Source organism: Zeugodacus cucurbitae, chromosome 3 (assembly GCF_028554725.1).
Source record: "Zeugodacus cucurbitae isolate PBARC_wt_2022May chromosome 3, idZeuCucr1.2, whole genome shotgun sequence".
Classification (NCBI taxonomy): domain Eukaryota; kingdom Metazoa; phylum Arthropoda; class Insecta; order Diptera; family Tephritidae; genus Zeugodacus; species Zeugodacus cucurbitae.
The window spans coordinates 26,261,518-26,405,696 of NC_071668.1; the positions used below are offsets into that span (position 1 = coordinate 26,261,518).

The 144,179-nt window shown below is 36.6% G+C and overlaps 1 protein-coding gene and 1 long non-coding RNA gene across 4 annotated transcripts; one reads left to right on the top strand and one right to left on the bottom strand.

Annotated features, from left to right (window-relative positions):
* Positions 1–2,756: 2,756 nt before the first annotated feature.
* On the top strand, positions 2,757–119,308 carry LOC105214739 (uncharacterized). Of its 3 annotated transcripts, XM_054226992.1 has the most exons (6): positions 2,757–3,076; positions 10,648–10,997; positions 59,433–59,473; positions 87,705–87,814; positions 110,439–112,905; positions 117,798–119,308. In XM_054226992.1, the coding sequence occupies exons 5-6, from the start codon at positions 110,750–110,752 to the stop codon at positions 119,011–119,013; spliced, it is 3,372 nt and encodes a 1,123-aa protein (XP_054082967.1). In that variant the 5' UTR covers positions 2,757–3,076; positions 10,648–10,997; positions 59,433–59,473; positions 87,705–87,814; positions 110,439–110,749; the 3' UTR covers positions 119,014–119,308. The 3 variants fall into 3 exon arrangements, with proteins under 3 accessions (XP_054082967.1, XP_028897808.2, XP_011186624.2); XM_029041975.2 differs by lacking the exon at positions 59,433–59,473; XM_011188322.3 differs by lacking the exons at positions 2,757–3,076; positions 59,433–59,473 and having other exon boundaries at positions 9,395–10,997.
* Positions 28,369–29,308, bottom strand: LOC128920209 (uncharacterized). The gene is made up of 3 exons (XR_008470326.1): positions 29,214–29,308; positions 28,951–29,134; positions 28,369–28,887 (listed from the first exon to the last, which is right to left on the bottom strand). It is a non-coding gene; the product is annotated as an uncharacterized LOC128920209 (long non-coding RNA).
* Positions 119,309–144,179: the final 24,871 nt, after the last annotated feature.

Genomic DNA, 144,179 nt, shown 5'->3' on the forward strand with positions numbered 1-144,179 from the left:
GATTCCTATTCTTTATAATATATACATTAGGAACCGATGAATATAGCGGAATAAAAATTTACACAAATACTGTATATCATCTGTTGCTTCACATCGGAGTATTACCTTTCAAGGCGCGGATATCGAACATGAAGAACCCTGTGCCTATGAGTAATCTTTCACCGAAAATATCGGCAAATCTCTTAAATATTTTATTTTAATTCAGAGTAAATTATTTTTTTCTAATATTGTGTCTCTGTTCTAAAAATTATTAAAATCAGGCCATAACTTCGCCTAGCTCCCATATACCTAATTATATGTTTTTCAAAAATATGTTTGGCTTTATTCCGCATATATGTATTGGTTAATATGTGAGATATCTTAGCCAAATTAAGTATATAATAAGCGTATAGTCTAGGATATATTATACCTCGGTTCAAAACTTCCCTCAGCCCTCATATACCATATATGATGATTTACGTTATTCTATTGGGCTTTATGCCGAATATATGGGTCAAATTGTGTATTATCTTAATAAAAGTATATCAATAAATTGCGAGAGTATAAAATGTTCGGTTGCATCCGAACTTAGCCTTTCCTTTCTTGTTTTTTTATTATTTCACTTTATTCGTAGCGAAGCACGTACCAGGCCGCTAGTACGTTATAAAGTTCAACGCAACCTTCTCACATCTCCTTTGAATTTCTTTAAAATATCTGAGAGCTTTAGCGATATTTTCAGTACAAAATAGTCACATGCACTGATGTCATCATTTTTGGTAACTGGATACCATATACTCGTATTCAGGAGTGCTTATTTTATAGAATGTAAAGTAAACGAATGAGATGAACTTCAAAATAGTGGTATAGGCAAAGTAGGCGTGGTTGTTAACCGATTTCGCTCAAAAACTGTACCATAAGGATGACAAGAAAATGTTAGAAACCAAATATCGATGAAATTATTCGAGTAGTTTCTGAGATTTTTGGCACATAAGTGGGCAGCGCCCCGCCCTTTTAAAATTTTGTGTACTAATTTGGGCGAAGCCCGATTTCTCCCATTTACATTCTGAATAATGAAGCGCCTAAAAGAAATGACTTTAGAGTGGTTGATTAATATAGCTTTAGTAATTTATGTGATATTCGCAAAACACTGGCACCCGTCATATAAGATTGAGACGTTTAATACTTCAATATTCTAAATAAAAAAAAAAATTTGCACCAACATCAAAAAAAGTCAATTTAGCTATATACATATTTACCTAGATAACATTTTGTGTCTCTCTGAGCTGGGAAGCACTCGACTGTTACTTATTTTTATTATATGCTGACTTGTCAATTTTTTTTTGCTTCTACTTAATTTTCCTTGTTTCGTTTATTGAAAGCTTAAACTTTATAGGCTGAAATTTTATCTAGAAATTTCGTTTATTGAGAAATTCAAATCCTCGCGTTTAGAAATGAAGAAAAAAACCAAAAAAAGATTATTTTAAATACTTGCTCTCTTTACATGTGCGGTAGTATATGAAGAAGTGACACATAGAGATTCAGAAACAAACGAAATGTCCACAAAATTAACACCAAACAAATATTAAATGTCACTAGACCTGATAACAACCGTTTAGAATACGATGTTGAATAAGAGTTAACTTCTAATGGACATCAATTTGCACTTCGAACGGAGTTATTTTTCCTTTGAATCACAAAAATTTGTGAATTAGTTGTCAATAAACTTTGTCAGTTAATTACTATATCCAAAAGATTGTTGATTTGTGCAATTGACTTACGTTCACATAAACTCTGTTGACGCTCATTCACATAAATATTTATATATATGTAAATATATCCATATTTATAGCCAACACTTTTGTATATATTCACTGAATGTCCAACTTTTACCGCCAGACAAGTCCATTTGGCTCCGAGCACAGCGAATGTTCTTTTTATTTTTTATTAGCTCGTTACCTGTCTGTAGCCAATCTGTGCATTTGACAGTTTAATCAGTTGTAGGAAATCGCGTGGACAAGGGTCACGTGACCGATGAAATAGTCGCACATACAAACACACACACATAAAAAAGTGAAACTGCAACAAAATTGCGAGAGAACATAAAAGGAACATTCGTTTTAGTGGCAGGAGCAGGAGACAGGCAGACACAGACACAGTGCCCAAATGAAATGGATGTAAATACAGCAAGCAACAGCGTAGCAACAACAAAAACAATAACCAGAAATAAATGCAGTGTGTTTGCCAGAGAAGCAAGTTAAGTTACAATTTGACAATTTTGGCAAGCGCTGCTTAAATGAAAAGCAGAAAACTAAGGTATAAATGGTATAGTGAGGCGAGTGAGGGGAAGTACAACAAATAAGCGTGATTATGGAGAAATAGTAAGCAACTCAAGCTCTGTATGATCAAATTTATGAATGTCTCTAAGTGAAGTGAGGAGTGAGTTGCTTGCTAACCAAAGCAGTGCCAATGTCACTCATACGCAGTGGCGTTCAACTCCATACATTTCCCCTTTCTGTACCCGTGGAGAACTTCAGCAAAGTATTTTGAGCATTTCTCCAGCACAGGGGCGCATATTTACACCAGAGTTGGTGAATACAAGTTCGTTATCGCTCGTTTGCTCACAAGCATTCGCTCCAACAATAAGCGCTCGGTTGCTCGCTCGCACGCTGACTCGTTTGTGGTGAATTGTTGATGCTTCGTATGCCGGAAAACGCTGCCATGTGATGTTCGTAGCCGAGCGTTGCCACGTTCCAAGTCAGTTAACTCGGAAGCGTGGCCATGTTAGTGTTGTGGCAAGTGCTGTCGCGCATACTTTGCAGTTCAAATTGAAATCAAAACCAAAACTAAAGCCTTTAAGGCAGTTAAAGCAAGTTTGGAGTGTGTTACATCGAAATTTTAAGTGAAAAACAAATTATTTGAGTTCAGTGCAAATAATACTTGCAAAGCAACAAATGTTGAAGTGAAAATTTATGAAAAATATTAACAGTGTATTGAACTAATAAAAATTTTGGAAAAAATAAAATTCATTAATTAAAATGAATTAAAAATAATAACAAAATTCTCATTTAAAATAACAGTAAACCAAAATCAAATACCGGTAATTTCATTTATTTTACTGCAGCAATTAATCCACTTTTATGTTATTCCAATCTCTCTCATAACTTTTTATTAATTCTAATTTATTTATTTTTTGTAATTTCAAATTTCATTTGTCCACCCGACAAAATTGCGTCTGCTAAGCAGAATACTTGCCAAACTGGCAAAATGCCGCATCAGCGTTGGCAGCGAAAATGTGTGCCTTGTGTGGCAAGCAAATTATAAGGGAATGCCAGTTGTTGCTGTTCTTGTTGTTGTTATGTGTGTTATACAGCACATGTGTGTTTGTTTGAATGGTCACGAGAGGCATTAGCAATGATTTGAACTCAATCCAAAAATCTGATTATGTTAATGTGCGAGGCAACAGCCAAGAGCCAGCAAATGGCGCGCTGTCATCCACGTTGATGACAATAAAAAAGCGTAAAATAGCGTGTTTGGCGTGGAAAATAAAAACCGAAGAACTAAAGTCATGTTCTTCATGTGTTAAAGTGACATGTAGACGCGCTCATAAACTTACATGCATTTTAAATGCATAGTATAATAACAGTGTGCCTAGGCGTGTTGTTTTGCTGTTAAAAACTGCACAGTTCATTTGGCGTGTAAAGAAGATTGCGCCTTAGGTTTGGATATATGAGTACTCCTACAAACGATTAAAGTAAATATTTCAAATTTTATTTAAAAACATTATTTTTATGATTTTTCAAAGTGGTTTATATTAGAGCAAACAAAGCATTTTTGAAGTTGATGATCACTCTACCTTTTGCGCATAGATAAATTTATACTTTATACCTCAAAAATTATTTTATAGACATTTGCTGGACACCTTCGTCGAAATATAGTAGTGCATTTTGAAAATGTTTGAAAGATTTTTTTTATTCATTATTAACCCCTTGTCATATTTTCACGAGTCTGACTCATGGTATGTAGAAGTGTACATTTGATGAAAAGAGAAATGAAATTTTCCCGTTATTTCCGTGCACAACATTTAATCTAAAATAAATAGTTTTATTACATGCATTCATATTTCGTTTCGTTTTGCGACTGTTCGTAAGCATCAAAACTGGTTTGTTTAGTACAAGTTGTGTGCGAACAGTTGGAAGCGAATTTCGTTGTGCTAATTGATACGCCAAGGGGTTAAATCTTTATATATTATACTGATTAAAATAATACGCAAAAGTAGTTTCGTGAGCAGATAGCTTAGTACCCACCGTAAGCGAGATAAATATTTCTAGTTCAATATGTATTTACAAATCACTTCAATTGTTTGTTTGTTGAATGTTATAGTATTTTGTTGCTTTTTTAAAGGAGTTAATACAAAATGTAACGGCCTTACTGATGCTTTTACCCATCTTATCCAACCATCTTCTTCTTAAACATTTTAAGAGAAGATCTATTTACTATGCAATCTCCCTAAACAAAAAACTAAAAGGTACCACAAGTAATGATGTATTATATCTTTATAGAAATACCATAAGAATATTTTTTTAATAGCATTTTTTTTATGATTATATAAAAACTTGTTTTTAATAGAAAAACAAAATATTAACGATTATCAAAGCTCAGCACGAACAACTTAAGTTATGATATGAAAATAAATCTAAGTTAGGTAATATGTAGGTCTAACACCTTGTATTTAAATTCCCGTCACATATTTCAGAGATGCTTTACAATGCACAATTTTTTTTAAATTTTGGTGAAATTATTGTTACTACATATTAACCACAAAACAGTAAAGGAATTACCTGTGAGAGTGCGAAAAATATAAGTATACTCGATGGATGCTTCAGAAACCTCATCCACTAGTATACAGCTGATCGGTGGAGTGCATTTACATAGAACATATTACATATTTTGACAGAGTCCAGCTCTGACGCTTTCAATGATTCTTCAACGATTTTTATATTCTTGTTCCTCTCTTGTAAAAAATGTACGTGTAAAGCAACAATATAATTATATGTACAATTGAATGTACACTAGGGTATACGACATTAATTGCCTGCGTCAATGCTAGCAATTTCTAGTTAGTGAAATATATAGTAAATGATTGGGAGCAGTTAAACAGATCGAGCACTTGTAGCGGAGAAGTGTCTCTATATAAAATTTCATAATCATCAGGTTAGCCTTACACTCAAATTATAGATGAGGTATTGTGAGATTGTGATATTTTCCCCAGGTTAATAAAAAATTAAAGTCAAGCAGTATTCTAAGCAAAGCTTTTGTTGGATTTGACTCTGAGTGTAGTTGTCTATTGATAACTTAATGGTGCCACTTTTCAATTGGTGTCTACTAACCTTTTCCTTTTGATCGACATATTGTGCTTACCAATTACCAATATTATTGTTATTCAGAAGATAATAACTTGGATAGTGTTTAAAATGCTAGAACAAGAAAGTTATTGTTCTATGATAATTTTTTTACATACCACAAATCTACAAATACAGGGACTAGAAATATCGTCTAAATTACGCTTATACTAATATTTTGCGAATAATATAACTATAAAATCAACGTGTGGAATTGGTTGAGAAGTCCATATAATATCAAATGTTGGTTTATAAAAGTTGCCATTCCTAGTAAAACACAAGCATGCCTCACATTATAAGTATGCATGTAAGTGTTTTTGAAATGTACATGAGAGGTATACGTGATAGGAAGCACAAAATATCATTGTCTGTCTAAAAACTATAATTCGCTGTGATAATAATAATTCTTTTATTTCTTTAAAACAAATTAAATATCATTTTAATATTGATGTTAACCCATCATCTATCCGCAGGGTGTTTATAAATGAAGATCTCAAGCCCCTAAACCCAAGAAATATGAACGTGTAACAAACACTAATGTCTGCTGAAGGACATGTGCTTAGACATCCCCTAATCTGACAAAACAAATGTAAGATTATTTAGTTCTGAACGAGGTATTAATCGTATAAGAAAATCGAAAACTTTAGTTTAAAACTCTAAGTGCACGATAAAGACCCCTAAATATGGTGGCGGAAAAATTATGCTTTGGGGATCGTTTTCACACAACGGTCTAGAGCTATGCCATAACTTACAGGGCACTATAAAGGCAACCGATTATGTTGTGATACTCCAAAAATGTATGAGACAGTATTCTGATGATAATATGGCACTTAGACGTTTTAATTCATTAAGACATCGACCCAAAAATCACGACTAAGTGTACAAATGAGCGGTTTGAGGTCAATGACTTCAATATGGTGGAGTGGCCACCGCAATCACCGGATCTAAATTCTACAGCAAATTTTGTGGAATGTTTTGTGGCAGTAAATACAATAAGAGGAAAGTTTCCAATGAATAATGATGAGCTTGGGAAATTTTTCAGAATTCTGGAGCACATTTCCGGTTTTAATCTGGATATTCAAAAAACATATTAAACTAATTTGAAACTAATATTAACAAAATTGAAGGAAGCTCAGTTTCAATTTTTATTTAATATTGTAATTTTTTTAGTAAAACTAGAGGTGTTCTTAATATTTTTCACATGTCAAAAATGGCAAATTATAAAAATAAATTTAAATAAAATACAAAATTTTGCTAAATCTTCTTAACAAACATTTAATTTGAATATGTTGCCAATAAATTTGCTTCATTAGTTGCCTTCGATTTCCTCACATTTCTAGATGGGCATTGATTTCATCTACACTAGGGCACTGTCCTTATTATTTTTCACATAACTGTATAAATGCATACGAGAGCTTTTTCATTTGGGTTTCTATTAAAAAGATTTGAACCCTGCTTTGTCAATAATAATATATAAATAGTTTAACATTGTCTGGAAGTTTTGAAATTTTAACTAGTTTTGAAATAAAATTAATTTTATATTTGGAACCACCAATATATTCGAATTCAATTGCAAGAATATTCAAATATTAAATTAAATAAAACAAGTAAGGAAGGGCTAAGTTCGGGTGTAACCGAACATTTTATACTCTCGCAATTTATTTATTTAACTTTATTTATATTATATAATACACAATTTGACCCACATATTCGTCATATATATTGTATACAGTCCATTGAAAGTTGGAAACCACAATATTAGGTTAGAAGCACCGAGGTCCTCGTGTTCGATATATGGGGCCTTAAAAATCTATGGTCCGATTTCGGCGATTTTTAGAATGGGGCTGCCACACTATTAACATAGTATTTGTGCAAAGTTCTGCACCGATATCTTCACTAGTACTTACTTTATATATTGTAAAGTAAACGATTCAGATTGTCTTCAAAGTTCTGGTATATTCCTATATAGGCGTGGTTGTGAAGCGATTTGGCCTATTTTCACAACATATCATTGGGATGTAAGGAAACTATTACAAACCAAGTTTCATTGAAATCGGTTGAGTAGTTCCTGAGATATGGTTTTTGAGCCATAAGTGGGCGACGCCACGCCCATTTTCCATTTTGTAAAAAAATCTGAGTGCAGCTTTCATCTGCCATTTCTTATGTGAAATTTAGTGTTTCTGACGTTTTTCGTTAGTGAGTTAACCCACTTTTAGTTATTTTCAACCTAACTTTTGTATGGGAGGTGGGCGTGGTTATGATCCGATTTCCTATGCAGAAAGTTTGGTTTATATAGCTCTATTGGTTTGCGAGATATGTACAAAAAATTTAGTAGGGGGCGGGGCCACGCCCACTTCCCCAGAAAAATTACATCCAAATATGCCTCTTCATAGTGCGATCCTTCATAGCAAATTTTATTTCCATAGCTTTATTTATGGCTTAGTTATGGCTTATATATATATATATATATGGCACTTTATGTGTTTTCGGTTTTCGCCATTTTGTGGGCGTGGCAGTGGTCCGATTTTGCTCATTTTCGAAAGCAACCTTCCTATGGTGCCAATAAATAAGTGTGCCAAGTTTCATCAAGATATCTTAATTTTTACTCAAGTCACAGCTTGCACAATCGGACGGACGGACGGACAGACATCCGGGTTTGAACTCCACTCTTCACCCTGATCACTTTGGTATATATAACCCTATATCTAACTCGTTTAGTTTTGGGTGTTACAAACAACCGTTATGTGAACAAAACTATAATACTCTCTTAGCAACTTTGTTGCGAGAGTATAAAAATTTATATTGAGTACGGTTGAGTTCATCTGTTTTTTACGACAAATTCTTTTTATATTAATCTGATCATTTGACATTGCTGTCAATACTATTGCTTTGTAGCGATTATTTGAAAGCAGTTCGGTAGCGAGTCTTTTCATATTACCTTTAGATTCAGCGAGTAAGTTGTTTGCACATATTTGGACACAACAATTGTTTGTGCGCCAGATTAGTTCAGATAAATTGGGGTTTTTTAATTAATTTCGTATACTATACTACACTATAAATGAGTGCCTCCACTAAAGGGGTGAAGTACAAAACAGTTTATTTTAAACTCAATTGGCATTGATAGTTACTTATAGTCTTCCCAAGCAATGTTCAATGTTGTTGAGCACAGCTATTTCATCCAAAAATTTAACTTTGCTCTTCAATTAAATATTTTAATTTTTGAACTATTGCTTATAGCTTTTTCGAGCTTTTCATCTCATTTGTGGTTTCGCATATATTCGTAGTTCTTTCCACAAACTGAGAGACCTCAATATTGTTATAAAATTGTAAGAAATAATACTAAATATTTCTCTACTAGAAACTTCACTCACTTCAAAGTTTTACACTCATCTGCCCACTAATTGCCATAAAAATGGAAATTTTTATCTTATGTCAAGCTACTGAATAATATTACCGTTAACGTGCTTGAGTGTTTTAATTTTATTTTTTTACCCAAAACAAAAATCCAAATTCAATAACAACGCTGAGTTATAGCCCTGCAGCGATTTTAATCCATGCCATGTAATCTCGCGCATAAATCAACTCCATTTACAAACGCCCAAAAAATACCTCAGGCGATATTTAAGATTTTAAAAATTCCGCCAAGAAGGGAAAGTCACGACAGGATAAGCGTGACGAACATGCAAATACCTTTAATGAAGAAGGAAAACACACGCAAAAATTAAAGCACCAACCAGGTGAGGTGAAACAAAAACAAGAAAGACAACAAAAACAATAGCAGCAATGAGCGGCTGCCATAATAATAGTAATGTATAAAATATTTAAATATTTTCACGACTTAATGTTGTGCAAAAAGAATTTCACTCATTTACAGTCGACACCTGGGCTGTGGCATAATGCGAAAATACTTAGGCGCACACATACATATATTATATATATGTATATATATTAATATGTTTGTAAGTATATATGATTGCGCTCTTAAGTAGTTGTGCTTTAAGCCCTCTGGTAGACGCTCGACGGGTAATCGCAGTCGCGCCACTCAGCGCCGACAAGCGGACGGGCAATCAACCGCTGCAACCGGCTGTCACCCCGCCAAGCTCTCGTCCACCAACGAGTGGTGTAATACAAGCAGTCAGTCTAAGGAATATACTATATATATATACTTATACTGTATAATCTTACTAAAGCCGCGATGGGCAGGTGGCGCGGAGAGCTTGTGAGTGGGTGTGTTTGAGTAAAAAAAAATTAAAAAGGAAAACGCTCAAGACGTGCGAAGTATGCAAATATTTACAGAACCTCAGACTAATAAGTGTGAATAAGCGAAATCCTCGAGGCGTTTTGCCAAGCAAAATGGAAATGCCGAGAGAAAGAGAAAGGCAAAAGCAAAAGCAAAAAAATATAGAAAAAGAAAAGAAATAAAAAAGGAAATGAAGCGCAATAAATGAATGAGTGAGTGAGCGCATGAGAAACGACAATGCTGCCATGCGGATGTATAGACTTACACGAACTCGAGACGTCTAAGGGTCAGGAGTTTTTATTTTTATTTTCATTTTCATTTCTATTTCCATTTGTATTTAATTTCTCGCACATTCCCTCACATTGCCACAGCACGAATGTTGCAAAATGTTGAGTTAGCAAGTCGGCTGGGCGCCGCCTGTGAGGTGTGAGAAATGAATAATGCGAACATGCAAAAGGACCTTGCACAGGTGTCTGCAGGTATGCGAGAGCTGAACTCAAAGGGTGAGGGGCACAAGCGAGGTAATTGACAATGTGCATACAATGTATGGACGCTGTCGCATGTAAACGAGTGCAAGGGGCAAAGGGTACTCAGTTGAGGCAGTGCTGGTCTGTAAGTTCAAGGCGACTTGGTGGTCAGTTTGCAATAACAAGCGCACACAGCCTGCTGTGCAGCTATCCTTTGTGCTGACCTAAGAAGTGTAGTCCGTTATTGTGTGGCGTGTCCTGGGAGTCACCGAGCATTGCATTTGATATGCAAAGTAGTTAAATGAAAATGTGTTCGGTGGCGTCAAGAGTGTCGTGTTTACATTCTTTACTTTCCTTTTAATGCCTTTTCATTTATTGCCGCCTTCTCTTGTGGTTGTTGTGTTTGTTGTTGTGATTGTCCTTCATTCTAGTTGATTTCGCTTTGTGTTGTTTACACATGTTTTCAATTTGCTTCAAATGCATGTTCGTTTCTTTGGTTTGCGTTTGACTTGAGCGCAGTGAGCTTTTATAGCTTTTAAATAGCATATCTTACATCCATCAGCATAATGCAGTTAAACACTTGAGTGAGACGTACAAACCAGTGTGGCGCATACATACATACCTATTTATAACGTAAACAGTGGCGTCTGACGTTGTAATGAGAAATTGTGTGCGAAAATTGTCAGCGTAATTAAATTGAAGAGCATTTAAAGTGTGCGCCCTCCAAGAGTTGTGAGAAGAAAGTAAATTTACATACATATTTACACTTGTAATTTATATACTTAATTGGAGTGGAGTGAAGAGAGATGGTGCACAACGGTGACAGGAATATAAATATTATAAAACTACAAAATAATTAACTGAAGTGCATATTGCATGCGGGAGCGAGGTTAACTCAACTTTAAAATAAGGGTAAGGTTAATATAAAAACTTTTAAAATCCTTTGGATAATTATATTATTTATATACTTAATATATAAATATATATATACTATTCGGCTAATGCTGGCTTATCTTAAAATTTATTGAGATATTACATAGTTTATTTCAATATTGAAAATTTAGTTTGATAATAATTTGTCTCAATTCAATTTTGTGAAGTGGTAACTCTTCTCAATAACATCACCGAATAATCACTAAACTTGATAATTTATTGTTCATATTGTGATACCTCTACACATTCTCCAAGTAATTAAGTAAAATCATTGGATAGTCTTCTCAAAATTCTTTTCGGTTTCCTATGCCAGAACTAAAAGAAATAATTATAATCTAATCAAATTGAATTAAATTTTTAAATAAATGGCAACCTTCTAAAAGATATTTATTATGATTTATTTTTAAGAGGTGGTACTTCTTTTGAAATATACAGACATATATTTAAAAAAGTTAATACTTCTTAATTATATATTTTATATCAAATAAAAAGTTTTAACAGGTGGCAACCATCAAAAAAACTTAATTTTTTAATATTTTGAATTCGTTCGTTCTTTATGTTCGATCGTCACATTCGATAATATCTGGCGATTTTTAATTCCATCCATCTTTTTGAGTTATGTAGTATAAGTATATAACCAACTCGACTAATGGATTTTGATATTTTTTATATTAATTGAGTTTATGTCAAGCATGTTTTTTTTTAACGATTTTCCGACTTCAGACATAAAATAAAAAGAGTCGTTCTGTTATAAGTGCTTTTAATGTATTCCCATGATTTTGCACACTTAAGAAGCATATATTTTTTTAGTTTAATGCTTGAAGAGTAAAAAGTGCTTACTAAGGCTTTTCGTTAAATTAAATTTCTATTCTGAAGAACACGGATTGACTTCTTGCTCCTCCAGATTACAGCGAACGATGTACTGGATTAAATAAATGCAGTATCTCCTTTATATTTGGGTACACTTATAGGATAACTGACTAAACTAAAACTGACACCTAAAACAAAACGAGTTTGATATTAGATTATGCGTGGTCTGTTAAAAAAGAATGGAAAAAGTCGAGTCTGATAAGTGTTTCGACGATTGTAGAAAGCGCTGATAAGTGCATGATATCAAATGGAGACTATTTTAAAGGCGACAAGAGTAATGCAGACGAATGAATAAATATTTTTTTAAAAACTAAAAATATAGTTATTTTTGTACACATCTCGTGTATACCAAAATAATCAGAGTGGCGAGACGAGACGACAGAATTGAAAATGCACGTAGCAATACCCACTTTTGGATCAAAAACTATATATCTGAATTTACAAACGATTTTCTGTGAAATCTGGTACATACATAATTGAAATTGGACGAACTCAATTGACAGCCACGACTTCTTCCTGTATGTATGTGATTGGCGTTGCAACCGTTTAGCCAGTTATAGCCGAATCGACGATAGTGCGCCACCTCTCTCTCTCCTTCGCAGTTCGGCGCCAGTTGGAGATCCCAAGTTTAACCAGGTCGCTCTCCACCTGGTCCCTCCAACGGAGTGGAGGCCATCCCCTTCCTCGGCTTCCTCCAGCGGGTACTGCATCGAACACTTTCAGTGCTGGAGTGTTTTCGTCCATTCGGACAACATGACCTAGCCGGCGTAGCCGCTGTCTTTTTATTCGCTGAACTATGTCAATGTCGTCGTATAACTCGTACAGCTCATCGTTCCATCGTCTGCGGTATTCGCCGTCTCGAAAACTCCTAGTGTCGTCTCATCTGATGTTGACATCGTCCAAGCTTCTGCACCGTAGAGCAGGACGGGAATGATAAGCGACTTATAGAGCTTGATTTTGGTTCGTCGAGAGAGGACTTTACTGTTCAATTGCCTACTCAGTCCAAAGTAGCACCTGTTGGCAAGAGTTATTCTGCGTTGGATTTCGAGGCTGACATTGTTCGTGTTGTTGATGCTGGTTTCCAGGTATACGAAATTATCTACGACCTCGAAGTTATGACTGTCAACAGTGACGTGGGAGCCAAGACGCGAATGCGCCGACTGTTTGCTTGATGACAGGAGATATTTCGTCTTGTCCTCATTCACCTCCAGACCTATTCGCTTCGCCTCCTTATCCATGCGAGAAAAAGGAGAACAAACGGCGCGGTTGTTGCTTCCGATGATATCAATATCATCGGCGTACGCCAGGAGCTGTACACTCTTGTAGAAGATTGTACCTTCTCGGTTTAGCTCTGCAGCTCTTATAATTTTTTCCAGCGACTTCTTCCTAAATAAGAGAAATTTGTATTCTATATGATTGGTTCACTTAGTATATAAGTCAAGAACCAATGAAGATATTAGAAATAAAAAATTGTCGAAATCGGACCATAACAGGACCCTAGATAGGGAATCTTGAGAATTTTAGTATCTATGTTCTTAATGAAATGAAAATTTTCTGTTTATACTCTGCCAAAAATAGATAAAACTGGTAAACATTTGGTTTCGTTATGTTACTAAAATTAAATGTGTATAATCTTTAATATACTGTAGCTTGTTGGCGAAAATGACTGAAATCGGTCCAAGAATTACCCCAGCCTTCATATACTGCATATATATGATTATATAGTGGACTTCATTCCGAATATATGGGGCGCGTTATCTTAATAAAATAGAACTAAATCCTTAGGACATATTCTGCATTTGATAAACATGTTTATGATTTGGCTTCCACGTCATTCTTAGTTCCTAACATAGAACTGGAAAGAATATCTCTTTTTTAAACAGTATGCAGTAGCAGACCTATCGCAACAGTGCATGTATGAAGCATTATTGGTTAAGGGTTTGTAGTTGTTTCGGGAGACACTAAAAATTATATTAAACACGCCTTGTAACTTAATTTTGCTTAGCTTAGTTTTATACGATTTCTTTCTCAAACTCTTGCACTGATTGGACAAGAGTAAGCTTAGAAAAACTATTTTAATAATATAATATATTAAGAAATTCAATGTATAACACGGTTCAGAAAAAAATTCTTAAGCATTTACGTCTCTAATGGAGGAAATTTTACAAGAATCATAGTCTACATACAATTGTTCAAATGTTTTTTGGCTATAATTTGATAGTATATCCGAAATTAGATAAAATATTTACATTGATATTTTCTCTTCTCACACCCTTCATTCAAAACGCGTAATCCACACTTCACATCTCCAACTATAAAACACAAACATAAAGAGCTTAAGTACACTCTCTTAAAGCAATTAAGAATATAGAATTATTAATGTTTGATAACAAAATTAATCAACCGCTCACTACACGCTTTGTTAATGAGCGAAGACGCAGGCAGTCTGTGAATATTAAAATCAAATAATTTTAAATTGCTTCAAATCTCCGATGCTAATGCCACGCTGCATATCAATCAAGGCGAGGCAGCTAGAAAGACGCTCATTAGATGTGACGGCACGAATTTTGAATTTGTTAAGCGCTTTAAGCGCTGATGAAGGAGGTTGCTCGTGCCACTTATATTTAAACTCTGGAGCAGACGACGACAGCACAACCATGACGTAGTGACACAATGACGACAATCGATGACAAAGGCGAACGAACAGCAGGCCTTTGTTGCTGTTGCTGGGGATGACGAGGTCGATGCTAAAATAGCAGCAAGTACACTGCTGCTTTTCCCAGGCGGCTTAACCCCTTTGTTAAACTCTCGCACAAGTACAGTAGTGGCACTAACTACTAGTGTAATCGAAGCAACGCCAAGCTCAGCACATAAGTCTTTCATACACTTATGCGGTGTAATGGACCATGCTGCAAGTGTTGGAAGAGGCTTTGCTGGCGCTTTGGTGTACTTCTCGGTTGATATCTATTTTTATATAATTTTCCACTTAAACGACTCAACCGTAACTCCCAATGCGAGCCTGGTTGATACTCACATATACGAGTACACCAATTGTTGCTCACTTTCGTTGAAACGTTAAGGTGCCTCGCCACAAGTGCGGCGCTACTGTGAGTTGTGTCGTTGGAAAATTCATTGCTGCCACCAATTTTTAAGTAGCAATTGCTCTCGAGCTCCTTTTAAATCCCCTTACCTGGGCATACTCATTTTATGGCTTCTCCGCCTCGTCACTTAAGACTATATCTCTATAACAGCACATACATCCACATCTACATCAATATAGTACATATATTTTCCAGCATCGCCGTCATCGAATTGTTGGGTAAATGGCGCATTTCGTACCAGAAAAGCTGAAATTGATGCTCGCTGATGGTAACAAATTAAGTTTAACGATTGAGCTGGCAACCAAGTAATGAACTCCCGCCACCTGCGTCCCGTTTAACCAACCACGCTCGGGCTGTGGCGCGGCATCGTAACTCTGTTACGATATCGATTTCGTTTGCGGTAAAAGCGCTGCTTGAGCTCACAAATGGAATGGCAAGTGAATATTCGGCTGGCACTTGATGGAGATGGCACTTGGGCGGCTGCTATTCGAGAGTTTCGCTTTTTTTCACAGACTCATTGGTTGCAACGCCTGGCTCGGCACATAAAGTGGTGTTAATACGAGCGCATGTGAATGTTGTGTGTGTAAATGAAAACGTTTGAGTTCGAAACGTGGCTGAAAGTTGTTGCTGTAGTTTAGGCAGGAGCAGCAAGCTATATAAATAGAAGCTAGGAACTACAAAAGCGTTTAGTCGATTGAAGTGTAGTTAACTAAGTAAAGTAAATGTACCGACATAGGTAGTACAGTTGTTGTAGTATATAGTGAGTGATCAAAGATATGAGAGTCACTATTAAACGAAAAATACGTGAATTTGATTTTGAGTGGTTGAGCGAAGCGTGGATGATAGTTACGCTGTGCTCAATTATAAGAATTACAGTAATTTGGTGGTAAAATCAGAGTTCCATAGATATTGTTAACAGTTCCGCCGATTCCGTGGCTGGCGAAAATTAGTTTCGTTTTTTGGTTGACAATAAAACTTTAAATAACTTCCATCAGCTCATTGCAAGTTTATTTAAACATTCGATATTTTTCATAAGTATATTAGATATCATCAGAAAGCACAACCCAATTGCCAGAAAAAACTCAAAAAAACTCGAAAAAGACATTTATCTCCTTCGCGATAAGTTCACCGATTCCACTGTTTCGACTTTTTCTAGGTCTCTGATGGACCTCCAGTAGTCCCAAGTTTCATTGTGGGTCGTGAATCGATGGAGTTTCTGCATTCGAATTGCGCTTAAACAGCGTCAAACACTGTTGTGAGTAGTCTCACGATTTCGTTTGTTTTCCGGAGTGATGAAACGATACACATATCACGTCAAAAGCTTTCTCCTGCCCAACATTTTATGCAGAATATGTCCCTAGTGGTATTTTTAGATGCCTACTATCTTTGTCTTAGCTATCTCGGGCAATTTCAATTGGCGGCCTGTCAAGAGATTATGAACTTTAGTCAAGTTATCCTCCGTAGAAGCTGTTTTCGAGGCACCTAGATGTGGTCTATGAAAAATCAACTTGCGATCAAAGTCGTTACACCATTTTTAGGTGATCGCTACGATTCCGGTTTAGATGGTAGGTTATATGGCTGTTCCCCAGAGTGCTAACTCATGTAGACTATGAAAAACAGTCCTTTGTGAAACCAGGATCCCCCTTGATTAGGTATTAAGATTCGGCAAAGAGTCTTGAGCCTACTACAAATCTGCAGAGATTTTCCACTTCATATCTGCTATTTCGTGCGGTTGTTGGAAAAAGTGAGATCAGCAAAGGCTTGACATTACAGAAGAAAGTGATGAGATGATTCCACTTCGTTCTCCTCCAGGCAGCTTCTACAGCTAGCTAAGTTAAGACTTTTAACCGTACCCCTACGACTAAGGAGAGGTGAACTTTACTGAGGGCGAAGAGCTCGGTAGACCTTCTGCGGTTTACCTGAAGCCGAAAGGATCTGGCAAGTGTTTGTGACTGACCACTGCTTGCCCAGCTCAGACGAGGACCACCTGTCCAGTAGTAAACTCAATAGCACAAAGGTGCTCCTACATAATGCTCATATAATGCTCGTATACAAAAAGTGTGAAATTATAGTAGGATTTTATTGTGATAACAGCGCTATCAGACGTTGTTGGAATATTTTTATCGAATCGTGCCGAGATATGTGTACTTCGCTTTCTTCCAGAGAACATTGACGATTTACTTTTGTCAAAATGTTTGCCATTGCTTCATGTATGATTATTAGAAAATTTGTTTTCAATAATGTTCAAGACTGTTCAGGTTATCTAATATAAGTAATATCCAATATAAAGCTCACGTTTCTTCCGATTTTTTTCCTCTGGAAATAATTAAATAATATAAAATTTCAACTAAGAAAGATATATTTTCGAAAAGTAAACTACCATATTAAATAGCTAACGGAACTTGATATTGTGATTGCATAACAACAGCAACATATTTATGGAGCTAAGGCATAGTAGAAGTACTTTCCAACTCACGCAGACTTAAAAGAAGCGCCAAAGAAATTGTGGCAAATCATTATTTCGCACAAGCTTGTGGCTGAGCATGGGATTTAAAATTTAATTACTCAACATTAACGATGGAAAATTCACGTTGGCGCGTGCCTAAGCATTTATCTCTCTTCATGCGGGCTAGAAAATACTGGCAACGAACGCACGCACCTAATACTCGTATGTCTAAGTGTGGGTGTGCTTACCTCGACGCGGTTGTTTTGGGGGTGTACAGAGTTTGAATCACTTCCAGGCCACAGGCTTCAACCGCTCGCATTCTCAAGCCCACTCAGCACTTAACAGCTGAGCGAATGCTTGTCTGGCGGCAGGCGGTGCGATGCGGTGTGGTGCGGTGGTGTTCGCATTAAATTCTCAGTAAGCACTTCCGAAAATCCTTGCACACCCACGAGCAGCAGCCGCTGCCACCGCCACATATCCTCTTCCTTACGACACTCATATCAATTTCCGTTTCCGCCTTATGCAAATTATTTGTGCCACTTCGTCTTCTTCGCTAGACACGGCTTCACACGGCAGATAGCGAAGAGGCAGGGCAGCTACTATTATTTGGCATTTTTGTTGTAAATGTCATCCTGTCACACATGTGCTCCAATGTGTTTGTGTGTGTGTCAGTAAGAACATGACAGCTATGCTGCTCATACTTGTAGCTGTCACCATGGTTGCCACAACAGCTGCGGCACGTTAAGTTATTAGACATACTCTCTGCTCACCTGTAATTTTGTATCTGTGTATGCGTATGGGTGTTTGTGTGTCTGCTGAACTGTCGTGGCGTAAAGGCAATAAAAATAATAACAATACTCGTAGCTGTAAATGCTTGCAGCAGGTGCAGTTGCCGCAGTAACTACGGTGATACTACTACGCTTTGAGGCGCTTTTATCATTGCTGTTTTCTCTCGCAGTTTTCGTTCACAACTTTTCGTCGTTTTATTTAATTTTTGGCTTTTCGTGTTTACTTTGGAATTTCTTTAGCTTTTACAAATTTATTGGTTCAAGTGAAATCGCTTTCTTTGTCCTCGTTAATAGAATTTCGTTCAATTCTGCTTTGGGGCTCATCTGTGTTTACTTCTAAAATAACAGTTGTTGTTTTAAAGCAGTTCTAGGTAAAGTATTTTACAAATTTCTTTGATGCATGAAAATAGTAGCTGTTTACTTATGTTAATAAGAAAATTATATTGTTTTACTTGCGTTGTAGAAAATTAATTATATTAAGGGACTTAGCTGGGAAAATAAAAATACACTTCTTAAATTAAATCTAAAATTAAATAATATAAAGCTCTAAAAGACATCATGAGACAATGTCTCTGTTGTGTTTCTCCACTACTTCACCTACTGTCAAAAATGTCGTAACTCCCAGTAATTATTATTATGTCAAAGAACCACAATAGTTCTTAAACGCTACTAAGAATAGATAGATAAGCAATTGAGAACATAGTGCCGAAATTCTTCTTGTCTGGCCTAGAAACCGCTTCCCCTTCCTCGGCTTCCTCCGGCGGGTACTGCATCGAACACTTTCAGGGCTGGAGTGTTTTCGTCCATTCGGACAACATGACCTAGCCAGCGTAGCCGCTGTCTTTTTATTCACTGGACTATGTCAATGTCGTCGAACAACACATACAGCTCATCATTCCATCTTCTGCGGTATTCGCCGTTGCCAATGTTTAAGGGATCATACATCTTCCGCAAAACCTTTCTCTCGAAAACTCCTAGTGCCGTCTCATCGGATGTTGACACCGTCCACGCTTCTACACCATAAAGTAGGACGGGAATGATGAGGGACTTGTAGAGTTTAGTTTTTGTTCGTCGAGAGAGGACTTTACTTTTCAATTGCCTACTCAGTCCATAGTAGTACCTGTTGGGAAGAGTGATTCTGCGTTGCATTTCAAGTCTGACATTGTTCGTGTTGTTGATGCTGGTTCCTAGGTATACGAAATTGTATTCAAAAATTTTAGCGTCATCGATTCGCCATTACTCTGCTTGCTTATTTTGTGTGCAAGCAAGAACAATGTTAGTGAGGTGGATCAGATACAAGAAAGTATTCGGATACATCATTAAAGTGGCATAATCGCTTTCTTCAAATTTTTATAAATAATAGTTTTTACTTTTATGAAAAGGTCCATTGAAATAGCTGTCAAAAATGACAATACACAATTTGTTATTAAACAATTTTTTTTAAATAACTCAACATTTGAGTTAAAATGCAATTTTGTTATACAGTACGTGAGGCATGGAAGATGCTCGAAAATAATAGCTTAATGAAATGTTATTTAGGTTGAAATCAACAATTTCTTCGTCAAAGATGGTTTGTTCGTTTCGCTACTCTCTAGAACGTAACAAATGACAATATATAACCTTTTAAAATGATGATTCTCACACAACAGGCAATGTCGAATAACTGAATATTTCCGTAGGAAATAGAGTGTCGGACAAAACATATTGGACTCATGCCTACGAAGTACATTATCATCTCTTGTTCTGGGAATTATCATTTTAAACATAAACAAATTACTCAGATTTGAAGAATAACTATTTATTTTATGAAAATAAACACAATTTTAGAAACTATTTGACTCTTTACCTTTTTTACGGACACAATTAAATATATTCAAATTTCAGTGCGACAAAACATTGGAATAATGATTTTTGTTTAATATTTTATAACATAACCGTTATTTTTAATTATTTTACCGCATCTATTAGGCATATAAGCTGTAACATTGTTAATAAATTGCTGTGGAATGCTTAACCAGGTTCGTTTTACAGCTCAAAACAATTGGTTTTTGTCTGCCTATATATTTAAGATTTTAAATAGGATTGAGATCGGTGATTGAGTTGGCTGCTTTGAAACATTCATACTTTGTGCTACGACCTAATTTTCCAATAGTTTCGAGATTTTCTTTGGCTCGTTGTCGTGTTGAAACGACCACAAAAGTGACATATTCCACTTGGCATGGGGAAGCATCACGTTCTCAAGGATATCCTTATATAAAAATCGATCCATAAAATTGACTCGTTGTAGAGGTTCAACACTAACCCACCCGGAAAACCCGGAAAACATTCCCATACTATTATGCCACCTAAACATGCTTAACTGTACCACGGAAGTATCGAGATGTAACCGTTTATTTTTTGGTCGGCGAACACTTCTCATTCCGTCGAAGTATTTCAAATTAAATATTTATTTATCAAAGACAAGTATTGTTTTTTATCGTTTCACTGACAAGTTATTGGGTTCCCCAGCAAACTTTAAACGTCGATCTTTGTCGATTATTTTTTGATTCAAACAGTTTTGGATGCTCTATAACTTTTAGCCAAATTGTACACACTTTTCTTTGTACAGTACGACTACTAACTATCATCTTTCAGTTTTAACCTCGCTTGCCGCCGATTTATCTGGAAACTTTTTTAGGTCTCTAAGTGTGTTTGAATCGTAATGCCATGTTTTAGCTTTGGGTCGTTCTTCACAATGGTGAGTTTTCATAGATACCTTTACCTAGATTTCTTAATGTTTTTTTATAGCAATTAATGTTTTTGATAACATCACCTACTCATCCGCATTTGCCTTTCAATATAATAGCTATCATTGTGGTTTTATAATTCACAGTTTCGTATCATAACTAAAAATAACATTTCTTTCCGCAGAAATCCTCTTTTATAAAGAAATATAATATTTAATAATTTATTACATCGCTTTTGACTCAACCATTGCTTCCCACGTTCTAATTGTATCTTGACAGCAGAAATTAAATGCAATTACAGATAATGCATTTTAATTCCAGCATTAAATATTTACATACACTCAGCTATATGAAAGTCAAATGTTTTCGTAATGCAAAAGTGCTTTTTATTATTGTTGTACTAGTTTTTGCGTTTGCGCTCTTCATGTACGCCTAATGCAGTCAGGCGATTATACTGCTGATAAATCTACTAGTTATAATGTACTTTTCAACAAAGTGGACTGATATGCACCAGTTTTAGGTCAGTTCCAAACGAAAACCTTAATTTTTTACTTCAAAATATATCCTCAGAAACAATTATATATTGCGTTTTTTCAAGTTCTTTGTTTGTTTGCTGAACAGATATTGATTCGCCGACGAAAATTTATACCCTTTCTGAACCATATCTTCATAAAATTGTTAGAATACTGTTGGTTTTCGGACTAGTTTAGTTTTAGTCAGAAAACTATTGGTGTAAACTGATTTAACTAACTGATATTTCACTGTCGGGTTCATATGAAAATATATGTATGTACACTTCTAGTATATTGCTAGTACCAGTTTATTACGAATACTTGCTGCTGCCTGAGTTAATACTATGTATGTTCATAAAAATCCGCTGTTAGATGACATAATCATATGGCACAGTGGAGTAGAAAAGGTTTATGAGAAGAAAAAAAAATAAAAAAATTCAAAACTTTATACTTTTTTAAATAAATAATGAATATATATAGCGATACTAGAGATATAATTCTTTAACAAATTGTCAAAATCTATTAATTACTATTTTCCAGGTCCATTTATTAGGGTTTATATACACCAGTCTTATGAAATATTCAAATCATTTTACATTCTTCCTCCTTACATTAGATATCATGTGTTCAGACATAACCTTTTTCCTTTATTTCTATTACTAGCATTAAAATTTGATCTGAGTGAAATAGAACACTGTAAACGCTATAAGACCCTCTAACTCCATTTATGTCTTCATACAACATTCTCTCATATACCACGTATCTTTGCATGGGTGCGAGTAAGTGATGTGCCCGATATATACGTGAATTAGCTTGTAACTAACTAGCGTTTTAAGTGGAAGGTAAACACATCAAATACTTCGCTTAACTTCAATGTAAATTTAATGAAAATGTATTAGAAAGGGGGGGCGGCAGTGTAAAAGTGTTTCTCTCAGCTTTAGTTGGTGTTGGACGAGTAACTGTTGCTAATATCGCGCTAACTGCAATCTACTATGGCAATGTTGCATCCACTAAGTGCTACATAAGCACTGACTGCTCATGCGTCCTAACAATGGTTGGTCCAGCTCTAGCTTGCCCTCATGCAATAGGAGCTAACGTCTGATCCCTCAACTTGTCTGCTTAACAAATAGCTTTTGTTTTTACTTCGCTCGGCTTCTTTCCATACACTTTGCTGCAAGCTCCAAGCGCGCTTGTCGAGTACTCGTCATCAAAAAGTTTGTTCAGTTAATATCAAAACCATTTGCAAGGAAAACAATCCCACAGCAGAAACACTTTCGGTGCAATGACTGTGGTGGTATATGTATGTGTGTTGTTGGTATTGTAATAACTATATGTTACTTTCCGCACTCTCCTTGGTTCATTTCTCTGCGCAGTTGCTGCATTTATTGCCAGAGCAATAACTAGTATAACAACAGCAACCAACTTGTATTGTAGTTTATATGAAATTAAGTACTTGGATCGTATACCACAATAAGCTCACTTTTACGCAGATTCACTTATTATTATAGCGCATGCAGTTCTTAATTATTCTTATAATATGGATTCCTTTCGTCAAGTTAAGAGTTTCATGGGTTTTGTCGGATAAAAAAAACCTATTTTCAATATATTTGACAAAATTTCAAAAATTTTCATATAGCACAACTTTTTCATGTGCGCGCGCGCGCTCTACTTGCACTCATAGAGCGGTACACTAGGGCACTCTTACATATTAATGAAAAGTTGTGCTATATGAAAATTTTTGACTGATTCAGAACTTTTTCGATTTGATTTTTATAGTTGACAGTTTAAGCTTCAATTTAAGCCTAATTACAGACTTCTAGCACCTCAGCATAATTCTCTACACCTGATCAAAAAAGGCCAAAAACAGGATTTTTTGAGACTTTGAGTCCATTTTGCTCAAAACCTCGACGTGATGGGCACTTTTGGAGGTCATATTCGTGTTCAGCGATGAAAATCCCATAAGAATATCATTGTCTGATCTTTGATGCAGAGAAAAAGTTACTTTTTGTCGACCAGTGTAATTAATAATAGATATTCGAAAAATAATGAGACACGAACAATTCGCTGATATAACATATTTATTCTGTATTAGATTTGATGAGTGTTAGTTTTTATATTTTGAATTTAAGTTTCTTATAAAGATGGTTGCGAAATAATCGATGGATCGTTTTTTCGAACGTTAGTGAAAGTTGTCAAATTAATTTGTCTGTCGATACGACTTTCGGTATGGATGGTGAAGACGAAATGATGATGCGAAAATCGGAACGCAAGTCGAAAGAGAAGAAGTCTCGGGTTTATTTGGCGATCCTTTCTATCTCCTTTTCTGTGGTGTACGGTGTTGTTATGTATATGGGTGCGTTGATGTGAGAGATCTCTTATGTGATGTGGGGAGTCTGGTGAATATGGTTTATCAGTGTTGTGTATTTGGATAAATGTTGTGTGCTAGTGTGGTGTGTTGATGCTTGGTGAGTGTGGGGGGATGAGTGAAACTCATTTAGACATTTACTATATTGTAAAATACACCCCTCTAACTGACTTACTACCATTTCGTCATAATTTTGCATTGAAATTTAACCATTGTCATTTGAAAGTATGTATTATGTTCCCCACATGGATCTATTAGTGGTAAAACAACATAAGCTATGTTCTTTGCTAAGAGCTGAGAGGAAGAAAAAATATGATTAGATTGAATTAACCACAAAACACGAAATTTGCTATATTCTCTAGTTAATGAGTAATCTAACTTCAAAAGTAATAAATCCGTATTTTGAACAGCTTTACTCTGCTGGTGTTATAACACTCTTGTATTGGACCACCGTAATATTTTCCGGAAGACTGTTCATAAATCAAAATAGTATATTCTCCGTTTTTCAAAGTAAGCTTACTGAAAACGATTTTGCCATATAGTGTAATGATCGTATTTAGTCAAAATGAGATACCAATCTCCCTAAAATAAGAGGCTTCATTAATATCTCCCAGTTTCTATTTAATAATTTCATATGTGCGGGATAATTAGTAGACGAACTTATATACAGACACCGCGATAATAGATCTCGTTCGAGGTTTACGGGATTGAATAGTTTTAGCTGTTACAAACTACCTTGAGTAAAATTCAAAGAAACAAATTTTAATTCTACAGAGTTAATTTGCATAATATATTTTCACCAATGACATAGTCGAGTATTATCTTTCACAATCTGCTTTGCGGCTAGTACTTCTCTGTTGCGAGTTAGAAGTAACGTTGAAAGAATATAATATCCCCAGAAATTTCCTCGGCAATAACAAATATGTTTTGCTTGAAAACAAAATTATAAAACCACATGCACTCGCATAGCTTTGTACCATTTTTTTCCTGCAACTTGTTTTTCACTTGCAGCAGTTTAGCAACGCGAACTTTAGCCGCTTTCGACTTTCACAAACTATTTAGTGTGGCGTGGCATTTTTCATGGCTTAATTAACGTAACGAAAAGAATTTTAATCTAACGCGCTCAACCACAGGCGGACTCAGTGGCTATGATTGCATGAAAAGTTAAGAGCGAAAAGCACACTAACTGTAAATGAAAACACATTTACACACACACACACACACACATATACATACTTACACAATTAGAGAGAGATTTGATTGTGAGCATTTACATTGCATAGAAAATATAATCTCAGCATGAAGGGTTGGCTTGACTGAACCAGGACCAGACCAGTTGCTGAGCTGCCTCGAAATGAAGTTAAAAAACTGAAATTATAACAAAAATTCTGTTGACTGCCACTTTTAATTTTGCTCGCAGCTAAACTCCATTCTTTCAGCGCAGACACGTCACACAGCTATTCCCATTTGTGTGCGGCTGCCGCTCAGGCTGTCTCATCATCACGACCCATTTAAGAAGTTTACGCTCTCTTTTCTTCTTTTTTCTTGCAACCGAATTTCGCATGTCGCTGAGTGACGTGGCAGCGCGATAGTCTGCAGCAGACAGTTTACAGTTGTGTTGCAAGTGTGCACGCACGTCGCGCCGTTTGCTGTTTGCCTTACCTTACAGCGCCACTTCGGTGGCTGTAACTGCATCCGGGCGACAAATTAAATATGCTCATTTGTGAAAAGAGACATTCGTGGAAAAATGCACATTAGGATAGTACTTTTGCATAATTTTCTGTTTAAATTTTTGGTCAATTCGGCTCTACTTTTAATAAGATGGTTGGATTCATTAAAATTTTAGTATACTTTTAGTTAGATCATAGGTTAGGTTAGGTTATAGGGCATAGCTTTGTTACAAAACCCCAAGAAGTTAAAGTCGCCAGTCCTTTATGCAGCCGCAAATTTCTCGAAATTAAAACCATAAACCCTCAAGAGCCGACAAGTGATTTAAGCCTTTCACAAATTTGTTGAGCCAACTAATATATATCCGGTTCATAGTTCGTCCTGCCGAGATGTTTCAGCCGCATTCTAGCAAAAGCTCGACAGTGTAGGAGAATGTTTCAAGATGTCTCTAGCTAACCTTCTTCCATGCAATTTGGACAATTTGCCTTGCGGAACGTAAGCTCATCAGGCTGTGTCCAGTAAGGACTCCTACCACTGCGGCAATATTATAGTTATATCGTAAAATTCCTTAAAATTATTAGGTCATTTGATATTTTTGATCATATTTAAAACATAAAAATAGAGCAAGATTTTACAATTAAGAATATGTTCAATATGTGTTCTTGTTCTCTTTTTGGACACTTAACCTGAGCACATTTTTTATTATTATTTATTATTATTTTTTGTTGCCTATATGCAACATTGTACTTACCGGCTTCTAACTCTCGACTTTTTGACCAGCGGTTTTTTCAATTATGTAGACTTATGTGTTACGCAAGCTTACAGTTACTTTTTCTGATATGAGCTGTGCTCGTGTTCATTCAGCAACAGCCGGTTTCACGAAACAAATTTAAGTGAAAAATAATTAATTTCAGTTTCACCATATGACTTAATTTTTATTTAAATGGTCACGCTTTGCCATTTAAATATTATTTAAATACAGTCATATGTAACCATGGTTACGCTTTTCTATCAGCTGAATTCCCATTTGTTTACCATTTTGACAAAGGAATACAATTTATTTGTTTACATAAATCAGCTGTTATTCTTACTAACATCCCTGTCTTTTAATTTTTTGGATGCCAAATCTCAATAATGGTGAAACGCAGGAAACTTAAGTGCAAAGTTAAATAAAAATTAAAATTAAATGGAACTTAATTTTCTATTAAAAATTTTCGTGAAACCGCCTGTAAAGCTCCAGTTACCGATGCTTGACTTGACTCAGTTTCGAAAAATTTGGCTTGGAAAACTTCAGCTGTTATTATTATAGTTTCTGGGTAGAGTTGCCAGATGTTTAGATTTAGCTATAAAATTAAGTTTTTTAAATTAAAATATCACCAAGATTGAAGATTTTAAAACTAGTATACAAAATAATCTTCACTATTAGGAAATCTGTGAACACGTGAAGATTTTCTGTTTGGAAGAAAACTCTTTAATAAATATATGAATATAGCTTTGAGCAGAATAGCACAAAATAAACGTGCACGCGTAGTTCAGTTTTTCGATATTTAGAATTGTTAGAAGATGTAATAAATTGGAGCCAGCCAAGCGTATAAATGATAGGTGAATAAATAATTTATTCAAATTGTATTTGAACATTTACGATCAATTTTTCATTACATAAATTCGCAAAATATTTTTTTTCTGAGCAGATCACCACAAATTCTTTTAATATTTTTAGGAACAGGGATAAACTATTAGACGAAAAAAATTTCCTCTGTATTACATTCAATTATCTGAGAAATTTAACTATATTTTCGGTTGTTCATATTCCATATCTGGGGCATTGAAAAGTTATAGTCCGATTTCGACAATTTTTCACAAGATAGTATGCAGTATTTGTGTAAAGTTTAATTCCGCTATCTTCATTGGAAGATGGAATTCAAAATTGAGTTATATGGAAAGTAGTCGTGGTTGTGAACCGATTTTGCCCATTTTCCATTCGTGTTATCAGGGTGTCAAGAAAATATTATATATCAAATGTCATTGTAGTAATTCATTGTACGAGTAATTCCTGAGGTAAGGTTTTCGACCCATAAGTGAGCGATGCCCATTTTTTATTTTGTAAAAAAATCTGAGTGCAGTTGCCTTCTGTCATTTCTTCTGTAAAATTTAGTGTTTTCGACGTTTTCCGTTAATAAGTTAACGCAGCGGGGTTTTTTAAAACCATTTTAGTACTTTTAGTATATTTTGTTCGACAACTTTCCTTTCCAAGACCAGCGGTGAATATGCAGGCTTTTGCTCAATTTTAACAATTATTTTACTATATTTGATACCGTGGATACACATTTCAATCTATCACTTCTTGTCATTTAACTGCAACTACAACATAAATCGATCATTAGTTTCTGGTTTCATCATTTTCGGTCAACATTTGAATCGAAATCGTCATCAAATTTGACATATTGAAAACCGTGCAATAATTTGGAACTGTATCACTTTGAATCGAATAAGTGGTTAATTTGAATCGATGACTTATTAAATGTGATAAGTGTAAACCACACCTTAATATTCTGTGTAATGGCATATATATCATCCGTAACTTAGTACCATCTCTAGCATAAGTCTAAGGTCCGAATATTTTATTTTATGTCATTAATATGATATCAACTTATACGAACTCAGCTATGCATTGATCTCGCTACACTCATCGGGTAGCATACAATTATCCTTGGAGCACTCTCTGAATATGCCGTAATGTTTCCTGAAAATTTATATATAATAAATATAAATAGAAAACTGGGTACTTAGTTGATCTCTTGAATAAAATTCTGGGAAAATTCTGGGGTTTATATAAAGATTGTATTCAAACTTATCAGACAAACGTTTTGGCATCCCTTATATTGCAGGGTTTATTTTTAATGCAGTAATGTAGACAGGTACCCATATAATATATATATATGTCTGAATGACTTCTTGTGGCAGACAAAATGCCGTCGACTGTCATCGCGCTCATTTTGCATGAACGCATATTTTTCGAAATAATAAAGTAAGCCAAGAATTTCTCATAATAAAATGTGAAAGTTTTTTCATTTTGACGCAGTCGCAGCGGCGAGACATGCATAACCCAAAAGCGACTGCATTTAAATAGAAACTTTTAAAAGCGTATATACACACGCTAAAACCACTATAAACAGTCACATAACTGTAAATATGTATATACGTATTTATATATATATATATATGTATTTGTATATCGTTTATTTAAGTCAACTCAATACAAGCACAAGCAATTCGTCCGTGGCATGTGTTTGAATGTTCAGCGTTAAGCGTTGATAGGTGTATTTGCGTTTCTGCGTAAGCTGACTTCCGACTGCCCTTGACTGGGGAGCGTTCCGTGCAAGCGCAGACAAGCTGAAGTGATATATTAGTTGTGGGCGGTGGGCCAAGGGTGTATATATCAATGTATGTACATACATATGTGCGTGTGTACGTGCGAGTATCCGCAAGCTGAGCTGGTATTTCCATTTGCTTTCGAACAACATTTGCTGGAGAGCTAATTTGTCAAAGTAAGCAAGAAATGAGCGATGCACTGGAGTTAAAAGGATCAGCCGCTCTGACAACAAATGCAAACATATTCTCCTCCACATATTTATGTTAACTTAAAGACGAAATGGTATATAATAGTTAGCTTTAAAATAGACTTAAGAATAGTTCAGTGTTTTTGTCTAGAGTATTACCTTCTTTTATGTAGTACCGAATGCCTGGAGTTGTTGAATTTAATTTAATTTAATTTCATTGGCAACTAATAGTTCAGAAATGTCAGAAAAATTTGAACGAGACAGTTGCAGTCATAACAACGAATAACATCACTTGACATGGAAATATACTGCCAATGGATAATTTTCGAAGATGAAATTATTCAGTTATAACTTTAGATATTTTCTTTGAACAAGGAAATATATAGGATGTGTATACTAACTGGAAATTTTGCAAAAACAATGAAATTCTGTGTTGTAGGACCAACAACGAAATCATGTCATTAAAAATTAAAAAAAAATCTGTTTGATGAATAATTGCTCGACTCTTTCGATAGCGGAAGTGTTTTTTTAATCGACACATAGGCAATAAACACTCGACAAAAGCTAAAACTTTAGACAAAGCTGTCTCAATGGCTAAAGTTACTGGAAACATCTGTCGATATACATATACATATGAGAAGTCGACAACAAAGGCGACTCAGAAGTATACCTAACAACTCGGGAAGTGATTTCGAGAGAATTTAATGTTACCAGAAGCATTTTTTTGCATGGTGCAATCGTAATGTACCTCTCACTCAGTAAATCAGATGATATCCTCCAAAGTTTGTATAGCAATAGGTGCTTTCATGTGAGATTTTTACATGTAGTGAATGGAGGAAAATTTACAAGGGAATTTAGATTTTAATTTATACTGACGGGTTTGAAATGGCCTGTAGATTTAGAATGGTACTTCTATCCGTGAGAAAATCTGAACACTAAGAAACTCCATCTTCGATAAACACCATCTTTTTTTAATAAATAATGTCTATTATTAAACGCTCTCTTCTGACAATTCGACATCTAACTTATTTAGGTGTTTTTCGAAGGAATATATTTACATTATAACGAAAGAACTGACAAGATCTGAGCATCCCTTGAAGATTACCCATAATAAGCACAGAAAGGGAATAAGAAAGCATTCATGAAATTTTACGTTCTGGGGTTCGGATCTTCTCATAGCAAACAATGCTATAAAAACCCCATTGAATGGAAAACATTAAAGAAATGAAAAGAAAGAAAGGCGGAAATTAGCATACGTATAAATCGATAATGTATCCAATTCGACTTGAGCAAAAGATTTGGGACAGCACTCGAACAAATTATTTCAGTAGTAATTTATTTTTTTATGGATGCGGTTTGGGACTTTCGCATGATGCCTTTAAGATAGCAACTGCAAATGTGTTTTCCAACATATAAACTAAACTAAACTCTAACTTCCTAAATTCGCCTTCGAAACCATAATAAATGCTACAAAACTGCCCAACGCCACTTGAAAGCTCATTTTAATCTACAACAAACTACTTACAGTTCAGGTTTGCCGTCTGGCTGTCAAAAATGATTGAAAAACAAATACACACATACACATAAACACACCGTTTTGAAATGATTACTGCTGCATATTAATATTCTTTGAGTTCTCATGCGTAGCAAAGCAAGGACGAAATAACTTTTCAAGAATTCAACATCGAGGACGTAATTTAAGGTATTCCAGTAAACCTTCACATTAATTTGGCTGTGTGTATGTATGTGCGTACACCTGTAAGTATTTATGGATTTGCGTGCGTTTGTGTGCGTTCTTATGGTTTAGCAAGCATTCGCATGAGTGAATGTCGGTGAATGTTGGCTGTTCAAACATGTGTATCAAAATGACAATGACAGTTGAAAGTGCATTTATTTACATTGAAAAACACAAGCAAACACATACACACATACTTATCATACACCTATATGCACGCAGAAATGAATGAATGCAGTGATGCAAGCAGCCAGTTCTGAAGGCTTGCCGCTGTATGCATGTGTGTCTGGGAGTGTTTCGGTATATGCGTGTGGCATTTGCCTGCCAGAGAATGTGCTTTTTATGTCACGGAAATTTTGCTGGTATATTAAATTGCACACGTGCTCACACACACACACCAACACTCGGTATATTTTTTACCTGCATACAAACACATATACTCACACTTGTTCAAAGCAGTCGCTGCATTAGAAGCAACACGAAATAATGCCACAAAAACTTTGCAAAACTACAATAAATACTGGTTGCGAAAAAATGGTTTATTTGCTAACAACTGTTGTTTGTCTTAGCAAGGATTCGGCCCAACCAACACACTTTCGCCGCACACACTTTTTTCCGGCTGCTGCTTAACGTTTATGCGGCTGCACACACACAAATATAGTCGTATAGATGTAGGTATTTAGCTATGTATGATATTATATATGTATGTATGCATATCCGCACAAGCGAGCAATTGAAATATTTCGGTGAGGTGAGACTAGTGGGGTGAAACCGAGGCCCAACTGAAAAAGTTAAAAATGTGGTGAATTGTTGCGCGCAAGCAAAATACACAAACACACATACAAATTAACTTACAAGCCCAGCAGTAAAATCAGAAACAAAGTCACCCTAGGTACCTACACATATAAGGTCAGAACAGGCGTCTTTATTATGCCTGAAAAGTTGAACTTTATGATACTGATGGTATAAAATTTCTTGTAACCCAGCGCACGGTGCTAAACAAAAACCTCCTCCGTTTTATTCAATTATATTTCTTGGAAGACCTATGGTTGGTTGGTTGAAAAGGGACGCGAAGAGAGCCTGACCGCAAGCGGCCGCACTTATGCCATTATTAGGCCCATTGTACTCCCCGAGGGTACCCTCATAGGAATCACCTGAACAACTCGGTCGATTTAACGAAGCTTTTGAGCTTTTCCATCCTAGTTGCCCAATTTCTCTCAGTTTAGAGTAATGGGAGCCATGGAAGGTATGTCTTCTTAACCGACAGAAGGCTGGACATTCACAGAGATTCGCATCTGGACATTCCAGTGTCACGTCATCTTCCGCGCACGCCCTGTATTCTGCCGATTCTACTATACCAAGTCTCTGCAGGTGTCCTCTTAGAGGTAGGTGTCCTGTAATGACCCCTGTAATACAGCTTAGTTCTCTTTTGCTTAAAGTAAGAAGTTTTTTGGTATGTCCAGTGTCAACACTACCCTATAGTAGTTTTGTGGTACGACCCGTGTTCCACATGTTCCAGGACCTGAGATGTTCCCCTAGCATCCATTGCTTTAGACAGCGCTTGAGAGAACTGAAACGTCTGGAGTATTTAAAGGGAACTGCGTTCCCAGCTGCTCCTGAGCGAGCCAACTCATCTGCTTTTTCGTTTCCTTCTATACCAATATGACCGGGTACCCAGAAAATTTTAACTGAGTTTTCTCCCGCTAGTCTATTAATTGCCTCTGCATGATCCGACACATTGAGACTTCGTGTTGGCGCAGCGGATAGCGGCTTGGCTATCCATAAAAAAGTTGATGGACCTGTTTGTTTGGGCGCAGGCCCACCTTCTCTTAGTCCGACAATCTCAGCTTGAAATACCGAGTTGTAGTCGTTTAGTTTTAAGCAGCTTTCTGTATGTGGGTTTTTACAGAAGAGGCCTGCTCCCGTTCCTGTTTCACCTTTTGATCCGTCGGTGAATATTTAGATTTCACCATTTGTACTATCTATGATTGATGGAAGACTTATATAAAATATAAATTTAGGTTTTCTTTTTTAACTAAAAAACATTTATGAACATAACGGCTATCTGAAATAGGTTTATTGATGAATATTCTGTAAAAACAACTTCCGAAAGGGCTAGATTAGGTTAGGTCAAGTTAGGTTCAAACGCTGACCCTCGCAACAGTTCTCGCGATGGATCCCACTTGGACATCTGAAAGTGTATTGAGAAGCCAAAAGACCCCTAAGTATGGATTGTAAAGAAGACCCTTACGTATCGCTGAAGTGTTAGCTAGCTAAAACGTTTCCTAGTTCCTAGTTCCATAAAGGTTTAAAAAAATCGAATTATTAAAAGGTGAGTATAAAAAAACGAACTTGCTCGACACGCTAAAAAAATGAAGATTGTTTAGAAATCTGGCCATCAACTAGGATTTTCAATTAAATTGAAGAACTTTTTAAAAAAGCAAAAGCAGTGGACATCAAATAATCTCATAAAATATATATATGTCGGAGTTGTTTTGTTGAAGGATCACAGAAAACTGAAGGCAAACCCTATTTGTTAAGGAAATTAATGTTACAATATTAGATATCAAGGAGAAAAGGGTTAACGAAAGTTGATGTTTAAATTTAACTTCGATAAGGGTGTTACAAAATTTAACTGGTATCAATTTCAAAAGTAAGAAAAATTAAAGAGACTAACAGCAAAATATTTATTCTGTACTGTTCACTAAACTAAGTTGATAATCAACACCTCTATTAGACAGACACCTCCCTTGTGCGGACATATGTATATTCAATCAAATTTCTCCTGAGCGGACAAAAATCGCGCGACGATGAGTCTTCATCCAAGAGAAGTTTCTCTGCATTAAAGTTATTTTGGAAATATTTTTATTAGAGGATATTTTTTGGGAAGGGTTGCCACGTTTTATAATATCTTATTAAATTGAAGGACTGCATTTGAATACATGTTGGATTACATTTACAATAAATAGTGTAAATGAACAGGTTTGAGAAGAAGTTTTACCGTAATTTTTTTTTCAAGAAATCATTAAACAGGTGTCAAGAAGATTTTAGTTAATTTTTTTGTTCAATTAATGCCAAATACGAGAAAATCTAAAAAGAATTATTAGATGAGAAAGAGAGCTACAATGAAATGCAAACTTGATAGTGGTTGGGAATTACGAAATTTTGTTATACACTGAAATCGATATCTTTATATTATATATAAATTTTTTTTGTACGTGACTATATCAGTGATCTCCTTCTAAACACTTGCACCGATTTGAATGAAAATTTTTGTGTGTCTAAACACTTTGTCGTTAATATTGTTTACAAATAGTTTATGATTTTAAAATTAATTCCCCATTTCAATTCAAAATTATTATGGAAAAAAGAATTCTACAAAAGATTTGTTGGTTAGAACTTTAAACAGTTTTTTCTTCTTACGAAATTGAAGCAAACTAGACTGATACACATTAAAGCGATTATATTCCCAAGAAATAGTCGACAAACTATAACAAAGCTAAACTTATAGTGCTAAACCTATAGTGGTATAGACCAGTATAGGACCAAAAGACGAGCGTTTGAAACTTGACTGTTAACAGCGTTCTGTGCGTACCCTTTAAACCTACAAATAGTGTCTGAGCTAAGAGTTGTTGTACGAGTAGTTTAGGCAACCGAGTTTAGCGGCCGTATATTTTAGCGTATTGTGGTTGTGACAGCAAAAATGAGCTTTAGATGCAAAGAACAGCAATAAAATTTAAAAGTAAAACAAATAAAACATTCGAAAAAAGAAGGAGCAGACCGAAAACAGCAAATACCACATAAAAACGCCAACAATCATATTTTTAACGTTTGTTTTCAACGCTCTTTTTCTCACAAATTTTAATGGAGTAGTTTTGCATGCAATTTGTATTTTAGGTATTTTTTCCACTCCAGTTTATTTCATGCGCAAGTTCTAAGAAGGAAAAAACAACAAAATGCCGCAACCATTTAGTCAAGAGTCAGTTTACCAAACAATAAACCCCATGCTCAGACAGTGTATAGCGGAAGAAGCGTGTAACCAGCGGAGTGTAACGGTACTAGAACCATTCGCCTCACAACTTCGTAATAAATAGTAGTAGATTTGCATGGAGAAAAATTGCGCAACTTTTGATTAATACTTTTAGTTTTTTAACAGCATCGCACAGGTATTAAAGACATGCGGGATTTACTCTGCCCCAAACACACGAAACTTGAGTTAATAAGCACATATATATTTATAGTATGGTATACTCATACTCTTGTATATATAGAAGATATTTATGCAGACATTTAAGAAAAAAAATTACTGTGTTGGGGAATACTTTGCGGGTATTTTTTAACTTGCGTAGTATCAGAATAGAAAACCAGAAAGGAAAGCGTACGTTTTTTATACACCCGCAATTTATCTATTAATGATATAACACTCAATTTCAAAACATATATTCGGCATAAAGTCCACCAGAATAAAGAAAATCATTATATTATATATAGTAAATGAGGGCTGAGGTCATTCCTTAACCGATATCATTAATTTTTACCATCAAGCTCCACATATTTAAAATAATATGTTCAAATAATTCTGCATACATACTTCACATATAAATCTATGTAAACGGTATAAAGTCCACCGGAACTTTAAAAAAATTAATATCAGGTATATGGGGGCTAGAGGAGGTATTGCCCTGATTTTGCCAATTTTTGGACCAAGGAAAATATCCTCTTTGAATTTCTGTAGAATATCTGAAAGAGTTACTTACATTTTCGGTAAAATATTAACTAAAAGCACTAAGATCCTCTTGTTCGATATCGAGGGCCTTGAAATGTTACATTCTGATTTCGGAAGTTTTTAGGCGATGCCACACCTCCAATTTGTGCAAAGTTTTGTTCAGATATACAGAGGTAGTCAAAATTATTTACACATCGGACGATTTTTTACAAGTTTCACAGGAAAAGCTTTCGCTTGTTGTTGTTGTCGCATGCTATGTTGTTATAAACCTTGATCTATTCCTGAGAGAATGAAGTCAGTTTGGTAAGAATTGCTAGAAATATGGCGGACATTTTGCCTTTATCCTTGGACTTGGTTTAAGCTTGAGTAGTAATTTGATTCTATTGCATTCATAACAACCTAACTCAGCCTTAAAATATAAAAATTGGTAAATAAAATGTCGAAAATAAAGGAATTATAGATTAGATTGGAGGCTGTTACTAAGTTTGAAACTCGGGTTTCGGCTTCGGAATTAGTTAAAATTTATAGAATTTGATGGAATACTGTTTATAATGCTATTAAAAAGAAGGACACGAACAATTACAAGGATAATTTAAAGAGAACTGGACAGAAACCTGTGATAACTCAAAGAGAATGCAGAAGATTAGTAGGAACTGTCATACAAAATCCCACAATTAGTCCTGTTAATATTGCAATAGCATCGAATCATAATATTGCATGAACAGTCAATGATGCTACACTGTTAAGAACATTTAAAAATAGTAACATAAACACCTACGTTGTGCATAAAACTGACCACTTCCGAAACCAAAAAAGCTTTGTTTCCGGAACCTAAAAAGCGATATGCCTTTCATTTGCCTTAAAATGCATCCTAAAGCCTGTCGTGGGCAGATAAGGCTGAATTTTAGTTTCTGGGCTTCTTTAGTCAACGCTTTACGCATTTACCACGTGAGAAGAAGAATAATGCTGTTTAGACGCTAAATGGAGTCGGGAGTGACATTATGATATTTTGAAATTTGTTTGGAAATTTTCCTTACTTCTGTTTTGAAGATTTGGTACTAATTTAGGGACCCTAAATCATCCGGATATATAGGAATTCACATGACCATGCCATTCTAGTGGTCCGTCGGCCTTTCCCAACTATTGACTGCATTTCACAACAGGATAATGCTCCATTTCATAAGGGATCTTTACCTACAAAAGTTTTAAATGAAGTAAATCAAGTTGACCTCCGCCCAGCCCTGACCAAAACTGTAGTCAAAATGTTTGGTCTTTCGTTAAATATCACAGGACAATTGATATAATAACCGAAAACGCCGAGAGTACCGACATTTGGTCTAAATTAACAGTTAACTTAGCGCACAACTGGGTTGAATCAATTCGGACCATAAAGCAGGCTGTTATTGATGCCAATGGTAATGTAACCAATTATGAATTTATCGCCTTAGAATAGGAACTTATACTGAACATGAAAATTTTATAGTTATCATTAAATAAGAACAGGATAATAGAGTTCATGTTGTGTGTAAATACTTTTGACTACTCCGAGTCTTCAGTTCATTTGCTTATTTCTCCGCCATATTTCTAGCAATTCTTGCCAAACCGACTTCGTTCGTTCGGGGATAGATCAAGGTTTACAACAACATAGCATTTTGTTACTCTGCGACAACAACAACAACAAGCGAAAGTTTTTTCTGTGAAACTTGTAAAAAACGTCCGACGTGTAAATAATTTTGACTACCTCTGTATGTATTCACAGGTGTTAATTTATATATTGTAAAGTGAACGAATCAATTGGACTTAGAATTTGTTTTATATGGGAAATAGGCGTGGTAGTGAACCAATTTCGGCCATTTTCAAACCGGAATGTTTCCATTTATAGTGCTCTGTTAGATCTTGTATCGTGTATAACAGTCAGTATGGGCGATATCACTAAGAAGTTGTAGGTGTGAGATATACTTAGTTCTTTTAAGGCGAAAATAGTTCTCTCCCTATAATTGGATAAATTTAATCGATTTATATTTCTATCGGTTGGTTCACACGTTGCAATATATCAATTGTATTCATTTCGGTCAATATTGTTGATGCTATAGTTCTTCATTCGGTGTCATTAAAAATCGCGAATACTTTTACTTTCACTGAAATTTAACGAACGGTGTAAATATAGAACTTTGTAAAGAAAATCTTTGAATATACAAATATACATATACTTACTACAATACAGATTGAAGAACATTGAAGGCAAACTTGTAAAGGGCAAATATACGCAACTCGTTATGTAACAAATTTTTCTTTGCCGACTTTTATGCGCACAGAACTAAGTTTTTAAACTACTCAATGCTTTCACTGATGAAAATTTGTGCGAAAGTTGGAAAGTTAAAAATGTTTAAATTAATTTATGCATATATATTTGGGTATGCTTTCATAAATGTATTCGTATGTGTAGTCTACGCTGTTGTATTTAATTTAAATTTAGTTAAAAACTTTAAGTTTTACATTTACTTTTCTTACACTACATTGCAGTTAAGCAAATACAAAGCAGTTGAACATTTTGAATCTCTGGGAATAAATAAATTAACGCAGTTGAATTAAATTTAAGACTCTTATTAAAAGGCACTTCACACTGCAGCTAATTGCAACAACTCAATTAGGAATGCATTAGCCAATAAGTTGCTACGTCATTTCGGTTTTCTAATTTTATAACAAATATATAATTTTGATGGAAATCACAGCTAGCACAATGCCAATTAACAATATGAATACTATATATGAATACTACTATATATGCTTTATATCCAATACCATTATTTGCTTCTGATTAGACATTGTTATGCTTAATATTATCTTATTTATATAATTGTGTGTTGTTGCTAGTCAAGTTCAGAATTAAATTTGAATACCTCTCTGTGGCTTGCAATCGGTTTGGAATAAATACAAATTTACAATTTTCGCTCATCATTAGATGTCGTCATTCAACGTATTATAAATTAACAATTATTAGTATTAATTAATTATTAGCAAGGGATATGGAATCACAAAAGTTATCGACACAGCGAAATCTTGAACCAGCTTACTGCAATACCAATTAAAACACACTATATTCTCCCAAAGACTTGGACTTCAATAGCCACTTTCAGGTGAGGATACCTTCTAGACGGGAATGGAGAAGAGGAGCAGTTGAAGAGGAGGATACCATCTCAATATATACCGACGGATCTGAAATGGATTGCGATGTAGGAGCGGGAGTATACCCTAATGATCTTGACTTCTCACTCTCCTTCCGTCTACCAAACTCATCAAACATCTTCCAAGCGGAAGATTTTCACAGACAGTCAGGTGGCACTGTTAGCATTGGCGTCGCCAAAGATTCATTCGAGAGCAGTCAGCAACTGCAGGAAGGCTATGAGTTCTCTGGCAGAAAAACTTCAACTGTCCATAATATGGGTTCCTGGCCAACGAATTTATCAAAATTAGGAGCTTCTGAAGAAGAATCCGAAGCAGAGCAAACACCATGCCCGTCAGGAAATATCAAGCAAGATATCCACACTCAGTATGACCAGACTGCGCAAGAAAGATGGAGATCAGCAACCAAATGTCAAAAAAAATCAAAGTTGGCCTAAATTTGACAGAGAACCAAGGATCTATTAAATAGATCCAGAAAAAGTATATATAGACTTACCACTACCATAACGGGGCATTGGCCATTCGGAGAACATGCACTGAAAATGTGTTTGCACTATAACGATATTTGTCGTCCATGCAAATTAGAAGGGAATAAGAAAACGGTTTTCCACTTTCTCTGCGACTGCCTATCCCTATCTATCAAAACCCTTTCAAGCACCAAATCTGGAATGGATGTCCACAAAAAGTACTACGGAAATAAGTAGTTTCATTGAAAGCACTAAACGGTTTGACGTAGAAACTAGATAGCAAAATATAAAGGTCTCACAATAGTGCATCAAAATGGCGCACCAAGCGTTAATTGAGCCAGGCACCTACCTACCTAACTATTAGTATTTTCCTACAATGAGACTTCCAATAGATGAAAAATTCTCTGAAGTATATTGGTTCGTATTATTAGAATCATTTTAGGAATGTTCCCGATGTTACTCAAAAGACCTTCTGGTGGTAATTGTTTAAACTTTTGATACTTTCATATACACTAATGGTTATGCTGTAGAATGCTCTAATGGAGATCTATCTTCATATTACAAAATTAATTCATTTGAGGAATCATCCTGGATATCCTTACATAGCGGATTTTTCCTGTGCTCTTTTCGATTAGACTGGTTTGGGTTCCTGGCCTCTACGGAATTGTAAGACTGATAAGCTTGCAAGGTCAGGAAGTTAGAAGCATGGAAAGATGTAGGAGCACCATTGTCCAATTGTGGATTACCTAGATGAGGCTCGGCTGAACTGGGTAAGCGCTGGTTGGTCACTAGCCCTAACGCAGTAGCCAGATCCTTCTGGCCTAAGATCAATCGCAGAAGGTCTATCGCGCTCTTCGCCCTCGGTGAAGTTTACCTCTCCTTAGTCGTAGGGGTACTAAATTGCCATTGTCCCCTCGGGATCCATACAGTAAGGTTAAAATACTTACCGAACTCTAGCTGTAGAAGCTGCATGGAAGAGGGCGAGATGAAACCATTTCATCACTTTCTTCTGGTATGTCCTGCCTTTGCGAGGTCAAGAAAAATACCTAACCTCGGACCTAACTTTTTCGAAAAACCGCGCGAAATAACGGATGTAGAAGTAAAAAGTATCTGTAGATTTTTAGAAGATTCTTAACGCTTTCTCAAATCCTAATACCTAATCTAGGGGGAGATCCTGGCTGCACAAAGCGCTGTCTTTCATAGTCTACGTTCCATTCCATGACATTCATTGCCATTTTTTATACGTCGGATAACTACTTGTGCGCTACTGCTGTTTAAATGCAAAAGCACGATAAATAAATTGTTGTTGTTTGTGATTGTTGTATTCGATTTATTGAATATATTCGCAAATGTAAATTAAACAAATTTGGTTTGCCGAACAAATTGCACTTGGTGAAATGTAATTTCGTTAGATGAATGTTGCAATTGATAACGTGCCCAATGAGCACCCAGGCGAGTGAGTTATGCCCGGGCGGTAAGGGGCGTGTTACACTAAATTGGAAATATTTTGATTGTTGGCGGCTACGCAATCAATTAGTGTTGACTTTGCATGCAAATGAGTTGCATATTGACACCAAAACATAAACAGTCAAGCCAATATATTATGCATATATATATATATATGTACTGTATAAGCATGCTTTTTCACAAGACTATGTATTAGATAGAATATGTAATTTGTGCAAAATATTTAAGTAAATAATCATTTCTATAATGCGTTACAAGCATTCATTCATTCGCATAAAGCTAATTATGCATGTACTGATGTGTGCATGTGTGTTTGTAAATTAATTGTTGTGGCGCAGAGAAAATTTGCATTCATAATGAATTAAAACAGTGTGGCGGTTATTGTATTGTGTACTTACACCCATTTAAATTAAGCATACGCATTTTCCATTTGTGGTTTGATATTTGGCCTAATATTGTTATATTCATCCATGTCCACATAACGGTATTATTTGAAATTATTAAAGGTCGAATAAAGAAATAAGTAATAATTTTGGACCATAGGCTCGAGAACTAGCTCTACTTTTATATGGTCATATAACATATAAAATAATTTGTATTATATTATATCATAAATAATATTACCGATTTTAACCAAATTTGTTTCACAATATCCAAAACCAGAGTATAACGACTGTTATAATCAGTACACTCATTGTGAATTCTGCCAATTCATAAAAACTTAGGTATCGAGAGCTGAAGCACCAATCAAGATCTTCATATAAATATTGATATATAAATATTTTTCAAATGTGGCAAATATATTTGCTTATATATACCATATAATACATACATTACCAATAATATGTAAATGAAATTAAGTAATTGTTGGAATTGATGACATTCCATATGACCCATACAATTTTTTTTAAATTATTTTTTGATTAGGTTATGTTGGTTTTTTGTACGCTATTCCTTTATAATGCCAACGAAAACATGAATCTCTTCGACCCTCACCAGCCGAGGTCCTATGGGACGTGAACCTTGCAGAGACAAAACAATTCGAACGACCTCTTACGCTCTTTTCCGGACAAGAAGCATCTCCCAATCGCACAAGAGCTGGTGGTTGTTCAAGGTACATCGAAATCAGGTACATCGGTGGACATCGGATTACCGACTTGTTCTTAATCAGAAAATCGATCCATCTGTGAAAAAAGCTCATGAGCTTTGGAAAGTCTCTGTTTCAGATCCTTCATGTACCTAGTCATCTTGAGTCTCATATTTACTTCAGAACAAAATTGTCTTCATTTTAATAATAGTTACCGTTTATCAAAAATAATATGGAAGGTAACAAGATCTGTAGTGATACCAAGGTCTATGCTGGAACCGAATTGTACGGTTTAAAGTTATCTCTAGACTTAGACGTTAATCGTTTCATTGGACTGTATATAAAGCCTCAAGAAAGATGTGGACTGTATTTAGGATATCTTCAATTGCATGCAATTTAGACTCGTATAATGTTATATTCTCGGAAATAGACTCACACGTTTACTTTTATAGTAACTCATATTAGTCGACGTACATGTCCGGTATATGGAAACCAGATTGGTATACGGTAGTTCGCCGAAAGTATTTAGCTATTTCGAACATGAGCAAATTTACACTAGGTAAAGAAGTTATTGTTATAATGCGATTGTCTCCATAATTACGTGAAAAGGTTAATGAGATAAAAAATGTCAACTCAAAGTGAGCTGCATATGTCCAATATTTAATTTCTGAACGAACTCGCATTCAGTATCCTTCTCAAAGCAAAATTTTAATTTAATGTTCTTATTCGTTAGAGAGTTATTGCACATAAAATAGTTTCGGAAATAGTCATTACATGAGTCATTAACCTATTTCCTTCATTTTTACTCACTGTGTTGAAATAGTAGAATACAAACGTTTTCACCTAGTGTAGCTGTTACTTTGAGTATCATATCATTTCTGTCAAGATTAATTGTAGGTGTTACAAACAATCGTTAGGTGAGCAAAAATACTAAACTCCCCGCAAAATGTTGCGAAAATATGAAAACAGCCAGTTGTTGTTCCACTTAAAATGTTTCTACACAAAGTTATAATAAAATTTGTAAGAGTCTTAATGTTGTTTCCATAATTTGCAGTCAGGCAGTTGAAAGCGAAAAGTCGCAAGCAACAAATTGGCAGAATAGTGTTGCAAATTTTACGCTCATTGAAGTATTTTCGTTATTAAGTTGTTGTTTCTGCCGTTGTTGTGGCACTGTGGCACTACTGTGGAATAATATTGTTGCAACACTTACAGATTTCGCCAACATTGTTGTAGCCTTAATGCGGGACAGGGCGTTGCAAGTGAACCTTGGCGCACGCACAGTTTCCACATATATGTAATTAAAAATTTACAAGTTTTCTCAAAACATAGCCGCGCCAAAACTGTTACAGCACAGCTTTGTTGTTGCTACTGTCCTTGCTGTTTTTGCTTTTGTTTATGCTCTTGTGTGTTTGCGGTTAGTGGTTTGGTTAGTGAGAGAGCGCAAATGCAGCTAACATACTTTCGAAATGAGAAAATTGCTTATGCAACATGTTGTTGATGCTGCCACTTGACGTCTTAGATGCACAAATATTATTGTTATTTCAGCTTCTCGACATTTAAGTTTTAATTTTTGTGTAGGAAGTTAATGAATGTGGCAAGTGAGGTAAAGCTTTGCTCGGAATTTTGTAATTTAGGTGCTTTGGTTGCAAATATTTCGCAATTAAGTATTGAGGAATTGCGGAGAATATTATATAAAGTTAGAGGAAGTGGTTGCGAAACTGAAATTTATTTATATTTTTAAACGGTTTTTTATTCAATTTTTTTGTAATATTTCCCGTGTATTTGTAGTCTGACAACGGTAGCAGATACTTTTGGACAAAGGTTACCGGGCAATATACGCTTTTCTGCTATGAGCTAAGGCTCTGACTAGCTACAGTAAGTCAGAGAACTGCTATGGGTTAGGTATAACAGAATAGCAATCGAATATATATTCTTAAAAAATGTTACTATATGAAAATAAATCAATAAACAATATCCATTTCCCATGAAGATAATTTCATATTAATCCACTAAAGAATTTTAATTGAGAAAATTGCCTGCATATTTGAAATATATTTATATCTTATTTAATATTTCACCTTAAATACCACCAAGCCTCTCCCGCTGTAAGTCACCAGGTGATTACGCACTGTTATGCACAAATTGAAAGTAAATATTCCAAATAAGCTGCGTTGCTTCAGCTCTCGATGTCACTCATACTTCCCGAAGTGACAATTGAGCTTTCACAAAAATTTTCTTCTCTTCACAAGTAAAATACCCAAACCTTTTGCATAGCACTCTAGGTCATTTCCTCTCTACTTCACTCCTTCCATACAGCCAGCGTGCCGATATCATCGCCTTCATTGCTCGCATTATTTTGCTTTGAGTCAACTAATTTCAATCATTTCATCACGGCAGAGCTTTCTGGAATGCTTGCTGCAAAATGTTTAGCTAGAAATTTGTGTGCGCTTAAGGCGAATCACAGCGTCACTGGTAGTTTATAGTTGAAGAATATAAAATAAAATGAAATAATAAAATAAGTTCAAGTATACACACTTTGCGCAGTTCCATTTCTATTCACTTGAATTCGCTTTTCAAGCATTCAAGTTGCGTTGGCACTGCTGAAAGCAAAACTTTTCTCAAGTTAAGCAAAAACAGCAAACAGCACGGCAGCTGGCTTTTCGTATTGATCGCACCGCCGGGCGTATGAGTAACATTATGATAAGCGTCAGATTTGGTGCAATGATAATAAAATTATGCAAATATATCATAAAACTATCGCAAAACTTTTGATGCTTTATTGAAAGTTATATTGGCGCGCGTATATATGTATGTGAGGATTGTGCCTCTTTTAAAGATTAAGGCTATAGACAAACTTATATTTTATGTTGTGATGTGAAATAATCGATTTCGCATCGAATTTCGATTAAACTATTTTCTGATTTATATTTCCAGATCTTCACAGTTTTAGAGTAGAAAGGTATTAATTAATTGACTGAATTGGTGGAAAACACCTTCGGTCATTAATGTGGTTTCAGTAAAAGTAACGAAAAATATCGATCAAAATCGATAAATGTCACTACCGATATATTATATTTACTTAGTTTCGATAAAAATCAATAATATAAGCTCTAAAGCTACGAAAATAAATGTAATGACAATTCAACAATTCTAGAAGTCTTCTACTTCAGCGAGCGACTAAAAGCAAAGCCTGATTGATATCGAATTATTTTAATTAACTCAAGAGCATTTATTACAGACTGTCTTTCTAAAGTGCGGCCTTGTGCTCCTCAAGGTGCCAGAGGAACTAAGAGAAGAAAGGCTTTCAATGATGTCATTTATAAATGGTTAACCCTGAAGCTCTTTTTAAGGCTTTAAGGCATTCAATAAAAAGTTGGCGAGTTAGAGTTAAGATTTGTTAAGTGTATTAAGGAAAGCGAAAAAAAAAAATATGTATTGGCGCAGATTTTTTCACATAAATGTGTATAACTGTCTAATTCAGATGTCATCTTGTATCGATTAATTAAAGAACTGTAACTAATGAATTCGAAAATTTCGTTTAAAAACTGCGACGATGCAGCAGTTAAAATCGTATTAAATAATTGTTCGATAAAAATCGTCATGTTTATATCGATAAATATCACTATTAGAACATTTAAAAATAAAAAAAATTTTATAAAGAAATCTCAAATAATAGTTCAGTCAAAATCGTTGTATAAATCGATAACAAACGATAGTTTCGTTTAAAACCCAGAAACTTATTTATACATCACAAATAGTTTACTAAGCAACCACAATTAATATTCGCTCTGATAAAACGATTTATACTAATTACATTCAAGAAACCACTTCAAACTCTAAAATAGCACACCACCATCAACGCTGTTATGTAGCGATAAGACTTACGCACAGCAATCAAAATACACAAAAGTTTTCAAGCAGCTTTTCCAAAATGTCTGCCGGAAGGACTATAAGCTGAACGTCTGCTTTCTTGATAAACTAAACCACACAACCACACATACACACGCAAGCACACACATAAGCATTAGTGGTATTAGATGGAATGTGGTCTTTTGAAGTGCGTTGAATATGCGTTCGAGTGTGTGCTTCAAAAAGCTATATACCAAGCTAAGTGGTATGCGGTAAGACATTGCTTTACTTGCTAATATCATAAGCATTCGCTCTTCTAAATTAGAAAGTCTTAAGTATGTTTGCGTGTGCGTGTGTGTGTGAGTGTTTGCATGCAAAGTTGTGGAGTTAAAGCAATGCTCTTCGGCTGATTTAAATAGTTGAACAGCGTGACTTTCTGCGGCTTTTGGCGCGGCGGTATGTTGTGGCTGTGTTTGGCTGATGCACAAATACAATAATTTGCTCAAACAATAGTGAAAACTTTAGTGGGTGGAAAATTAAATTGAATTTTGGCTGTTAAATAATGGAGAATATGGCTGAATTCTGGTAAAATAAATGAGTAAACAGATCAAATGCGTTTATCTACGAAATTTGTGGTGAGTACAGTGAACGGTAAACATCTATATTTAGATGCTTAAATAATATACAGTATCGGACAAAACTGAAGTACCCCCCTTGAACGTTTTTTGAAAATGCTCCTTTTCTTTAAACTAAGAGTTCAGAAATACAAACTTTTTGCATATTTTATTAGGCTATATAATCACTTAAAATAATGCTCTTAAAGTTTTATTATGTTCTTGTGATTTTAAAAAATATTATGAAAAATTTTATGAAAAAATGAAGCGACTTAACGAAGGTTTCAAAACCGGAGCATCCTCATGTAGAGACCAAGGTGGTAATCTGGTAACCGATGTCCAGGGCATACTGGGATTATGGAGGGAACACTTCTCCGACCTGCTGAATGGCAGTGAGAGTACAACATCAGGAGATGGCGAACCCGATCCCCCAATCGATGACGATGGAACAGATGTTCCATTACCCGACCATGAAGAAATTCGAATAGCAATTACAACAAAGCAGCGGGGGCCGATAGATTACCGGCAGAACTATTCAAATACGGCGTCGAAGAACTGGTAAGGTGCATGCATCAGCTTCTTTGCAGAATATGGTCGGAAGAAAGCATGCCTGACGATTGGAATCTCAGTATGTTCTGCCCAATCCATAAAAAGGGAGATCCCACAATCTGCGCCAATTACCGTGGGATCAGCCTCCTAAATATCGCATACAAGGTTCTATCGAGCGTACTGTGCGAAAGACTAAGGCCCACCGTCAACAAACTGATTGGACCTTATCAGTGTGGCTTTAGACCTGGAAAATCGACAACTGACCAGATATTCACCATGCGCCAAATCTTGGAGAAGACCCGCGAAAAGAGGATCGGCACACACCACCTTTTTGTCGATTTTAAAGCTGCTTTCGACAACACGAAAAGGAGTTGCCTTTATGCCGCGATGTCTGAATTTGGTATCCCCGCAAAACTAATACGGCTGTGTAAGCTAACGTTGAGCAACACCAAAAGCTCCGTCAGGATCGGGAAGGATCTCTCCAAACCGTTCGATACCAGACGACGTTTCAGACAAGGTGACTCACTATCGTGCGACTTCTTTAACTTGATGCTGGAAAAAATTATAAGAGCTGCAAAACTAAATAGAGAAGGTACAATATTCTACCAGAGTGTACAGCTACTGGCGTACGCCGATGATATCGATATCATTGGAAACAACACCCGCGCCGTTAGTTCTGTTTTTCCAGACTGGATAAGGAAGCGAAGCGTATGGGTCTGGTGGTGAATGAGGACAAGACGAAATATCTCCTGTCATCAAACAAACAGTCAGCGCATTCGCGTCTTGACTCCCACGTCACTGTTGACAGTCATAACTTCGAAGTTGTAGATAATTTCGTATACCTGGGAACCAGCATCGACAACACGAACAATGTCAGCCTCGAAATCCAGCGCAGAATAACTCTTGCCAACAGGTGCTACTTTGGACTGAGTAGGCAATTGAACAGTAAAGTCCTCTCTCGACGAACCAAAATCAAGCTCTACAAGTCGCTTATCATTCCCGTCCTGCTTTACGGGACGATGTCAACATCAGATGAGATGACACTAGGAGTTTTCGAGAGGAAAATGTTGCGTAAGATTTATGGTCCTCAGAACATTGGCAACGGCGAATACCGCAGACGATAGAACGATGAGCTGTACGAGTTATACGACGACATTGACATAGTTCAGCGAATAAAAAGACAGCGGCTACGCTGGCTAGGTCATGTTGTCCGAATGGACGAAAACACTCCAGCCCTGAAAGTGTTCGATGCAGTTCCCTCCGGAGGAAGCCGAGGAAGGGGAAGGCCTCCACTCCGTTGGAGGGACCAGGTGGAGAGCGACATGGTTACACTTGGGATCTCCAACTGGCGCCGAACTGCGAAGGAGAGAGAGAGGTGGCGCACTATCGGCTATAACCGGCTAAACGGTTGCAACGCCAATCACATACATACATATAGCCTAATAATATATGCAAAAAGTTTTTATTTCTCAACTCTTAGTTTTAAGAAAAAAAACATTTTCAAACAACGTACTGGGGGGTGCTTTAGTTTTGTCCGATACTGTATAAAGTATATTCAAACGAATTTTTCTAATACTTTGCTCGACATGTTTAGAATACTACAGACTTCTGGATTTTCGTATCATCGAAAAATTATGTTTCTATCTATTTCAGAACAACCAAAAAGTTACCAACTCCTTAAAAAATTATATGAACTGATTTAAATTACTTGCAACAACATGAGCATCGATACAATGTCTTTAAAAAGGATTTAATTGCCGTTTACAAAATTACCACAAATTAAAAAGTAAATAAATTTAAAAGGATAAATGATGGGGTGCCAAACAGAAGTGTTACAGAAAGCTCAAAAGCTGAAAGAATTTTGAATAGGGTTGCCGTCTATTTAAAAACTTCCAAACTTTAAAAAATCCAAACAATAAACACAATTAATCCTATGTTTTTAATAAGTGTATATCCAAACTAAATTAAAGTAAAATGCGATTAAAAATTACTTACTAATTTTGACCAAGCAATGTTAAGTTAGCAACAGTCTATTGAACTTGAAGCCACTTAACCTCTTAAAATTCGCGTCAAGCGGAAGCAACTTAAAGGACGATTACTTCTACATGACAGCATTCTGTCTGGCTTCGCAAAGGACCAAAACTGGTCTATATGTGGCTTATTGGCCTACCAGACTAACCTAACATAACCTATATCGCGAAAAATCACCAACCGCAATAACAAAATGTATATAAACATGGTTATCATATAAATGAATGATATTTGTGATTTTACAAAACAATTTTATGAATGTTGCCATATGCATAAAAAACAATTTCAGTTATATTAAATTACATACTAAAACAGGGTTTTTGAAATTAAAGGATCTAAAACCTCGTCATATTGTTGTTGTTATTCACATAATTATCTATTTAAATTTAAGTAGTCATTCAAAAACTCAATGTTGCGTTTTATTCTAAATTTTTAATTGAATTATTCAGTACTGGTTTTATAGTTTTTTATGGTATCCATACTGACAGCTAACAATACTAAGCGTTGGAATAAAATATGTAAAGGTATCCACTCAAAGTATCTTCAATTTATTATGCAAGACTCACTCTTCATGAAGAAATCAATAAAAGCTTGCAGAGTAATGCAAAATTCCAAACCAGAAACCACAGTAAGAGCAACTGTGAGCTAATATACCGTTATTCCTTGAGAGATCTAAAACTAATAATTGTTTTTGGTTTTTAAATATGCGATAGGTTAACACATTTATATATAGTGATAGCTTAACAGCAATTTAAACACTTAAAAAAATAAATTTAATTTATTTTTCCTTCTAGGACATGTTTTACATATACGCCAATATATATATACATGGTAAAAGCTCGGCATTTAACACATACTAAATTCTGAATATCTAAATCGATTCTACGGGGATTGAGCAGGTGCGAATGCCCTCACTTGGCTATTAAAGTAGCTTCAGTTTACTCTGTTGTTGTTGCACAGGTATTTTACTTTTTGTGTTGTTGCTGTTACTTTGTTGTCATCGTTGTCGTCGTCGCCGCCGGCATTGAGTTGCTGTAGCTATTATGCACTATTGTCTTTCGCTACTAAGGCATCTCTCGCTCTCTAGGCTATTGTCTTTTATTTCCCACTCTTATACTCATTGCTTTTATACCCAACGTACAAGTTATGAAGGAAAATATTTGTCAATGCATTAAAATTGTCCATCTTTAAAACCTTAAATTATAATCTTATAAAAATCACGACTAAGCTTCCAAGCATCTAAGATCCCATTAGACAAGACTTGTTTCAGCAAATAGTTCTAGGACTACTTAACTGGAACGGTTCACAACCTACATATGTAGAAGTTGTTCTTGAAAAATAATCCTTTACCTCAAACTCTCTGATAATTATCATCAGCTGTCATCACCGATACCAATTCCAACCCAGTCAATCGAGTTCCGAAAATTCACAAATGTACCTGTCTTTTTTAGATTTCTTCTCCGTATGTCTTTAACGATCGACTTTATAAGGGATAACTTCTAGATGAGATGCAGAACCTTGGATGTAAATATAAGTATACTCATATCCCTTTTTCTTCCACTCGCTTTCACACAAAAATACCGCTATTTATACGTTGATGTTTTGTATTTGTCATCGTAATTGTTGTTACTTTGGTGCGTCACAACAAAAGTGAAAACGTATGCACGGCAGCTCGTTAAGCTCATATTTCACTAGAACAAAGCATACAATCTCCCATACATGCCACCTTCAGCGAGCTGCAGCAACTTCCGCATAATTTCAGCAGATTCTTCGTGACTGTGTTGCCACCTTTTCTTTCCTCTGTGTTAACAGTTTAAGCAAGGACAGCGTGTGAGTGCCTTTACCTGCGCTTTAGTAGACGATTTAAGTTGTTTGGCATTGGCTTTGCCGCCGCTGCCTTTGACGTTAATCGCTCGGACAAGTTTGCATTAAGCTGCGGTGTTGTTGTCGCCATACACAAGCGAAGTGGTTGAAATGATGAAGTAATGAAAGTTGAGTAGCCAAGGTTATCAGCCGCAATTTAAACGAACTATTTAAAAGTTATTATCGTCGACGTGTCTATTAGCATCCTTGCTGAGTCTAGTAAGATGCGAAGCCAATTGTTGCAATTAGAAGAGTGATCAACTTTGCGGTAACATTTATGTTGACTTAAATTTATGGTTTTAAAGAGGGGACTCCATAAGTCCCTTCCCATAATCCCTTAATATTTTTCAGGAATTGACGTATCTATTCATAACATTTCGTTAAGGTCCTGAGTTTTTACAATAGAACTATAACTGTTACATGTTGAAAATTCTCAATTCTTATTATTCTTATCTTCATTTTAAGAAATAATACTTTCTCAGGGACTGTTGTTCCATTATATGTATTTTGAGATCAACGGCAATGTGTAATAGGGCCCTAGAATATTTAGCACGAGTCTTTTACAAACAAAAATATTTTACTGTGTGGAGTAAAAATACAATATCAATAGCAACATAAAATCGCAGTGATTTAAAAATAGCAATATCGCTCATCACTAACATACTCGAACAAAAGAAAGGTTACGGGAGTACAAAATGTAATGGTGCATTGACCTTAGTCATCCATAGAAGAAAACATACACATACGTGTCTTCCAACACATTTTCTTTTAATACTAATAAGCTTATTACCGGGCGTGTCAAATGAATACTGAACAGAAATGTTAGAAAAATCAATCCAGTTGTCAATAATCGGGCATTGACCTGTTTGTCATAGGAAAATTTTCTCTTTCATAAACATATGAATGAAACATTATGAGTGTTGTGGCAACATAGTGGTGAAGTCGGTTTCAGATTTATTTATGAGTTTTTTCATATGCATAAATACATATTTCTCAACCTGTACTGTTTGTCCGCCTACAGATTGCGAATATGATTACTACACTTTGTATAGTGACTCTCACCTTAGAAAGCAGACCTATACGTTTAGTTTTGAGCTATTTGTAGACCTTTTTTTGTAATATTAAAACAAAAAAAAATTCAAACTCTTAGAAAATATTACGGTATAATAAACATTTATCAATTCAATAATGGATGGATTTTTTTGATATTGAAAACTTTTTTAAACTTTTAAATATTTTTTTGAATGTTTTTTGAGTTTTTTATGAGAGATCGTCGTGGTATAATGGTTAGAGCTGATTACGACAATTTTTATCACAGTATGGACTGATATGCTATTGTACTCAACAGTCAATCAACCATTCGGTATTTACTTTTAACTAATAACATTCTCCATTTTTGAATAACACACACCAAAAACATATGAAAATATGACGAACCTTTTTAATAGGTTTTGAGGTATAGGTTATATATTAAGGGCCTGAGTCAATACTAACGAGTCTAACTTTGACAGGTTCAGATTAAAATTTTAGATTTCCGAAAACTCCTGATGATCGATTAGACGTTTATGTATCAGCGAAATGCCTTAAACCGAGTATTGATATTTTATATCGGTTCCAACAAGTTCGCTTGGAATGCTGTTCATGTTAATGTATAAGTTCTGACTTATTCTAACTCGTCTTCATCTATACCCACTAAAATAGCTTTAGTGAACTCTGTACTTAGCACCGCCATTATCTGTGGTCCCCTACAATCATTCGTATTGACGATGAACACTATTGAGTTGTCTAAAACCACTTTATATTTATCAGTGAATCACATTTTCCTCTCGAAAGAGCTCAGCGAATTCTAGTATCATTGACAGGTGACAGCTTTAATCAAGTTAAAGCATATTAATTCCTACATTTCCATCGTCAAAGTGCAGTTGTAGCGCAATGAACCGAATTCGCGAATTTCAGTGTGACAGTGTGTTAAGGGGTTATATACAGTTAGACGGCCGAAAAAAGTGAAATTTCCAGAATTTTTTCTGAGAAAACTTTTTAATTTATTGATTCAAAAATTTATACACATATTATGGTATTTTTTAACTGAATTTTAAGACTTAGTACTAGTAAAAATATTTATTTGAAAAAGAGCTACAGCTGATCTCCAGGAGCTCCTCTCAAAAAAGACGTTTTGCGGTGACCACTATATCTCGCAACTGGATCATCCGAAATTAAAAAAACCAAACAGATTTCTTTAAAATAATGTTAAATCTAGTAATTAATCAAAGACATAAGCAAAATAAAATTTTTTGACAAAATGGCGGTTTCTCAAAAAAAAAAATCGATTCTTCACCGAAATTTCGGCCTTAAATTGTTTATAAAAAAAAATATTTATCGAAGAGAAAAAAATCTTCGATTAATTACTAAAAAATATATTTAAGACAGTCGTGTTAAAATTTGAGACTAATCGGTCTAGCCGTTTTCGAGTAATGCTGGTCACCGACTTTGAAAACACCATTTTGAGAAAAACGCGTTTAAAGTTTGGACCTTGTACTTCCAAGCACTCTGAAACGCCTTTTCAAATTTTTCATTTGCTTGTAACTTTGAAAATATTCACCGGAACGATATGAAATTTTCTGTGTGTATTCTTAAATATATGTACATTAAGAAAATGAAATAAAAAAATCGATTTTTTGAAAATTCTAACTGTATATAACCCCTTAATGGTAAAAGTTGTGTGAGAAGCTGTTTCTATTTGGACGGTGAACTGCTAAAAAAGATGTGTACAAGAAAGTATGTCTATAAAATATTTAGACGGTAATGTTTCCTCAAAGGTAAGTAATTATTTTTGCTGAAAAAAGTACCCGACTTAAGTGTCTATCTTTATGATCAGGTGATGAAGGAAAGAAAATTTGATTGCACGATATAAATCTATTCATCCATACTACCGAAAGTTTCAGCGGTTGGTCGTTATCTTCAAGATAGTTCACCGTCTCGACAATTTCTTGCAACCATTCCTTCGAGCGTTAAGAACAGAAAAATATATTAAGGACCGATTCTGATGAATGCGGGAATTCGGAAACGATTCCCGCAGTAGTCGTCGTTCGCATACTGAAATATTCCTGAACTGTCTCGAACAATAGACATATCGTCTAACCTTCTCTTTTGATATCAGAGTCCGACTATCGCGATAAACATAATTTTCATGTTACTTGCGTCACTTAAAATACTATTTCTCATGAAACAATTGTCCGCCAGTGAAACCGACCAATTAGAGTGGTAGATATGGTCCCCTGTAGAAGCGGCTTGGACCTTTCAGCATGCTGATATCCAGCATGTATGTATGAATTAAGAGGGACTTCCTGAAAGTAAAAATTGTTAATATAGTCCCATATACGGATTATGCTGATTTCAGTGCGTCTGGTTAACTTTAAGTTAATATCTTAAAAAACAAGTCCAAGTTACTCAACAACTCTCCGTGTCTCGAACAATGTAGAACTGTTAAATTTTAATTCCAAACAAATTTACGTCTTCATTGTACTCCATTGACCTGAACCAATTGAGCGCAATATTTCATTGTATAATTCTCATAAAGACACCGACGAACACAACCATCTCCCACTCACTACTGCTTCAGCCACTTCTGGATCGTTTTATTGTTAATATTGAAACTTTATTTGGCTTCTTTGTGTTTGCAGCACACAGCACACACTTTCGCACTGCATTATGCGCTCGCTGCAAATGATATTACTGCCAATCGAATCGCAGCGTTGGCCGCCAGCAGTTTCGCGCTGTGTCTGCTGTCACAACGGGTAATGATGAAGTGCCTGTTGCTGCTGCTGCTGCTGCCGCCGTGGCTACTGTTGCCACTGCTTAACCATTTGTTTATCTGCTGCCACTTCGTTTACAGTTATACCGTATTCTATAGTATATGGCATGCGATGAGCTGGAAAATTTATTTAATGTTCTGCCTTCAATGGAGTTTAAAAAATTTGTTATTGAAATGACTGTGGCTGCAGAGCGCATTTCCATTGTGTGTGCGCGTAGCAATGGTCGTGCGCAACAAATGCCACATGCAACAAATTTTAATTTTTAAGCAATCAATTTAATATGTGCCTGTGTGAATTTTCGAAATATTTATTATTTATTGCAAAAATCGTTAATTTTGCGCTCTGCCTGCTGAATGGTATGGGGCACTACTGCTGCCAAGTTAACTATGCATTGTGCGAGCGCGAATGAATGAAGGCATTTTATTAACAATATTAGTTCTCATGTGAGAGCTTTCCAATGCAGAGCTATGCAAATATCAATAATATATGTAAATCTTCATAAATATTTTGTGGAGTTTTTTGTTGTAGTAGTACGAGCGCGGTTCGATTGGTATTCAGCTATGAAGTTATATTCTTGTAGACGGTTATAGTTAAGAGCAGAGTGGAACTCGTTTAGTTTAGTTTTGAGCGCGTGACAAGTTGTATTATACACTCTCGATCCACATCAATTTTTGTTAAGCGTGCCCCAAAGACCGCTACCACGGAGAACAACGTAACAAAAATTTACCATCTCGTATTAAAGATGCGAGTGATAATTAAGACCGTTCGGAAGCATACCTAAAGACCTCGTGGGAAATATCCAGTATTGGACATGAGAAAGCCGGAACACACAGCAGCGATTGCTCAACCCGGATAGTAAACGCAACCATGAGACCGGTTGACAGCTGTATTTAAGAGTCGAAATAATGGACTTCACTCGGCGAAGCTATTCCCTGAAAAGCGAAGACTGTTCTATCGGTCAGAAGCACAGTGTTATGGAATTCACAATGTATGTATGTCCTACATGGTCTACCTGGAGAAAAACAAAGGGGTCACAAGACTCTATTATATCGCACTATAGAGCGGATTCAAGAACAAATTCCAGAAAAAACTGAACTGTGTTTTGTGAAGAAAAAGGTGTTCTTCAACCATCACAGCAACCGGGACCGGACATCCCCATCAGCACTACGGCCAAATTGGTCGAATTAGGTTACGAACTTTGCCCGTGCTCCGATATTCGCCAGATTTGGTTCCATGCGTCTAAGTTTGGTTTCCCTGCTTGAACAAGGCGGAGACTAATTGATTAGGCGCTGAATGAGATTATCGCCGCAAACGAGGGAAGCAGGGCTTAGGAAAACTTATTTTTCAGACAGGTTAAGGAAATTGGAGCATCGTTGCATCAAATGTGTTGAACCAGATGAAGACTGTGTTGAGAAGTACATCTCAAATTCTATGTAATTTCGCTTTTTTTTGTGAACCCAAGTACTTATTAGACTGCCCTCTTACCCATCGTTTATTTATATATGTATGTATATACATATATACTAATTTCCTTTAGCATCCTCACGCGAGACCTTTAACTTCCAGCTGTGCACCAAAAACAATTTACTAACTCGATTTTCCGCTGAGCTTCTAAGCCAAGCTTTGCTGCTGCACTTGCACACACACACATATACACGCCCGCCTGCATGCTGCGATGCACAACCTTGTTGCTATGCATCATTGCGCAATCAGAACTGCTTTCACTATAAACAAACAACAACAAAAAAAAACGCAACTAGCAACGTGCGTCACGTGACTGTGCTATCGCGTGCACTGCCGCTGCCGCCGCCGCTTGATGTCGTTGCTGCCGCGGGAGAAGCGCGCTTGTTAGCGAAATCTTCAAGGGAAACTGGCGCGCTGGTTTATGGCTGAAAGCAAAAAGCAGCGCGAAAAAATTGCGCTGAAGATGAGAAATGAAATATGAAGAAGCAAAGCAGGGCTCAGTAATAGAAAACTATAACAACGTAAAGCGTAAAACAACATAAAGCTACACAACAGTGGCGGCAAAGCAACGTGAAGGCGAATGCACACGAATAGCGAATGAGCTGCTGCTGCTGCTGGCAATGAATCCCAGCGCAACGGGAAGAATGCTGCAACACAATACAACGCTTTTGTTGGCAACGCTGGCAAACGCCCATTTCCCGCCGCCGCCGCCTCTTTTGGATTACGACGTATGCGTTTCGCGCAACGCTGGCTTACGTGTACGCTTCGTTAAACCGCCGCGGCGCGTTGTGGTGCGGAAAAGTTGAGCTGCTGCGCCGCGGCTCCTCAACGCTGTAAATAAAATTCAATTTCATTGCAGTTCCGTTCGAAATTTATGAGCGCTGGCAATATCTGTGGCGCAGACAATCATTCGCGTATTCACAAATGCACACACACGCGCAGACGAATGCTCTCATATACATGAAGAGCCACAGTAACTCTCTGTTTATCGCCCGTTGGCCTTTACGCCCACATTTCATTTTCATTTTCATATTCCGTTCGCTACGCTGACGGCGCGCAAATCGTTTTAGCACGTTCAAGTCGAAGTAGCTATTTCATTGCAAGCGATTTACTGAATTTATAATGGACTTTTCAACTAACCATTTTTAACAGTGGCATGACAAATGTAATCTAGTCGCTCTCACTGTTCTATGCTTTCAATGTGCATCTGCAATTCCTGTTATTATTGTTTTTGTTTAACAAGCAACATATTCCATTGATTTCGCTCTTAGATACCATATATGTATATATATACGTATGTGCCATTTTATAATAATATATGTAGCAGTTGAAATAGTGGTCAATGAATTTGAACCACAAACAATTCATACAAGTTGGGAAAATTTAATTGACGTCTCTATTAGAAGAGACTTGAATCGTTATTTTGAACTGTTTAAAATGAATGTATTGTATATAAAGCAAGTAAGGAAGAGCTAAGTTCGGGTGTAACCGAACATTTTATACTCTCGCAATTTATTTAATACATATTATTAATATAACAAACAATTTGACTCACATATTCGGCATATATATGGTATAAAGTCCATTGAAAGTTGGAAACCCTATTATTAGGTGAAGTTATGATCCGATTTCACGTATTTTAGGCACGGAGGCATATTATTAAAAGAAAGATATTCCCTTCGAATTTCTTCAAAATATCTGAGAGACTTACCTATATTTTCGGTAAAAAAATAGAAGCTCAGATGTCCTCATGTTCGATATATGGGGCTTTGAAAATTTATGGTCCGATTTTGACGATTTTTAGAAGGGCGATGCCACACTATAAATGTAGTATTTGTGCAAAGTTCTGCACCGATATCTTCACTAGTGCTTACTTTATATATTGTAATGTAAACGATTCAGATCGTCTTCAAAGTTCTGGTATATAGGAAGTAGGCGTGGTTGTGAAGCAATTTGGCCTATTTTCACAACATATCATTGGGATGTAAGGAAACTATTACAAACCAAGTTTCATTGCAATCGGTCGAGTAGTTCCTGAGATATGGTTTTTGACCCATAAGTGGGCAACGCCACGCCCATTTTCCATTTTGTAAAAAAATCTGAGTCCATCTGCCATTTTTTATGTGAAATTTAGTGTATCTGACGTTTTTCCTTAGTGAGTTAACCCACTTTTAGTAATTTTCAACCTAACTTTTGTATGGGAGGTGGGTGTGGTTATTATTCGATTTCTTTCATTTTTGGATTGTATAAGGAAATGGCTTAAAGAAACGACTGCAGAAAGTTTGGTTTATATAGCTTTATTGGTTTGCGAGTTATATACAAAAAACCTATTTGGGGGCGGGGTCACGCCTACTTTTCAAAAACAATTACATCCAAATGTGCCCCTTCCTAATGTGATCCTATGTTTCAAATTTTAACTAACTTTATTTATGGCTTAGTTATGACGGTGTATAGGTTTTCGGTTTTCGCCATTTTGTGGGCGTGATATTGGACCGATTTTGCCCATTTTCGAAAGCAACCTCCTCAGAGTGCCAAGGAATATGTGTTATCAAGTTATCGCTTGCACGGACAGATGGACAGACGGACGGACAGACATCCGGATTTCAAATCCTCTCGTCATCCTGATCATTTATATATATGTATATAACCCCATATCGAACTCCTTTATTTCTTAGTGATACAAACAACCGTTATGTGAACAAAACTATAATACTCTTTGCAACATGTTGCGAGAGTATAAAAACATATTTAGTTGTTCTGTCTTCGAAGATATTTCAATATTCGAATATGTAAATTGAATTTGTGGAGGGAAATTTTCGAATATTTCGAAACACAAACGCAATTTTTAGGTATCAAATTATAAACCGATAATTTACAAGTTACGCTTGATGCTGGTTAGTTGGTTTAAAAAGGAGGCAAAGTGAGGCTAACCGCAAGCTTAGGCCATTATTAGGCACATTGTGCTCACCTGAGGTACCCTGATAAGCGTCACCTAAACAACTCGGTCCCTTCTTAACCCACTGACGGGACATTCTCAAAAAAATTGTTTTAGCTTATCATTATCCTCCGCGGATACCCTGAATTTTGCCGATTCTACTATACCAAGTCTTGGCAGGTAGCCTCTTATGGGTAAGTGCCCCGTGATAACCCTTGCGATACTGCTTAGTTCTCTTTTACTCAAAAGTAGAAGTTTTTTGGTCTATTCATTGACAAAATTATCCCATAGTAGTTTTGTGGTACGACGCGTGTTGCAAATATTCCAAGACCTGAGATGTTCCCCTAGCATCCATTGCTTTAGGCAGCGCTTGAGCGAATTGAAAGGTCTAAGGCAGTTTAAGGGAGCTGCCACTGAGCGCGCCAAACTCATCCGTCTTTTAATTTCCTTCTATATGAACAGGTACCCAAATGATTTAAGTGAGTTTTCTCCGTTTTTTTTATGATTGCCATCACGAATTATATATATATATATATATATACTAATTGCAGCCTTTCACATTAAAATTAATAACAATCATATTTTTCCATTTACAGGTGATGAACTGTTTGTGTATTTCCTATTCTAAAATACTTTGGTAAGTTAGAAAATATCTCTCTATATACAATAAATGTCATTAAATTTGAAAGGCAGTGTCAAGTACGAACGCCAAGTGAAATCGAATCATTCTCCGAATAGACTTCACAATGCTGAAGAGATTTATCTTTTTCTACTGTTACCAGCTGGTATCGCATTTCTTGATGTCTTTTGAATTGCTAAATATATCACAAACCGGATAAGGCGATACAATATGGATTGCGTAAATAACTGTTGTTTTTGTTGTAATGAGAGATTGCAGTTCTTTGCTGATTATATATCCGTATCCGTTCCAGTTATGGAACCCGTCTTTTACGCTATTGTCAACACTCGAACACTTTATAGCGGGTCTTAAAATAATAGTCGTTTATGATAGAATTTACACACAAAAAATTTAGATTCTTTTATGGGATATGTTCAGTCAAACTTTTGAATTACTCCGATTAAAATTATGATAGACTTAAATTAAATGTATTATGGACTTTACAAACTGTATTATGTATTATTTTTCAAACAGATTCAAGAAAAAAGTGTTATTTTTATGGTCTGAATAAACTCTCTGCGATTAATAAAACTACTTATAAAAATGTACTATTTCCAAATGTTTAAGTATTTTTTCTCGAATTAATTAAGAGTCCCGTTATAGTTCTAATGCGAGGGTCTATAGTAAACAGATTCTATGGGTTTCTCTTGAACTAATTTCATAGAGTGAGGTTAGTACAGATATATAGTATTTATCGGTTTTGTGACCACCTAAAATTTGTTTGTTAAGCTTTCTATCTGTGAAATATGCACTTAGATAGCTATATATAATATATAGATAAAACAAATGAACTAGTATACAAGTTTCATGTACTCACATCCCACTAAAACCCATTAAACCACGTCAAACTGAAGTCGAACGAATTTTATTCACCCGCGGAAAAGAGGAGTAATCCAAACATTAGCGCGCGAAAAAAAGAACGATTGTCAACGAAACCGGCTAAATATAACACAGTGCAATCACACAGCCAATTCTATGGTACATACATAATTCATTGAATCTTTTCACTTAGCGCAAATGGAAACAGTGCAATCCGTCGCACCAAAGGGAATTCCATGATCCGGCATGAAGGCAATCACCGCTGACTTGCAAAGCAAGAGCAATACCAATTGAACCAATCACGGGATGGATCGGAAAGTGAGCTGTGAGCTAAAAAGTGAAGGAGTGAGGGTTAAGGAGACTCGTTAAATGGGGGTCACAATGCTAAAGTGCGTGTAATTGATATGGTGGCAGCGTCAGTCTCCTCACCAACAGCAGCCATTGTGCAACCAGAAATCCAGTCAGCCGTCATCCTCTGCCTGCTGTCGCTTTTGCGTCACTTTGAGTTGCTGTTGTCTTTATGGTTTATTAATTGGTAAACTGTTGTTATTGTTGCAATTGTTGTTGTTGAAGTGTTTGTTGGTGTTGCTGTCACAGTTTCTGGTTCAGAAGCATGTGTATCTATATACATAGTTATATTCAATACTAGCAAACTTGCACTTCTGAGTTTTATTTGTATAACAACTTTCCGCATAGACCTGGGCTCTAGGTCGCGCTTGTTTTGTCACGCTCTCCTTCACTACGCCGCGTCATTACATATAGACATGTGTGCAGTGAAACGCAAAAATTAATAAATATAACTAAAAGTGGCCGGGCAATGATAATGAAATTGATTTGCGTTTTGCCACTTTGCCACCAACTGACCACCTGCTCGCCACGGCTGTCACATCAGTCCCTGCCCGCCGGCTGTATGCCTCGAACGCTTGCACATTGGCGCTGATTTTGTGCTGGTTGCGTGTGCTTCGCCACTCTAATATAGTTTTTGCGCGCTTTTTTGCACCGGTATCACAGCGTTTGCTTCACACATTTTATTTGTAAATATTTTGCGTGCTTTACGTTGGCTTTAATGAAAATTTGTTTTTCACCAATTTCGCTGACATTGTTTTTGCCGCAATTGTTGGCAAGTTGTCATGGCAGAGTATTGCTCTTTCAATCCTTTCGTTTTTGGTGCTCTGTTTTTGTCGTTTTTCCCCAATGGTTTTTGTGCATCAGCGGGTTGATTGGATAATTTTTTGTGTACGGAGATTATTTTCCATTTATTTTCATTATATTTAAATTCGCATATGTATGGATGAATATTTTTTGTGCAAAACTTTAGTTACATTTATGGTGTGTGGCATGCAGTGTTGTAGCAAAATAATTGCTGAAATGTATGCTTGCGAGGATGCCCAAGTGAGTTTTTGGACTGTTGTTGAAAACACTCAAAGTATACTCCACAAAAACCATTACAATTTTGAGATTTTCAGAATTTACCTGGACCAACTGAGTTCAAACCAAGTTAAATAAAGAATCAACCGTTATCTGGACTCTATAGCAAATGATTTTTTAATTCGCTCAGAGTGAAATAGTCGAAAATTAATAAATCAGTAAAGATATGTATGAGCTCAGTTCTAGTGAAGTTTTATGAGTATATTTGTATATATATGGTTACATATGTACCACAGTGATTACACAGCCACCCAAAAAAAAACATTGTCAGGACCTGGGGCCCTCACTATGTATACACTATGTCTTTGGGGTCACTGAATCCGAATCTGTGGTCCATTTAAGCCCATAATCCGATGTATTTAAAAAATCGCTGTCCGCCGTATTGGTTTTCTGGGGTTATATCAAAATCCTGATGTGATGAGGTTAAATGGACCTCGGATTCGGATTCAGCTTACATGTATTGCATATAGTAAGAGCCCCCATATAGTACTGCCGAGGAAAGTTTAACGGTATAGCAAAAGGAAGTTCCGTTCATCTCGTACGGACTCCGAGACATATCGATAGAAATGATCTAACTCTGCACAAAGGGATACTATTTCTGGGAAGATAGATCCTGTAAAGTTTCACGAGTTATCAACCTCCCTCTAGATAATCAGATATTACGTGTAGGGTTTCAAACTGATCACAACCGATTAAGTTGTCACAAGCAAAAATGGAAATTCGGTTGACAGAAATATGTTGGTGATGCAATTTCGTGGACCATACACAGAAGAAAATACTTTAATCTTGGACCGAAATTGAAATAGAAGAAGTCAGGTTATTGGAGTGACGTACATATACGATAAAGGATGGTATCTATGCGGGTAAGCGAATTAATAGGTTACCTTCTTGTGCTGAGATTGGATGAGAATTTGCGAAAGAGAGAAGGATAAAGCTCTATATTGATTTAATCTATTTGTAAATTATAGCTATAGAGCCATTGATTACCTTTCTCCGACGCATTTTGAGAACACAATTATTATGATTTTGATGCAGGTCCATATTGGATCATATAAGCCAGCCATTTAACTCATTTTAGATGCTTTATATGAATGTATTTCAGTAACCCACGTAAGCACTGACGCTGGATAACTTTTTTGCTGTACCGTGTAACGTTGCAATTCATGACTGCCAAGCGTAAATGGTTGCTGTAACAAAACAGCTACAAATGTTAACGAGGAAATAAGGCCAAGAGAAATAGTTACAAGCAAAACTACAAAAACAAAAACAAAAAAATCAGGTGAAACAGCAGAGCGAAAAAAGTAAAAACTGCCACCGTTTGTTGGTGTTGCCTGTGGTTATGCGAAATGTAAATAAACGAAATTTCATAGTGAATAAACAAAAGCTAAATGGAATTGTATTTTTTCGTGCAGCATTGGGGGTTTTTCCTCGCGGCAACAATTGCGACAAAGAGAATGCGTTGATTGAAAAATGTAGTTATAAATTAAAGCTGAATTAAAAGCTTTAAACTGTCTACGCTTCATTTAACAGCAACTACAGCATAAAGGAGGTGAGTGGCCAAGCGCAAGGGAAAAACTGAGCATAAAAGTGTGATTGGCAGCAGTCATTAGCATTATATGCATTCAAATGATTATATACATACATACATACGTGTGTGTCCATATGATGCTGGAAGTGGGACATAAAAATGTGAACAAATGTTGCGCTTAGTGGATGTACATAAGTATATATGAAATGTGTTGAATATCATTGAATGGCGCTTCACCCTATAACTAAATGGAGCATTGAGTGCTTTTAAAGCTGATTATATGTGCTACTTAGTATTCATAAGCGGGGGTGTGCATTAACAGCTGCATATGTGACATAAAACCCTTCATATGAACAGATATATGTATACATATATCAATATGTAAATATACACTAAATGAAAATGCTAAAAACACAGGATGCATTTTATGTTTCACAATTTAGTTTAAATGATCTACTTACGGTTTAAGCGGACCGAATGTTGGGGTTTCCTGAACAAAAATTAACCAGAATGTCCTGTTTACTATTACACAGTATAGTTATTCACATTTCAAAATAATAAAAGTGTTAACGAATCAATAATCTATTATATAAGTGTACTCCTTTGTTATTTTTGATGACCTAGATATGGCTAAAGAGAGCCTGTTAACAATCTAAAATATTGACAGACTTTAGTAGACTAAATCAGCTCAAATAAGAAGAACTCAAATGTGGGGTCCTTCATATTTCATAAAATTGTATTGTTTTTTAATGGAACGTTGGAAGGTATTCTGGATAGTCGCCTCAAAAAAAAAAAAATAATTTATCGGAATTCTGTATAATTCTGGTAAAAATACAATAACTGACTTATTCAAACAGAGATATAATGACAAGATGTTATACCACTTTAGTCACTTGAATGAGTTCTGTTATAAAGTTCTGTTATTATTTTTATCAGAAGAGAAAAGAGCTCAAATATAGTGAATAGAAGAGGCAAATGTTGAAGGTGATATAATTACTTTAAGGTGGTATAATTGCTTAAAACTATTGCTCGTGTTTGTTGCAATAATTTTCAACTATGATTAACTGGATGGAATCAGTACCAAAGAGTTTAATTTTCGTTTTGGGATTATTAACATTTATATTTGTCACGAATGCATAGAGTCACGAATATTAAACTAAATGTATTATATGTCTATGCTGATGAGCCTTTCGGGTCGCTTTTAAGTTCTTAATTGTTCCATTAGAAAGGTGAAACAATTCATAGAACACTCGAGCCCAACTGTTTAAGGGTTGAACTTTTGTGGAACGACTTCTATCAATATAAAGGCCTCTCAGTTGTTCGCAAGGTACGTCAAGTGATTGATCTCAGTAGAAGAACAGCTTCCACAGACTAGTTTGTAATAAATATACGTTATCGGGGAGATAGAGCTTACTATACTGGAAAAATTTTGCAAGATTAGACCGATAAAAATGTTAAATGACATAAAAATTTGCGAACAAATAAAGCCAAAATATTGCTAATTTTATGAATTTTTATACTCTCGCAACAAAAGTTGCTACTCTCTGTATTTTTTATTTGTATAGTTTTGTTCACATAACGGTTGTCTGTAATTCATAAAATTAAACGTGTTAGATATAGAGTTATATGTATATATCAAAATGATAAGGATGACGAGACGAGTTAAAACCCTGATGTCTGTCTGTCCGTACGTTTGTTCGTGCAAAGGATAAATTGAGTAAAAATTAAGATATCTTATCGAAACTTGGTACACACTTGTACAGATTGCTATTGAAATTGGGTAAAATCGAACCACGCCCACCTCTCATGGAAAGATTATGTTGAAAATTACTAAAAGTGCGTTAACTCATTAACGAAAATCATCAAAAACAATAAATTTTACAGAAGAAATTGCAGAAAAACGCTGCACACAGATTAAAAAAAAGTGTAAAATAAGCATGGCGTCGCGACGCGTCACTCACTTATGGGCCAAAAACCATATCTCCTCGACCGATATGAATGAAATTCGGTATATAATATTTTCTTGATATCCTAATGCGGAAAATGGGCGAAATTGGTAGAACAGATAGCGGAATAAAACTTTACACAAACATAACTTGACATAACTTGTGAATTGTCGAAATCGTACCATAAATTTTCAATGCCCCGGATACCGAATATGAAGAACTCAGTGTCTAAGGGTAATTTTTCACTGAAAATATATATTAAATATATATATTAAATCTCTCATATATCTTAATTTAATTCAGAGGGAATCTTCCTCTAGCTCTCATATACCTAATTATGGGTCCTTAAAAAATACGATGGGCTTATTACCTTAAAAATCGGTTAATATGTGAAATATCTTAGCCAAATTAAGTGAGCATATTATAATCTTGGATATAATGTATGTTGGTGGTGAAAATTAGTGAAATCGGTGCAAGAATTACTATATAAGATGATTTTCGTTTTTCTATTGGACTTTATGCCGAATATATGGGTCAAATTGTGTGTGATCTTAATAAAAGTATATCAATAAATTGCGAGAGTATAAAATGTTCGGCTGCACCCGAACTTAGCCTTTCCTTACTTGTTCTTATTTATATTTAAAATCAACATATATACATAAGTATATAGAATCATGTATTTATAAAACGCTATAAGCTGCACATACTTGCATTCAGATCATTATTTTGAAGACACATGCAGTTAGCACAACCTAAAACGCAAAAAACATTCACATACTAATATAGAAGGAAATTATGTTTGAGTTGTCACAGGATACGCCCACGCCTACAGGAAACACCCACTAGTATGAAAATATGTTCACCGTGAGCATAAGTAAAATATAAAAATAAAATTGAAGTACAAATACAACAGTTACGGGGGAAAAATGCATAAATACGAATGCATTACAACACTATGCGTGCCATTTTATGAGAGAACGTAAACATAAAATTTAAGTGACACGAACACAACTATGCTTCTATGGCGTCAACTATGGCTGTGGTTCATATATACAAATTTAGGAAGATATAGCCAGTAGATACTGTATACATATGTATGTATGTAAATACTACCTGCTCATACAGTTATTTCTGTTGTTGCTACTCGTATACATATATATGATACTTACATTCACATTTTTGTATACAACAACATTGCAAGCCAATCATTTGTGTGGCAACAATATGGAATGCTTATTACTCACAACCGGCTATAATATAATGGCCAATAGCTGTGTCATCAACAATAACAACACAAAGCATTATGCTTATTGTCCATATCTATATATAGTCTATGTATATTGGCTCCCATATATTGCCATCATTGTTATTTTCATAAGTGTATAGCACATCAAAAATAAGCAATAATACTTAAATGCCTATGTGAAAATCATATAAAGTATTAAATTAAAGCAAAATTGCCTGTGGTCGTACTTAATGTTAATCTTACCCTCCAAAACCGTTCACTCACTTTGTATGCGGGTTTTATTATTTTGTTGCCTAGTTTGAGTCGCTGTACGTGTGTTTAAACTGTCGATGGGGTTGTGTGCTCAGCTGAACGGTGCTGGCAAGTAGCAATTGCATATTTATTTAAGTTATATTTATTGTATATCAAAAAGTTGAAAAACATTGCTTACAAATATTAGAAAAGTCGTTGTTGTTTTAGGATACCGATATTGTTATAATAAAACTAGTTTACATATAATCAAAATTCTGGTGTGTTATGTGAAGCAGTAAAACGTGTTAAATGCAAGCATATACTTCATTAAAGTTTCTTTCTTCTAGATATGTGTATGATTTCGAAATTACCAAAAAATTAAATGTTTTTTGTTTGAAATACACCGTTATACGGGAAGTGGGTGTAGCATTCATTGACTATCAATGTATACTTTTGGACAATGACAAACAATGTGCATAGGTTTTGAGATTTAATAAGGAAACTTACTTTAGAAAAAGTGCTGTTCTGCAAGCATATAGAGCAATATTATCTGATAAGTATACATTCTTTTGGTTACATATTCCATTCCAGTCAAATATACGATATACATCCATGATAGACACCAAAAAAGTAGAAAGAACTTATTTAGTTTTTTCACTATAAAAGAGACTTACGTGGAATCAAATATTTTCAAATGACGGATTTGGGACCTAACTCTGATCGATCGATTATTGCACAATAAAGCACTCTGCTTCAGAATTCAGCACTCTTCCAGAACGAAACCCTAAAACACGAACTCCGTCTGTTCATGATAAAAACTTACACCCATAAGTTCACAAATTTTATGGTTATACCATATATGAAGCTGAAGTGAAATATAATAAAAACGGATATCGAAAGTTTTTCGAATTTGTATATATATAATTTCCTTTAAATCCTTTTGGAGCATAGGGCCAAATTCGGATTTTTCTTCTTTCTCATTGCAAATGGTAGGCATATGGACATGCCGTTGCTATCAGATTTATAAAGCGAGCCGCATTGATGCAAGACAGACGCCCGCTGTAGCCGCCACTGACCTGTGGACAGACGCAACAATCTGGTAGTGTGGATTTTTTTAGCTTCGGTGTTCAGGATCTTTGCACCTACTGAGCGTTAAGATATCTGGTTACGTACTGGCATTGCTAGGTCAATTATAAAATGTGGTCACCCATTATACTGGTTATAAAAAAGTAAGTAATGCTTCAAGCCCCTAGAGTCAACATAATGGTTTTAAAGTAGAAATCCGAACGATAATTTAACGTTACTCTCACGTAGTTCCAACACGAAATCCCACAACAAAAACACACTTTTGGCACTTTAACAAAATTGAACCAATTAAAGCCTTTGGATCAGATGTAAGAACACTTTCTCGAAGATGAAATAGAAAATATCACTATAAACACATTAAACATATTAATTAGGTTATGACTTAGTTTTTCAGTTTAATTTTTCCTGGAGCTCATTAATATTCATAAAAAAAAATTTTTAATAAGTTTCTAATAAAATAAGTGGATATGTAAGTCCAAAAATTCATCAGTTTTTCTAACAGCAATAACGGCAACGAATTAATAGAAATTATATCTTGAAATAAACAAAGAAGGAGAGCATGTATATATCGGCAAGTACTTTCATGATAAGCATCTTTCATAATTATCCATGCTCAAATAGTTAAATATTCTTGTCGAACCGGTTTAGAAGTCAAAACCATGAAGGAATAATTTTAATATTGAATGAACTAATTCTATCATCCTTATTAACCTCTAATCCGCAATCTTTAGAGGGATATGTCAGTTTTAAATACAGAAAATCCAAACTTTGTTACATGCAACGACACCGGTAAAAAACGTCTTTATCGAGCTCTTTCTATATCATGTTTTTCTCTCTTTTTCAATCTATTTCTATCTCTCTCTCTATCTTTGCTATCAGATATACAGTATCTATTTCAATAAATACAGAGTCTGTTGTCCCTTTACTTTCTTCATTCTCTCCGTATATGATATAAATGTAATACCGAAGAAACTATTCTTCTTGCATTTTATTTAATTTGATATAAGTATTTTTCATTAATAAGACATTCACACTTACACGTATGTATGTTGAGTTGATCCCTATTCCTATTTATTTTATGCCCTTGCCATTTTGTCAAATCGCTTCATTGCTGCTCATCGAGTTTTATTTCCACTCTAATCGCACAACCGAGATTTTTTGTCGTTATGCTTCACTCGTTTGATGTGTCTATTTTTATGTCTGCTTCCAGCAGTATGCGGCTTTAGCTGTGGAAGTGGAATAAGTTGCGTTAAGCACTAAATCTACTTCTAACTATAAATGGACTATTTTACGGACAATATGCTTAAAGCTATCTACACAAAAAAAGTAACGGTTATAGGCAGCATAGAGAACATGCGTCCACGGCTTACACGCGCCGGCTTAAGTCCGTATCAATATTCGTACACACACATTCACAGGCATACATATGTGGCTGGCAGCTTCTTTAATATCCGCTTGTCTATGAACGTCTGCTCGCCTACGTGTTAGCCTTTGAGCATCGCTTTCTACTTTTCTTCATTTTTCCACTTTCACTCTAACGCCTTTGTAGGTCTGACAAAGGAATGACTGCTGCTGCTGCCGCATATTCCTTAAGGATATTTACCATAAAAGCAGGCCATGCAAAGCAGCGAGTGAGAGAAAAAAATTGGGCCAAATCCCAAAGTCGAATGGGGCAAGTAATCAACTGTCAAAAGTACATATGTACCTATGTATATTGAGAGAGAAAAGCACACATGAAACTGTATTTAGTCATATTCATTCTGCATTTGTTTGTCTGCTAACAATATTGTTTAAGTATCAGACGGAAATCCGTGTCCATTTCTTTGTGAAGCATTGTCATATTGATATTATGTCAGCCATATTGGATTTTCAGTTTGCAATTATCTTATTCTATTTCTTCGTTAGAATATTATGAACTCTCTTCTTTTCTGGCGAGACTTAATATTATATTAGGTAGTAATCATGCTTTCGTATCATATGTTGGATATATTAATATATTAATCAACTCACAAACCATCTTTATTGTTAAAATCTAGCGCACACATATATTTTGTCCATAATTCATACGTGTAAGCTTTGGTGTATTCCCTCCTCAACATAATAGTTGTTCTGCCGCTAATCTATGATAATCAACGTCTAATTATAAAATATCTCACATATTGTATTGTGCGATACATACGGACGGAAATAAAAGATTTTACCTATTTTGAATATTTGAAAAGTAACGTCAAATTTGTAATCAGATACCTCGAAAACACCCAAGTACCGATGTTGTTCCGATCAAGTAGGATTCGCCATTTTGAAATTTGAAAACCCGAAACTGGATTCGTAATCAAATAGCGAGTTTCAAGCGAATCCGATGAGTTTTTTTCAAGAAAGAGGTCGCCAATATTATAACAAAAACATAAGTTATAGATAGAAAGATCGTCACGTATTATTTAGCATAGTTAGGATGATCCGATGCAGATCAAATATGGACAGTTTTTTTCGATGATTCGTGACATTGGTCGATTTTTCCAAACTTTCTTTATGCGAATTTTTCATCATCTCATACGCCATAGGCAGCAGTATGTCATATACACATATTGCCAGGTCCGGACTATAAGGTGGATGCTGGCCAAATACAGCGACTGCTTCCCAATGGCACAGGTTGTTGATAGTGCTGGTCCAAATTATGAGTTTGACTACAAGGTAGTAGTAACTCATTGTAGATGATTTCCTGCCAATCACACCAAACACATAGCAAAACCATCCTTTCCGACCAAAAAATTGTGGGATGCACAATACAATGGAAGAATAAATGTTATTATAAATATTTTATTTTTTACTCGCCTTTTTTTCAAAATTGCATCCAATGAAAAGTTCCCTTTAATATTTAGTAAAAATCAATTTCCATTTTGATCCATATAAGCAAATTTTGTTTGGCAAAACAGGAAACACATCAACAGAGTATCAGCAAAGCAGTGGCAAATATGCAACAGAGCTGCGAACGCACCCTTTATCACATTTCAGAAATTTTTCCATTCAGAGTGTAGTGCATCTTTGACAACAAAAATGCCAGAACGAAGCTTACGAAACGCTTGATTGGCTTGCTACAAATCGGGATCATAAACACAAATACGATTTTATCGAAGGAAAACTGTAAAATACGGCTTATTTACTTTTCGCTGATCTTCTGCGTCAAGATATCACCAAACTCCCTGAAACGTTATTTTCGTACGAAATCATATTTTTCTAACGCCATATAAAGTAATACGATCGCCCTTATACAAGGCGGGTTTAAATTATTAAAAATCATATATGAGTAAAATCAAAAATTTCGTTTGAAGTAACAGTATAGTAACAACGAATATATTGAAACAAATTTTAGCATAAAGAGTGTCTCGGACGTATGGTACAGTTATCTTGAATTTATTGTGATATGCTTGATTCAAACGGTCCAACTCTTACCGATCCTCGTTTATCTAATTTCATTTTCTTCTTCCTTCTTTTTTTACATTGATCAGTATATGAGATGCTGAATTGAAGCAGCAAAGAGTATAAAATTGGGTTATGCGTTATATTAACATACGAGTATATTTTCCTATGTACTTTCGATTGGTTGAGGAAGATATTACAAAAAAAATTATACGTAATTATTTCGATTTGTATAATGTGATTTGGTTATAGTAATGGGTGATATCGGTCCTACCCGTCCAACCCTAGTGTGAAAAATGAGGTATTTTTCTTTCAGTTAAAAAATGTTGACCTTAGTACTAGCAACTGAACCAAACTATAATAATATTGCTGTAATACCACTTGAAACTTTAATTTTAAATTCCATTTACATTAGACAATGCACACAATGCTTTAAACATTTCAATTAATGCTACCAGTTTTTTATTTAATTACTTTCTCAAATATATTCATTTGGAATGCCATTTCCTCGGAATAGAAATTAAAAACACAATTTTGTTGCACGCAGCATTGTTTTCGAACAAAATTACTTTTCCTACAACAATAAATATTACTAGCATAATAACGAAATATTCGCTTTCCTTTCACATTCATCCAACACTACTTTTACGTCTTTCTGTTTGTCGTACACCTTCCCAACAACTGCAATGAGTATTTTAATTACCAGTTTTGATAGTCGGCAAAAGTTGGTTTGATACTCACAATTACCCACTCGGCCCCACTTGGCCTGGCACTTGCCCATTTGGTGACCTGTATAGACAGCATAAGAAAATAATTATAAATATGCCGGGCTTCGAGTGAGTGTGTGCAAAATATCTGTGCTGTATTTAAAGCTTCCATAATGGTAGTGCAGTAGCTCCCCTCTGGTAAGAACAATGCGTGCGGCGGGGCAAACACGGACCCACGTTTAAGCCATTGTACAAGATGCTGAAGCTGAGGCAGAAGTTGCGTTCGGCGCTGAGTGCGGAGTGCGCTCGGCCAGACGAGCGGCGAGGCGGGCGGATCACTAGTAACAACCGGCAACAAAGACCAAACAATTCGGTAACAATAAAGCAACACAAATGGGTTTCCTAGTTGTGAAGTACCATTTCGCCGGACCCGAAACCGAACACACCCGCCCACTACTTGGACACAACTTCAATTGCGAATGCGACGGCATAATTTCTCATTGTTGGCGACTAACCACTTGGTCGCCGTTGTTGTTCGGCGAACATTCTTATAATTTCCTACTTTTGTTTCATTTTTCATTTCCGTCATTTTATTTTCGTTAGTCGTGTCTATAGACACAAGCAGGACTCACTCTCTCTCTCTCTCTCTGAACCGATGCAGTTTGCTCCCACCCACTTTTTTCATTCCATTTATTTTCGACTTTTTTGCTTTATTTTGTGGGTCATTATGCCACCCACACAGATGAAAAATGAAAATTTTGTGTGTTGACCTCAACTAGCGGTGAAAATAGCAACAACGCGCAGCGCCGGCGGAGCAGCAGCCGAGTGGGGGTGTACAATGTATTAAAACAATGGCAATGCACAGACACAGCCATAAATGAAGCCAAGCACAATTCCACTCTTCGACGTTGAAAATGAAGAAAGCACTCACTTTGAAAAGCCGAGCGCTCGCTGGGTTGGTTGGGGGGTTTCAGTAGTCGAGTGGTCGGGGGTTGGTTGGTCAGGTATACGCAGTATAATAGTACAACAGGAAGTTGTTATTAAAAATAAAAATGGCATAAGTAAGTATCGCCTTAGAAGAGTCGAGCGAAATTACTGTTTTGTTTGTTGTTCAACAGAGAAATGAATGAAAAACACAACAATATATTGTATACATATATATCTACTCGGATATATATTAAAAATAACAACCAGCAGGCAAAACAATAACAAAATATCTAAATGCGAAAAAAGTCGCAGCATAATTCCTCACGGCTGGATATGGACCACCTACATATCCGCATGCGGACTTTTATGCAGCATTAAGTCGTGCATTAGGGGGCAACGCGGAGGCCGTGCGGTACGGATGAGGTTGGACTAACTGTGTGTGCCATGAATTGCGTGATGCGAAAAACTCGAATTGAAACGGTAACAAAAATCATAAAAATGTGAAATAATAACAATAAAATGTGGGCGGCAAGTGGGAGCCGCAGTGCGTGTGTGGGGTCTAGAGCGCCATCAACCATTAATATAGCAACAAAGTGCTAACGTGGCGGAAGTGAAAAATATATTCAAACCACAAAAATGATGAATGAATATGCTGACTGAAAAGTTCGTAATATTTTAAAGAAATATACATTTTTCTGTCAAAATTGAATTCAATTATTCAATATAAATGCCATTGAGTGAGGTCCACCGATTGTAGCGACCCTTGAATTCTTCCATATCAATATTATAGTACGATTTTTCTATGGACTAGTTTTCAGTCTCCGCTACTTTGCTTCGGCAACCATTCTCTAAAAGTTTAAGAACAGCAAAAACACAAAGCTAGATCCGGAAATCACTGCGGATGTCGATGGAAAGCCTGAAATAAAATTTAATAGACTCCGAACTTGAAACCAGCAGGCATATACGAGTTAGGGAAGTTCAACTGCATATTTTAATAATAAAGGCGTATAGGCTCACAACAGACCCTCAAAAGCTTAAAGCTATAACTTAAGTTTTACTGCAAATTTTTTCCTTCCTCTTTAAAGCCCAAACAAATTAAAGCTCTTCTACATACATATATATGTTTATATGCACTTCCATTTACCTTTAACATCTATGTTCCCCCAAATAACAGCTATTTTAAATGATCACTTTGTTCTATTATTTAGAAATTTAAATATTTACTCGGCCTGAAAACTAGAGCCTCAATCCCATCATTCGTTCATTACATGGCAAATAAATGCAATCGTTTTGTTGCACCCGAAAGTGTGCTTTGGTAGTTTTTAGTTTACTAAAACACAATTCACTTGACCCATTGTCCACAAAGCTGTGTGCCGACCATTGCGCCCTGCAATGACATTAATGTCAACGTCAGTCCTCTGACAGCAACAATCAAGTAGAGAAGAGAAGTGCGCAAAAAGAAAACTGCAACTACGAAATTGTACGCAAACTCAAAAACAAGTGAATAAATGAAGATGAAAACTTGCAAAAGCAACTGGAAAACTAAATAACAGCAGAATTTCTTCTTTAGAATTGCTGCCACAGCTTTGACAGTTACAGTGTTTATCAGAGTTAAATTTTAAATCACCATCACCATATTAAGAGGTGGAGATGAGAGTTTTGTCATATTAAGAAGTTTGGGAATTTTCATAAAATCTTAATGCTCAATAGTTAAGTAAAGTTATAAGTACAACAATAAATGCTTAATTTCATTGGAAGAATTTGTTTTCGTTGCACATTGCAAGATTTGCATTAACATCTAGTAAAAATAACATTCAATTGGTACTAACTTTTAAATCGGTTGTTCTTGCTTTAAAATCGGTACAAATATGTTTCCATATTTTCGAAGCAGTATTTTCTGGGCCTTGTTTCCTCTATATATAAGTTGTAGAATATTGAAATCCACACCTTAATCTAATATCTGTATGTGTACCAGAAGTTATTATAAAATTACTTGGATTGTTCCAGTTGGGTGACCGTCGATTTGAAGTTGGGATCAGAATATTTATAACCAAAGGATTTCAATTGTGCTGATTACAATATTTAACTGCTGCTGTAGTTTTGAAAAGGAAAACAGATAAGGTAAATATAGATCTGTGGCTAAAAATTTTCTAAAAATTTTAGCTATTCTAATAAACTTCTGCAGACTGAACTTAGTGTTATATCTTAAACCATACGATTTTTTGTAAACTTCAGTTCTCGTGAAAATAGACTTGATGTATGAATACGCATAGATTATAGACTTTACATATCCCCTTAGTAAAAAGTCTAACGGTGTATCTGCTCACCAAATGTTCTCTCAATAAATCCATTGATTAATGCGATATGTGAGAAGTGGCGCCGTCTTGTTGAAACCAAATGTCGCTGAGATCATGAGCTTCAATTTCATGCATAAAATAGTCGGTTATAATGGCGCGATAACGGTCGCCATTGACGGTTACGTTCTCACCTGCATGATTTTTGAGGAAATATGAACCGATGATTCCACCCGCCCACTAACCACACCAAACCGTTTTTTGTCTGGATGAAAAGGCTGCTTTTGAATCTATTCAGGTTGCTCTTCGTCCCAAATGAGGCAATTTTGCTTGTTTACATACTGACTGAGCCAGAAATGGACCTCATCGCTGATCAGAATTTAGCTCGAAAAGCTCGGAGCATTTTTGAAAGAGAGCCTATAGAGCGAAGCGATATCGCTTGGAAAGGTCGAGCGGCTTCAGTTCTTTCACAAGTTATATTTTGTACGCTTTCAATTTAAGATATCCGAGTTGCTGCAAACGACGCCGGCTACGGCTACTATATTTATTTCAGATTTGTCTCTTTGTGGGGATATGTAAGAGTTCTGCGATAGTTTTGAATATTTTTTCACAATAATTTCTACAAGAAATATTACTTTGCATCGTGATGTTTTAATAATATTCTAATATAAGTTCAGTGGTATAGTTATTCTGAAAACTATCGCTTAAACCTCACATCTTTAGGGACACATATAGATGAATATTGTTGAATATCTGATTAACTTTTTGACAAAATATATGTATAGAGAGTATAGATAACTGCCAGAATTAGTACGTGCTCCAAGTATAATGTGATATATGTAGCTTTGAGTAGTCCTTTGAACAGTTGAAAAATGGTTTTAAGATAGAGGTTCAAATATTTTAATTCTAAAGGCAGCTTTTGATTTTAAGTTCAGTAGTTCCCAATATTCGTCTAAGATAAACTACCAAACCACCTTTGGATCCAGATTGCCGCTGTAATTAAAACTTTGCGAGAACACCTTAAGTCAACCGTAAAACGCATTTTTACTTGTCGAGCATACACCAGCGGACACCAAAACTAACCGTACAACGTTTGCTCTCGTGCCGCCTCTCTTATTCCCCGGTTTGCGCTCATATTTTATTCAAAGTAAAAATCATCCTTTGTTGATTTGTTTGCAGTTGCTGCTTTTAAACTACTTTTTTGTTGTTGCATTTGCATAGATTGTTGTTTATTGTGTTGCATTTTTTCTATGTTTATCTTCATAGTTTCTGTTGTTGTTGGCGCCACTGGCACTGCAGTGTTTCCTCCCCAGTGTTTACCAGTTCCTTTGCCACAACTTAGCGCAGCAACTCATTTGCTGAAGAGTCGAGAGTCGACAGCGAACTTGCAGGTAGCAAAAGGGCAGCAGCAGTTGTTTGTCAAGTGGCAAGTGCCACGTAGAGTGTGCGGTAGGGTGCTGCGAAGGAATAAAGCGATGTGATGCATAAAAATGGGGTTAGTAGCGTTAAGTTTAGTTATATTTTGTAGAGACACTTGTGCCATATCGTACACACTGCACTGCGAGTAAACAAAGCGTTTAGAGCGGGGCAAAGGAAGCGGCAACAGCAATGAAATTGTCAAGGGTGCCAAAGTAGGGGAAACCGGAAATTTCGTGCGGTCAGTAGCAGTTTAAAGCGAGCATTTGCCTAAGCCAAATTGACTATTCAACTTAAATGAGGTGATTCGAAAGCGACAATAAGACAGTGTGACTGAATAAATATCAAGTTTATTGGCTACTTTTTTGGGACTAACGGTACTCTTCGTATATACAAATTATAGCTACTGCATAAATATTTATTGGTAATAATTCCCTCGATATACGTGTTATAACATATATAATATTTTCATAAATATTTGCGGGTCCTAAGAGCCTACTCATACATATAAAATCTATAAAAGCGCCATAAGCAAGCTTGAAGTGGCTTTTAAAGCATCCAAATCGTACGCAAATAAAATTAAAGCAGCACGCAGTTATACTCACTCCCGAGCATTTATTTTCGGTTGTGTTATTTTTTTCAGTTTATCAATATCCTATTTTCCACACACTCTCACACGAACACGCATATTCCCCTGCCGAAATCAATTGGAAAATTTACCGCCCACACATTTAAATGGCAGGTGCTTTATCTACTTACAATTCAGCAAACATTCCTGCCACAGCCCTTTTCACCCTACCACAGTGCCACATTTATATGTTATCCTGTTTACGAATGCAGCTTCTCGTGCCGCAGGCATTGTCGTAATGTCAAATGGCAAAAATCATAAAAATTTCATGCATAGCAAGGCAAATCTCTGGCAGTGAAAAATTTCGATTGCAAATCCGATTTTCGGCGAGAATCGAATTGAATGCGGGTTGGCATAAATTGTCATTTGCATTTTCCCTTCATGTGATTGTATATGTATGAGAGACATGAGAGTGTGTGTGTGTGTGCGTGTGTAGAAGTGCTTAAATGCCGTATAAGCCATGTAAAGTTCACATAACCCATTTCAAACGTAAAAAAGCAACAAAAATACGACAAAAAGGATCAAACGCGTACATACTAAATGTGATTTAAAGGTTTACTTGTGTGCATAAATAAACATAAACATGGAAGAATTCAATAAGCTCTTGTCGTTCGGTCTTGCTTCTTGTACGCCATTTTTTCCCCAACGCACATGACAAATCAAAAAGAGATTATGTATAATTTCATATTTTTACACACATATACACGTGTGTACTCAAGTAACGGTATACATAATATATATTTTTTGAGTGTAATAGTGTGGGGTTTCGATATGTGTTTAGCTTCCAGCGGCAGTGAAATATTCGATTTCTTAGGCAAATATATCAATAAAAGAGTTTCGACTCTATATGGTTAAGTCGCAAAGGAGTATCTTACTACTGAATAATAATTAATATATTCCCGATCTGATAAATGATTGCACGAAAACATGATCCTATCTCGAATTCGATACTGTCTTAGATATAGAATTTAGTTATACAATCCATGTTAAGAAAATAAGCCCAGAAGAGCCAAATCCCATCAATTAATGATATCGAACAACTTACAAAAGTCATCCATTAATGGATAACAAATTGGACTCAACGAGTCGAATACCATGCCTAAAGTCGATCATAATTCACCAATTAAGAAAACAGCAAAATTTCGTGACATTTTTTTTAAGAAAGTACTCGATCGAATGTTTCGAAATTTTTTGGACATGTTAAGGTAGATTTCAGCTATATTTTAAGATTTTTTTTTACATGAGCTGTCTTGGGAGGTACCAAAACAAAAAAAGATCACCAACTGCTGACATGATTCCGGCCGAATGAGTATCTGAAACAAAAAAATTCAAAAAGTGTATTAAAGTTGAAGATATTTCCTATACGATGATGTATAGCGACGATTTCTGAAAAATATCAAATATTAACAAAATGGCGTAGTTCTGAAAAAAATGGTAGTTTATTTAATGCCAAATAGACAATTTTCAGCAAACAAAAAGATCGTAGGTCATTGTATAGTTAAAAATATTCAAGAACATTCAGTTTAAATTTGAAGTCGGTCGGTAAATTTCTTGTTGAGTTATGATGTCAGGAGTTTTGAGAAAAACGCGTGTAAAGTTTCAACTATGGCGGCTTATGTATGTCGCTCTTTAGAACGCTGCCATTCAAAAACTATTCGGGATACAACCTTATCGCTTTCATAGGATATTGTTGAAAGTGTAAACTAATGCGTCACCAGGAGCGCGAACATCGCATGAGTACCATATATCGATAGTAACCAAATGATGCACCTTTGGTGGTCACTGGCGGACGGATCGGATGCACTAGGTGGATGGAATTCTATTTATACATGTTAGTGCTGCCGATACCATGAAACAATTAACTAATTACTTAATTAGCCTTCAATTGACAAAAAATAAAAGTTCCTATCCAATCTTTTGAAGTACATATGTACATTCAACGAGAAGAGTAAAACATATTTTTGGTGAAAAAGGGTATTTTTGGAACGAAAGGACAGAAAATCAAAACTGTTGTTTTTTATGTTTAAGAGGAGTAATAGCTATGATCTATCACAATTTCGAATAATTGATAAAATCAGAACACCTTATATAAGTACATTTGGCCTTTTCGCACAGGAGTTAATTGAGCAATTAACCGGCCTTTACTCGTTTTAAACGCAAATTTAGATCGATTTATCATACAAAAGTGTTTTACTGCATTAATTTTTAATCGAATACAAATCGAGTTGAAACAGGATGAAACTCTGCGAGTTGTTGCCCCGCTGTACATTTGACTGTGTTTATTGATTAAATTGCATTCCGCTGATTAAACCAACCAAATTTGTATGAACAGCAAAAATAATGTACAAAAACTTGAGTAGACTTGGCTGTGCAAATGACAAAAACTGGTTAATGTACTAAATTTTTTTGGTTGTATGAAAATACTATTAGTCAATTATATTTTAATGGCACAAATAAAGTCATACTCAGATAATGGCGGAATTGTCCCACAGAAATATAACGTACGTTGGTTAAAATCACAATATGTATTTGAGATTACATAAATTGAGCTGCGTCTACCCTTGCCACGGTTTCTTAATCATAAAAGGTATTCTAAATGACTACTCTACAAAACTTTACAAATTAGTAAATTGTGACTAAAGAACTTTCACACTTCAGTAACATGACATGAAATTTGTTTCCGAATGATTTTAGCATATCTACAAATGAAAAAGTTTCAAAATATTAAATTTCAATTTTAACTACATGCATTCCCCTCCTAGGATCACTAGCGGTTTCCAAATTGAATGAAACCAGACAGCTTACTTGACCGTCTAGTTGTGTCAATTTGAATAGTGTCTGTTGACCTGTATAGTCTATATTGTTCGCGTGCGTTCGCCGCGGTTGTGCTTTCCAGTCCGATGATGGCTTACTACACAAAGAGTTTTTGATATAAGATTTGAAAAACAAAAAAACTTAAAGAATGTAGTCTTCACTATTTTTTTTAACAAACTGATTTCATCAAAGCCCAACCCAACCTTACTTGCTGTTTTTCTCTCGCATTTTTATACTACCAAACGAGCAGATCCGTGTGGAAATTTTAATTGTTACCTTTGCTTATTCGGCTTGTACCACATATTCCTGGGCAAATACATACAGTTGTTTGTATGTTTGTATGCAGTACTCTCGTACGGTTTGCTTTACTCCTGTGCCTTTAAAAGGCTTCAAAACAAAAACTGCTAACTGCCGAAGGCGTATGCACCCAGTTGCTATTAAAAAATTGAAAGTTGGATAAAATTTGTTTTTTCCTTGTCTGAGTGGTGTAGTGTTTGTACAGAGGCCTTCTTTCTACAGATGTGAAAAACAATTAACTTTGAAATACCGTCTATTTGCTTGGGCCTTACTTTTGTTAATTACATACATACCATATGTTGCTTGTGAATATTGATTTACACTGTGCACACAGACGAGTATGTAACTTTAATTGTAATTGCCTAAAGTGGGATATGAGTGATGACATGTTGGGGGTATACTGGTAAGGATAACTGATAAACCACTGTGAAAGTAAACATATTTGTATATGTACTGAGAGATCACCGGAAGCTTATTAAAACGAGCCGTTATATAGATTTAAATTTGTAGTACGAATAATTTTGAAGGGTTTCAGCAGGTCCTCTTGCATTGCTGACAGTTTTGCCGTAAGTTGTGTTGGTCCTTACTGGTTTGTAAAACTGTATTCAAAATTGGAGCCAATTGAGCGTTGTTATAAATATCAGCCGAGCTGAGTAGCAATAATAGTAATACAAACAAGGTGTCATGTCATCCTTGCAACGATCCTTTGGTGACCCAAACATATTAAGAAATTTTCTTGTTAATTGACAATCTAGACAATTGTCTAGTAATTGACACTGGTAAACGTCGATAAGTGGAGGTGCGTTAGTCAAAGACCAATGCTATGGCTGACTGGTAGCATACTAACATTCGGTGCGTTAAGGCCTGATTAAGAGCATGGTTTTCATTAGGATAGGAAACTATTAATTGTTTTGATAACTGAATACTTTTATAAATACTATAACTATACTCTTATATAATACATAAATATACGTTTACGGATACTTTAAAATGGTCTAATTTGTAACCTCAAGTAGTCATATAAAACGAACGTGTTTTACAAAAAAGTCCGTTTTGCTGAGTTTTCAAAGAAGCAATACAAATCTAAATCAACCAACTCAAAAAGACTTTGCAAAACCCTCAATCAATCATGTTATTTATCACTGCCATATTTCATCTTCAGATATGTCTAGTGAAGTATACAAATACTATATACATATACGAACACGTACATACATATATGGCGTTATTTTATACGTAAACCTGGTTTTCCCATTTATTCTGGTCGATACTTTTTTCCCGACGTACTTTTTTACAATTTTTAGCTTTTTGCTTCTAATTTTTTCACTTATACCTCAGTTCTTATCGCGTTCAATTGGATAGACATCAGCCTTTGGAGAGAAACTGCAAATTGATTTATTCGAAAGTGTTGTAAGACAAAGTTTTTATTTCCCTAAATACTATTGGACAGTCTTTTATGCATTTAATTTTTTCTTTTGATGGCAAAATTTTACAGATGCTTCCGAACAGTTCACATTTCGGTAAACTGGCAAAATGACACAGAATCTGAAAATCAGAGTGTTCTAAGCGAAAGTCGAGAGAAGGGGAAATAGGAGAATATAGAATTAAAAAATCTCCGTAAGCCTTCTTGGAATTTTAAGCATGTTCTACTTAATTTATAGAAAGTGATTTTCCATAGTACGTATTAAGGTTCAATTTCAGAATATCGTAATTTAGATGCAAGGACTCTCTGTTATTTAAGACTGTGAATATGTTCTTGAGGATATAATTGTTGGAGTAATGGGTACTTTGGAGCATGTACATCTTCGTAAAAAAAAAAACTAGAACTTGCGTGGCTTATGCAGAGTTCATAACAGTTTCATTAGCTATCGATCGATTTCCACTCTATCATATCATACTAAGTCTACTTTTCAGTTTTTAACATTTAACAAATTAAAATACTTCACTCTCTCTATCTCTTTTCTACTGAGGAGGTTATCATTTGTGTCCAAACGAGCAGGCTCCAAGAGTGTTAGACCAAAAAAAACCGATTCATAACTCATTTCGATATTATACTTTAGAGTGGTATTCGATTTCTCAAAATTAGACGGTAATATATTGAACAAGTAAGGAAGGGCTAAGTTCGGGTGTAACCGAACATTTTATACTCTCGCAATTTATTGATGTAATTTTATAAAGACAACACAATTCGACCCATATATTCGACATAAAGTTCAATAGAATAACGAAAATCATCATAAATAGTATATGGGGACTGAGGTAATTCCTAAACCGATTTCACTCGTTTTCACCACCAAGATACAATGTATCGAAGACTATACGATCACTTAATTTAATATTACTTATAATTAGGTATATAGGATCTGGGGGAAGTTATGACCCGATTTTTACCATTTCAGGTACAGAGAGAAACTGTTATAAGAAAAAAATTCAGAGGGAATGAATTACATTAAAATATCTGAGGGATTTACCTATATTTTCGGTGAAAAATTAACCTTAGGCACTGAGTTCTTCATGTTTGATATCAGGGGCCTTGAAAAGTCATGGTCCGATTTTGACAATTTTTCCACAAGTGATGTCACAGCTCAAATTCAGTATTTGTGTAAAGTTTTACTCCGCTAGCTTCATTGGCTCCTTATGAATACATTATAAAGTGAACGAATCAGATGGAATTCAAAATTGGGTTATATGGGAAGTAGACGTAGTTGTGAACCGATTTCGCCCATATTCCACCCGTGTCATCAGGGTGTCAAGAAAGTGTTATGTACCGAATTTCATTGAAATCGGTCGAATAGTTCTTGAGATATGGTTTTTGACCCATAAGTGGGCGACGCCACGCCCATTTTCCATTTTGTAAAAAAATCTCAGAGCAGCTTCCTTCTGCCATTTCTTAATTAAAATTTGGTGTTTCTGGCGTTTTTCGTTAGGGAGTTAACCCACTTTTCGTAATTTTCAACCTAACTTTTGTATAGGAGGTGGGCGTGGTTATTATCCGATTTCTTTCATTTTTGGACTGTATAAGGAAATGGCTAAAAGAAACGACTGCAGAAAGTTTGGCTTATATAGCTTTATTGGTTTGCGAGTTATATACAAAAAAACTTATTTGAGGGCGGGGTCACGTCCACTTTTCCAAAAAAATTACATCCAAATGTACCCCTCCCTAATGGGATCCTATGTTCCAAATTTCATTTTCATAACTTTATTTATGGCTTAGTTATGACACTGTATAGGTTTTCGGTTTCCTCCATTTTGTGGGCGTGGCAGTGAACCGATTTTGCCCATATTCGAAAGCAACCTCCTCAGGGTGCCAAGGAACATGTGTTCCAAGTTTCATTAAGATATCTTAATTTTTACTCAAGTTATCGCTTGCACAGACAGACGGACAGACGGACGGACAGACATCCGGATTTTAAATCTACTCGTCATCCTGATCATTTATGTATATATAACCCCATATCTAACTCTCATATTTCTTGGTGACACAAACAACCGTTATGTGAACAAAACTATGAAACTCTGTGCAACAGGTTGCGAGAGTATAAAAACGGACTGGTATTTTGATAATGTCTCAATTTAGGGATGAGTGATATTTCACTTTCCGGTGATTTTTACACTGTAATTGAAAAATCGCGTATAGTAACACCGATCAATTTTTGTAAATATCAGTGATTTACAATCGCAATTGCAGTTCAGTAATTTGAGTTCGATCACAGTAGCTATAGAGAAGTTCAGTACTTTTGTTCGGGCACAATACATATAGCAGTTCAGTGATTCTAATTCGATCACTGCAGCAATAGCAGTTCGAAAAGTAACAATCACTGTTCAGTGATCACAGTAGCAATTTTAGTTGCGATTCCGATAATTTTGGTACGGTGATTACAAAAGCAGTTAAATGTACCCAAAATTTATTAATTAGTTAATTCAGATTACAAAAACAGGATAATTGGATATGGTTAAAATCAATAAAAATGGAAATCGCAAAGCAATATAAAATCACAGTGATTTAAAAATAGCAATCACTGAAATCACAGTGATTAAAAAATAGCAATATCGCTCATCACTATCTCAAATATTTTCAACCTGAAGTTTCTTGAGAACTTTCTACATAATTCTATATAATCCACTGAATCTGGACCACTAGGTGTAATCTTATTGAAGGCTATAATATTGAAATTAATCCATATGCAATAAGAAAATTATTTTCCAGACGAATTAATGACGAGTATAAATGATGGAAACACCTACCAAAATATATTCTTGTTCTGAAATTTCTGTACTTTTTTGTCTTAACGAAATATTAATTTAGCATTGTTTAAGAATTCCGAATATTAGACCTCGATATCACCTCAACGGCATGTCACTTAATAAACGCACAGAAATTTAGTTATGTGCAACAAGGTAAATTTGCATTTGAAGCTTTTCAGGAAGAGCGCATTGCATGGTTTCATATCAACTTTTATTGATATTATCTGGACGCAAACAAAGAAGCGGAAGGGGTGGGGGAGAAAGTTTTAGCAGTGATTCCATAAAAGTTGCCGTCAACACCAAATGGTGCTACAACCGAAATCAAAACATTCCATTTGATTTTACGAACAAGCCTTCAGAAAAAAGCAAAAATAAAAATATTCAGGATGAAAAATTCCAAGCGGAAATGCCGATTTTTTTGTTGGTAGCAAAATGCAAAATTTGCGAAAAAATCTAAAATACTTTCTACATGTGGCCCAATAAATTTGAAAGTCAATGAAGCGTTTTTTCACAACACAAATGCAGAGTGTACATATTATGGAATGTTGACGGTGTGACGATTTCAAAGGTGTTAGAAAAGGGTTTGGGACAGCAATAAATGACCGGCAATTCTTCCGCAGATGTTCGACCACCTCAAATGAAGCGCCACTGCGAAGGTACACTTAACATTTGGCACGTCTTACGGTGGTCATTTCTTTTCAACTTGCCTGGCCCACTTGTTTATTCGGTTGGGCACTTATTCCGTTATACACACACCAACACACCGATAGATACTTCGATTTGCCTTCACAACGTCTGCTAGCTGTCACTTTCAGTGCGAAAGCTTTGAGTTAGAAGGCACTAGAAGTCAGCCAGCCGCTGTGGCTGAAGCAGAGAATACAATAAGGTTAGGAGACAAAAATTGCCATAAAGAAGAAGTAGAGGAGAGGAAAGAATAGAAAAATAAAATCTGCAAAATGCCAAATCTGAAAAATATTCGGAAAAAATAAATGGCAAAATGGGAGGAAAATGTGAATTTAAATGCGAAAAAAATGTCTGCTGAGATTTCGTGGAAGGATGGAACGCCAGATTGAGTGGGTGGCGCCGCAACGGGTAGGCAAGTAAGTGAGGTAGTCACTGCTGTAGGCTGAAAGTTGGCTGCCGTTAATGATGTGAATCTAAGTGGCTTTTTATACCGTGTCGACCCAACTTTTTCTCGCCATTTCGCTTGCCAGTCGCATAAAAGCACATTTGTTCTGCTGTCAGACATCGCTTCGACAAGCCGAAAATAATAAATTGGCATAAATTAAATAACAAGAAATAAGACTTAATGTGCCGATTCTGGCAATAATGTTGGAAAAATGTTCATGAGCCCAATTAAATTGCAGCTATTATGCAAGGAAGTGTTAGCATGTGATCCACTCAATTATGAGTAAGACTTTTTAAAAAATACAATAAAAGTACTTTTGTTGTGAATAATAGAAATATAATTATATTTTTCATATTTGAAACTTCTTTAGTAATGTTGGACTATATAATCTAGCCTCTACGCTGCAAAACCATCTAGGAGTCAATGAATTTTAAATTGTTTCCCAAGAAATCATCATTAGAGACTTATAGCCTTTTCGCACAGGAGTTAATTGATTCATTAATTTTTAATCGAATATAAATCGAGTTGAAACTGGAATGCTGCTCTGCGGGTCTACGCTAATTTCTCAATTATAATCTTAAAGTATTAAATTATTTGGCAGCCAACGTGTTAAGGGACTCTCCTTGAATAAGTGGTTATATATACTCAAATTCTTATGATATCAACTTCAAAGTTTGAAGATTTTAGGAAATTATGCACTGTGCCAAAATCTTCTACCTACTTGTTGTTTTCGCGAATGATTTATCTAAAATATGTCAAATTCATTATTTTACATATTTTTTTAAAAGCTTTCAAAATAGCTAACTAACAACTATGTAATGTATGTGTGCTTCTAAAAATATGTTTAAATATATAGATACAACAAAAAATAAATAATTCATTTTGACAAAAAAACTAAAAGCACATGTATTTCTAAAAAGTCTTTGAACTCTGGGGATTATATGGTAAAAAATTTACAAACTGTAATCCACCAGTGCATTACATATGAAATTTGCCTAATACGAGAGTGTGTACAAATATTTTTGGAGCAAGGGGTCATTTTGCATTTTTTAATCAATAATTTTAGATTTCTAGTACATTCAACTATTTATTTTTAGAAGTCTATTTTGTTGTGATTTATTGAAGGCATGCCATGAGCAAGTTTCACAGTACACAATAATTAAAAAAAATATAAAATTTCGAAAAATTAAGTTTTCGCTTCAACGCTCCTCTATTTGGATAGATATTCGAACATTTTATATTATATACCAGATATGAACGAATGATCTTTGTTTTGACTTTTTTCCGACTTTAATTATAGAACTTCCTATATGTCGTGCGATTTCCTTTGAATGCCCGTCACAATCCATTCAGCCAGTTTAAATTATATTTTGAATTACGTATAACTACAGTTAACTACTGATACCATTGTAAACTTTCGGCATTATAATATTTAGCTTGTGTATATATAAATTGCTGTGTATTGTTAGCGGCACGAGCAAATATTGCATAATCAATTATTCGTGTTAAATGACAGATTCATCGCGCATTTGAAATAGTTGCTTTTGTTGTTTGACCATAAATAAATAAATCATTTTAGCAAATAAATTGCCATAAGCATTGTTGGATTAAAAATACAGCAAATCGGTATTTATCTGATATCGATACGTTTGTATTGGAAACTATTTATGCATTATGTGGGAAAACTAGTTTAACGCTCAAAATAGGCAACGGCGCCTGAAACGTTTTTCTACGGATTTAAGTGAATATTGACAGTTATTTCGCATTTAAATATTTGCCTAAATTAAATGAATGCGTTTAGTGTAAATACTTGCAGTAAATTAAAATTCAAAATTAAAATAAAATATAAAAGTATTTTACTTCTAAATAAATATTTATAATCTGCCTAGGTAATTAATTGTTTTATACTTTTTACGAAACAAAATGTTAAAAATGAAATATATTTAGATAAAGCAAATGAATTAAATTTGTTATATATCATTGAAGTAATCATTGAATAAACAATAATACTATCTCTTTTTTTATTTACAGAGTATCGATTTTGCGGGAAAAATGTAATCAATAGAGATCAATTCAAGAAGGCTAGACTTAAAGCTCTACTAGAAACTCTTTCATTCTAAATTAAACCTCTATAATTCTGAGTAAGTAATATTTCCGAAAACATAGTTTACTTTAGTCATAATATGTACATTTGATTTGATTCGCTACATGTATTTTATATTAAAATCTGCCTTAATATAATATAGACCCCATGCCTGTTTGCTGGTAAATTTTTATTAGAACAAAATACAACACAGAAGCTAATGATATTGAACATGGTGACAACTATAACTAACAATAGCTTATTTATGCCATTATAGCTTGCAATATGTGTCAAGACTAAGTTGATACCAGCAGTTCTCCAAGTTCTTCACTACTCTTTCTCCACCCGATTTATCTCCAATCATGACTCAAAGTGATGAAGTTCATCGAACGTTGATATCTTGTTGTTGATTGGAAGCAACACTTAACAAGCTTTGGCATGTTTTGTTTTAATGATTACGTTTAAATATAATTTCGGCCACAATTGCATTGTTCGCACAAAAATATTTCTAAAATTTCAAACATTTTTTTTTAATTTAAATTTTATTTTTATATCCAGCAGCGACATCTACTGTCGACCATCGTGAACAACAACTCACAGACAAAAAACGTCTTTAAAAATTTATGTAGAAAAATTGTATTTTTATTTTGTATGGTAAATCGATCTAAATCGAGAAAAGGCCTGTTAATTGATCAATTAGCTCCTTTGCGAAGTATATTACTCATATTAGCCGATTTATATGGATGTTTTAAAACCCTAATATTTGGTATATGGGAGCTACCCTTTTTTGACACAGAGGCACACTATTAGAGGAAAAAATTCCCTCTGAATTTCTATAAAATGTCTGAGAGACTTACCTATATTTTCGTAAATAATTATCAATTAGCACTGATGCTCTCATTTTCGGTATTTGGTGCTTTGAAAAGTTAATGTTTCCCCATTTTGTAATATATTACATGAAATTTAATTCCAGTTGTATATTGGAATGAGTTGATTTATAGTGCTTGGCATGATGGGAAAAAATAACAGACTATATATTTTATTGTGAAGTATAATATTTATGGCAAACTAAACCAAATAGACCGTTGTTAAGTTATCAGATAATACCCTAAGCGGTGTTAATTTTTCAAAGTTTCGAGATATTCCTCACATACACGTACATATGTATACTGGTTTTCTGCAGACTATAGTAATTAAATTTAGCAATATATGACTGTAAATGTAAGTTAAGACTATATGACTTACTGATAATTACTTGAGATAGCCGTCTCAATTTAGCTTCACTTCAATAAGATACATAGCTTAATATTCAAATGTCATTTGTCCAAGCAATTGTCCAGTTAAGAAAAATAATTTTATTGAAGTCGCAATATTAAAAGCTTATGCTATTAAATTCTTCTATAATCAAGTTGGAAAAACTTTCGTAGACGAAATCTCCAAAAACTTTTAACAATGCTGTCGAGTGTTAAGTCATAAACTTGTTATTTTGGATAATCACTGTTTTCCAAAAATATATCGCAATTTCTAATCTCCTTCCAAATCACCTCTTTATACTCCTCACGTTCGGCTGACAAGCGTAATCCACCTTATGAGCTGCTTAAAGTACGGCAAATTCCTTTTGATGTGCGCTTTAATGCGGCACAGACGCCGCAAACTTAACGGTGTTGCAGTGCGTATGAGTAATTTTCGCCAAATGAGGGGAGGCAACTTGGCAAAGTGCAATTTTCCTTAGAGCTAAATGTGCATTAAAAATGCAAAATTTAATTAAAATTTGCCAACCGCCGCATAGAAAAGTAAACAAAAGGAAGCAGTGAACTAAACTTGTGTGTGTTTGTGGGTGTGCATGGGTGTGTGTGTGTGGGCATTAAATATGTGAAAGTAATAATGTATATGGGAAAATTTAAAACAAAGCACTGCGTAACGGGACACATATGCACGTCCGCACACGTAATTTGGACGGGATACCTCGATACTTTACGTTGAAAAGCCGAAAAAAAAAATATCCGTCGCACTATGAGCCCGCTTATTACACTCTACAGCACGCGGATAGATTTCGGCGCAACTCCGTATGTGTTTGTGTTTGTGTGCGACAATTTCGACTACGATTGAGCTTCGAGCTCTTGTTTCTGGTTGTTGTTGTCTGTAAAATACAATGTTTTTAACTTATATGACTTTAGTGGCTCGATGCGAATTGGGTACCGTAAAGTACAGACTTTAGTCGACGCAAGTGTGGGAGGTGTCTGCAGTCACCGCTTGAAACCACAGTGATAAAAGCATGTGGTGCGCGCAGTCAGCATGCCACAAGCTGTCAAACGTCCGACACACGTATGCACATACAAATGTCTACAAGTTCAAGAAACGGCAATATTGGCTGCTAAGAAGCTGCTAAGAAGCTGCTTTCATAGAAATATTGTAGATGACATCCTGCTGTGTTTCTGGCAGCCGCTGTAGAAATGTTAAATTATATATATAGAGAATGTGCACTAGAATGCCATTTTATCGTGTTGCAAGCAGTGGCGGGAAAAATTGACACAATGTTGCTTCTGCCGCCTTCGGTGTGGGAGCCTCGGTGGCAGTAACAAAAAGTAGCTACGCCAGTTAGTCGGCCGATATTCGCGCAATTTTTTTAGCATTCTCCCTTTACTTCGCTGCTTCTTCGAAATTCAGCTACTTTTCTTCAAATTTCCAACTTGTTTCTTACACTATCGACCATCGCCTGCCGCGTCGCAACTCAATAATACAATTTACTACGCCTTGGTAGACAGCGCCAGAGTTGTTGTTGCTGTAGCACAGTGGGATAAAAAATATAAAATATGCAGTTATTGTTATAATGAAAGGAAGTTTATTAAACGATTTTGGATTTCAAATACAGGTTTATTTTAGAAAAAGAAGCAGGAGGAGAGTTAATTGTAAAGGGATGTTGTCAGAATGCCCAACCGTAAGTGGTTGATCTTAAGTCAAGCTTAGACCCGCTGCTTTTTCCATTTCTTTAATTGGAACATTGGACATCGGGGAAGACTGGATTATCAAAATGTTAATATTCGATGAAATAAAGCTCCTTCATTTCCCACAAATTGTTTATATTCCACAGATTCCATTATAAAAAGTTTTTGAAAGTGGCCCCACTCAGTCCACACTTTCTTAAAAGTAGATCTATTTTTATATATCCACTTGTTACTGTTCTTTTAGGACCTGAATACCTTACGAAATCTTATTTTTTTGTTTCTTTATGAAATCTTAGTTCTAACACACTGTTCGTTGAGTCTACTATCGTAGCTTCCAAATGTTTCTGCTCCTGCTCTGTGAGTGCCGCTGTCAATTCTAGTAATAACAACAAATATTTTTGTTATAAAATCTTCTAAACGGATTTATTATTTTGTTTTTCCGTTTTTTTTTTTTTTTTTGGTTTGCCGTTTTTTCAACTACACTTTCTTATTTCGTCCTACGACATTGCACGCCGGCTGTCGTCTCGCTAAACGATTTTTCATTTAACGTCAATAGCAGCAAAAGAGTAAAAAGTAAAAGAAATGAAGACATCGCACAGACGGTTACAAAGGAAACAAGCGGAAATGTGATTTGCGAAATATTCTGAATTGTAGAAGCATAGGTATATACATCTTTACATAAAATATATAAATAAATATAAATATGAGGGTAAAATACATATATTTATTTCAGCGACCTCATCATCGACTATTTAAAATTCAATAAAACCAAACTGCTGCGATATGCACTTGAAATTATATTAAAGAAAACTATGGTTTCAATTCAAGTTGCTTATCATTCAAAGAGTACTATCGCAATGATGGAAAGATCCTGCCCTTGCGCGTATTTTCGGTATATATTATATCATTCATTTAAAGTGTTAACAACAATATTTTTTTCGGTCAAATATGTCAAACTTTGTACCTGGAAAAGAGTTTTTGCTGGGAGTTCTTATTCAAAACTTCAAAACCGTAAATCCTTGTACATATTTTGATCGAAGCATGCTCTAGCTGAGCGATTTTGGCTTGCAAAACGGAGAATGTCTTGGGATTTCAAAAACGTTTGAGCTTCTGGAAGCATAAGTCATTGCAAAACAAAAGAAGAGCTCGCAAAATCCTTGCGAGACATAATAATAACGATTTCAAATTGTTTAAAAGCATCCAGACACCTTAAAAAGCAAGGAACATGCCATAGAAATTGAAACCAAGATACGTTGCAGGACAATTTTCGAAGTCACAAATGCTACGTGAGTGATACAAACTGAAGTCGTTTTTGCATCGGATTTCGTTTAATATTAAAAAATTTATTCGTTGTTTCCAACCAGTAATTCAATGCCAATGGCGTAGTGATTGATTGGGGTGTACTATCCAACAAACTAGTTCCAACAATTCGACCAATTCCAAACAAAAATCTTAAACAACGATTGTCTGAAACATCCTAGCATAATGGTGATAGAAAAATTGTAAAACGTTAATAAAAATTTGTCAAGTAGCCACAATGAGATCAAGTAAACCATGTGGGTGCAATCGGACATAATCCTCCCAGAGTCTCATTTGCCTATAAAATGAAATTGAACAGAAGTTTTTGAAGTTAATCAACTCAAACTTTGACCAATAGAATCGTTTATATCCCAGGCAATTTCTAATCCCATAAACGGCATAACAGCATACCAGCATCAACACCGATAATACTGTCAACCTTGAGATCCAACACAGAATCACTCTTGCCAACTCTCTCTCTCTCGACGAACACAAACTAAACTCTACAAGTCCCTCATCATTCCCATCCTATTTTATGGTGCAGAAGCGTGGACGATGTCAACATCCGATGAGACGGCATTAGGAGTTTCTGAAAGAAAGATTTTGCGGAAGATTTATGATCCCTTAAACATTGGCAACGGCGAATACCGCAGAAGATGGAATGATGAGCTGTATGGCGACATAGACATAGTCCAGCGAATAAAAAGACAGCGGCTACGCTGGCTAGGTCATGTTGTTCGAATGGACAAAAGTGCTCCAGCTATGAAAGTGTTCGATGCAGTAACCGCTGATGGAAGCCGAGGAAGAGGGAGGTCTCCACTCCGATGGAATGACCAGGTGGAGAAGGACCTGTCTTCACTTGGTATTACCACTTGGAGCCAAACTGCCAAAAGGAGAGATGCGTGGCGCGTAAGTGGTGCCTACGCGAGTCAAGAAGAAGAAGATACGACATAACAAGTTCCATGATTCCCAATCCTAATCACGAGAACAACGCGTCCAAATATCGATCTGGCTCAAATTACATTTTCCATATATTAGTGAATAATAAAAAACTCATTAAACTGTTTCCTGCAAAACAACAAAACTCCCAACATTTATAGACAAAAATAAATAAACAAATATAGATTTCATCTGAATGTCAAGTGCATTGAATCATCACACACATATAGAGTATTATAATGCTTGTAAACATAAGTCCAACACAAGCAAGGAGCTTTGGTCACCATAAGACTGTCGTCACACACATGAAAAACGCGACATTTTGTTCCAAAAAAATCGCTGAAAAGAAATGAAAAAAAAAACTATAAGCAGACATTTGATTATTATTAAAGGGATTATTGTGCGCTTGTCGCTGACGGGTAAAGCGTTTTACGCTACGCTGCACATTGTTTCTGCAGCAGATATTTTCGGCGGAAAATACAATGCATGTGGCAACGCTCGAACGCTGCTGCTTAACCACACCACAAATATATTGTCTGCGCCGGAGACTGCTGGCATTTATTCGACGCTGCTTTTTTCGGTGCTTACGCTTCATTGCAGCGCGTTGTGTTGAAAATTATTATTTGTTGTCATTAAAAATTAAATTTTGATTTGTGAGCGCGCACAAAGAGGAAAGCACTATCAAAAGCAGAAAGCTAAAATCACGAGATAAGGCGCGAGCATGTAGAAAATATGCTACAAATGCACTCTGCAAGTCTGCAGTAAAGAATATAAAATTAAAATGAAATAAAATATTCAGCATATGGAGTCAAAAAACTTAGCTTAATTGCGCAACGTATAGTTGCAAGGATATTGATTAATCATACGCCATGTTGTACTGCCACACACCGGCAGCCTTCGAGCCGAGCGCTTGCCAGCAGCAAGGCATTGTAAGCGCACGCTTCTATTTGGCGTTGGCTTGTGCGTCGTCGCCTTGCTCTCATCTTTCGAGTATTACAGTGTCATATGTATAAAACAGAGAAAACAGAGCGTCTGATTTGTAAGTTTCGCCTGCGGAAGCTTACGCTCATGTGCACACACTTATCCTTTGTTGCAGGGTTAACAAGTTGCAAACACTCAGTCGCTGGCACAAAAGTTTCAGCACAAAAGCGGATAAAAGACAGCTAAGTCAAAGGCGTTGAAAACAATAAGCACTGCAATAAAAACAAAAAAGAAACCTCGCTAGAGGAAGAAGCAGAAGAAAATGTGAAGTATTGATAGTCAAGAAGCTGAAATCAATCGTTGGAAAAGTGTATTTTATGGCAAACTTAATAGTTTTCAGTTGAAAGTTGAACAAACTACTTCGACAGATAAAGGATATTGGATATGAAAAACAAGGAAGCGAGTGTTATTAAACAAGGACATGCAATATTGGTGAATTTATATCGCTGGCACCGGCACACATGGTATATTTTAAAAGAATTGGCTTTTTAAAGCATTAAATTTCACACTTATTTGCACTAGTGAAAATTGAATAGGGTTTCAGATTCTAATCAGAATATATTTAACTTAGTAGAGTATGGGTTGACGTAACTGCCGACACTGTGAAGTTTATAGTATGGACGTCTAATAAGCTAAGTTAAAAATCTGAACTGATTTAAAGAAACGCTCTTTTCTTACCAAAGTTCAATTTTATTATTCAACTCACTCGTCATCGGAGTCAAAATTTTAAACCCTTCAGTACCACATTTCAAGCATAATTGCTAATTTCCTTCAAAATAAATCTCTGTATATTTGTTGCTAAATTTCTTTCATCAAGCATTCCCTTGAGGTCTAAGAATATGAAACGTCATAGTGTGCTTTTTTCGGAGGATAGGGTGACTTGGAAGGAGATCAAATTCCGATTTCTGCACTTGAAAGACTTCTAACGTATATTATTATTTATGATAACCATTCCGGTACTGCTATACAACAATCACTGCTGATAGATTTTAGCATTTCACAGTGGATGATGTTGCTTTGGATTCAGTTCGTCCATTGCAGTTCACCCGGATGACTGTCAATTCGGTTCAAATTGAAATAATGGAGCTATATTTCATCTATTGGCGATGCGCAATTCAGTTTCCAGGAAAAAATCCTCATATTATTTATATTCCGTTCTCATGAATGTTTCTAATTTATTTTTGATCGTTCTCTAACGTAATTGTAGACTATTGTAGTGTGGAAGTGATTGGCATAAAGGTTGCAATGGATTTACAGCTGCGTAGCGTTTCATCCTTCAGAGAGCTGATGACCCACTTTGATAGTAGAGCGGCGATACTAACCTTGACCACGCTGACTGTGCGCTGCAGACTGGTGAAGGAATACCAGCCCTCGCTATCAGTTGCATTGGATCACTTCGCAATCAGACTCGTTTGGTTGCCTGGTCATAGCGGGTTCGCAGGAAATTGCATGGCTTGCTAAGCTAGGCACGTCGGTCTCATCGGCACCACTACCCTCTTGCAATTTGCTTTTGGATGAATGGGTCTCAGCTAAACTGAGAAGCCCTACACAGTCCCTAGTACTTGTTCCGTCACTAGATCCTTCTGGCCTAAAGTAAATCGCAAGAGGTCAAGGCATATCTTCGCCTCAGTAAGGTAAATCTTACACAAGTCATAGGAGTTTTAATTGGCCGTTGTCCCATCGGGATTCGGGAGCGGTCAAACTAAAAGTTTTTTCGGATGCTAGCTGTACAAACTGTTTGGAGGAGTATGAGGTAGAATCTTCCAAATCATTTCCTTTTAGAATGCCTCGTCTTTGCGATATATAGGCAAATGTGTCTTGGATCTCACTTTTTGTGCATCCTCGTGAATTTGCGGATATAGAAGTTAAAAGCCTCTGTAGTTTGTGGTAGGTTCTTGTTGCTTTGTCTATTCTTAAATGTATGTGCAGGGGTAAATTTCTTGCCATTACAAAAGCCTAAATGTGCTTCTTATGGGAACAGTCATCGAAACTAACCTAATCTAACATAATTCCATTGAAAACAAAATATCTCTTTTTACATACTAAAGCGTATAAGACTAACTTGCTTTGTGGTAAAAAGTATTGGTCAGACATACATAATTGTGTTTCAATCAAACTCTGCTCTACAACTTTACACCTAAATAACAACTACATACTACATACCTAAATATATTGTATCATTTAAACGTAATTACAGTCTTTTTAATATAAACAATAAATACCAATATATTCACACATTTGATCTTAGAGTAAAATCCGCTGATCGAAAAACCATTCTAAAATCTTCCATGTTATATGTATTAGCCGTGTTAATTTAAAGCTACGCATTTCTCTTTCTATTAATTAATTAATAGTCTTATAAACGTTGGAACTGAGAGTCTGCCATGTACTTTATGAACAAGTTTATTATTATGTCCTTAAGAACACAGCACTTCTCTGCTAACATCTCTTTAAGGTCCAGCATACCTCCAAGGTAATCAAGACACCTAAATTAGAAGTCATTCCAAGGGATGTGAACCATAAATACATATAATATATAATTATATTTTTCACAAACATTTTCCATAAATCATTTAATATAAAATATGTACGAGCATTATGAACGCAAACCACGACACATAAATAACTGAATTCGCCCAATATTGTCTCGCAAAAATACTTATTTGAGTATAAGCTTATTTTGCAGGTGAACAAAAGCGCGAGTCCTTGTGCCCGTTTTTCAACACGAACAGACCGCTAATGATGGGAAAATATATGTAAACAAATGCACCGTAATTTATGTTCGAAAATAATGTGGAATTTCAGTAAAACTATGTCAGTAAATCGAGAGAATCGACACGAATATTTCTCACAACCATTTACATTATGTGCAAGACTCTACCTAAAATAATACATACTATTTTGTATTTGAAAGCTTTATTTAATAAAATAAACGCACTACAAACTGCGAACTGCAGTAGGCTGTTCATGCGTAGAAATTTACTCAAGCCAAGTTCGCAATCACGCCGTCTATTTTAGTCTGCAAAAAAATATGTTTAGCATTCAAACTCAACACAAAGCATTTTCAGTTTAAAAAAAAAATATTTGCCTTTTCTACTCTTTATTTGTATGTACGAGTATTTTCAATCCTTTCTTCTCACACTACCTCAACAAACATTTATTGTTTCGTGTTCGAGGCTCTCTATCGTGAATACTCTTTTATGTGGGTAAAAAATGTGAACACCCACATTTTCATGTGTGTAAGTGAAAAGCTTTATGATTTTAAATTTTTGTGTTGTTGTTTTATTTATAATAACAAAAAATGCGTTTAGCGCCGCCAAAAATGTTGATGTATTCAAGCGTAAACTTGAAGATTAGAAAATGTGTTTGTTATTTATGATGGTTTTTGCTTGCGTTATGTGCATATTGGCACTTTATATGATTTTGTTAGTTAGTGAACACAAGCTCAAGAGCTTTAAGCTTTAAGCATACTTCTAATTTGTTTGTGAAGAGGGTTTTTATGATTAAGCTGCAGTTTAAGGACCCTCAACGTAAGCTACCAAATAAGCAATTGATTTGTACTGATTATGAAAACATTCGAAATAAGTCTACAATAATTCAATGTGTAATAATTCTTTCAGGTGAATTTAAGCTTTAACATTTTTTCAAAAAGCTCAAGATATTTTTCAAAAGCTTTCACTTTAAATACTAAAGCTCATTTAAAAAGTTCTTCAACCGTGCACCGCTAGTTATTTAAAACTGAAATCACTTGTTGAAGTTGTTTGAAAAGCAGGTAAAATCTTTTCAGCACTTCATCTACGTAAATGTAAATGTAAATCCATTGTGATATTAACACTGAAAAACCTTGGATTCTCATACTCTCAACCACTAAATATAACTAGATGAAATAGAAAGAAAACGCAATAGTATATTTATGGTGGGTTTATGGCGCTTTATCTATGCAAGATAATCAATGATTTTAACTGTTCCAGTTAGATTGTCGTTACGAGGATCGGTCAAAGCCTAACAAACATTAACTATTATATATTACTCTAACTCCTTTTTATTCTCTGAACTATGTCAATGTCGTCGAATAACTCATACAGCTGATCGTTCCATTGTCTGGAATATTCGTCGTTGTCAATGTTGAAAGAACCATAAATCTTTCGCAAAAACTTTCTCTCGAAAACTCCTGGTGTACGACCGCGGATATCGACATCGTCCACGGTTCTGCAGCATAAAGCAGGGCAGGAAGGAAGAGGGACTAGTAGAGTTTGGTTTTTGTTTGTCAAGAGAGGACTTTACTTTTCAATTGCCGACTCAGTCCAAAGTGGCACCTGTTGGCAAGGATGATTCTGCGTTGGGATTCTAGGCTGACATTATTGGTGTTGTTAACTCTGGTTCCAAGATAGACGAAATTATCTAGAACTTCAAAGTTATGACTATCAACAGACCCATAAGTTTCGCTGTATTATCCAGTCTTTAAAAGCAAAACTAACGGCTCAGTTGTTCTTTCCAATGATATAATCGGCAAGCGATAGACCTAAAGTTTATTATATGAAACCCGCATTCAGAACCATTTGAGTTCCCACACACATATACATCATGTTTTCAGCTAACATATCGATATGACTCTACAAGTTAAACAAGTAACATCTAAATTATATTTTCTCTAGGAGATCGGAGATCAGTTAATATTTATCCGTATAAAATATATCCTTTTTGTATACAAAAGGATATGTAGGTGAACTAAAGGTTGAAACTGATCTATAGAAAACATCGATTTGTCGATGTCGAAGGGTTTTCAACTCATGACTTCCAGAAATAAGTGGACAATCAGAACGTTGCACTGCCAACTCCGAACACAAAAACATCAATATAAGGTCCAGTCGTTGGTGAGTGATGTGCCAATTTATTTTAATTTTTCTAAAATGAAACCAAACTGACCACTTTAGATGCATTTAATCCAATTAACAGAATTAGCCGAAATTCGAATACTTTTTGTATAATTCTATAAACGAAACATATTTATATATTAGCATAACATATTTAATAAATAAACTAAATCCTATTTGGAGCACCACAAAGCGCAGTGGTTTACATTGAGCATAACAACGAAACTCGCCATTGCTATAGTGATGAGCGGGAGCGGGATAAGCAGAAGTATGGAAATGCGATTATTGCGGAACAAATGAATAAATACATAAAAGCCAGCAGTTAGCGAGTACAAAATACTGTCGGACATTACCCGCTCAGTTCCTCCTCCCTCGCCTAAAGAGCTCAACTTCATTGTTTACTTATGACACACGTGTGGCATATGCGATAAGCGACGATCGGTTGCTGCAATGCTCCCCAAGCGCACATTTTTTCCAAGCTTTGCGGTGGCAAATCCGAAATCCTTTTGATTATGAGCTACATTTTTTGTCTAAACAAAATCAGTATTTATCCTTTGCTGAGCTGCGATTTTACGCTCTTTTTCTGTTTTTGCAACTACTTTCCAACTGATTTGCTTTACGTCCTTTTCTTATTGCGCTGCTTTGCTTTCATGCTGCACCTTCGCTTTCAAGCCGATTCTCGTAAGCTAGAAAATCACCAGATAAAAGCATTAAAACAGTTAAAAAACTTTTGCAACAACTTTTGCTTTAAATCAACGCCGTGCCGCATTGTAATGACAGAGGGGGAAGTAACGGACCAACTCTCACTACCGGCCTGCATAAGTAACTACAGTTATATTTTATGCATGCAACAAACGTACTATGGTCGTTGTTGTCGTCGTCGTTGCAACAACACATGCAGTAGCGGCCACATGTGCTGCGGTTTTTTAGCTCTTAAACCCCGCTGCCCGCCCACATGGCGATTCCGTTTTGCCGTCCAGTGGCTGGATTAAAGCGTTGGAAATGACTGTTTGCTGCAGTAAAAGTCGAAACAGGAAGCCACAACAAGTTGCAAATATATGGACAAGGGCGCGCTGCGGTGCGCTACAAGTTGACGACCGTAGTATTTTCAGATGTTTCTATTTGTTTTCGATGCCCAGTAAACACAGTCACTTGTTGGAGGGGCTCATTTGTAGGCTGGCCGAGACACTCTTGGATAAAAGAGATATGTTGTATAATAGATCTGAGGACCTCGTGGACCACATGTCAATGATCTTGGATCTGCCATTATCTGGATACCTAATACATCAAAAGTTTTATTTTAGAGTCGTTGATGAACAAGCATGGCAAAGTTTAAAAATCAATGTAGGTAAGAAGTCTCTATATAGGTATCACATATGATCCCTGATACATTGGCTGGGTTTTCAATCTCTTCCGTCTTTTTTAACGTATCAACCCTAGAATTATAACCAATATTTTGGAACTTATAAAAATTTGCTGATGCTGTAATCAGAGAATCTCTCCAATATTGAATCGTTATACTGAAGATATGATCTGATTGTTTATATCTGCGAAATCTTAATTTAAATTCACAGGTCGATCTCCCTAAATTGGATCTACCACCTTAAAGTAGCTTAAACTTTCTTTTACTTTCTCTCTTTAAATCTTTTCTTGAAAGTACCAGAGCCGCATCGGATATGAGCAACTTGAGAGATTTGTGCGGTATTCGTTCAATTAAAACTGTGAATCAATGCAAAACTTATTCTTCTAGTAAGAGCTGAATTCGGCTCTAGATTACTAGTATAGCTACTAACAAATAGTAACCCTAGTTCTAAAATACTGATATAACTACTAACAAAGAGTAACCTTGGACTACTTCAGAATAGGAATCTAGGAGAACTGAGCTATATTTCGCACTCTCTATACTATTCAGCTGTTATATCGCGACGTGTTTCCTCTCCTAACCGCTAAAAAATCTGTCAACAGACTCAAGTATACGAGTATATATATATAATATATTGCACAATTAAACCGAGTTAGTGGTTAACTGTGTTGCATCGGCAACACACCGCCGTATCACACACATACTTTCGCATTCATACATTGATATTTATGTACATTTGCGGGAATAAATAAAAATATCTGATTGTTTATAACTGCAGCCACAGGCAAATGAAGTCCTTGCATGTGAAATGCTTTCACACTTCACCCCTTGTAAGCGCAACAGCAACAACAACAGCAACACAACCCTTCACCTATGGCGCATCAACATTATCCATTTCCCCCACATCCCCTCCCCCGCGCCATTTGCCAAGCAATGCGGTCGGCGGCATAACCATTTTATTTCATATTCGCTCATTCGTTTATAAGCAAGTATTTATTCATGTTCACATATATGCATATGTTTGTATGGGTGCATGTTGCAAGTATGTGTTGCATGCAACATGCCGCCTGCCCGGCAAAGCACAGAAAAACCGGAAGTCATGTTTTGTTGCGCGCGCTGAGCACAGGACAGCGCTGCCCGGAGTTGGTAAGCTGGCGAGCACTTTACTATGTGGCACTAATCCTATTTATGTTGCATACAAGCGAGGTTAATAATTTCATTTGTTTCTTGTGCTGCGGACAAAAAGAAAACTCCACTGCAAACAACAGCAAATAACACTAACAATGTTGTTACAAATAAGACGACAAATGTGCGGCTAACAACCACATACACAAAAACACACGCCACGCAGCGGCACACACACATAAATGAAAAATATTATGACCAAAAGCTAATATTGTATTTGCAACAGCCGCAAGCAACAGCGGATGTAGTTGAGCAAAGGGTGCGGTGAAAGCGGCGCGCTTCCCCTCAAAGCTGCTACCAAAGAGTTGTCATGTTTAGGGCTTTGCCTTACACACACACAGCATATGTACTTATATGGAAATGGGAAAATCAAAAAAGCGCTGCGCATATTTTTGCATTATTATTAGCTCACCAATGCGACTCGCCCGGCAAGCAGCGCTGCCTGCTTGTCTCTTGGCAACTCGCTCGGTGCTTTTGAAGACGCAGCGTTGTAGTTTGGTTGCAACCTTTGTGGCAGCAGAGCCTTTAAGCTGCTTTCCCTAAACTTATGATATACAATATGTGGCAAGTCTTACCTAAACACACACATACATATGCATATGTTAAAGCATGCATATAAAGTGGCTTGTGCATATTTAGCTTTGCCGCAAACAGAAGGTGAAATAGAAAAAGAGTGTATAAGAGCGCTCACGTGTCTTCTGACGGATGATCGCAAACGCGCTGTGCCGTTATAACTGCATGGGAATCGCTGCAACTGCAGTGTGCATTTGCAAAGCATTATTTTTGGCACTGATCAAACTTTACTAATAATAGCATGTAGTTACTAGGGGTGGCACACAGGTGGCTCGCGGTTGCCATGTATGTTTGTGTGTGTTGTGTATGTTTTGCATATGCACTCTGATGTATATGAATGCTAATACTGTTATGCATTTATTTTCGTGTGGTTTCCTATGCTCTTTGCGCAAGTTGAGGGGTTAAGATAGGATTATTCATAGCCATACAGCTTGTTTACTACATACAAATAATAATCTCTTTGCCAGCTAATCTAATGAGATATTGTTTTTTTAAGTCTTACTTAATAATATAAGCTGCTCTCTTGCAGATATCAATATTAAAACTATAAATGAGATAAGTAAGTATGTTTCTTTTCAACTAAATGGCTAGTAGTAACTTCAATATAATTAATGCCAATACTAAATATTCTAAATACTAATATTCTAAATATTAATATAAATTCTAAAACAGTTTAATTTGTATAGATTTTAAATGTGAGAAATTGAGTAAACAATTTATATATAGTATCTTGTCAAGATTAAGGTATTCTGTAGCACTGTCAGATGGCTCCGAAAACCCCCGAGTAACGAGTTTCAAGCAATTTTCAATTAAATTCTTAAAAAAAGCTTTCCGGCTATTGGTTTTTTGGGGTTATGTCAAAAGTCTGGTCTGGCTGTGGCTGTATTATCAATGAGGAATATGGTTTCAAAATCTTTAAGAAATGTTGATATTGCAAATTATTATATTAGGTTTCATTTTAATAACTACAAAAGCAAACAATCAGTCAGTCGTAGAAACATTAAGGTGGAAAAATATTCTAACCATTTCCTAAAGAAAGAAACAAAATTTGGAAATAGCATAATAACCACGCCCACCAAACCACTAAAAATGTGATTACTGTAAAAGGAATAATGTAAAAAATGTTGGGTTTTATTAAATTTTTGAAGCAGGGTTGCATTCGAATCTATTAATACATGTATGATGGGCGTGAACTTTTTGTAGAAACTTTGTATCTCGTAAACTACTCACCCGGGTGAATGAAATTAATATTTAGGTATTTGATAACGGTTTGAAAATGTGACATCGGAGCAAAACTTGACACAAGTAAGTAAGTAAATCTGACATAATTGTCACATGTAAAAATAGTCCAAACTTTAAAAATCCATGCCTACATGTACTGAATTTTACCACAATTGTCCATATATTGAGTATATATTGACTGAAAATATTGTATTTGTATCGGAATTGTATTGCACGCCATATTTGCGCTCTACTGTCTTATCAAATTAACATAGAAAAGCAACAACAAAGTTATCGAGTTAATGGGTTAAGATACTATGACATATTTCTTTTTATTGATTTTAACTTGAAATAGATTATAAACTATTTAAGAGGGTAAGGGGGTTGGAAGATTTCAAAATAAAACAAAAACAAGTAAGGAAGGGCTAAGTTTGGGTGCAACCGAACATTTTATACTCTCGCAATTTATTGATATAGTTTTTTTAAGATAACAGACAATTTGATCCATATATTCGGCATAAAGTGCAATAGAATAACGAAAATCATCATAAATAGTATATGTGGATTGAGGTAATTCCAGAACCAAGATACAATATATCGAAGACTATACGCCCACTTAATTTGATATTACCTATAATCAGGTATATGGGAGGTAGGCGATGTTATGATCCTATTTTATTAATTTTTGGAACAGAGACAGAGACGAAAAAAATTTCATCTGAATTACATTCAATTACCTGAGGGGTATACCGATATTTTTGGTGAAAAATTACCCTAAGGCACTGAGTTCTTCATGCCATGAAAAGTCATAGTCCTATTTTGACAATTTTTCCACAAGTAATGTCAGAGCTCAAATACTGTATTCGCTATCTTCATTGGATCCTAATGTTTATATAATAAAGTGAACGAATCAGATGGAATTCAAAATTGTGTTATATTAGAAGTAGGCGTACTTGTGAACCGATTTCGCTCTCAGATCAAGAAAGAGATAGAAAGAGTGAGATCCATGAATCACTTTTTAGAGCAGAAAAGCGAATATAAGAGTTAAAAATCTCTGCAGATTTGTAGTAGGTTCAGGGCGCTTTGTCGACTCCTAATTGTTAATTAAGGGGGTTACAGGCTTCACAAAGGCCTATATTTTAAAGTCTACGTATATTTCCCTTTGGGAAACAGCCTTACAACCTAACCTAACGTATATATATATAATAGTATGGTGAAAATTTGACTGAAAATTTGTTTTTTTTCAGTCTTTCAAATTTTCAAATTTTAATAGTTAATTTTCTCAAGCCGCACATGCCGCTTATTGAAATTTAAGAGGATTGACATAGGAACCCTTGTAGTGGTGTTAACGGGCCACTGTCTGATTGGGAGACACGCCAGCAGACTGAGTATACCCTTCAATGATTACTGCAAAAGAAGTAGAAGAAGAAGAAGAAGTTGTGACACCTAATAAAAAATATATTGCAAAGAAACTGATTCATCATATTACCCTTGGCTAATGCGAATTTTTTGTCAGGCATGGGTTGCTTTGTGACAACATAACTGGTTCGAGTATTTCATAAAGATAAACTCTGTTACTTTTGAGTTCCCTAAATTCGCAATAATTTTAATCGAATATAAAGTTTTCTTTAATTAGTGAATCAGAAAAATGGCATTGTCTGGGAACTCGTTAAATTTAAAACATTTGTTCGTTATGATATTTTAACATTCAACAAACTGTCTTATGTATATATACATACATATATTCTCCCTGCCCTCCCACAGAGACTTTAAGTTAACAAATGGGGTCTCGTGAATGTTTTTATCTTATCTGCATGCTAATTTTTTATAATTTTAAACGCCGTTTGCAACGTGCAACATGTCGCACTTATAAATACCCTTAAGCTTGTATGCATGTATATATGTATGTGGCAATCTCAGTGCCCTGGCGGGAGTCTTCACAATTACCGCCTCACTCTCGAAGTCATTTATTAACTCGTGGCAGGCTACGCCACAAGGGGCTTGTCGCTCGGCGCAGCGGCTATACAATGCATGCAAAGTGCGACCAACTTTAGACAGCGCTTTTGCAGGCGCGGTGGCGTGTGGTGGGCGGCTCGCAACATGTTATCGCTTATCGCCGCTTGTAACGTTCATTTACGTGGCTGAAACATTAAACCGCTAAAATTTTACAATGCTAAAACGCTGTCGGTATTAAACCGTTGGAGCTGGAGCTGGAATTAAAGTCAACGCCTTCTCTCAAGCGCCTCTCCTCTTCACTGTTTCAGTCTCATATATGTTTTATGTTGTTTAACACTCTTTAGTAAAGTTTTAATATTTTTGTACTAATGCGCCGTTATGGCACACACTCACGTATGCATTTCAGTATATGTGCTATTAAAGTTCACAACCTGCGGCGCTCGTAATTTATAAGCGCTATTTATGACTATGTGTTGGCGTTGAGCGCACGCTACTGTCGCCGACATCAGTTTTGTTCCTTTTTGTATGTATATATGTGTGCAGTGCCTTGGCTTGCTAGTGCATTCATGTGGAATTATTGTATATTTTAGTTTTTGCAACGAAAGTGTCATTCGCCAAGTTGTTAGTTGTTGGCGTTTATTTTAATGTTTTGTGCTAAGCGTAATTATGAAAGCTATACACGCAGCCGAGGCTTGTGTTAAACATGTTTTATAGTGAATAACACTGCAATTTATTAACAGTTAGATCACAAACTTATTTTGATCAACGTTTATTTGAGATATTAAATATTAAATATTAGATGTAGGTACTCTCATATGAGGATGAGTCAAGTGGGGCATTGTAATAAATTGAAGTGTTAAAAACAATAAAGAGAAAGAGATTTGTGGAAAACATTCTAGATAGATCTTTGCCAGCCATCTAATTATTTGTTTCATCTCCATCGCTTGTTAATGTTATTTAGACAATCTATATTGAGAAAAATAATTGAGATACCTTAAGTACGGACCAATACTAGAGTGTCCAAAAAATCAACAACAAAATCTGATAAAACAACAAACAAATTAAAACACATTTATGAGACTTTATTGTCTATATAACAAAAAACTGCCTTCGTTTAAAGGATCTGTGGAAGAAAGGTGAAAAAGGTTAGAAAAGTGTGTGCAGATTTTCTCAAAATTATTGACTCTCCAAACTATAATTTTTTTTCCTTCAATATTTCTTTATTTATTGGCTCTCCTTTGTTAAAAGCAGTATTAAAGTATTAGAATCTTAAATCTATTTAAAACTAAAGAAGCTCAAGAATGTGCTCTCTTAAACGTTTTTGATTGCAGGAAGTAACAAGGCATTAGCCATTGGATTGGGATGTTCACAAAGTTTAGAAACGTATTTCTTTTTGCTGTCCTCTATCTTCTTCTTTACCATAGGAATATCAAGATCTGTGTGGATATTTTCGTTACGCATGTACCATAGAAAACCCGTGATTGTTCTCCGCATTTTCGATTGGAACCTTTGTATTATATAAATATTAGTTGCACCCGTCGTACCCCACAGTTGAATACTATACATCCAAATCGGCTTTATGACCGCATTGTATAAAATAACTTTGTTGTCGAAGCTAAGTTTAAAATTTTTGTTTAAAAGCCAATTCGAATTTGCTGCTCTTAACTTCGTGCAAGTTATTTTACTCGCTATATGTTTTCGCCATGCGAACCTTCGATACAGGTGAATCCAAAAGATAAGTTACTTCATTCGCTTGGAGTACTAGCACATTGTTTATTTAACGGTCCTGACCTTAGCGAAAATGTAACATGGTTGCATTTTTGCTCATTAATATGTATATGTCAGTTGGCTAACTATTCTTCGACAAAAGTTAAGGGCTCCTTTAATACTCTTGATGCTTTGATGTGGCATTTTGTACGGCTTACCAGAGCTGTGTCAACCGCAAAAGTTGAAGTCAGTATGTTATTAGCTGTTGAATGAAAAGAAACACTACCCTACCCCGGTGTACCGGTCTATATTGCTCATTCTGCTGATATGAAATCTGCTACTTTGACTGTATCTTATCTTGTATATTAAATATGACTTCAAAGTTTTATGCAATTTATAGGGTAAAACGTTTTTGATTTTCCTATGCTACATCTAGAAAAATAACTGAAAAGTACACTCTGTTATCGAATGCTTTCCTGATTTCGTTATTAATTCTATTTACTTGCTCTACATTGTCATTAAAATAATACTATTACGATTTTTAAGATAATTATAGGTTCTAAAGACTTTTTTAGGATTCAGAATGTATAATGTTATCTATAATTTTTATAAAAATCGATTTCTTGCGAAGACTACTGGTTTTTCGTATTATTTCTAGTATGTTTTGCAAGTACTATATTTGTAAGAACAGTTAATCACGGTATTCGTCAGTAAAAAAAAAAAACAGGATTGTGTTAGTTTTAACGATTAGAAGTTTGATCGGTAAAATCATCGTATAACGAATGTAGATGAGGGATATATTCGTCCCACTTTAAAATACCCCAATAATCCGAAAATTACACATTAAGATTGTCATGGTTTAATACTTTTTTAAGTAGAATTATTTTTATGGAACTTCCATGTTTTGATGAAATATTTTAAGATCATTAATTTATTTTTATTATTATTCTAAGATAATTATTAGTAAAATATCTGAAAATCCTTCAGATAACTCATATACTGCAATATTTGAAAAATAGAGAAATATTGATTAATTTTTCTAAAAGTACTACTATTAGACACAGCTTAAACATAACCACTGGGAACCTAAAATCATTATTGAACGCTCATTGTAATGGTGATTACCACAAGACTTATTTTATTTCCGTATACAAGTTGGAAAGCTATTTTTATTATTTACCCAAATGAAAAGTCAATTATTACTTCTGGCTGGCTATAATATATAATCTAGTTTCCACACCTCTTAAGCAGTTCAGCAGCATTTAAGTGTAATGACTACTTACATTTTTTCTCCAGAGTTAAGTACTGGGTAATTTTTGGTTAATAAGCTGAGCGATTTCCCACAACCTTTCCGGCTTGAGTGCCCATTAAACCCCACAAACAAGCTGTATTGGAACTCTATTTCAAACGCCCCATAGCGTTTCACTCACCTCGATTAACGCCAGAAGCTAAATGTTTGGCGCACTAGCAAGCCAAAATGAAGAAATTTTCAATGCAAAATATGAATTATCGCGGAAATGTTCTAATATGTTGCGTATACGCCCCGTGGCATGCCAGAAAGTATTTACCCGCAATAAGCAACTGTGCGCATGCAAAGGCACACATACCCATACATCAGCAAACTATTCGACAACACTGTTATTAAGTAAATGTAAATCAGTTGATATAGCGGCGCAGCTCTCCTAGCTGTGGCATAGCCGTTGCTCGCGGCAATTCCATGTTGTTGCAAGCTGTCGGTACACGCTGACTTTAGTTAGAAATTTTGCAATTTATATCCTATAGCTAGTGCTAATATTGGTTTTAGTGTGAGTAGCATATTCGTGTCAGGATCGTAAGTAATAATTGCGCTTTTGTTTCGCAGGCTTGCATATACATATGTATATATGTATATGGGAGTGTGCATGGAAGTTGCACAGGTTGCAAATATGCCGAAAACAACTGAGTTGCACAAACCATAATATCCATAAGGACATTGAATTTCTTTTGAATGATCAAAATTTAAAACGGTTGTATATTAAAACTCAAGTGTTCCAAAATTTGAGGTGTCTCGACCTAAGGTCTATTGTGCCCTCTCCAGTTCTCACAGCACTCCCTCCAACTCCGTAACTTTAGGAAACCTTAACAGTACTGATGGATGCGATACTACCTCTTTGGGAATACAGAGCCCCAATTGTCTGTCCCCTTTTCTTCGCAATCGCCGGGCAGTCAAGGAGTAAGTGCTCTGGTGTCCCCGCTACCAAATCGCAGAATCGGCAAAGATCCGACGAGTAGTTTCCCAGCTTGTGAAGATGACACCGTAGTCTGCAGTGGCCGGTATATAGTGCCAGTAGTTGTCTCAGTTTGCTCCTGGGGAGCGCCATTACTTATAACCAGTCCCGAGTCCACTTCAAACGATGATATTCAACCTCTATACTGAAATACTATTGTTTTATTGAAAGCACGATCTTCTGCTCAATCAGGTACATTCTGTTCATTAGTGAGTCTTAACGAAGTACTATTATATGATTCAGAGGATTCGATCATTTTATAATTAGAACTTAACCCGTCTCAACTGACTGAAGGCTGAACGTTCACAAAGTACACTGGCGATACCACTATAGCAAGATCTGAACGATATCTCATGACCACTACCATTTTCCTAGAAGCAGAAACCAATATCAGGTATATCGGTAGGTGTTTTATTTTGTTGGTGTTCCAAAACGCTTTAAACAATGTTTGTTATATTTCTAGTGTCTGATCTCTAGAAAACTTTTAATGCGAATCTCTGTGTAAATGCTTACTGGGTAATACAAGTATAAAAGTAGTTTGAGCAAGTACTTCGTGTACAAATCCATTGTCAGCCGTGGCATGCAACACTAAAACTCAAATCGTTTGCAAGCGGAGTACTAACCGCTAGAAACTTACATATTAATATACTTACTTATCACATGCACATATTTATGAGGCAGAGCTGTCTACTGCAATAACGCCGCGGGGCTTTAGCAAAGTGTGGTAGCAAAAAGTGCCAAGCTGTTGCAAAGTGTCAAGCCGTTGGCGGTAAGAAGGCAAGAAATCGCGCTAACACCAAGTGACAGTTATGGCTTCAGCACAACACAACACCACCGCACAGCCAACAACACACAAACAAGGGGGGCTTACATAAACACTTACAAGTACCGAAGCAGCAGTGTGGGGGGCATTCGTGGCGAAAAAACTAATAGCTGTTGCACTTTTTGTGCGCCACTAACACCAGCACTAGCAGCGCCATCGCTGTCAGTTAATGGCAAGTACATACTTTAGCTTTACCACTTAAGCACATTATTAAAATGTCAAATATTTACAGTTTATTGCAGCTGCACTGTTTAGATTATGTTGTGGGGCTCCTGGGGGCACTCGCGCAGCAGTGCAGCAAGCAGGTGAAGTTGCATGACTAGAAGTAGTAGGCTGGAGGCCAAGAGCGTCTTGCCACACTTTTAATGCACGACTTGCTTAAGAAACTAGGATAAATATGCAGTAAAATACATTTGCAGTAAAAGCGAGTGCTTTCACTTTTAGCACATAAATATTATTTATTCATGTGGTCCGATACCAAGCTCATATTTAATGCATATTTTAACCCAGTAAAGTGACCGCTTCTTTTTGCTTCCGTTCTCTTTGCAGAACCATCAGTATTTATCACCATAAACGTTTGAGGCAATGTCGAAAAGTGCTCCCGCTTACATTGGACCCACCACTCCGGCCCACTGGCATGACAGTACGAAAGCCAGGAATTGCATATAAAACCTCGGCGCACAGAACTCAATACTTCGCACGCCCTTTTTACACCTGTCAACTAGTATTTGAAGAGCTCCTACGACACGACACATATTTTTCACTTCTATGCAGCTGGCCGTTCTTTCGTCACTGTGCAGAAACCTTAATGTGGCATAATTTCAAAGCAAGATACTTACAAAACCCCAAACGGAAATGCCATGGCCCGCCACAGACAAACCACACAACAAAGCACTCGGATGCACAACTACAACATCGGCAGCAGTCGTACGTCGGCTGTGCGTCGGCATAGGTGCGAACAAAGACATTGCAGTATTTGCTTTGAAAGCAGTACCGCATGCCAGATAACGTTGGCTACTAAAGTGCGCCGAAAATCACGGCATCCAGGAACTAGGACGAAGTTTTCGAGGAGTTTTCATCTTTTGGTACCCGCTTTGCAATTGTCATTACATAATCTACTCACTATCCCGCTTGCGCAACTACTTTGGCTGCTTTGTTGTCTGAGTTTAGCCCATCCCACATTGGCCGACTGTCCCAGCATGTGCGAGTGCAAGTGGAAAAGCGGCAAAGAGTCAGTTTTGTGCCTTAATGCGAATCTCACACATATCCCGGTGCCATTGGATGCCGGCACGCAGGTTCTCGACTTGACTGGCAATGATATCGCCATCATACCGCACGACACCTTTGCGGCAGTTAATTTGCTCAATCTACAGAAGGTCTATTTGGCTAAATGTCGATTGCGTGTGATCGAACGTTTTGCCTTTCGCAAGCTCATCAATCTGGTCGAACTGGATCTGAGCTATAATCTGCTGAGCAGCATACCTACCGACACCTTCGAATTCATACCCGAGCTGCGTGAAATCAAACTCAACGGCAATCCGATTTCGCGTGTACAAGATGATGCTTTCGGCTTTGTGCCGCAGCTGGTGCGCCTAGAAATGTCCGACTGTAAGTTGACCACAGTCGAGGTGCGTGCCTTTGCCGGCCTTGAGTCGACGTTGGAATGGCTCAAATTGGATGGCAACAAATTGAGTGAGGTACGGTCGGGCACCATAACATCGCTCACGAATTTGCACGGCATTGAATTGGCACGCAATCAGTGGAATTGTTCCTGCGCCTTACGACCGCTGCGTGCATGGATGCTGCGCGAGAATATACCATATGGCATACCACCGCTGTGTCGGGCACCCCCACGTCTGGCTGGCAAAACGTGGGACAAAATCGACCTGGATGACTTTGCTTGCGTGCCACAGATAATTGCCACCGACACCACAGCGCATGGTGTGGAGGGACGCAATGTGACGATGAGCTGTTATGTGGAGGGTGTGCCGGAACCATCGGTGCGTTGGATGGTCAAAAATCGAGTGATTGCGAATCTAACAGCAACGGGCGACCCCACAGCCAGCCCGCGTACTGCGGCAGCAACGCAAGGACGCAAGACTTATGTGGTAAACATGTTACGTAACGCCTCCAATCTGACCATTCTTACAGCCGACATGCAGGATGCGGGCATTTATACCTGTGCAGCTGAGAACAAAGCTGGCAAAGTGGAGGCATCCGTCACATTGGCCGTTTCGCGGCGTCCACCTGAGGCGCCGCTGGGTGCAAAAATAGTGCTGTTATGCATATTTTCGGCTTTACTCTTTGTCGTGTGCTCCTCGTTTGCCGCAATTTGCTTTTGTTCACTGCGTCGTAAACGTAAAATGAGGTTGTGGAACTCAGTACCACCGGCGCGCACAGAGAGTTATGAAAAAATTGAGATGACATCACGTGTCTGCTCGACCAGCGGAAATGGGCCGAACGGTGGCAGTGGCGGCGGTGCTGGCATGGGCAATCGAAAGCCCGACTTGGGTGGCGGTTCCACAGTCGGTTGTGTAGATGTCTCTAACAACTTCTGCAATACTAATGGTGGTAGTGGTGGCGGCGGTTTGTTTCCTAACGACGACAGCGATTACCTGCACACGGCTACGACCCCGCTTAATTGTGGCTCAGATGACGGCGGTGATACTGGTGTGGCAATTGTGAATCCAAGTGGTGGGAGCGCCAAACGCAATGGTGACTACCGCAATATACCAACACACTGTGACGATGATGAGGACTGTTTGGATGCCAACTACCAGTCGGTGGTAAAAACAACCTATGCGGGTGGCAAACACGCAAATCAGACATCAGCAGCGGTGCGCTGGCGTACGGGCATCGCTGGTGGTGGTAGTGGTGGTGTTGCGGTGGGGATCCGCGATAGCCCGCAGGATATCAAAAGAAATGTTAACGCAGGGAGCGGCAGTGGCGAATGTGATGGCGATGTGGGACCACAAAAAACGGATTTACACATACCAAGGCTGATCGAATTAGGCGGGTAAGTCTTTAGATTTCAATATTCTTTTCAGTTTATTCTATGATTCAACACTTGGTTGATTGAGTTGTTGTTAGCTCAATGGTGGGTGTGACACGTGCTATGATTTAGTCTGCTTTAATAAGTCTCTCCACAATTGGGCTAAAATATAAGTAATATTTATAATTTAGCTCTCAAAAAATGCAATGTTTTTTTCGCCATTTTTGTTTTCTGTTTCATATTTTCTCTTGACGATTTGTTTCCACCGACCATACTTTTAGCGTTTAGTGAAAAAATAAAACTGTGAACAGTACACAAAAATATATTGGACGCGGAAGCGTCTTTTGCGTATTTTGAACCAACATCATTCTCATTTACTTGAGATTTTCTGCATTGTCTTGATTATTAGCTCTCGCATCACACAGTTTGCCCATCACTTTCACGCACCGAAATATTCGGTATCAAAATTTCCAGTACATTCCATTTAGGGGCCATCCATAAATTACGTCACACGTAGGGATGCAAACATCGTAAAATGAAACATCGATGGTTCGATGTATCGATGTTTCTTCAAAACCCATCGAAATCAAAAACATCGGCCATTAAAACATCGATACATCGAAACATCGATGTATTTTTGAACTTTTTAAACTTATTTTAAATTTAGTGTGAAAAGCTAAGGGATACAGAAGCAGAAGCATAAATAAATGAAATGTTGTACGCCTTAAGTTGATACATTTTATTTCACTTAGCATTATATGTCTGTTAAAGTTTTTTCTCAATAAATAACAGAATTTCAAAACAACGATATGGAAAATTTTTTCACTGCCATTTCTTTTCGATTTTACTTCTGCGTGATAGTTGCCCTGGGTTTAGAAAACAGTCGTTTACTCGGCACTGAAGAGGTTACAATGTGTAAATATTAATAAGCCTATTTATACAACTCCGGAAACACAGTATTCATGTCAACCCAAACTCTATTGGCTTCTGATTGGTAGGGGTAACAGCCGAGTTACACTTTCTCTTCAACCTTCCGTCCCTGTAATTGTAGATAAATTTGACAGCTTACATTTCACCTTTGGTGGACCAAATGTTTATTCTGGTTCCAAACATTAAACAAGTATTTTGTTTCACACTCATCCGAAGATTCCGTTGTATCAGCGCGATTAATTTTCTATGAAACAAAAAAAAAAGTATTTCCTTTAGCCCTAGCATCTTTCAAATGAAGTAATTTGAATCTCTGATCAAACGCAGTAGTCTACGCCAGAATTGTAAATTGTATAAATAAATCATAAAAGTAACCGCAGGTCAAAGCGCACATTCCCTTAACGAATTCTCCGTATTTTACAGAAATCTAATTCCAATGTAACAAAGCGTATTCAACCAAATAGAGGGTTTCGGGTTAATACCCGAAAAAGTGTGAAGGTGTGAAGTAAAATTTTTATATAAAACATCGACATAAAACATCGTTGAAAGTGACATCGATGCATCGATGTTTTTAGATTCGAGACATCGATGGCTAACATCGATGCTTTTTGACGAAAACATCGATGTTTCAAAAACATCGATACATCGATACATCGTTTATGGATTTATCATAAATTAAAAAAAACAGGTTATTCTATTTATTCTTATATTTATTGAAAAATCTTTAATAAAATCAACATTTAGTTAAATATCAAAGTACAGAGACAACGTATGACTAGTCAAGAAATAATAGATACTTAATTATGCTGCTGCGTGATCGGCGTGGTACAGAGCAGCCAGTCGTCTAGCACCCAGGAGCGCAGCAGAGCGGGAAACGATATTGCCCCAAATTTTGAAATGTGATGTCACAAAGCTTTTGAAAGCGCGGTTTGTTCTGCTTTTTCCAGACTTGATAAGGAAGCGAGGAGTTTGGGTCTGATGATTTTCATTATTTTATTGGACTTTATGCCGAATATATGGGTAAAATTGTGTGTTATCCTAATTAAACTATATCAATAAATTGCGGGAGTATAAAATATTCGGTTGCACCTGTCCTTACTTGTTTTTTGTGGTTCCAAATTTTTGAATACTTCGTTGTTCATGTTGAACAGCAATACCTTATGGATTAATCTACATCAGCATCATATTTTTACCATTCCGTGTCCAATTCAAACTTATCGACCTGAATTGGCTGTTTCCCGTTGGCCGCTTTTTCAAATTTTTAATTGTCTTATAAAATTTTTGTACACACTTGCGTGCCCATATCCACTTTATGTCGTATGATGGCACAAATTAGGGTATCCACTTGACACTTGACACTCGAGATGCGCACAAGTGATAAACGCACGGAAATAACACGTGCTAATGATGTGCAAAACACGCTCGGTTCATATGATAAAAGTTGCCACTTTTTCGCAATGAATGAACCGCTACAGCTGTCGCTAGTATCAGAGCAAAGGGTTCTGAAAACTATGATCTCTACCCCACTTTTACACATACTCTCATACATTTGTTGTGCAGTGTGTACAATTTTGAGTGGCTGCAACATGCTTTGAAGCTTCTTCAGTGTACAAAAGTTCTCGCAGACACGAGATATCCCTTACCATCTTAAGTTGTCTTCTGCTTGCATCGGCAATGTTGGCTGGTACCGCAGCTGGCTGCAGGCAGTTTGCCAAATTGGTTAGCTACTCGCTCACCTCTTGCCACAACTGTTCAAATGCTGGGGTTTCTTCGCCAGCTGGTGTGCCCATCTCGTCTTTATCTCTGCCATCTCCAACTTTTCACTAGTGTTTTGTTTTCACTAATTCTGTTGCAACTCTTTCGTGCGCTTTTGTTGATTCTCTTTAATGTCGACTATTTGTCGTCGTGTACATTATGTATCCTACATATTGTTTATATATAAATATGTATGTTTGTATATATCTTTCTATGTCCTTTCAACTTTTGTAATAAAACAGTTCCTTGCAATGTTTCTGCTGCTTCTTCTGCTTTGTTATTGTTCTCGCCCACGTTGGCTGTCGCTCGCTGTTGTTGTTGTCTTAGCACTTGATGCAGTGTGGCCTGCAGCGCAGACGCCCCTCACGGCGACAATGTCCGCCTAACTTTTGAACGTACATATTTCATATCATTCATTAATTTGAAGATGCAATTTAAGAAAGTTTCAAGCTGCATGCAACACATTCTGTGGCTTTGTTGCACACGCAAACCGAGGAGCGAAATTACGGTAAATTGTAGTAAAAGTTGATTAGTCGGCATTCGTTTAGCACATTCTGTAGTTTGGAGATTATGCTACTTTCTAAAATTGTACGCGCTAAGATTTGGCTTTTCCAAGAAGTTTTGTCATAAAAATGGTTTTGTTGCATGTGCGCACAGTGTGAATAATATCTCTTTTATATTGCAATACGACCGCCCAAAACAAAAAATGTCGTCGGATAATGGAACACTAATGCTCTTGCTTAAATGTGAAAACTTCTAAAATAGATTTCTGCTTTCGAAGCACTGACTGGCGCACAACTTATAGTAAAGGCTTGTGACGGGCTTCCAAACCTATTGAAAAACTTACTTAATTTAGCCTTATATATTTCCAACGCTCTGAAGAATATGATGAAAATTTTTTTCAGAAACTAAGACCTTTGTTCTAACCAGAGTACCAATCTTAACCAAATGCAGATTAACAGCAGTTCAATCAGTTCTGTCACGAGTTGTCATAAAAGGAAAATCCGCATAGACTTTAGACTTTACATAGCCCCACAGGAAAAAGTCTAACAGTGTGACACCACACGATTTTGAGAGCCAATGGACCGGCCCAAACGTGAAATTTTCTGCTCACCGAAGTGTTCTCTCAATAAATACATTGATTGACTTGCAATGTGTGAGAAGAGGCGTCGTTTTGTTGAAACCCAATGTCATCGAGATCAAGAGCTTCAGACATCAAATAGTCGGTTACCATGGCGAGATAACGGTCGCCATTGTCGGTTACGTTCTCACCGCCATCATTATTGAAGAAATATGGACCGATGATTCCACCAGCCCACAAACCACACCAAACCCTTGCTTTTTCGGGATGAAATGGCAGCTCTTGAATTTCTTCAGGTTGCTCTTCATCCCAAATGCAGCAATTTTGTTGTTTACGTAGATACCCATTGAGGCTTCAGTTCTTGCACAAGCTGAATTGTGTATGCTTTCAATTTCAGTTTTCGACGTAAAATGCGCCAAATCGTTCCATACGTTAGCCCGAGTTGCTGCAAACGGCGCCGAGTCGACTCTGCACAGTCTTCGTGTACACACTCAACTGCGGCTACTGCCTTTTTCTTCACCGCGTGTTGGACGTGGTCTATACGGTCGAACATTATCCAATAAAGATGCTGGATCTCAAGTTGGGTGATGTTGATGCGAATAGTACACTCATTATGCCGATCTTGTTGACCATAAACTGAGCAAAACGCATTCTTTACAGTGCATTTCGTAATAAAGTTGAACAATTTGTAAACGTTCAAGGGTACAAAAGGTAACATTACAGCTTCAGACGACTTACGTCTAATCTGTCAAAAAAATACTATTGAAAAAATTACCTTTAATTGGATCAGCCGATATACATATGTCAAATATTAAATAAATGGCGTGTATCTCTAGAACAACTGTACAGATTGGTAATAATATGTTTTTAACTTTACTAAAGTAAATCAAATAGAAGCAATGTCGGAAGAGTCGTTTAACAACATTTGAGAGCTCAATGGGACTAACAACACAGCATCATATTGAATAGCTAGGGAGATTTTACTAGAGACAAACTACCTAGATTCTCGACCTAGAATATTTATAGTGACCGTTACTGAAGCAATATTTATTAGAACCATTAAAAAATAAGTATATTCCAAATAAACATTATCTTTATTTATTCTGTAAGGCTCATCATCTCATTTAATGTCAATTATTTCTTTTCACTCCAGTTCCGACTCTGCCTCCAGTTCGATTTCGAGTCAAGTGGACGCCGCTGCTCGCTTGGGTGGCTACAATCCCATGCCCACCTGGACAACCACACCGATTGCCACAACGAAGATAACCTCACCACATAGCAAACGAACGGCCGGACAAACAGTTGGACCCAACAACAATGCTTACTACAACAACGATGATGTTAGCACATCGGTATTCTGCAGCGGTGACAGTGTCGAGAATGATCTTTTCGACAGCAACTACCCCGATTTGTTGGACATCGCCAAGTACGCAGTGGCGCAGGCGACAAACTCGAACAATAACAACGCGCATTATGGCTTAAATGGCGGAGCGGGCAGCTCCACAAATGCGGCGCTTTGTACGCTACCGCGAAAATTGAAGAATACCGGCAAATACTTTAAAAGCTCATCGGATAGTCAATCACCGCTGCTGGCGGACAACTCAAGCAAATATGGCAGCAGCACTCTGGGTGATGCCAGCTTCCTAAATGAGTTGACGATGGGCCGACGCTTCTCGGCCGAGTCGACATACTCAAATTATGTTGGCACATCCACCTACACCAGCGGGCAGCGTTCGAATAGTTTCCTCAATTTGGTACAAAGCACCAATAAAGGAAATCTGAATCTTAGTGGCAGCGCTGCAATGGGTGCAACGGCTATGGGTGTGAATAGCGCGCGACGCAACCCTAGTCTACCTTCCTCACCGATACACGATGCACATCAACATCAGCGTTCCTTCAGTTCAGCAGCAACGCCACTGCTTGACTTTTCCACGCTAACCGCTCGCACTGGCGTAGCCACAACACCAGCAGCGAACCTTGCGGCCGTCTCTACAACATTGCCGCCGACAACGAACACTTCAACGGTGGCCGCTTACGACTACCATGCCGCGCAGCTGGAACGCTTCCTCGAGGAATATCGCAATCTACAAGATCAATTGTGCAAGATGAAGGAAACCTGCGAGACGATACGCAAGAAAGAGGTGCCGATGCGCGGTGCCGTCGGACATTCGGCGCAACTGGCCGATCCGGTGATGTACAATGCGGCGCTTGCGGCCAACAATTCGCCCGCCACGAACCCAAAAACCACTACGCTGAAGAGTAAAACTCTGCTACCGGGACAGCCACCCGATCCGCCCCCTTATTGGCTGCATCGCAATGCAATGCTAAAGCGTCTGAATGAGTCGCAGGCGGATATATTCAAGAGCTAATGAGACTGAGGCTGTATCAAGCAAGAGCAGCCAATCGGGCGGATGTAGGCGTGGTCGTGTGGTCGTGTGGTGCTAGTAAACTCACGTAGTAACTGCTACTTAATCGAGCGAAACCGTAAAATGGTTAGTTTAGTTTAAACAGTTAAAAAGTATCCAGTCAATTTAGGCCCATAGTCAAAACCTATGCATACATACAAACAAAATGTATATTCGAAATTTAATATTTTTTTAAAGCAAACCTCTACTTTAAACAGTTAGTGTGCGCCGTTACACAGCATACATACAAACATATGTATATTTATAGTTCAAGGTCAATGAAACAACAAAACTCAACTCGCAAATACATATGTACTTATGTCAACTACATAGTCTTAACTGTAAATATATATAGACAGGCATAACACACAAACGATACAAGTATTTCTTACCTAAAGTCTAAATATTTATAAACATAAGTTACTCTGTAATGGAAAGCTCTAGTACTTAAATTACTTATACAAATACAACAATTACATTAAACTATAGCAAAGTAACAGTTAGACTAGCAAGTATGTATACTAGACAAGGCATAACTCAAGCAACTACAATATTTTCAACTATTATCCCTAAAACTCATGCATACGATCTCGTATTCCTTTCCGATACTAAGCCGCAAGGTGATTTGTTAAGCGTTTTGTGTAAATGCGTCGCATTGATTGCGTAAGCAGTTGATATGCGGGAGTATCTTACGTTTGGCAGTTGGCCATTTATTATGCGACCGAGTGTTCGATTGTTCATGGAAGTGTAAAAAATACTGTTAGTTGTGTGCAATAAAAGTTTAACTTAAAATTTAGTTTGTAAATTATTGAAACTAAGTAGTGCATAATCAAAGTTAGTTATTACACTAGGGATATATAAATAAGTAAATTGAGAATTGAGATTTTGAAAAAAAGGAAACAAATAAATTAGTTAAAATATAACGCTGTGTTTTATTGTAATCATGTGTGGAAAACCAATTGTCACAGTGTGGTCGAAACACTGATAAATTACAGCCCTGTTGAACAATATATAATTATACCCTTTGAATATCCGATTTTACAGAGCACCGAACAGTAATGAGCGCAAAAGCAAAGGTGAAGAATCTAAAATCCGTAATGTGTAACTAATTTCTAACCACAACTGAAAGTCAGCATATCTTGTTCTTGCATTTCTTTAACCATAGTCTGCTGTTCGACAGAACAGCTCTCAGAGTATGCATTTGTGAGTGCAAATATTATTTTGTCTTCGGATGCATCCCAAATGAATTTAAATGATTCGAGATAACTCTGGTGTACACTGAGGAGAAAAACAAAGTTTATGTTGAGTCCATCAACAAAAAAACATCAAGATCTTGACATTAAGGGAAAGACACTTCCTTGAATTCCAATGATATACGTTGTTTATTGACATCCTCCGCTGTGTCAAAGCTTTAAAATAGGTAAAATTTGTTTCAATCCAAAACCACGTCTAGTTTCCATATAACAAAAACGTGGGTTTTTTCTGATTAGATTGCTTTCATATCGGAATAAAAGTTTGCAAAACTGCAGCGGTGTGACATCGCTCATATAAATTTCGAAATCTGGCTATACGCTTTCAAAGCCTCAAAAATATTGGTAAGTCTGTAAAATGTTGTAAAGAAATTCAGGGAGAATGTTTTCCTTATAATACGGTGCTTCTTTACCTTAACTTGGCAAGATCGGTCGTTGCATCCCCAACTTCCATATAGCTAATATTAGCATACATTAGGTTAGGTTAGGTTGGTCTGGTAGGCCTGCAGGCCACGCATAGACTAGTTATGGTCCTTTGCGATACCAGAATGGAGTGCCTTCACATGTTCCCCGAGTAGTAGTCATCGTTTAGGATGCCTACGCCTGACGCGAATTTTAATAGTTTATGAGGCTTCACCAACGCTATCTCCTCTAACGTATAGTATTGTGGGCCCCTAAGTACCTAAGACGTTGTCTCGTTGACGCAGGACAAACGCACAAGAGATGCTCCACTGTTTCCTTGGTGCCACGCTCTTGACATTTTCTGCATTCCTCCCGATCTGACAACCACATCTTATAGGCATGTGCCGCTACTAGGCTGTGACCGGTAAGAATGCCAACCATGGTCCTACAACCATTTCTATTAATCGACCGAATAATCTTGAGCATCCTATAACATGGTGGCGAAAACGTATGAAATCGTCCCCGGCCTACATATACTATATGTTTATAATGATTTCCTTGAACTTAATGTCCATTATATGGGCCAAATTGTGTGTTATCCTCATAAAACAAAATAAATGAATTGCGAGAGTATAAAATGTTCAGTTCTCACTAAACTTAGCTCTACAGTACTTTTTATTCTATGAGATGTGAAAAATTAGATATAATATTAGGCCATCACAAGTTAATAGCCAAATCATGGACAAATAAAACGCACCTGGCTTATTTCATATATTCGCTTAATGTATTGTGTTGCGGCCGCGAAGTTTCAACTGAAATTTCAATTGTTTAAAAATAAATCGGTTAAATTTATAAATCAATATTCCTTAGTGCTTACCGCTGTTATATAAAATTTTACTTTTTAAGAACTCTAATTTGCTAAGTCAAATCAAATCCGTTGCCCTTCGAATCGCAATGATACTGAAGAGTAGTGTTGATTGATAACAGTCTTTTCAAGATTGTGTTCCTAAGAATTTTCTAATATAATGAAGAATATCAGGCATGTGCTGGAAATCGTGCGATTTCATTTTGATACCGAAATTCCAATGATTCGAAACAGCTGATAGTCAAACAACTGACATTTAATAACAATTTTCTGTGAAATATTTTTGTGAATATGAGTGTATTTATTGTTTCTGCTGATTTAATGTAACGAAATTATTGAAAAAAAATAATGAAAAAGTTTTAAGAGATCGCTCAAATCCTTTAGATATTTCAGAGTCAGTGTAAGTGCAATTAAAGCGCTTATTAAGACCGATTTACCATACAAAATAAAAATCTACATTAATTTTTAATTGACTTGAAAATGAAATGCAACTCTGCGACAAAGATTTACGATATACGGGCTTTGTCTGCGATAGGCTGATTTTTTGATTAAAAAAGCTACGGTAGATGTTGCTGCTAAAAATATCAATCAGCTGATGAAACTTACAGCTTATGAAAAGCAAAAACAAAAATGTATAACAACTGATCGGTTATCGTGTAGCCAGCAGTCTAAAAAGCAAAAAAGGGTTTCTCAATAAAAATTTTGATTGATCAATTAATTTGGCTGTCTAATAACACTATAAGCTGCTTCGGCTCGCGGAATACGTTTTAAAGACGTTGCTCAGCTAGAGTTGATTACAATTTGAACAAGATGGCATTTTGGACTTCTTTTATAATGAATTTGTATAAATATATGTGGATCTTTTTCCAAGCAGTATCTCTGGGCCAATGTTATAATGATCTGTTTGATTTTGACGATCAGTGATCGAACTTAGTTTAAATTATATGAATTCCAGTAAGCAATGGAAAATATGTAAGACTTTAACTTTTTCATCTCACAGGCTTTCTGCTCAGTGCTTTCGCATTGCTCACGTTTTTCCACATAATTGCAGTTGAAAGGAAAATTTGCGCCGCAAAACTGTTCATTGCTGCTCTTAATATGGATCAACAAGCGTATGAGTGTGTTTTTATGTGAGTCCATGTGCTCGCTATTGTGTACACAAATAAACTTATGCTACAGCAACACAATGGCGGCTGTCATGGTTGCAAATTAGCTGCAGCTGCAGCTACGTGCATGACAACGAAAATTGCAACAGCCGAGCGGCGCACAATGAGCCACGTGCAGCGGGCAGCTGCTAGTGCAAATGTCGACTTTTATGGCGTTGCAACCGCAACCAACTCCAGTAAAAAGGCACTCGAGGCGAGCATTTTTCCTCAACATTGTTGTTGGTTTTTTGTTCATTTGGCATTTAATTTCTCGTTGCTGTTGCACCGGCACGCAGCGACGCCGTCAAACAGTTTTCGCTGGGCCTTGACCGACTAGCTGCTGCCAGCTGTTGACGCAAAGCGCAAAGTCTTACAAGTCAACGGGGCTGCCTTCGCCATACAAAACAAACCACTTACGCCCACTTGCGTAGCAAATTGTGCGCAACTGTAAATCACTCACAATGGAATGCAGCAGATTTTTCGCAACCGCCTGCGCTGCGACTGCCGCAAACCGCAACGAGCGCGCAACTGCGCCGCATCAAGTGGCAAGTGGCATGTTGAAAAGGTTGCGGTTGCAGCGCTGGCGAAAGCCTTACAACGCAACGACCGAACGAACGTGTAACAATCACGAAAGGCTGTGGCAGAATAGGCCAAATCCGAATCAACGCAATACCTGTGTGTGCGACGAGGAGGGGTGGTATAGTGCGGGGCAGGTGAAATTCGCAAAGGTTGTGGGGTCTATGTGGTAGTATGAGGTAGCGCTGAGCGGCGCAATGTGCAACAACCGGCATTGTGCCGAATATACATGCGAGGCTGTCAATCCTCTGCTCTCCCTTCGACTGCCTCCTAGCCTCTTTAGTGTTTTGGCATTGTGTGCGTAGTAACCTTGGCGGTTGTTGCTGTTACTACGTTTTGTTGCTCGGAATGCCAACGTGTATTTGCAACGCTTGCAAAGTCTACGCCATCCTTCAGTCACTATTCTCTACTTAGTTGCACTTTGCAACGTCGCCTGCCCCGTTATTATTGTGTTGCCGACGGCCATGAACATTAACTGAAAAGCCGCTCAAGTGTTGACGTGATTCTCTCTGCGCTCTGCTTAAAATCGTAAATAACAAACGACATTGCAACAAAACAATTTTACCTAAAAATATAATACACACTTAAAAGTAAAAGTAGGCGCATTGAGAAGGCTGCGATAGCGCTCGGAAGGAATTTGTTATATTATATTTAGCTCAGAGTCACATAACGGGTGATTTTTTTGAGGTTAGGATTTTCATGCATTAGTATTTGACAGATCACGTGGGATTTCAGACATGGTGTCAAAGAGAAAGATGCTCAGTATGCTTTGACATTTCATCATGAATAGACTTACTAACGAGCAACGCTTGCAAATCATTGAATTTTATTACCAAAATCAGTGTTCGGTTCGAAATGTGTTTCGCGCTTTACGTCCGATTTATGGTCTTATGATTTCTGGTTGAATGGCTACGTAAATAAGCAAAATTGCCGCATTTGGGGTGAAGAGCAACCAGAAGCCGTTCAAGAACTGCCCATGCATCCCGAAAAATGCACTGTTTGGTGTGGTTTGTACGCTGGTGGAATCATTGGACCGTATTTTTTCAAAGATGCTGTTGGACGCAACGTTACGGTGAATGGCGATCGCTATCGTTCGATGCTAACAAACTTTTTGTTGCCAAAAATGGAAGAACTGAACTTGGTTGACATGTGGTTTCAACAAGATGGCGCTACATGCCACACAGCTCGCGATTCTATGGCCATTTTGAGGGAAAACTTCGGAGAACAATTCATCTCAAGAAATGGACCCGTAAGTTGGCCACCAAGATCATGCGATTTAACGCCTTTAGACTATTTTTTGTGGGGCTACGTCAAGTCTAAAGTCTACAGAAATAAGCCAGCAACTATTCCAGCTTTGGAAGACAACATTTCCGAAGAAATTCGGGCTATTCCGGCCGAAATGCTCGAAAAAGTTGCCCAAAATTGGACTTTCCGAATGGACCACCTAAGACGCAGCCGCGGTCAACATTTAAATGAAATTATCTTCAAAAAGTAAATGTCATGAACCAATCTAACGTTTCAAATAAAGAACCGATGAGATTTTGCAAATTTTATGCGTTTTTTTTTTTTAAAAAGTTATCAAGCTCTTAAAAAATCACCCTTTAGTTCATAGCAACAAACAACTACATACATCCTATATATTTTATACCGGAATATATGCGGTTAACTGAAGTCTTCTTAAGTTGCTATCTTAGAAGTAGGGACCTTGCACACCCGGCGCTCATTAGAGAAAAATAATTTGTTGTACAATATATATAGCATTGAGTGGTCAGTGAGGTTAGGTTGAATGGCTGCAAGCGCATTTTAACTCTTAAAGCCGAAGTCCATCACTTCTGTGTTCATTTCCACACAATTTAGTAAAACGAAGGTAAGATTTTGACTCATTTGATTGAATATAAGGTCTATTTGAGTTGCTGAAGCAATGACCTTCGCAGTCACAGGAACCCTAAGGTGATCATGACCGTCTGCAACTTACAAAGAGATCGCTTTATGAAATTTGTGACGGCAGAGTTCGCATGACAATGGTAAAATAAACTGTTTCCATTAGGTTAGGTTCAAAGACTGACACTCGCGACAAGTGTCACGATGGATCCCACTTGAACAGCTGAAGGTGTTTGTCCATTGTGATACCGAAAGACTTCTAAATATAGATCACAAAGAAGACCCTTACATATCGCCGAAGCTCTTTGAGCATATCACAAATTTTATGTGTGGGAGGAAATGACTTGGTGTTTCCACCTCTCCTTCCTTCCAGGAGTCCAGTGTGTACTCTCACAATTGCGACAAGGCGAACCTTTTTGAGTGCATGCAGTTTAGCCGATCTCTTACGTCCTACTTTGGGCCAAAAGGATTTCACAACCGAGTAGATTTAATTTATGTTTACCACGCTTGCGAGAGGTCCTTTTATCTAGCACTAGAGCACAAGATAACAGCGGAACACCGACTAGTTCCCACCATGAAACTTTTTCTATTAAGTGCTGAAGACGATGATCGTGGTCGGCTAATTTCTCCGCAACGGTGATATTCGGTTAAAAATGTTTTGAGTCGGATTCCAGGTTGAATCAGTTGCTTCAGGTGCTCACAAAATAAACTGGTTCGGGGCACTCACCAACTCTTTCGAGCACCTCCATATAATAACTAAACTGAGGTTTCAACATGTCTTTTAATGGGACTATTTCACGATAAACCTTCAATGGGTTCCAGCACACAGCGACATTCAGGGAAGCTGTGAAGCAGATTAACTACTAACCTTACAAATTAATTCTGATAAATAAGGAATACCATGCCTTTGGCCACTTCTAGATATTTAATCGACAAGGACGTCATAGAGATAGCCGAGTTTTGATGGAAACAATCCCTGCCTCAACAAGCAGACAAACGTGGCCTGAACGACCTTAAAAACTCTAGTAGAAGTGTTAACAGGTCATTGTCTGATTGTTAGGCATGCCAGTAGACTAAGGGACGTCATACCATGACAATAGCAGATGCTGTCTAGAAGTCTATCTTCTATGTGAATGCAAGGCTTTGCACGGGAGAAGAAATATAACACTACATCACAATTTTTCGACGATGTCTCGAAAGTTACATTTAAACAACTTTTTGAATTGAACAACTTTATCAAGACCAAAGGATGGTTAAGAGAGGACTTGGTAGTGTGACCGGATTCTAGTCCCGGTGGGCGCCCAATGGGCTTCCCAAAAGCCTAAGTGCATCGTATCACATCCACTTTACATACCTAACTAAGCGTCAAAACAATCTAATCTCAATATTATCAATAAAGCGCTCTCATCTATGGGTTTTTTTATCAGAATGGTCAAATCGATAATAATTATTATCTACACCCTTTGAAAAATGTATTCACGAGCTACATATATGTTCAGGCTCTAACGATAATTCGTCCAGTGTTTACGTTTCATCTAATTATTTCGAAATTCCTGCTCCGGAAAATCACTAAATTTCTTTAACCCTTAAGTGATTTTATATAAATTCGAAGGCTTTCATAGCCACCATAAACCTTGATCTGTATTTTACAACGTTTTTATGAAACAAGCATATTAATTGATTTTACAAATATTAATCTCATATAATATCAATACAAGATCATTATTTAATTGCATTCTTGAGTTCACTATCTTCAGGATCGCTAGAGAGTTAAATATGATGTGATGAATTAAAAATAGTGATAAATTGAGAAATTTAAAATTTTTACTACTTTAACCCGCCAACATTCAACTTAAGCACTACAACAACACTTACGAATTTGGTAAATGAGCAAAAGGGGGGGAGGGGGGTTTACAGCAAAATATATATGAATGCAAACTTTCCGGATTTCGCACTTCACGTTGAATGTGCTTTTGACGTTTGCCACGCGAAAGTAAACAGCAAGGCGCTCAGGGCAGAGTGTGGGGCGGAGGAGGATGGGAAATAAGTTTTAAAAGTGCTTGCGGCGGCTGTGTCTGACGAAATAACCGCCAGCTAATGTTTGAGTTAATTTAGCGACGCCTGTGTGCATAGCAATGAGCTGAAGGGTAATTGTTTGTATTGAGACAAATCCAAAGCGTTGAAAGCGCGCGAGCTGTGGCAACATTGTGGGAAATACATATTTTTTTCATTGGTTCGTGTTGCTTTCAGGGAGCATAATGCTCGTAATCAAATAAAATGGCACACAAAATGTTCATTTTCGCCACATTTCCTGGCGTCGAGCAACGGGCTAGCTCCCCCCACCTTCACCATCGCCGACGAATTATTGTCTATTTTAGCGTCGACGGACCGCAGGCGAGGCAGGCCACTTGAAATGGCAACAACGCCCGTTTGTATTTCATTTGCATGCCTAATGAAGTGCTATGCGCGCTGTTGTTGTTGTGTTGATTATGTGGCATGCGACAAGCAAAATGCGCGGTCGCCGGATGTCACCTACAATTGCAGGCGGACGCGGTAGCGGGTCACAGGCGAGCGGCGGGCCGAAGCACGGAGTGATAAAGGTGGCCACGGCACTCACGATGTAAGACCATATGCGCCGGCCATGAGGTCTCGCAATAATTTCATAAAATTATGACTTAACTTTTGACCCGCAACGAAAATAAAATTGTGAAGCGAGAATATCTGTCAAGCTTTGGCGCAAATATTAATAGTATGGTGTGGCATGGAGGGAGGGCATGGACGTGCGCTGCGGTTGACAGGCAAAAGGGACACGATAAAAGTGCCAGTAAACGCAAAATTTAATAATATTTTGTAGTTAAAGCAGGTGGCGGCGGCGGCGGCAGCTGAAGAAACGCAACGACGGTGAAAATGTAAATGAAAGGCGGCTGCCACATTGAGTCAACCGCTGCTGCTGCCGCTGTCACCGAAAGTCGTCGTGCCTGAAATGCTGGTTTGAATAGTAAGGGCGTTGCGCGTACTCATGCTTCATCACATTACCTTTTTATCAAAAATGTCATCCCCCTCCGGCTCCGTCCCTTTCGTTGTGCATGCAAAGATTGTCCGTTGTGTTGAAATTCTGGAATAAAAGTTATTATTGCTTGGCGCGGGTGAACGATGGATAGTTGTGCACGCAGCAGGAGCGCGTCAAGGACTCCAGCGCGCAGATTGTGCGCCATTTCACAGCTGACATACAAACATATACAACGCCATTGATAGATGCCACTTCCATCACTTTTATGGGCGTTCATTTAATTTGCTGTTTTATTGTCAATGAGAATGAATTATATTTAGCTGCCGTCGAAGCTTTGTTTGCATTGTCATTTGCGGTAAGGAGCATATTATAAATGGTTAGGTATGACTATGTACTATATCTTTTAGGGACATTCGTTTTTGGTTAGAATATTTTAATTGTTCTTACAGAAATGATTCGACAATACGTAAATCTGAAAATACATATCCGGATCGTAATATTTCTTACTGTTTTATTTCTGCGCCTGACAAGATTGTTGTCTTGAAGTCTGTTATGTTTATTGCTAAGGAATCGAAACTCCACTTCCAGCTAAAGAATTCATCTGACCTTAAACTGTGTAAAAACTGTGTCTTCAGCTAATGGGCTCTAGATCGTTATTAGATGAAGATAAAGTTTTAATGGGCCGCCAGATAACTGGTAGTGATGACATTCCTTCCAAAAGAGTTGGGGAAATGGAGAGCTAAGGAAGAGAGAGAGGATCCTAAAGACAGGATGTTTTTCATGAATGATGTCGTCCATGTAGTTGTCCCCTTGATGTTCTCTGTATATTAGATCTTCGCGAAGGCTACTCAGCAATCGCTTTACTCTCTCACGATGGATATGCAGGGAATTAGAGATGTTCCGGAGACATTATGAAGCATCGATGTGCGGTGTTTTTGCAAGTTTTCAGTTCTCTTATTCCACATTATTGTCCAATATCTTAAGATTGGATAGTTTTATTGCGTTTATGAACTTTAATGTTAAGATTGTACTCTTTCATCTCTTACAGTGATGAACTAAGAAAGAGCGGAAAGTTAAATGTTTTTCAAGCATAAGTAGTCAGTCCTTGTGTCGGATGCCGTATATCCGCCCCCATTAACACATCAAACGATTGAAATTAGCCTTGCTGTCTGAAGAACTTTCAAAATGTGGGCGTAACCATACAATCAAACAATTTATTAAACTTAGTAGAAGCCTGAGCTCGATGAACTACTATGACCCCTTGGTTCAAGGACAGCATGTAGGTAAACATGTATTTGATTATAGTTATCTAATAAGATCCTAGTTTCCAAGCTACGATTTCGTATAACATTGGTTCTAATATATAAACCATAATGCCTAATTTGGCAAAAAAGTTCACCCTAACATAAATCGATAGAGTATTTTTAAATGCACCTACAAAAAAATCCCTCAGAAAAACCAAGTGGTTTCGCAACCAAGTTTGATTAGCTTAGAAATTGGAAAAATGTACGCAGCAGCAGCGTGTGCTTTGTCTGTGCTCGAAGCTTTACAGTTCGCCGCGTGTTGCTTAGCGCGGCATTCGTGTGCTACTGTTGCGTTGATGGGTGGACATTCGCTTGAATGACGGTAATTTGTTTGTTTATAAGCTGAAAACGAGTGTCAACTTGAAGCAATAGCTGCCCGTTGACGACTTTACCGCTACAACAATAATGGATTGCTGCAAATACGGTCGCACATATTTTTCTTCTTTATTCTTCTTATTTCTTCTTATTTTTTGACACTTCCTCACTTTCATTAAAATAATTGCATGAATATGCACTAACTTGTGTAACATTTTTAAGTTGGCCAAACTTTACATTTTACTCTATGAAATTTCTTACACACATATGTGCAACTAAATGCATGTGACACTCCATTTAAGTATGTTTGTTTAATGACAACACTTCATGCAAGTTGCAAATAGGTTAAGCTGTGAGATGCTCATGGTGCAAATATTTACATTTGCTAGTGCTTAAACTTAGGCTTGTCCTCAATAATATATTTTTCCTACTCCGGAAGAGACACGCACACACACATGCTCATGGTTAAAATTTGGTGTCCTAAATGTGTATGAAAAGGAGAAAGTGTGTGCTTTCAATGTGCCACAAACAAAATTGAATTTTTTAATTGTTTTGGTGATTTTTGATAGTTTCAATTTTATCACAATTTAGAAAATGAAAAATAAACTCCATACCAAGTTATTCTGCCAGCCTCCCCATATAAAATATCTCGATACGCCAGTATCCTGCCACATATTTTTCATGAAGTACTAAACTGGAGTAATATTTCGGCTGCATCCAAAATTTATGAAGCACATCAAGCAAAAGCGGATAAATTCATAAACAGCAGCTGCAGAAAAGTACTAATGCTTGCCACAGTGTATCTTTTGGGTCAATAGGAAATAAAAATAAATTTAAATAATTGCATTGGATCTGCTAAAAGTTTCTGCTTTAACAACATATAGTAAGAGTGTTATTACAGATTTCAGTATTATGTCTCAGGCTCACCATAATTGATCTCTATAAGAAATACTTTCTGAAGTAATTACCAACATTTTTAAACGAACCGGAATTTTCTACATAATTTATTGCCAAACTTTGATGCTTTCTTCACTCACTTATAAATATAGAGTTACATATTCCATAATGATTAGGGTTATGAGTGGATTTCAAATCCGGATATATGTCTGTCGTCTAACTCCCTAGAGTCGTTTCTTTTAAGTACTACCTTATACCGTATAAGAATGGAGGAAATCGGATTATAACTACTAAAAATGATTTAATTCACTAAGGAAAACCACTAGAAATCTTAAATTTCATGGTAAAGATGGTACAGAAGAGCTACACTCAAATTGTTTGAAATGGGCGTGGCTCCGCCCATTTATGGGTCAACAACTATATCTCTAAAAATATTCAATCAATTTCAATGAAATTCGGTTGATAACAATTTCTTGGCATCCCAATGATATGTTTTGAAAATGGCGCAAATCGGTTCACATTGAAATTGAATTCGGTCTTAATCGTTAAATTTACAACATATAAAGTAAGCTCTAATGAAGATATCGGAACAGAACTTTGCACAAATACTGCACATATAGTGTGGCATCGCCCTTCTAAAAATCGCCGAAATCGGACCATAAGTAAGGGCCCATATATCGAACATGAGGACCTCAGTGCTTCTAATAAATTTCAAATTTTTTTACGGAAAATTTAAATAAGTCTCTCAGATATTATGAAATTCATAGGGAATATTTTTCTTATAAAAATATGTCTTCGTGCCACAAATGGGTGAAATCAACATATACATGAGGTAGTCAAAATTATTTACACATCGGACGTTTTTTTACAAGTTTCACACAAAAAGCTTTGGCTTGTTGTTGTTGTTATCGCAGGGTAACAAAATGCTATGTTGTTGTAAACCTTGATCTATTCCTGAGCGATTGAAGTCAGTTTGGATAGAATAGCTAGAAATATGGCGGAGATATAAGCAAATGAACTGAAGACTCGCAGTAGTCAAAAGTATTTACACACAACAAGAAATGAATTATCCTGTTAGTTTTTAATGATAATTTTTTTAATTTTAATGTTTAGTCTAAGTTACTATTCTAAGGCGATACATTCATAAGTGGTTACATTACCATTGGCATCAATACCAGCCTGCTTTATGGTCCGAATTTATTCAACACAATTGTGCGCTAAGTTAACAGTTAATTTAGACCAAATGTCGCTAATTTCGGCGTTTTCGGTTATTATATCAATTGTCTTCTGATATTTAACGAAAGACCAAACATTTTGACTAAAGTTTTGGTCAGGGCTGTGCGGAGGTCAACTTGATTTGCTTCATTTAAAACTTTTGTAGGTAAAGATCCCTTATGAAATGGAGCATTATCCTGTTGTAAAATGTAGTCAATAGTTGGAAAAGGCCGACGGACCACTACAATGGCATGATCATGTGAATTCTGATATATCCGGATGATTTAGGGTCCCTAAATTAGTACCAAATCGTCAAAACAGAAGTAAGGAAAATTTCCCCAAAAAATTATAATGACTCTATTTAGCGTCTAAACAGCATTATTCTTCTTCTCACGTGGTAAATGCGTAAAGCGTTGACTAAAGAAGCCCAGAAACTAAAATTCAGCCTTATCTGCCCACGACAGGCTTTAGGATGCATTTTAAGGCAAATGAGAGGCATATTGCTTTTTTGGTTTCGGAAATAAAGATTTTATGGTTTCGTGTCAAATTTATGCACAACGTAGTTATTTATGTTACTATTTTTAAATGTGCTTAATAGTGTAGCATCATTGACTGTTCATGTAATATGCTGATTCGATGCTGCTGCAATATTAACAGGACTAATTGTGGGATTTTGTATGACAGTTCCTACTAATCTTCTGCATTCTCTTTGAGTTATCACAGGTTTCAGCCCAGTTATCTTTAAATTACCATTGTAATATTTCATGTCCTTCTTTTTAATAACATTATAAACAGTATTCCTTTAAATTCTATAAAGTTTTAGTAACTCCGAAGCCGAAACCCGAGTCTTAAACTTAGTTACAGTCTCCAATCTAGGTATAATCGCTAATTCCTTTGTTTTCGACATTTTATTTACCAATTTTTATATTTTATGGCTGAATTAGGTTGTTATGAATGCAATAGAATCGAATTACTACTCTGGCTTAAACCAAATCTAAGGATAAAGGCTAAATCACAGTGTGTAAATACTTTTGACTACTGCGAGTCTTCAGTTCATATGCGTATTTCTCTTCACACTTCATTCGCTCAGGAATAGATCAAGGTTTACAACAACATAGCATTTTGTTACCCTGCGACAACAACAACAACAAGCCAAAGCTTTTTGTGTGAAACTTGTAAAAACACGTCCGATGTGTAAATAATTTTGACTACCTCTGTATATAGACAATTTGACCCAATTGTGTGTTATATTAATAAAATTAAATAAATAAATTGCGAGAGTATAGAATGTTCTGTTACACCCAAACTTATCCATTCCTTACTTGTTCTAACTTGAGTTAATTCAGAATGTATTGCTATGGTATCGTACTTGATCTCGTTACAGACCTCGTACTTGATTAGCAATGCTATCTACAGAACCAACGGAGAAATCTTATTTCGTCCAAGGGTTACATTTTCAAAAACTGGTACAGGTTTTTTCGAAATATGCTGTTTTTATTAATTTCGAACATTGATTAGATGATTTGAGTATCTACCATAAAAGCTTGACCGGAATTTAGTATACACCATTGAAATAATAAAAAGATGTAGTATATCTATAATTTCTCTTTCTTGGTAACTAATAAGAAATGCTTTTCAACGAGTACATCTTCCTTCGAGAGTAAATATTTTGATTTTGGGGCCTAACTTCGAAAAACGAAGAATATGTTTTTTTACAATCTTCTGGATAAAATTGTTTGATCCAAGTCCGAGAGTTTTTTAGTGGTTTTTTTCATTGCAATTTTATAGCCATGTTTGAAAAAAAAATATATGTATAAACCGAAATTAATAGTGAGGTATACGACATCGGAATTTGATTAAAAGATCCATTCGATCTGGTTTTCGGGAAGATTAAGGACCCCATACCTTATTTTGATAAGTATAAAAAGAATCTGAATGAGAAATTTAGCTGAGTTTGCGGAAATTGTGTAGTTACGATTTTAACAAGTACACCATAGGCTCTATTCCATACCCTCAGGAATCTATGAAAAATTCGACGACAGTTCTGCCATGAATAAGCTTAACTTATATTCGAAAAACTATCAGAATAAAGCAGCATGGTCCACTGTAAGTACCGAACAACGCCTCCTAAGAATCATGCACTAACTAGTTAGTAAATACTTGTCCATAAGTACACTAAATGCCGAACAAGCAGTCATCCAGCTGTCCATATAACTGACATGTTTTAGAAGTGTTTCTGTGTACACACATGTCTTGGACGCCTTCAAATAAGCAACTTATTTCGGTGAGTCTGTAGATTAACTCATTTCACTATGTGCCTAAAGGCATACTCCGAAAAATGTTTGCAGCTCCGAAAGGAAGTGGGTTATGCAGTAGATATGCTCTCCGTTAGTACGCAGGCACAGCCGAGGCAAGAAGTGACACAAACAAACAAAAAAAAAAACAAAATCAAAGCAAATTACAAACATGTTGAGCCCAAAAAAAGACGAATCCATGAAGCAAAAAACGAGATTGACACGTGACAGTGCCTAGCGGCCAGGCGTCACATGAGCCGACATTTGGCGATTGGCCCTGTGATTGACAAGACGTAGTCACATCGAAACTCAATTAACGGCAGCGCTGACGTCACTGCAACGCTGTACATATTTGAAGAGATTATTTTTTCTTTCTAGTGCCTTAGTACCATAATTGCGCGGTGTGAGTTCGCGCGCCAGTATTCTACATAAACTGCGTTCGTTGTTCAAGTCAAAGCTGCTGAGTGTTAGCAGCTGAGACAAAACTGTTTGTGTAGTTAGCAGCTTGCTGTAATCACGGCCAAGAGATTTTATTTTGTTTCTTATTTTTTAGTTTTTTCCTTTCATCCATTTTTACAGCTTCTCCAGCACTTCTCTGCTACCTGACATGGAAAATATTCCGCAAAAATGTGTGACCCACTACGCTTATTCGGCGATACGGTGACTCTTCCGCTCGAATGCCGCCACTTGCCTTTCGCCACTTCAATTTGCACCTCGGGCGTTGAAGTGTTGCATTCTATGCTGTTTATATAAGTTTGTCTACAGTGTATATGTAGAGATTCAGAGGAAGAGACCGAGCAGCAGCAGTTGAGCAGGGTGCCATGTTTATGCCGCATTTTTTGCGCGCTCACTTTTTAATTCATTTTGAAAATCACTACGGTGCGCTGTCGATTATGTTGGCAGCAAATGTGCGGTGGCACGAATGAGCTGTCAGTCAGTTGCAACGTCGACAACTAGCCGATGCTGACCAACTGGCCGACACCGCCATTACTTGGCTGACACTTCATCCTTGACACTCTGCGGTCGGCTGCGCTTGACTGGCCGCAGTCCGGTCGGTCAGTTCGCTAAGTCGGATGGATGGCTTGTTTGTTTACACTGCCTGTTAACCCAACACCGCAGTTCACCTTTTTCTTTACGCCACTTTGCCTCAAAAGTTAGCGAAGCTTTATGCTCGCTCTACGTATTTGCCTTTTCATTTCGGTCTCACTATTTGTGCGCGTTGTCTTGTGCCGCTGGAATTTTAATGAATTATCAACTTCATTAATGTCATCGTCACCGTATACCCAACCTGACCGTCCGCGTTTCGTGTTTATAGAACGGTTTTTTGCGCTTCACTCTTTGCCGCTTCTCCGTGCGCGGTGTCTGTCGAACTTTTTTCGCCCGCGCTTCAGCCCGCAGTTGCCGCTTTTGCGGTGTAAGTTTTCCGCCAACAGCTTGTGAATGATTGTGGTAAAGTTTTGTAGCAAAGGGGTTTCTACAGATTGTTTGCCTCTTGCCGCTTGTCGGTTATTTTTTCAACTTTCTTCACTTTACTGTTGTACCAGTTTGTTGTTGTTGCTCTCACTGCCAGTGGCACAATTGTCGACAACTTCTGCGCTGCTGTTGAAGGTCAATGCGAAGATGCTTGGCGCATCCATATTTTGCGGTAGTTCATCTGTGCCCGTCGACACAAATTCGCTGTAGCTCTCGCAAACACACAGACACGCAGGTTGGAAGAAACAATGTCAGCAACAACCAGATGCCGCCGATTGAAATTCATTAAATGAAATTGTTGCCTTGCTGTTGTTGTGTTCCGCCCGACCGGCACACACTTCAATGTTGTTCTAGATTTCCTCAGACTGATTCGCCATTCTCTTTCAATGCATAGTTTATTCAGGATGATCTTAATGGAGCTACAGTGGTGTTGGTAACTGAAAATATCAATTTGAAATTTGGGCTAATAGTGCGAGGAATCCAAATAAAATGTCATTTGAGCCAATAGGAACGAACATTTCAATAAAAATATCGGTACGTCTGTAGTGGCATTTACTCTGTGATATCCCGTTTTTTGGAATACGACAAATATGATTAAGGGGACGGGCGGATTACTATAAGGGTCCATCTTACCTTTATGTTGTTGCGGAGGAGCTATGGCTTTACGAAACCGTGGTCAAGCCAATACTGTTTTACGAAGTATTTATCTGGTGGAGATTGATGGGAAAGCCTACACTTGCTAAGAAGTTAAAACATGTACAAAGAGCGGCTCTCATAAGCATATGCGGGGCACTAATGACTACACCGCCACTGGCACTCAATGCCATTCTATGAATAGCACCTGTTGATTTCGCGGCTATAAGCATTCACGATTCAGAGAAGATGGGTATATTTAAGATCCCAACAATGGACATTCTGAAATTCTCGATCACTTGGCCTGCATCCCTAGAAATCTGTATTACTGTGTTGCCTAATCCTCGCAGCTCCTTTTCCGTCCGCATTCCAACGAAACAGATGTGGGCGGGACGTAGGCGGTGGAGAAGAGGCGCGGTGACCTGTTTTTACGGAGATACATCTAAGTTCAGAGGGAAAGTTGGACGAGGGACCGTCTGCAAGGAGCTTGGTGTCAAGTACAGCTTTAGGCTGCCAGATCACTGCAACCTTTTTCATGCGGAGGTGGCTAGCACAAAGCCATACTCAGATGTGCTACATCTATCAGAGAGGTGAGCATTCACTCGGATAGAAGAGCGGCAATTTAATATAAGACACGTTTGGGTTCCAGGCCATAGCGGTATCGTATTGGGTATTGGGAATAAGCTATCCTCATGTCTCTCCCCGTTGGATCAGTGGGCGTCGAATGAGCGGTATGCGTTGGACAACGATCAGATCATCTGTACGACTGCGATATCATTCTGGACTAAAGAGGATCGCAGGAGATCCACTGAGCTATTTGCTTTTAGTAAGGTTCAGCTGGCCGCAATTATAGGAGTCATTACTGGACACTGGCCGTTAAGGTTACAAGCCGTGAGGCTAAATATTCTGGCGGATGCAAATTGCCAAAGTTGCATGGATGAAGGGGAGATTGAGACATCAACACATTTCATCCTTCATTGTTCACTTTCGCTAGGCGGTTGAAACATCTTGGCCGGACAAACTTCGGAGAACCAGCTGAACTGTCCCGATTATACTGCATAAATTCGTAAAAGGCTCAAAGCACTTTGTCGTTACTTGAGTGTCTTGTGCATTAATTTTGAGGAGTTTATGGCATCACAAAGGGCTAGCTTTAACTGTTCAAGTGGGATCTCCTGTGGCACAGGATATCAGACCCTTTAACCTAACTCAACCGAACCTAACCTACCCTTACAATGTTTGTATGGTCGGTCACAGGCAATAACTTGCTGAAATCCTTCGTAAATTAAGCTCTAGGCAATCCAAGTATGTATGTATGTTATTGGCGTTCAACCGTTTAGCCGGTTATAGCGGAATCGATGAGAGCGCGTAAGCAAATCACTATCGGTCCCAACATATTTGCAAGAAGCTCAAAACGATTCGTTAAAATACGAGTTCTTCTAATTGAAGTGATTTGTGAGTTTTGATTGACTGAGTTATCGTTTGAACCGAATATTGAACCATCCTTACCCAAAAAGGATTTTTGTTAAATGGTATTACATCAATTTCGATGAATGGGGATTTTTTTAAATCTTCGTAGATGCTCCTTTAAGTTCTCTTTTAACAAATAACTTTGCATTAATCCAAAAAAAAAAAAACATATCGAGCTAAACATGGGAATTTTCCAGCAATTCTTGTTTTAAGTTCAGTCAATATTGTGTACCACTGTACCACAAGTACATATATCCTTGCTTCCCCTTGCTACCGCCCTAGCGTCGAGCTGTTCACATCAGACTGCCTTTTACCGGATTAAAAATTCACCTCAACTTGCCGCTGGAGCTCATTTGCATTCGCACTACACGCGCTGCAGCATAAGCACTCGAAGAGCTACACTTTCCGACGCGCTAACAAGCTCAAATGGACAATTCAACTGAACTTAACTTGGCAAATCTTGATTTAGCTGAATGGAGAACTTATGGCATCAAAACCGCTATTCATGTTTGCTTACTTTCAATCTGTTAATGAAATAATTCGCAGTGCGATTGCTGTGCACACAAACTGTGATATGTAAAGACAAAACTTGTGATGCGCTGCATAAATTTTACAATTATGAAAACTAAATTTCGAAGGTGTTCGTAACTAACAAATTGCGTGTGGCCGTGACCTTTGTTAACAGTGTTGTTTGAAGGTGAGAAAGGTTTCGTAACACGATAACGGTTATTATTTCAACACCTACTAGAGTCGCAGACAATTTTGAAAGCTGTGTGTTAATTTATTCCAAGGCTTTGACAATTACTAATTTATGAACTATAGATATACTATTTGAATGTAAAATTTTAGGAGAAATAGCGGAATATTGGATCAAAAAAGCTCTAAGAAAATAAAACAAATCTGTACAAAGTGTTAGCTGCTTCAACTAACAATTGACCAAGAATTGAAATCGATGAATAAAGTTTGGAACGGCTTAACAGTCAGGAGACAAATTTAAAGTAAGGTGAGCAACAAGATCGTCTGATATCACATCGTCAGACTTTTTCCTGTAAGATATGTAAAGTCTAAAGTCTATGCGGACAATCCCGATGCGATTCAAGTCTTGGAGCAAAACATCACGTGTATCATTCGCCAGTTACCAGTCTAAGTGATCGAATGATTCAATGAAAATTGGACTCAAATGATGGACCATCTGAAACGAAGACGCGACCCACATTCAAAAGAGATAATCTTTAAAAAGTAAATGCCAAAGTATGTTCTTTCGAATGAGAATAAACATTCCCCATGCAATTGGAACTTTCTGTTTTTTTTCTCTTTAAACAAGTGGGAACCGCGAAATGGATCAAGAAATGTTTTAAAATGTACATAAAGTGTTATTGAAATGTTTGAAGGGTGGAATATTAAAAAAGGAGAAGCAATTCAAGTTGTTTTCGCTTCTACCATATTATCCGGTTCAGCAACGTTTCCATATAACAAATAGGAATCCAAGGCTGTAAATTTTTTGTTCCGAAAATGTGTAGTTAGATTACTAATGAATATGAATAATATCATGACTTCTTCACAAGATTAGCCACATTTTGAGAAATGCGATGCCTAATCCAAATGTAAATGTGGACGGTGACTTGAAAAAGAAGCTTCTGGAAATCGTTTCTGATAAGCCAATCAGCCGGAATCGTGGAGGAAGTGCAAGCGCATTTCTTAGGAGCGGGGATGGTCAGTACGCTGTAACCCTTTACAATGTTTTAGCTTAAAATTTATAATTAAATTCGGGTGTCACCAAACATTTTATACTCTCGCAATTTATTTATTTCATTTTATTAATATAACAAACAATTTGACTCACATATTCGGCAAATATATGCATTAAAGCCTATTGAAAATTTGAAAACCCTAATATTAAGTATATGGGAGATAGGGGAAGTTATGACCAGATTTCAATCAATTTTGGCACGGAGACATATTATTAGAAGAAAAATATTTCCTCCGAATTTCTTCAAAATATCTGAGAGACTTAACTATATTTTCGGTAAAAAATTTGTTAGAAGCAGCGGGGTCCTCATATTCATTAAGTTGGGTTTTGAAAACGTATTGTCCGATTTCGGAGATTTTTAGAAGGATGCCACTCTTTAAATGCAGTATGTTAGCAAAGTTTTGTTCCGATATCTTCACTAGTGCTTACTTTATATATCAAAAAGTACACGACTCAGATCGACTTCAAAGTACTAACAAACAGACCGTCAAGTGGAAAGTGAGAATCTTAACCAACTCCAATACACCAAAGGATTATGGACTTGAGTGTTCCAAGAAAAATGTATTGTGACCATTATTAATATATGCTAGTGAAAGAGAACAAAGTTGCTCTCAAAAGGAAGACACCAAGATAGAAGTCAATCAGATACAATCACAACACTTAGCCATTATATTGCTTATCAGAGTATATTTAAAATGAAAAGAAGGATGAAAAGAAGGAGTTTGGGAAGGATTTATTTAAATCGATTGAAATAAGTTTTGTAGTGCGATGAACTATACTGTTTAGGTATAGATTTCAAGTCTGCCAAAACTTCAACTACTGTTACTTGTTTCACACTTTCTTTCGCTTTTTAAAAGCTGCTGACTCAATTCATTCATTGACCACAAATGTATCTTTTACACAAGCCATTTTCCGCATTATTCAATCACCAGCAAGAAATCAGCTTCTCTAAATTAAGTTTAGTTAAGAAGCAGAATTTCCATTGCAGCTACCGTTTTAGCTCGTCGAAATGTATGTGTGCGCTTGAGCGCCGATCCAATACATGGACGCTTTCCAATGCACACATACAAATGTACCACTCAGATTTGCGATTCCGATTTCTCTACTTCAAGCGTTTGCCTTTCCATTTGTGCTTGTGTATCGGTGTGTACGGGTGTGTGAGGGTGTGCTCATACATTTGCTAAAGTAGTCAAGCAGTCAGAAAACCAATTCAAACGTAAACACTTATAAAATCCAATTTTTCCGCTTGAAATGCATACGAATGTGATGCATTTAAATTGCATTTTTATAGAATTGTAAACAATTTTTCATACTCACGCCCAGAACATAAAGTTATCAGCGTGCAACATGGAGATGCAGCGCAAGCAAGAAAGGTTGCACGGAATATTATTGAAGCGCTGAGAGTGCAGCAAAGCTGTTTGGCGCACACCTGAGGCGATTTATTCAAATTCGCTAGAGCGCAGATTTATTTGCTTGCATGCCAAGTGCAAGTTTTTTTTTGTTTTTGTTTTTTTTTTTTTTTTATCCCAGTTATGGGAGAGCTGATTGCGAACGCAGTCAATTTGATTCTGCATAAATTTAATTAATACTTCTCTCAATGGCATTTGGTTTTATTAAAATGATGTGAGAGAAAAATATTTCACATAAAATGGTATAAATAGAATTTGTAATAAAGCATCTTCCATTCAACTTGAAACCCAGCGAGGGTCGAAGAACAGCGAAGTTTTGGCGAAACACCACAAAACTTTGCTCGTAAATTGCGCGTTCAAGATCAACAAGCCACAATACAGAGCGAAGACATTACATTACATATACAGTGGTGGTCTTGTTATTAGGAACAATTTGGCTGCTTCTGAACATTCTGAAAAAATCTGTCTCGAGCATGCCAGAAAACTTTGACCATTGAGTCGCGGCGTCAAATATTGGCGGCTCTTTCTCTGCACACATGCCTGCTTTAGGAATTGCTTACGGATGAAACTGCTCGGTTGCGAGATCCTTTTGGTCTAGAGTGGAACGCAAGTGGTCGGCTGAAATACTTGCTCTTTCACCTTCCCGCAATAGTGTGAATAATTAATGAACATTGCGGAATAGGCGTTGATGTTTGGTAAACTGCCATATTTGTATTGAGGAAAGCTAGGTGGAAACTTCAAGTAATTTCTTTATCCACTGTCCAAGGTTCGGAAACCTGAGATAGAAACATCTCGGTATCTTTTAGCATCACAATGCACCGGCGCCTATAGCTATCCAAGTGGGATCCTTCGCTATATTTGTCGCTTCAAGGTTTTCTTAATTTTTTTTGAGACGTCCGGCTTTTGTTTATATCCCACGAAGTTCATGATTATATAAACGTCAACTTATTTTCCAATCGGGGACATCTTCATTTAATTAATACCAAAGCCGGAATGGAGTACTCCTGCTGGTCTTGCAAGTATGTATGTATGTTATTGACGTTCAACCGTTTAGCCGGTTATAGCCGAATCGATGAGATCTGGCGGCTCTCTTTCCTTCGCAGTTCGGCGCCAGTTGGAGATTCCAAATCTTGCAAATATCTTTATAAATAACAATAAGATAACTCTCAACACAAAAGCTCAAATAATCTCAATATTTTTTAATAAAAAAGCATCGTGTCTTCAACGCGAAAAATTATGTTGATTGTCTATCCTTTGAATAATGCTCACATAATATAAAGTAAGAACTTCAACACAATTAAGAATTGGTTTTCATGGTGCTAAATTCTAATTAGAAGGCCACCACTGTAAATGGCGCTTAGTTGAAGAGGCGAGGCACATGCGGTCAACGCCAACAGGCAATAACGGAGGCGTACGCGTTTTCACATATCCTGCAGGATTAAGCAAAACTTTACGACTCAAACCAGCGCAAAGCTCAAGGTGCTCCAGGAACTGCTGCAGCTTCTCTCATCTCTACTGAATGCCTTTGCTATGTGGAATAAAACTTTTATGCTGTTCAATGCAGCCACAGTGGCCGATTTACGTTTAATTTCACAAACAATGGCGGCGAGGGATGTGTAAAAACCAAAAGCACCAGCCACAAACAAATCTACAACAACAACAAAAACCGACGAAAGGTAAAGCACATGCAATAAGCTACAATAAGTTGGTCAAACTGTAACGGAGCAGCGAAAAAGAAAATGAAAGAAGCAATTTCGCAAGTTCAATGAGTTAGGCAGCGCAAAAAAAGAACAAAAAAGAATGAAACTCAGAAAAACAAAAGGGACATTAGCAGCCATGTAAAGCAAGCAAAGAGAGCAAGGGCCTGACAGGCTTTACGAAGCATAAATGGCAAACTTGAAGTGCATGAACAAGCAACGAAAGCCGGCGTGAGCTGCAGTTAAATTCAAACTGATTTGTCCCCAGGGAGTGCTGCCAACTTTTGTACAATCGTTATGAGTTGCACGAACTATGAATGAGTAAATGCCGGCCGAACGGTTGAATGAACGCACACCGGCTGCTGCACATCAGTTACAATAACAACAAGTGCAGTAGCGACACTCACTTAAACATTTGCAATTAAATCATTGGGTCATCGCTTGAGGCGGCAACACTGAAACAGGAAGCGTTAGACACCAAACGAAGATAAAAGCTTTAACCCAGACAATTTAGTATGAACCTGATGAATATGTATATACTGAAAATGTATGGATAATATAGATAGGTATATTATTTAGCCAATGAAATCAATTAATGATCTGTGGATCTCCTATTCAGTCAAAATAGACTCAAAAGCAATTTTATCGAATGTTTTCCAATTGTGTTGTAGTGTTTCACAGTTGTGTTGTAATTAGTATTACTGATAAAAATAAAATTTAAAGTCGTTAAAATAGTCAATAATCTGCCCCAATCTCTCAAACTCTAATCAGGTTAAACTTGTGTTTTATAGCAATCCAATCTGAAATGCCTAAAACTAGATACAAATAATCGTTTTCAGATCTCTTATCCCGAATATCGTTCTAAATTGGCTCTGATCTTTAGCTTAATTCATTAATATAGTTTATCTTGAATAAAACAACTCAACCAATACCATGAAACGTTTAAAATAAAGCGAATAATTCAACATGAATCATGGTTGTTCAGCTGCTCGTTCTTTTGAGATTACTCGAGCAAACTCTAACGGCAGTGATTGGTATGATTTTTATAGACAACGGTACTGGTATGCTCGACTTCACTTATATGTATTTTTGATTAAACTTACGCCCTTTGCGCACTATGGTATATAATGGCACAATAATGTTTGGCATGAACCTAAACCCTCAGATTTAATATATCCGATTCGCTACTTAGATAGATTACATTATAGATTTTAAACTCAACTCACTGATTTTGTGAGGCTGCGGAAATTCACATTTGTTACATGCTACAAGACCGACGTCGGTATACTACATATAATGCTTGCGATGATAAGATCCTGGGAAGTTCAATAATCAGTGGACCTTCAACGAATGTAAAACCAAGTATGAGAACAATATAACTGGAAATGTCTGTCTGAGCTTCCATTAAAAAGTATAAAGTTTATTCATATTAATTTCTAAATACGAAATTATGAGAAATTGAGCGCACCATCCAAAGCTGTGACATTTTGAAAACCTGCAGTTATTGACTCCTCAAATGTAACAAATTCATAATTAACTTTCTGGTC

Excerpts from the sequence above, each read along its gene's own strand:
- LOC105214739 (XM_054226992.1), top strand. The coding sequence starts at position 110,750 with ATGGCCCGCCACAGACAAACCACACAACAAAGCACTCGGATGCACAAC. Across the intron at positions 112,906-117,797 it reads AGGCTGATCGAATTAGGCGG|TTCCGACTCTGCCTCCAGTT; the intron begins GTAAGTCTTTAG and ends TTTTCACTCCAG.